Source organism: Pezoporus flaviventris, unplaced genomic scaffold (assembly GCF_033815535.1).
Source record: "Pezoporus flaviventris isolate CSIRO_AGI_PZ_B2104156 unplaced genomic scaffold, CSIRO_AGI_Pfla_v1 ptg000022l, whole genome shotgun sequence".
Taxonomy (NCBI): Eukaryota; Metazoa; Chordata; class Aves; order Psittaciformes; family Psittacidae; genus Pezoporus; species Pezoporus flaviventris.
Window position 1 is genome coordinate 4648815 of NW_026892570.1, and position 144179 is coordinate 4792993.

The 144179-nt window shown below is 39.8% G+C and overlaps 1 protein-coding gene across 14 annotated transcripts; it reads left to right on the plus strand.

The window, feature by feature from the left end:
• Nucleotides 1–48496: 48496 nt before the first annotated feature.
• ERCC6L2 (ERCC excision repair 6 like 2) lies at nt 48497–114637 on the plus strand. Of its 14 annotated transcripts, XR_009743911.1 has the most exons (20): nt 48498–48800; nt 50708–51132; nt 54462–54581; nt 56125–56318; nt 58088–58249; nt 59493–59700; nt 61113–61253; nt 62777–62890; nt 64361–64480; nt 67700–67771; nt 68891–69036; nt 73694–73789; nt 75238–75337; nt 78667–78819; nt 79910–79990; nt 84607–85801; nt 86555–86709; nt 92141–94442; nt 94925–95076; nt 103350–104503. XR_009743911.1 is itself a non-coding variant. In XM_061456314.1 (19 exons), the coding sequence occupies exons 1-19, from the start codon at nt 48791–48793 to the stop codon at nt 107151–107153; spliced, it is 4653 nt and encodes a 1550-aa protein (XP_061312298.1). In that variant the 5' UTR covers nt 48502–48790; the 3' UTR covers nt 107154–107409. The 14 variants fall into 14 exon arrangements, 10 of the variants coding, with proteins under 10 accessions (XP_061312306.1, XP_061312307.1, XP_061312303.1 ...); XR_009743910.1 differs by lacking the exon at nt 103350–104503 and having other exon boundaries at nt 94925–97243; XR_009743913.1 differs by lacking the exons at nt 92141–94442; nt 94925–95076; nt 103350–104503 and adding exons at nt 88713–88943; nt 89384–89454 and having other exon boundaries at nt 48499–48800.
• The last annotated feature ends 29542 nt before the right edge of the window (nt 114638–144179 follow it).

The window sequence follows — 144179 nt, forward strand, 5'->3', positions numbered from 1 at the left end:
TTGTAAGAGATGGAAACCATAATGAGTTAGTTCAAAGGGTAAGTACTTCGCTAAAATACTACTCCCTGCTGCAGGAGAAGATTAGGATCAAGCTCATCTAAGGAACATGGGGGTGTACAAGTACATGGGACCTGACAAGACAATCTGCAGGTCCTGGGGGAACTGGCAGGTGTAGTTGCCAAGCCATTAGCTATCGTACTGAGAAGTCGTGGTAGTCTGGTGAAGTTTCCACTGACGGAAAAGGCAAAAACATAACCCATATTTTTGAAAAGGGAAACAAGTAAGACCTAGGAAACTACAGGCCAGTCAGTCTCACCTTGGTGTTTGGCAAGATCATGGAGCACACCCTCCTGCAGACTGCAGGATGGATAAAAAGGGGGCGATTGGTGACAGCCAACACGGATTCTCTAAGGGAAAATCGTGCCTAGCAGATTTGGTGGCCTTCTATGATGGGGCCACAGTGTTGGTGTATATGGAAGAAAAGAGTGATGTCATCTACTTGGACTTGTGCAAAGATTTGACACAGTTCCACATGACATCCTTGGCTCTGAACAGGAGAGGCATTGATTTAATGAATGGACCACTCAGTGGATAACAAGTTGGCTGGAGGGTTGCACTGAGAGAATTGTGTTCAATGGCTCAATGTCCAAGTGGAGATCAGTGATGACTGGTGTTCCCCAGTGGCTGGTACTGGGACGGATCCTGTTCAACATCTTTGTTAGTGACATGGACCCTGGGATCAATGGTGCCCTCACAAGTTTGTTGATGACACCAAGCTGTGTGGTGCGATCAACACACAGGAGGGAAGGGATGCCACCCAGAGGGATCTCAACATGCTTGAGAGATGGGCCCATACAAAATTCATGAAGTTCAACAATGTAGACTGGAAGGTACTAACCTGAGTCAGGGCAATCCCAAGCACTACTACAGCCTGGGAGAGAGTGGATAGAGAGCAGCCATCAGGAGAAGGACTTGCGAGTGTTGGCTGATGAGAAGCTCAACATGAGCTGGCAGTGTGTGCCAGCTCCTTCTCTCTGTGCACTTGTTCCTTGTGTCTGAAGACTGCAGGGAGTTACTGCATCCATAGCATTAGGAAAGACTCTATAGTTTGTGCTTCTGTCAGTCTAGTCTAGATATAAAATCATAACCTTTTCAGTTCTCATCCACTAATTTACATGGGACTAAAAATGAAGGTGAGGTAAAGAGAGAAGGACTTTCTCCTTGTCGTGGTTTAAACCCAGTCAGGTAACTTGTTCACTCACTCCCAGTGAGTGGTGCCGAGCTGACAACAATCAAGGTCCGTGTCCGTCTCCCCCCCCCCCCCCCCCCTGCACTGGGGCTCTCCCCTTCCCCGCTCCCGGAGGAACGGGGAGGAGGATCGAGAGAGTGCAACTCCTACGGGTTGAGACAAGAACAGTCCAGCAACAAATCACCACTGCTACTATCAGCTAAAACAATAAGGGAAAATAACAAGAGAAGAGAATACGATACCACCGGCCAAGAAAACGAGTTCCACCCGGAAGCCCGTGTCCTTCCGGGTAACTCCCAGTTACCCCCCACCCCGGGCATGACGTGCTGTGGTATGGAATACCTCCCCGGCTAGCCCGGGTCAGGCGCCCCGTCTCTGCTTCCTCACAGCCTCCCCTCCTCCCTGGCAGAGCATGAGCCTCACAGAGTCCTTGGTCAGGGTAAACATCACTTAGCAACAACTGAAAACATCGGCTTCATCAACACTGTTCTCAAACTAGAAGTCAAAACACAGCACTGCACCAGTTAACACAAAGGAAAAACATGACTGCTACTGCTGAACCCAGGACATTATCCACCCCTTATTCCATACCATTCACGTCGTGCTCAGATCCCACATTTTCAATACACCATCACTCTCCCATATATATACATCCATATACATACAGACCAAGAGGAAAAAATCGTTTTCTTAGTGCATGGACCAATCCCTATAATGCTGCCGAGTCCATTCGGTCCATGATGTTCCAAGTTCATTCTCTGTTGGGATGATGGCTGGAGGGAAGTCAGGGCCAGTCGCTGGTGACCTGGAGACATCTAGTTGATGGGCTATAAAAGCATTGCACAGCAGGCAACGGCATACAATTGAGTTCACTGGCGGTTTTCCCCTAAAATCAAATCCCCTTGAGGTATACATCGGACTTCCCCATCTTCCCGCATTACCCACCAAGTATATCCAGGTCCCTGAGCAAAAGCAATCCCACGAGTGGGTTTGCCTTTACCTGAAGCAGGAATAACCCAGACTGTCTTCCCCAGCAAATTCTTCATATGCACCACGGGAACTTTGTCCCCCTCTACAATATGTAAAAGTTCTGACTGGGCTGGGCCAGCCCTGTTGGCAGATCCTCTGGTGTTGACCAACCAGGTGGCCTTTGGTAAATGTGTATCCCAATGCTTGAAAGTTCCCCCACCCATCGCTCTCAGTGTAGTTTTTAACAGCCCATTGTACCGTTCGATTTTCCCAGAGGCTGGTGCATGGTAGGGGATGTGATATACCCACTCAATGCCATGCTCTTTGGCCCAAATATCTATAAGGTTATTCCGGAAATGAGTCCCATTGTCTGACTCAATTCTCTCTGGGGTGCCGTGTCGCCACAAAATCTGTTTCTCAAGGCCCAGGATGGTGTTCCGGGCAGTGGCATGGGGCACAGCGTATGTTTCCAGCCACCCGGTGGTTGCTTCCACCATGGTAAGCACATGGCGCTTGCCTTGGCGGGTTGGTGGCAGTGTGATATAGTCAATCTGCCAGGCCTCCCCATATTTATACTTCAACCATCGTCCTCCATACCAAAGAGGCTTTAACCGCTTGGCTTGTTTAATTGCAGCACATGTTTCACACTCATGAATAACCTGGGCAATAGTGTCCATTGTTAAGACCACCCCTCGGTCACGGGCCCATCTATATGTTGCATCTCTGCCCTGATGGCCTGAAGTGTCATGGGCCCACCGGGCCAAAAATAATTCACCTTTATGTTGCCAATCTAAGTCCATCTGAGCCACTTCAATCTTAGCCGCTTTATCCACTTGTTGGTTGTTCTGGTGCTCCTCAGTGGCCCGACTCTTGGGTACATGGGCATCTACATGACGTACCTTCACCACCAGGTTCTGCACCCTGGCAGCAATATCTTTCCACAGTGCAGCAGCCCAGATGGGTTTACCTCTGCGTTGCCAGTTGCTCTGCTTCCATTGCTTCAACCACCCCCACAGTGCATTTGCCACCATCCATGAGTCAGTATAGAGATAAAGTACTGGCCACTTTTCTCGTTCAGCAATGTCCAGGGCCAGCTGGATGGCTTTCACCTCGGCAAATTGACTCGATTCACCCTCTCCTTCAGCAGTTTCTGCAACTTGTCGTCCAGGACTCCATACAGCTGCCTTCCATCTCCGATGCTTTCCCACAATACGGCAAGAGCCATCAGTAAACAAGGCATACTGCTTTTCACTTTCTGACAGTTTATTATATGGTGGGGCCTCTTCAGCACGCACCACCTCCTCCTCTGGTGACATTCCGAAATCTTTGCCCTCTGGCCAGTCCATGATGACTTCTAGAATGCCTGGACGACTGGGATTTCCTATTCGAGTTCGTTGTGTAATTAGTGCAGCCCATTTACTCCATGTAGCATCAGTTGCATGATGTGTAGAGGAGACCCTGCCTTTGAACATCCAGCCCAGCACGGGCAACCGGGGTGCTAGAAGGAGCTGTGCTTCAGTGCCAATCACTTCCGAAGCAGCTCGAACCCCTTCATACGCTGCCAGTATCTCTTTCTCAGTTGGGGTATAGCTGGCCTCAGATCCTTTGTATCCCCGACTCCAAAAGCCGAGGGGTCGACCTCAAGTCTCCCCTGGAGCTTTCTGCCAGAGGCTCCAGGTAGGACCGTTCTCCCCAGCTGCAGTGTACAGCACATTTTTTACATCTGGCCCGGTCCGGACTGGTCCAAGGGCTACTGCATGAACTATCTCGCGTTTAATTTGCTCAAAGGCTTGTTGCTGCTCAGGGCCCCATTTAAAATCATTCTTCTTCCGGGTCACATGATAGAGAGGGCTTACAATCGAACTGTAATTTGGGATGTGCATTCTCCAGAACCCCACTGCACCCAAGAAAGCTTGCGTTTCTTTCTTATTAGTTGGTGGAGACATTGCTGTTATCTTGTTGATCACATCTGTGGGGATCTGTCTACGTCCATCTTGCCATTTTATTCCCCAAAATTGAATCTCCTGTGCAGGTCCCTTGACCTTACTCCGTTTTATGGCAAAACCGGCTTTCAGCAGGATTTGGATTATTTTCCTCCCTTTCTCAAAGACTTCTTCTGCTGTATCGCCCCACACAATAATGTCATCAATGTATTGCAGGTGTTCTGGAGCTTGCCCCTGTTCCAGTGCAGTCTGGATCAGCCCGTGGCAAATGGTAGGGCTGTGTTTCCACCCCTGGGGCAGTCAGTTCCAAGTGAACTGGACACCCCTCCAAGTAAAAGCAAACTGTGGCCTGCACTCTGCTGCCAAAGGAATGGAGAAAATTGCATTGGCAATATCAATCGTGGCATACCACTTGGCTGCCTTTGACTCTAGTTCATACTGAAGTTCTAGCATGTCCGGTACGGCAGCACTCAATGGTGGTGTGACTTCATTCAGGCCACGATAGTCTACTGTTAGTCTCCATTCTCCATCAGACTTTCGCACTGGCCATATGGGGCTATTGAAGGGTGAGCGGGTCCTGCTGATCACCCCCTGACTCTCCAGTCTACGGATCAGCTGATGGATGGGAATCAGGGAGTCTCGGTTGGTGCGATATTGCCGCCGGTGCACTGTTGTGGTCGCAATTGGCACTTGTTGTTCTTCAACTTTCAGCAACCCCACAGCAGAGGGATCTTCTGAGAGACCAGGCAAGGTAGACAGCTGCTCAATTTCCTCAGTCTCCAAAGCAGCAATACCAAAAGCCCACCGGTACCCTTTTGGGTCTTTGAAGTACCCTCTCTTGAGGTAGTCTATGCCGAGGATGCATGGAGCCTCTGGACCAGTCACAATAGGGTGCTTTTGCCACTCCCTCCCAGTCAGGCTGATTTCAGCCTCCAGCACAGTCAACTCTTGGGATCCTCCAGTTACTCCAGAAATATAGATGGGTTCCACCCCTTGACAGCTTGATGGCATCAGGGTACACTGTGCACCGGTATCTACTAGAGCCTTATACTTCTGTGGGACTGATGTGCCAGGCCATCTGATCCACACAGTCCAGTAAATCCGATTGTCCCCTACCTCCACCTGGCTGGAGGCAGGGCCCCTCTAATGGTCGTCACAGCATTGGACACTTAAGTCGTGGTGAAAGGGATTATTCTTCGTTATCACAGGAGCTGGAGTAAAATCAGCTCTTCCATTCCATCTGGGAAACTGCTCACCAGAGACTGAAGCCGTAGCTCTCATGGGACGATCAGTCTTGGCCCTTGCTCCCCTCTTCAGTTCACTCACCCGTTCCTCCAAAGCTGAAGGAGGTTTTCCATCCCACTTTGTCATGTCTTCTCCGTGATCCAGCAGGTAAAACCATAGGGTACCCCGTGGCGTATACCTTCTGTATCTCCTCTCTTGAACAATAGGACGTCTTTTGTTAATAGCTGAGACGTGTGTTGGTACACGTGAGGAGCTGGATAAATCAGATACATCGTCCCTCAATTTGTCGAGGTCCTGGGACAGTTTTTTCACAGCTGAGATGATGGAAGGAGTGAGATTGTCTTCGAACTCTCGGAGTTTATGAACCATTTCATCCACTGTTAGTGGTACTATGTCGTTCCAGGTTACTGTTGCCAATGAATGGGCATATGATGACGGTGCATTCCGTGTAAGTTTTCGCCACATGGGTCGTGTACATTCAACTTCATCTGGATCTATAGGTGTATCCCCGTTATTCGGCTTGATGTGATAGATCATCTCTACGATGGCCGGTTCCCTCAGAGACTGGATGCCTTTGTCTATAGTAGTCCACTTGGCCGAACGACTCGTAACATCGTCCTTGAACGGAAACCTTTCTTTCACAGCTGCCAAGAGCCTCCTCCAAAGGCTGAGGGACTTTTTCTCTCTTGCAATTGCTTTGTCAATTCCCCCTTCTCTAGCAAGTGATCCCAGCTGCTTGGCTTCTGTACCTTCTAGTTCGTGACCATCGGCCCCATTGTCCCAGCATCGGAGTAACCAGGTGATGATGTGCTCCCCTGGTTGACGGGTAAAATCTTTTTGCATATTCCGCAGCTCGGTTGAGGTCCGAGGTCGAGAAGTTACCTCTTCTTCTTCTTCTTCGTCATGTGATGATGACTCCTGATCAGATTCTGGACCGGGTGGTGAATTCATTGGTTCTTCATCTCGCTTCACCCTTTTTGCCTCCTTTTTGCTTGTTCTCTTGCGTACAGGGGCAACTGATATTGGTACGAATTGGTCCTCTGGTTTGGCTGCAGTGATTATCACTGTGGTTGAGTAGCAACTGTACTTGTTGCTGGGGGTGGTGTAGCTACCGTGCTTGGAGCTGGGGTAACCGCGCTGTCTGTTGCAGTTGAAGTTTGAGCAGCTGCTGTACTTGCCACTGGCGTAGCTGCGCAGTTCATTGCAGCCAAAGTTTGAGTAGCGACTGTCGCTTTGCCCTCAAATCCGCCGACATTCTTTTCCTTTTGAAGGTGCTGGATAGTGTTGAACAAGGCCCTGTAAGCATAGGCCAAGCCCCAGCACGTTGCCGTGATTTGTCCATCTCTGGTATGGCCAGAATGACCACACACCTCATTTAAGTGTTTTACTAATTCGTCTGGATTTTGCAGTTGTTCGGTAGTGAAATTCCAAAATACTGGAGGGGCCCACTGACCTAGATACTTGCCCATACTATCCCACACACCCTGCCACTCATGGCTGTCCAGCCTCTGGGAAAATCTCTCGGTCCTCCTACATCGTCGTTTGACCCCAGACAAGACCCAAACCTGAATCTGCTTAACTCTTGAAATCAGTAGTGGGCAAAACACACTCTGTATGCGTGTTAGCATGGTGATTCCCATCACCATCAGTAAACAAGTCTCAACAGCATTAAAAGGCCATTCAAAAAATTCAAAACTCTCAAATGTAAATGGTCTGGGGGGACGACTAGGAGGGTAAAAGGATGTCTCCTTCACAGGTTGAGCACCTGAGAAGGAGAAAAAAGATGTGTAATTGCTAAGCACCTCCATCATATACCTCCCAAAGTATAAAGGTGGTGACCACACTGGGAACATAAACCAGATCAGTTTCATGATCAATGATTCTATTGTATTACAAGTCATTACCATAAAGTACAATGGGATAAAAACCTTAGCCCAAGCCCCACACTTGAAAAACACTAATACAGCCAATACCGGATGGACGTAAGATATGGTATACTGAAACTGTGAGATCAAGAGGAAAAACCTTGAGAGCCAATAAATCAGCATTGTGACGAGTGACTATCAATCCAGTCAGATCTGTTCTTATCTCAACCCCTCGTGCCCCACGTTGGGCGCCAAAAAGAACTGTCGTGGTTTAAACCCAGTCAGGTAACTTGTTCACTCACTCCCAGTGAGTGGTGCCGAGCTGACAACAATCAAGGTCCGTGTCCGTCTCCCCCCCCCCTGCACCGGGGCTCTCCCCTTCCCCGCTCCCGGAGGAACGGGGAGAAGGATCGAGAGAGTGCAACTCCTACGGGTTGAGACAAGAACAGTCCAGCAACAAATCACCACTGCTACTATCAGCTAAAACAATGATAAGGGAAAATAGCAAGAGAAGAGAATACGATACCACCGGCCAAGAAAACGAGTTCCACCCGGAAGCCCCTGTTCTTCCGGGTAACTCCCAGTTACCCCCCACCCCGGGCATGACGTGCTGTGATATGGAATACCTCCCCGGCTAGCCCGGGTCAGGCGCCCCGTCTCTGCTTCCTCACAGCCTCCCCTCCTCCCTGGCAGAGCATGAGCCTCACAGAGTCCTTGGTCAGGGTAAACATCACTTAGCAACAACCGAAAACATCGGCTTCACCAACACTGCTCTCAAACTGGAAGTCAAAACACAGCACTGCACCAGTTAACACAAAGGAAAAACATGACTGCTACTGCTGAACCCAGGACACTCTTCTTTGTTATGAGAGCTTGTGAATAGAGAGACCGGTGAGCTTTCTATACCTGCTGGTGGTACCTGAGATGAGTCTTGATTCACTGAATAAATGGAAGGAACAACAATGGAATCACAGTCACTGTAACCAATGTTTACTAAGCAAAACATAAGGGGTGATACTTTGTGTAGTTTATCACAGATAACACAAAGTGATCTTTTTTCCTGCTTGATAGGCAGTAATGGAAGCAGCTTTAATATTTCCTTTGGAAATTTAATAATCATTTGGAAATCGGTGATTTATCCCAGTGCTACTCTACAAAAGATTAATTTTCCCTCTTACTCACATTTCAGGCAATAGGACTTTACAGTATTGTCCTGGTTTCAGCTGTAACAGTTTAATTTTTCTCTTCCTCTGGTAGTAGCTGGCACTGTGCTGTGTTTTGGTTTCAGTTTGAGAATAGTCCTGATAACACACGTATGTTTTAGTTGCTGCTCAGTAGCTCTTAACCTGATTAAGGTCTTTTCAGTCTCTCATGCTCTGCCAATAAGGAGGGGCACAATTAGCTGGGAGGAAGCAGAAACAGGACACCAGACCCGAAATAGCCAAAGGGGTATTCCATACCACAGCACATATAAACTGGGGGGACTCACCCAAAAGGCCAGCTCATGGCTCGAGTTGGGCTGGGTATCGGTTGGCAGGTGGTGAGCAATTGTATTGTGCATCACTTGTGTTTATTGCTTTTCTTTGCCCCTTTCCCTTTTTAGTTTTATATTCTCTCCCCTTGTTGTTTTCCTTATCATTATTATTGTTAGTAGTAGTAGCAGTAGTAGTTGTAGCATTTGTATTTGTATTAAGTTACCGGACTGTTCTTATCTCAACCCGTGGGGTTTACGTTCTTTAGATTCTCCTCCCCATCCCACCCGGGGAAGCAGGAGGTGAGTAAGCAGCTGTGTGGTGCTGAGTTACCAGCTGGTCTTAAACCACAACAAGTATGTTCTTTATTTCTCAACACATAGTAAATTAACAGAATTGGGTCATACGCTTATGTCTGGTTTTGGCCAACTGTTCCGTGTAGTCAACCTGTATGTGTTCTGAAAGTCGTATTGCTTGGAGAACCAAATGTTGATTTTTGCTGAAAATACACAGTCTTTTGGCTGTAGAATGCATTCTGCAAAGGGTGAATTCCCTGCGCAGTGATCTTGAGTCTGCCATTATATTCCACTGGCATAGTCAACATACGACTTTAAATCAGGAAGCACCAATCTGTAAATTCCGCTTACAGAGCAGAGAGGGGTGGTGACTTCGCTGTTAAATTTACAGTGTTCCTAGTTTCTATTCTTTTTTTTTTTTTTTTTACCACTAAAGCACTGTTTCTGCCTTCAGTTGGCTAGGTACAGCCCACAGGCATTTGGAAAACCTCATTTTAGTTGCTTGGGGAGTTTTCTGGGAAATGGAGCCTTAAGTGAAAAAAAGAACTCACGAACAAAAAATCCCGCATGTCCATATAGTAAGACCTCAAGTCTTGCAGTTATTGGTAGTATTAAACATAGTCATAGGTAGCCATAGTACCTTTATTGATAGCTATGACTAATGTAGCTATATGGATAAATATATTTTATGGGTGTTGAGAGAAAATATGATTGATTTCTACAAAGCTTGTCAATTCTATCAAACCATTAAGTATAGACCATGAGTTGAGAGCAGCTATGAACTGAGGAGAAGGACTTGGGAGTGTTGGTTGATGAGAAGCTCAGCTTGAGCTCCTCAAGTGTGCACTTGCAGCCCAGAAAGCTAACTGTATGCTGGGCTGCATCAAAAGGAGTGTGACCAGAAGGTCGAGGGAGGTAATTCTCCCTCTCTACTGTCCTCTCATGGGATCCCACTTGGAGTCTTGCATTCACTTCTGGGGCCTCCAAAACAAGAGGGAAGTGAACATTTTTGGGCAAGCCCAGGGAAGGGCTATGAAGATGACCAGAGGTTCCGGTGCACCTCTCCTATGAGGACAGGCTGAGAGAGCTGGGCTTGCTCTGCCTGGAGAAGAGAACGCTCCAGGAGATTTTATAGCAGCCTTTCAGTGCCTAAAGGGCGCCTACAGGAAATCTGCAGTGACAATTTACAAGGGCGTGTAGTGACAGGACAAGAGGGAATGGCTTTGAACTGACAGAGGGTAGATGTAGATTAAATATTAGGAAAAAAATTTTTACTGAAGGGGTGCTGAGGCACTGGCACAGGCTGCCCAGAGAAGCTGTGTCTATTCCATCCCTGGCAGTGTTCAAGGCCAGGCTGATAGGGCTTTGAGCTACCTGGTCTGGTGGGAGGTGTCCTTGCCCATGACAGGGGGGCTGGAACTGGGTGATTTTTAAGGTCCCTTCCAGCCCAGACTGTTCAATGTTTCTATGATTTTATGAAAATAAAACCATTCAGTGGAAAGGAATTATTTCTGGAAATCCATTCCAGTGATACAGTCAGTATTTTAAAAAATGTATTGGATGATCACTAATAGGTGTAAATTTGCTGTTGCCCCAGGCATGGGGTGCCAAATATCCAGAGGCAAAACAGAACATAAGAATTAGGCAAGTTTGAGGATGGGAGCCACAGGATAATCTCAACAGTACAAAAATGTGCATTTAGCATCCATTATTAAGAATTCCTCCCCTCTCAAAAGGTCACCTTTTGCAAAAAGGAACCTAAGGAAGGTATGCCAACTGTTCTGCTGTAAGATAGTGAAAAGATCTGATCTTTTAAGAGGTGCACCTGTTTGTGAGTACAGCCCAGGTACCATACTCACTGCAGTTCCTCTCCCCTGTGCTTCCCATTAGCAAATGCCAAAAAAAATAGATAGAAGGGAAAAGGGGAGAGGAGACTAGATGGAATGAACATTTTGAAATAAGCATTTCATTACTAGGTTTATGTTGGTGTGACCTCAGAAAGAATCTGAGCGTAGCATGTCTGAGTCTAGTAGACTTTTGCATTGGATACTCATTCACACTGATGGCATTCCACTCAATTTCAGATGCGTTAGTATCTTAGCCGTAGCCGAAGGAGACTCCATAGCCTTTCATGCACAGACAGAAGAAGCAGGCAGTTATACTCCCTTGCTGGCATGCTCACTTTCCTAAACAAAAGATCTCTGCGCGATGTCACTGTGTAATGAGTTGCACTTCAGTTGTAAATACACTTTCGGTGTTTCAAACCCACTTCAGAACAAGGAGGAGTGCCTCAATTCAGGTCAATACTTTGCAACATCATCATTTGAGGAGAAAAATAGTTTTTGTCACCAGTTGTCTTGGTATCACTGTTTCATGGAAGGAGGCTTCCTGATACATTTGACACTGGCTGTGATGTTGAATACCTGTCACTGCCCTCTTTAATCTTAACTGGTGATCTCTGCTTTTAACTTTGTTGAATTTATGTACACTCAGAATTATGTGAGTGAATCCTATTTTATTTGGCTTTCAAAATTACACTCCTGGTTTTCAAAGGTGCTTGCAAGTACGTAAAATCTGAGAGGCAAAAAAACAACAAAAGACATGCTGGGCTGGGAGCAGGAAGGTTGGTTTGCTTTTCCATAGGAGGGCAAATTTTCAGATTGGTCTACATAGTTCAATCCATCTCAAGGATCACAGGTCTGCAGGCTTGTTACATAGTGTGTTTTCACCCATACCTTCCGCATGGACTTTGTATTTTGATTTTGAAACTGGCTCAAAATACTGTATTTCTTCTAGAGTCTGGGTTGAAATTTAGAATTTCAGCTACTGCATGCTACCTTTCAGGGGAGTTAATGCAACTGTTTTCAGACAGTATGCTTTTAGGATTCCAAAATTAGATTTGCTTTCATAAACACCAACAGAAAAACAGAAAGACATTTTTTTTCTGAACTGAATATTACAGTAGACTTCCTAATAATCAGCTAATTAAAGCTGTGAACTAGCATAAATAATAATTTATTTTCAGTTGGAGATGCCCACATCCCTCTCACTACAACTAACAGACAAAGCAAAACTACATGTTAATTTAAAATTTTTCAGCTTTATTTGTTTCTTCAGCACAACAGGATTTAAAGAAGCCTGTTGGGTTAAAAAAAGCCCTTACCTCAAAATCTTTGTCAATCTCTTTACCAAGCTCTTCAGCACATCCTGGTTCTAGGTTTGCTCTTCTCTGTTCTTATTACTGTATATACACTACCTTTCAAGTTTACAGGTACAAATGAACAGAGACAAGTGATTAGAGATTGCAGTAAGCGTTCTGAAGACCTTAGTAGTACCTTCTTTTTTTTTCTCCCAGAAGTGATTAATTTATGTTTATATGATGGTGGCCTGAGATTGCAGTAGAAGTGAAAAATATTTTCGTGTGCCACATTTCCAGTATCAGATAAGTCTTTGCAACTACACTATTAAAATAAAGCACTCGGAAAATATACCCTACTGAGTTCCTAAGTAAGGAAACATACAGGCAGATTTTCTTGGCAGATTCTAAAACTAACATACCAGCACGTTAACAAGGTACTTTATAGCAATATATGGCCAGGTTACTGTGCAAAATATTTAGTTTTAGAAACATCAGTACCTTTCAGTATAACACTTATGCTTCCTCTCTTCCGAGTGTTTTGCATGCTTTCACTTACTCCCTTCCTGGACTTCCAGAACATGTCTGCATCATCTCATGGCTTTGATGAGCCAATCCCCTTTTTCTACCTCTGGCAGGAAATTCCTAGAGCCTGATGACTACAGTTCCTTTGAAATTATATTACTCTTCTTTTAGACACAGACCTGCACTTGTTGTAGTGCATTGTTTAGACCCAGGCATAATGGTAGGGTTTCTAACCTCTCACAAGGGCTACCTCAAAAACATGTTACCAAATGAGGCAGAACACGAAATATTCCTTGAGTAAACAATTAACTAACCTTCACCCCTGCTCACTCCTCACAAATCAATCAAGCCTAGGTGTTCTGCATCTTTGCTTCTTCTGAAGTGGTGGTTTCTGACCCACCAGGGTGTTTTCTAATTATATAGTAGCTTATCAACTGGCATCATGTCAGAGGAAAAAAAGTTCCATGGAAAAGACTGCAATCTGGCTCTTCTGCAGCTGTGCTTGTGCTAGAAAATGGAGATAGCTTTGGAGAGCGAGTGTTTTTTCCTCCCTTTCCTCCTCTGGCTGGCCAAAGCAGGGAGGCTTCTGACTTCTGCTTTCAATTGAGATTTTATTTTCTTTGACTATTGTTAAAACCAAAAAGATTCTGTGAGGGGGAAAAAGCTTTTAAAAGAAGATGGGTGTGGCTTTTGCTTCCCCTCTCAGGCTGGTAACACAGCCTACATGGTTGTAGTTTGAAAATGCTTTTCCTGAGGGGGAATGAGGAGCCGGGATGTCTCCTGCAGTATAAAAGATTCTCCCTCCATAATCACAGCAACAAAGACAAGGTCAAATTTAAGGATTTCAGAGATTTGTCAGGATGATTCATCATGATGTACTGCAGAATTTAACAAGCATGTTAGATGTAGAGCTGATTTCTCTGATCCTACCCTACTACTGCAAAAAAAAAAACCCAGTAAACGTCTCTTCTTCCATTTATGACTCTCCACCCCTTCATAATACCTGCCAAAAAAAGCACAAGAGCTTTAATATTTAAGCATAACTGAAAAAGTAATAATAAAAAAAAAATTATTAAAGGAAAACTTCAGCTTATCCAGTCAAAAGGGTCTATTTACAAGGGGCTCAGGAACTCCAGTTCCATCTTTATGGAACAAGATGTAGAATTCAACCTCCCTCTTCAGGACACAGTAATACCACAGTTGTAGAAGAGTTACAACTTTTCTATTTCTTTGGTTTACTTTTTGTTTCAAAACAGAGGACTTTATTCCAGAGGGATGGAATAGGTAGAACAGAATAACTGGAGGAACTCCTTAAATTTCTGTATTTCATTCAAGCATGATGCTGGACCACAAACAGATCAGATTAATGTCTGTCTGATAGCTGGTTTTCACAGACATTTCTGTACACTATTCAACTTCATCCAAAGCCTGTTTTCAAGAGATTTCTTATTTTACAAACCCAACTACACTAGCAAAAAAGACAGATGGGTAAAACTGAGTATTTGAAGAACAATCAAAAAATTATGCTAGCGCCAAAACAAATAAACAAATACAATACCAAAAGCTTTGGTTTTGTTCTTCTAAATTGTAACCTTATTTTGAAAGTTGGTGTGTGTTTTGTCATTTTTTTGTTTTCTTGTTATGACAAAGAACAGCATTCACTGGAGATTTAATTCACTTTAACATGTTCTTTGGGGAGTTTTTTTTAATGATGATAAGAAAAAGCCTCTGCTTTTTATAATAATAATTTAATTTTTTCTTTAAATTCTGTGCTTTTTTATAGCATTTTATTTATTAAACTTTCATTTGGAAGAAAGAGAAAGGGATGACAAATTAACTTAGATGGCTTTTAACACAGATGTCATTATTTTAATCTTTTTTCTTTGAAAAATACATTGAACCAAATCCTACTTTCAGTTGTAGAATATAGTTTCAAAAACTTCTAATAAAGTCAGTGGATTTCCTCTAGTTTTACAGGTGTAACAGATTAGGCTTTACCCATATATAAACCCTATGAACAGCTTTATCTAGATATAACCAGTGCATCTCTATTTATGACAAAAAATTACAAATGAAAGTGTCTCACTCTTCAAAAGAATGCTTGTTTTTCCTCTAAATTTGGTTCCCAATTTCACATGGAGTCGTTTACTTCTTGTCTTGAAAGGATTATGATTCTGACAAAACTATTTAAAAAGCTTTTCACATATTTACAAAATAATCTAGGCTGTTCTTCATTCCACAAGGTACTGTTCTTCTCTCCAATAAAAATCTACTCCTGAAAGTCATCATATATTAAAAACTACTCTAATTTTTGGATTACCAATTTATTTTTGCCTAGTGTTTCATAAAGGTAGCAAGGCAATAACTTCTTAACTGAGGCCATAACATGTAAAACTGCTTGCTAGATTATGCTATAGTTCTATTTAGAATCAGAAAATCACAGAATAATTTTGGTTGGAAGGGACCTTAAAGATCATCTAATTCTAATCTCTACCACAGGCAGGGACACCTTCCACTAGACCAGGTGCTCAAAGCCCCGTCCAACCTGGCGTTGAACGCTGCCAGGGATGGGGCAGCAACAGCTTCTCTGAGCACCCTGTGCCAGTGCCTCGCCACTCTCATCATTAAGAATTTCTTCCTCATGTCAAATCTAGATCTATCATCTTTCAGTGTAAAAGTGTTGCCCCTTGTCCTGTCACTGTGGGCCCCAGTGGAAAGTTTTTCTGTCTTTCTCATAGGATCACTTTAGGTACTTTAAGGCTGCTTTAAGGTGTCCCTGAAGCCTGCAGGCTGCACATGCCCAACCCTCTCAGCCTGTTTTCACAGAAGAGGTGCTCCAGCCCTCTGAGCATTTTCTTCTGGCCTTGCTCTAACACTTTCTTGTGCTGGGGATCCCCAGGGCTGGAGGCCCCAGTACTGGCTGCAGTAATCTGGGTGAGATGTCACTGCAGGGGAGTAGATGGGGACAATTACCTCCCTCAACCTGCTAGCAACGCTCCTTTTAATACAGCCCAGGATATGGTTTGCTTTCTGGGCTGCAAGAGCACATTGCAAACTCATATGTAATTTTTCATCTACCAATATTCTTAAGTTCTTCTCCTTAGGGCTGCTCTTAATCCATTCTGCCCCCACTTGTTACTGATCTCCATTTGGACATTGAGTCATTGACCACAAATCTTTGGATGCAGTTATCCTGTTCCTCGAATTGTCCATCCATCAAATCACTATCTCTCTAATTTAGCGACAAGGATGTTGCGTGGGACTGTGTCAAAGGCCTTACAGAAATCAAGACAGACTACATCATTTTTCCTCCCTTATCCACCAATGTCCTTAGTCCATCCTAGAAGACCACCAGATCAGTCAGGCATCATTTTCCTATTGTAAATCCATGTTGCCTGTCTCTAATCACTTCACCGTCATATGTATGCTTTGACACAGCTTCCAGCAGGATGTGCTCCGTTATCTTATAGATACAGGGTACAGAAGTAAGTATGATAGGTTGATAGCTCCCAGGGTCCTTCTTTTTACCCTTTTAAAAAATGGGTATGATGTTCGTCTTTTTCCAGTCACTGGGAACTTGGCCTAACTGTAAAAACTTTTTACTTTGTGCAAACTATAAATATGGTGTGGTTGATAAGACAGTCTTCTAGTCTAAAGTTACTCTGCTATCTACCCCTTACACAGAATTATAAGGAAATCAAAGGAAATGTCCTTGTCTGTTGATAAAAATAATATAAACCAGAAGTTATCTATGTCAGAGAGCAACAACATTTAATCTCTGTCTCCATTTAGAGTATAAATGCTTTATTACTGCATAAAATATTGCATTTCCCAATTTTGGTAATTTCCTATCTCTTACTGCAGTATATTTTTGTCTTTGACCATGATCAAAAAATACTATTTTTACAACTAGATGGAGAATAAGTTCATAATGTAGCTTTAACATTCACAATTTTCTCCTTTTCTCGTATGGTTTTTCATATTTAAAAATTAAAATCCACTAGGCAGGATTATTCTTTTCTTGAGATGGGGATTCCCACTGGTATAGACCCCAAACTCATTTAGCTCAACTTTCAGGAGAAATTCAGGGAATGGATGATCTCTATTCCATGTTTCTTAAATCAGTGAGTTTGGAGTAGCTTCAGCAACAAAAGGATGAGAAAAAGTGCATCATCAAATTATAGGTTTAGAAAAAGGAACAATTTCAGAAACTAATGCTCAGACATCACAGAATTTCTATTCTCCATACAGTGAATGTTATGTGTATATGAACAGTTATGTCTCCAGCTGTTACTACTGTAGGTTTCTAAGTAGTTTGCATGCAATGGAAAAGATTTTGTATTTTGACCTAGCTGCATATTTTAAATGAATGCCATAATTTATTCCCGATGATCATAGCAATACAAACAGGAGATGGTAAGAGCAGGAGTTCCTGTCAGAGAAAGATAATCATAAACCACCAAAGACGGTGTTTATGTCACACACAACATCCTTATCTCTAAATTGGAGAGACATCAATTTGATAGGTGGACCTCTTGGTGGAATAAAGAACTGGCTGGATGGCCGCATGCAAAGAGTTCTGGTCAATGGCTCAGTGTCCAGCTGGAGACCAGTAACGAGTGGTGTCCCTCAGGGATCGGTGTTGGGACCGGTCTTGTTCAACATCTTTGTTGCTGACATGGACAGTGGGATTGAGTGCGCCCTCAGCAAGTTTGCCGATGACACCAAGCTGTGTGGTTTGGTTGATATGCTGGAGGGAAGGAATGCCATCCAGAGGGACCTTGACACGCTTGTGAGGTGGGCTGATGCCAACCTCATGAAGTTTAACCATGCCAAGTGCAAGGTCCTGCACCTGGGTCGGAGCAATCCCAGGCACAGCTACAGGTTGGGCAGAGAAGAGATTCAGAGCAGCCCTGCAGAGAAGGACTTGGGGGTGTTGGTTGATGAGAAAATGAACATGAGGTGGGTTCAGTGTGCGCTCACATCTCAGAAAGCCAACCATATCCTGGGCTGCATCAAAAGGAGCGTGACCAGCAGGTCAAAGGAGGTGATCCTGCCCTTCTACTCTGCTCTCGTGAGACCTCACTTGGAATATTGTGTGCAGTTCTGGTGTTCTCAACATAAAAAGGACATGGAACTGTTGGAACAAGTCCAGAGGAGGGCCACGAGGATGATCAGGGGACTGGAGCACCTCCTGTATGAAGACAGGCTGAGGAAATTGGGGCTGTTCAGCCTGGAGAAGAGAAGGCTGCTTGGAGACCTCATAGCAGCCTTCCAGTATCTGAAGGGAGCCTATCAGGATGCTGGGGAGGGACTCTTCATTAGGGACTGTAGTGATAGGGCAAGGGGTAATGGGTTAAAACTTAAACAGGGGAAGTTTAGATTGGATATAATGAGGAAGTTCTTTACTGTGAGGGTGTTGAGGCACTGGAATGGGTGGCCCACGGAGGCTCTGAATGCTCCATCCCAGGTTGGACAGAGCCTTGGATGGCGTGCTTTAGTGTGAGGTGTCCCTGCCCATGGCAGGGTGGTTGGAACTAGATGATCTTAAGGTCCTTTCCAACCCTAACTATTCTATAATTCTATGATTCTACTAAGGAGATCTTGACACTGAGTCTGTGCCAGGGAAGTTTGGACCACAGATGTTTCAATTTAGTTAATGAAAGCAGTGTGACATACTCCCTCCCACATAATGGGATTAGATATTAATTTAGGAACACTAAATATCCTAAATTATCAGAAGATGTTTGATTTATAAACACAAAATCTGTGTACAGAACAGTGATGCAGGAGGGTGAGAAATTATGGAAAACTCATAATTCCAGAGAATTTTTTCAATTTGCTCAAGTTACTTTAGCAGATATATCAACATGAGAAGGAAGGCTGAAGACACAAAGTTATACTGAAACAAAGATGGAGAATGATAAATCACTGATGTGTCAATAGAATTATGCAAGAATGAAGTGGAATATTTATTAGTAGAGGGATTTCTGATGATTAATGCTAGCCTGGTGGGCAAATTCTCACTAAAAATATCACTAAAACTAATACTTCTGTCTCAAATCTGCAAAAGAGCTCATAGCAGTAGCAGCACAAAGTTTGGCAGTTAAGACATTGGAGGCAAATGCAAGGTAAGATAAAAACAGGGGCAATTATCCACATTTTTAGATACAAGAACTGGGGTGGCAGATGATTGGAGAGTCATTTGTCAACTAAAAATGTCAAGTGTGATAGGGCCTTGGTCTTGTTGCTACACAAGACCCACCTCTTCTCCTTCTGTCTCTCATTGTTTCCACAGTGCACCATGGTCCAAAAAACGCAACCATACAAAAATGCTTTTAAGAATAGGAAAGAAATCAAATGGCTCATTTAGAAGAAATAATTCTTCAGTACTCTAATAGGGGCATTTTAATAATTATATTTGCTATACAAATGAAAAAAAAAACTCAGAAACTGTGAGCATTCAGTAAATAGACTACTTCTTTAATTCAAAAGAAATAATTTTCTTGATTACTATATACAACTGCTTGCAGAAATCAAGTTGATTGTTACTCATATTTCAGCTTTCTTGATGCACTGTTTTCATAGTTCACATGAGTATCTGAAGTTACAAGCAGACCACAGGCCTTAGCTAGACATGTAACATTTTGTGTTTGCAGATGCAATGGTAAAAATTAGTTTGATTTCTGCAGAATTTATTATCAAAGCTTATATTGCTCTCCTGGGCATGTTCTTTAGTTTAATACTTAAAAGAACTCTGTATTTCATTCTGAATTTCTGTAAAAAAAATCAAGAACAAAACATCTCTTTAGCAGAATCTCATGATAGTCCTATGAAATGTAACAGAACTCCTAGCAAACATTACATACAGGGATAAACTTGTTTTTTAGAAGAGTTCTCATCTGAGAATAACAATTAAAATTTCACACCTGGAGAAATATAAAGAGTGAGTTCAAACAGAATGAACAGTTTTCCTGTTAATTGCAATTTAAGGGTAAGTGGCTGAAACAAAGGCTCTGAAAATGGTTCTTGGGCTAGCTCAGCAGAGGTAGGTGAATTATTAAGAAAAAAAATCAGGCAAGGCAAATTTACTTCCTCTGTGAAGTTATACTTCAGATCCTTACCCTAACCTCCCATTACCTTCATCCCCATATTCTACCTCTTTCCCGCAAAGTCAGTGTACTGTAAACAGTTACAGGTCTTAAACTGACTTGTCACATTTGGCATTAGTTTAATTAGTTTTGGCAAATGCTTTTTGGTGACTCATGGGAGAGTTCCTTTGGTCTCTTTACTAACAGATGTACCATTTCCTGTGCTAAAAGCAATGACAACAATGTCATAGGGCTATAACATTGTAGGAATTTGCTACTCATAGTCCAATAAAAACAACTTGCTTAAAAAAAAAAGAAATGGAGCAGATAAGATGGAAAATGCACATTAGCAGAAACATTTGATCATAACAGATTTGATCCTTTGTCACATATCTAAACTTTGTAGGTTGAACTAGAACTACATATTATACAAACCATTAACTTGGGGGCAACCATCTCTTTGTGCGCCAAAGAACCCCACTGCATTGCAGAAAGCCACCTCTTCCTGTTACGTGCATGGAGTAAAACAGACACATATAAACAACTATCACTATTTATCAGCTCTGGTACAATTTCCTATATGTTCCCTTATTTATGCTAGCATGTTTCTCCTGGTTAAAGATTTCTGATATGAAAAGCAACCTCTGTGGAGTAATACTAGAAGACCAAAATACTCCATAACAATTTCTAAATCACGATTTATCTGCTTACATGTCCTTACTTCCCTTCTCTGGTTAGTTTACGCAGCAGAGAAGCCCCCAAAAGATACAATAAAAAGTTAAAGTCTAGCGATTGGATTATGGCAACTTTTGGTTTTGATCCTCAATCTCCCCTCCCCATTTGCAAGTAGAGGGGGATGACATCTCTTCTGGGGAGAGAAGGGAAGCAGCACCCTGCCTGCATGCCATCTTCTTGTTAAAGAGAGAACCCTGGAGAAGGCCACCAGATCTTTGTTAGACCCTCCTCAAGCTGCCAGAAGAAAGCAGCTGTAGATACAAGAGGAATGTCCTGCCACATGTCACTCACAACTAATGTTTCAAGTAAAGCCCCACAAACACGAGTACATATTTGATAGTAAATTCAATTACCTTTTGTAAACATTGTGAGATTTTGATTTTTTTATATATATGTATGTATTTCTCTTAAGAACAGGAAAATCCTATGAATTATCAAGAAGAGAGTTTTCCGTGTGAACATTTGTCTGGGCATTCTGAAATATTTTTGAAATGCTTGTCCTACAGACAAAACTATGTAGCTAGTGCCCTGCTGAATTACACAAATAGCATTTCAGTGTGTGGTACAGATATCTGGATGAAAGTAAAAATGAAAGACTCTCCTGCTGTTACTAACCTGTGATTTTTAGACCTAGCTGAAACATTTTTCAGATAATTCAAGAAAAAAATAGAAGTTAATGAAATAGGTTTTGAGCCATTTCTTAACCAGCTTCAATGACTTCATTCCCCTGTGCAATTTATCTGTCACCTTTATCTGAGCTGAATTCACCAAAACAAAACAAAAATGAAGGGAATGTATTCATCACTTAATTGCAATTAAAGGTTCAGATTTAGACAAGCTGCCACAGGGAGATGTAATTTGCACTTCCTAGCATCAGCCAACCCTTCTGTGCCAGAGGGGGCAATTCATCACTGTGGAGAGTATTGCTGGTTTGTGAGAGCTCTGCTGGCAGCAGGCTCCAAGTCAACACCTTTGTTACACATCCCAGTTATGCCCTCTTTCTGGACAATCCACACACAGCAGCCTGGAGTACCTATGACTCTGTACAGATAAAATTTATATTGAACCAGCAGTTTGCAGTTACAGCTTCCCCACACATCACAAGGCGGGGAGAATAAAATTCTTTGGAGTTAGAAACAAGATATAACAGTACACACACATATGCTTTTATGCCTACCTGTACAAATATATGAGGACAAGAAAGGAAAGTTCTTAACGAAAAGGTGGACATAAAAGTGAGACTGCAATTAAACCTGCAGTTCAAATTGTCTCAAATGTATTTCTTCAATCACCTTCTTTTATGTTTCCATGCTGCTTACCATGATGTTTTAGATAGGACCTCAACCTGTAATGTTTATTCAAGCTTCAGTTAATCAAAATTTGGTATTTCTCAACTATCACTTTAATATTTTAGTAACATGTTCAGTATTTGGTGAAATACTGGTCTAGATTCATCAAATGATGTACTGTGGAAAATCTTTTCAGAATAGAATCACAGAAATTAGATGTTCAGTGTTAGGGAGTTTAAACATGTCCAAGTTTCGTTTGTTTGTTTGTTTTTGGAGGAGACTCTTTTTGGAGTCTCAGGACAATGTTTAACACTTAATGAGCTATTTTGCTAATAAAGAAAGCCTACTGTGACCTTTACATTGTTTGTGATATGAAAAGCTCTCACCTTAGCAGAAAGCAATATCAGATTTAATTTAATTCCTTGCAATTTGAACTGCCATCAGTGATAAGTTATCCCTCATCAGCAACAGGGACAACATGTGCAATAGTTTGGAAAAGTGTGAAAACCTTTCATGTTAATGAAAGCAAGTTGAGTATTATTTCCAGGTTAAAATTTTGGTTGTATTAACTGAAGATGACTAAGCACAATTTTAACAGAGTGATAATATCTCCTGTCAAAAGACTTCAGACCACTTCAGGAGAACTTTAAGTGGTAATGTTTTAATTTTGCAGTGGTAATGTAGATCAGTATAATTGCCTCCTCTAGAGACAGACAAACTGAATGAAGTTAAGATTCTATTTTATGAGAGACCTTTCTGGATTTTTTTTTTTTTTTTTTTTGGTGGGCATTTAACTGGAAATAAGAATGCTTTGCTGATGCAAAAAAGAAATGCTGGGTGTCTCATGTGCATGTTAATGGCTATTTAGAGCAGTATCTAGTGGAATGACTTGAGTCTTGCACTATAATTTAGTCTCCATTCATGTTCCTCTTTTACCTTATCAGGAATTTGTAGCCAAGGAGTTGAGAAAATCATTATTTACAAAATTCCTGACAGTACTACATAGTTCATATTGTCTCCAATGAATTTATAGGAACATTCATTTCATTACCATCTTATCACCACTGAGCAGAAAAACAAAAAATAAGGCAGTTTATTGTCTTCCTATCAAAAATCTATTACAATTAAAGTTTCAACTTTTAAAATGCCTGTATTTCATGAATGCATGGTCATTATAACTGAATGCTATAGCAATCCTTTCTTCTGTCTTTCAAATCTATTCAGAAAACGAAATAAATACTAGTCACAGAAAAAGGATGTGTAACTTTAACTATAGAACATGACTTGTATTTTCATTACTGTTTAGATAACACACTAGATTTTATATAAAATACATTGTAAGCATTGCTTCTTACCAGTTTTTAGTAGCAGTTTTTCCTTAGAAATTGTTTCTGTTTCCAACAAACTTGAAACTTGTTCAGGGTGGCTAACTAATTTTTGTGTAAACAGTAAAAATAATCGTAAGACATCATGTTGGAACCTGAATTACCACCCAATATTTATCTTATTTTTAAATGTCATTACTCATGTGTTTATATTTTTTTAGATATGCTTTTGGCTTGATTTTCAATTCTAAGTCCCCAACTAGGCTTTATATATATAACAGGAAAAATTTTTTTGCCGAGAAGGTGAACAGGTATTGGAAGAGGCTACCCGGGGAAGTGGTGGAATCACCACCCGTAGAAGGGTTTAAAAACTGTGTAAATAAGGCGTTCTGTGACATGGTTTAGTGTTGGTCTTGATAGTCCTAGGGTAATGGTTGGCCGTGATGACTTAGAGATCTTCTCCAACCTATTTGATTCTGTGATTCTATATAATCTGCCTACATCATTGGGCAGGTGTTTTCCAATTAGTATCAGTTACCCACTCCTCCACCTCAGGGAAACTTCATCACTGCTAATAAAAAACCTTTCTAATGATTTTTGGATTTGTGTAGCAACATAGTTTGGGAAAGACATAACAAGCGTAAGGGTGGTAAATTCAATCCAGCAGCATTACTCACCAGTGCAGGTGAAAAGAGAATTCACATCAGTTTCCTACTAAAAGTGACGTGAGATCTGATATGAGGATGACTGTGTTGACAATCTATTACAGCATTAGGCACTAGGAATATCACTGAAACACTAGACTTAGGAGTGATCAAGTTTATTTAAAAAAGTAAACTTGAAAACACAGGAGAAGTCACCATTTTTGATCAATATAAAGGGGAAATATTTCCACCGTATATTCAGATGACAATGGAGAATTTTAGTTCCGTAAAATTTTGAGAAGCAATCTTCTTATTTACCAGAGTATAGCTCTTAATAAATGCGAAAAATTTTAGCATGAATAGTCACAGAAGATTATTTTGCCCACCTTGTTTGATGATCAGTATCTTTTACAAAATAATGAATTTGGGAATGTGCATTTGAGTATATGGATGCATGCACAGCATTTACAACATAGGCAAACTCCTTGTGGCATATTCCTGTACCCAAAGATTTTGATGTCTTCTGTGTAGTGACCATGTAGTGAAAAGAAAAATGAATTCATCATTCTAATGATCCTTCTCATTAAATGTCCCACACGCAGCTAGGATAGGTATGCACAGCCCTCTAAAACAACACTCAAGAAGAGTACAATGTTTTTTACTGTACTCTTACTCTTGGCAGGTCACTGTGAGAACCTTTTTCTTCTTGACCTTCTTGACCTTTCAGCTTACACATCTGGACTCCAGAACAGCTCTCTTACAGGGTCATATAAAACCATCCCTTCTTGGATATATATATATATATCTTCTTGGTCATATAAAACTGTCCCAAGTCCAAAATAAGCACAAAACACCAAACTATTTCACCGCTTTTGGGCCCAGACTTCCATGAGCCTCTTCATGGATGATAGACTCTGATAGACAAATGCTTCTATACTGCCCAGGTTCAGGCAAGCCTAAGCTGTTTTTTGGCAGCTAAGTAAGTAATCATCTCCTATTATGCTTTACCCTTCCACAGAGAACAATCTTCCCTAGATCCTGGCACTCAGCCAGTGCTTATACTCCTAGAGTAAGAGATTAAAAAAACTCTCTTCTTCCCATTATCAAAGAAAAAAAAGCCAACAAACCCAAACCAGTGCTTCTCCCTTTGAATCCTCCAAGAAGCTTAACATTGGTCTCAGTTGCTCCAAAGCTACCAATTAAGATTTCTTGGAGTGCACTGTAAATCTCCTGTGCAAGGGTGACAAATCTCAGTAGAGCAGTCTAAACCTTAGAATACCTAATTAAAGAAAAATAAAGATGGGGTGCCTTTTTTCTAAAAGAAAAGAGGTGAAAAGGAAGACCACATCATCATGCACTGTTCACACCACGGATTTTGACTCAAATAATTCCAAGAAGTGTCTCAAAGTGTATAGATTGTATCTATACCATACACACAAATGTAGTGGGGGAATGTGCAAGAAAGAATGGAGGAATAAGCATTTCAACTACTTCATTGTATCAAGGAAATTACAAACATAGACATGTGACATTAATTAGACCAAATAGCTTTCATCCTGGTGTTACAGAATCATAGAGTCAACTAGGTTGTAAAAGACCTTTAAGATCATCAAGTCCAACCACTACCCAGCACTGTAAAGTCCACCACTAATCCATGTCACTGAGGGCCTCATCTACATGGCTTTTGAACACTTCCAGGGACGATGATTCCACCATTCCCTGGGCAGCTTCTTCCAATGCCTGATCACCTTCTTGGTGAAGAAATTTTTCCTAATATCCAATCCAAACCTCCCCTGATGCAGCTCAAGGCCATTACCTCTTGTCCTATCATTTGCTACCTGGTAGAAAGACCAACCCCTGTCTCACTACAACCTCCTTTCAGATAGTTACGAGAGCAATAAGGTCCCCCTGAGACTTCTCCAGACTAAACACTCCAAATTTCCCCAGTCGTTCCTCATAAGACTTATTCTCCAGATCCTTTACCAGCTTCGCTGCCCTCTTCTGGACTTGCAGTGAGGGGCCCAGAACTGAACACAGGATGAGAAATGCAGCCTCACCAGTGCTGAGTACAGGGCTGATCACTGCCCTGGCCCTGCTGGACCCACTATTTCCAATATACGTCAGGATGCTGTGGCCTTCTTGGCTGCCTGGGCACAAGCTGGTTCATATTCAGCTGTCAATCAGCACCTCCAGATCCTTTTTCACAAAGCAGCTTTCCAACCACTCTTCCCCAAGCATGTAACGTTGCATGGGGTTGTGGTGGCCCAAATGCAGGACCCAGCACTTTTCCTTGTTGAACCTCATACCATAGGCCTTGGCCCGTTGATCCAGCCTGTCCAGATCCCTCTGCAGATCCTCCATATTCTCCAGCAGATCAACTCTCCCACTCAAGTTGGTATTGTCTGCAAGTCTGCAAATCTACTGACGGTGCACTCGATCCCCTCATCCAGATCATCAGTGAAGATACTAAACAACACTGGCCCTAACACCAAGCCCTGAGGGACACCACTAATGGCCGGTCACCAACTAGGTGTGACACCATTTACCACCAGTCTTTGGGATTGACCACACAGCCAGTTTCCAACCCAGTGAAGAATACACCCATTCAGGCCATGAGCAGCCAGTTTCTGCAGGAGAATGCTGCGAGAGAGTGTCAAATGCTTCACTAAAGTTCAAATAGACAATGTCTACAGTTTTTCCCTCATCAGCCAGTCAAGTCACCTTGCTGTAGAAGGAGATCAGGTCGGTCAAGCAGGACCTGCCCTTCATGAACCCATGCTGACTGAGATACATACAGGAAAGTTCTAATGGGTAAGAGTATGGGTTCATAGGTAGGTGTACAAAGGCAACAATCTAGAAAGATTTTCTGATACTGTGATTGTTGCTTGTTGTTTCAATCCTACTGTAAATTAGAACTAACACATGCAGGTGGTCTGGGAAGCTGTAACTATATGCCAATACTCTGCCAGCAGAAAACTTCAAACATAAGTTGTACCACCCAGTAAGATACATTTGTTGACACCAAACAATCAGTTGACACTGATTTACCCTAACAACGGCCTAACAGGTCAAGTTTTACTATTAATGTTTATTATGTAGAACAGTGCCTCAGGGCATCAGTACCTTCCATATCCAGCTTAATATGTACGTTGCAGAAAAAAAAAACCACCAAAAAACCTCTCCTTTGTATAGATCTTTCTGTTTGTTTATTTTGCTGCTTACTGAAAGATTTACTATGTATTGGCTGTGTCAGCTCCATTGCAGATCCCAGTGTTATGTCACTGTTGATTCTTAAAGGTAACTGAATGTCTTGTATGCTTGTTCTTATTGGTTGACAACTCTGTAATGACAGGTACAGTAGCAGGAAGTATTGCAATTGTAAGAACAAGTTCTGAGATGCTGGGAACATTACTATTAAATGTTTTTGCCAAGCTATCCTACTTCAACAAGGCACACATTTTTCAAATAATAGAACACGGCCAGAGGGTTAAGTTATGGCCCTCTGGTGTTAGTTGGCTGCTTCGTATGTGTGATGTAATTGTGAATCACAATATATCACAAAGTTACTCAGTCTCAGTAATAGAACAGTTTCTTTTCATGCATTCTGTGAATTTTTTTTCCTATATAATAGGAAAATAAACCAAACAAAACAAAACCAACAAAAACCCAGCACAAACTTTTACAGTGAATTACAGTTTATGGTATTCTTAGCCAAAGAATGATTTTGTACATACCAGTGCAGATCTTCACCAGTACTAGGAGTGCAATGCCCTGTTACAATTCCTGTTTATGTAATAAAAATATTCTGCATTGTTGATGCCAGTTTTCAAATGAGACTGAAACAGTACATTATGACCAATTGTCATAGTTAAGGGACCTGTCAACTTTTTTTCTTTGCAAGAGTGGCATGACTGCTATGGGATTCTGACCAAAATGCAGACAAAAATATCTAATTATCTGATACCGACTGAATAATGTATTGAATTTAATTAGCTCAATGCAATATGGACTTCCTGACATATATAGTTATAGCAAAGAAGTTCTACGCACAGTAAAGGAAAGACATACATACGAAGCTTTTGCTTTCTGTCATCTGGTGTTCATGCAGTGTACTGAATGGTTTCTCAGGAGAAGTTTACATCTACTTCTAGTCTGTGTTTCAAAGAGAGGTTCTGGAAACCGGTGCACCACAATAACCAAGGTTTATACTTTTTCTCCTGAGTTACGCATTCCTCCTGGAAACAGATCTTGCCTTCAGCATTCCATTCTTGCGGCTAACTTTGATATCTTTGTGACCCATATACAATAGGATTATCCTACAATTGGACATAGGATATAATGTACCTAATGACTCAAACTCTCCCCTAGAATTAACGGTCCCATATCCAAAAAAGAAGAAACTACATTTCAGAGACAGACAGCATGATCAGTTGTTATTCTAAAAGACACTGAAGTCTATGGTGAGAGTCTAAAATCAGTAAATATTTTAAATAGGCAAGTTCTCTCTGAAAAAGCAAACAGGAACAGGAAATATCAGATGAATATGCTGAAATGGAAATTATGCCCATGCCAAAGGCAGGAGTTTTATCTAGAGGGGGAAAAAAAAAAAAAAAGGAAAACAGACTTGAATTGTGCAATGACTAATACTTTTTTTCTTCTGCTTGGTTGTTGGTTTAAAATATGGTTAATATAAAAAAAAAATCCTTTTATTTACATATCAGACTAAAAGGCTAGTAAGATTGAAGGAACATTCATGTCTCTGTGATCTCTATGTCTTCGATTGCATGAACCTTCTGTTCCAGATAAAGATTTTGGTTTTAACACTCACTTTTCCTTTCCACTCATTTTCATGGTTTATCACCTTTCAGAAGATTAATGTGGCATGGATCTACTGGAGGATTGCTTTGAAGCTTTTTCTCCTTATATTCCTGTATTTGGATGCTCTCCATGTTAACCCACCGAGGCTTTCTTCTAGAGCTTAGGCTTGTGCCTCAGCACTCCACCTTCCAAGTGGGAGCTGTTTGTTAAGGAAAACGAGCAGGAATTTCAAACCAAACCTGAAAACTTGCTTGACAAGAAGAAGAAAAGAGATGTAAGATCAGCTGGTGCACTCTAGCTAAATAGGGTGTTGCCATTTCCTCTCACTGGACACCTAAGTTGCCCTCCCAGGTGTTGGTGTTAAATATCAAGCAAGTGTAGAGTGATTTCTTTTGGATGCTGAGTTGGATTCTTCTGGAGGCTGTGGGGCATAGAATATTCAAGATGAGTTATTTGATGCAGAAATAATCTGTATGGGTTAAGCTTCTATTCTGAAAACAAATCTTTATTTGTAACACTTGAATGCATATCTTGAAAAACTTGTATAGTCAAGAGGTTGTAACTGTGTATAAAGTTTGGGTCTAAGACCTGATAAGATTTCTAATGAATCACACCTAACTGAAATCAGTAGGTGTGTTTCATGACTTCCAATAAACTTTAGATAGGAATCCTTCTCAGCTACTGAGGAAGCCATGAAGAACTGGAACAGTGGTGACACCAAATGTTATAAATTATCGTATCTTCTTAGACTGCTTTTAATTTTATATTTTAATAGCACAGAGCAGATTCAAGCCCTCTATAATAGGACCTGTATGCATAGAGAAGCGTTAGACCAAAATAGTTTAGGGAATAAAATGCAAGCTGAGACACATAAGACTACAGTGGTTAAAACTGCAAACAATGTAAGTTGGATAAATGGTGACAGACAGCATATTAGTTCTCTCTAGTTAAAGAACAAACAAACTCTTCAGTAGATTGAGGGGACCAAGTATGTGCTAAATTTTAGAGAGGCCAGCAAAAGGGAAAGTTATTAATTCTTGGGGTTGAATCTGGCACAGCAGATCATTCTCCCTCTTCTGACAGCTACTTTTATTTTGTGGCAGTCTACTTTTTGACAGCATCTAACCTTCCAGCTAGTTTATACACACTTTAAACTTTACAAGTAGTACCCATAGGAAACGTGCATAGCAGTGCCAGGACCCTGATGAAGACTGCAGCCTTTTTCCCCAACCAAAGCAAGAAGAAGAGTACAAAGTACACAGAAGCTGCATGCAACCTGTTTCTCAAGTTTCAACTCTTCCATTACCCAGTTCAGTATCCTCCCTTTTTACAGGCTGCCTCTGCTGTCATAGGAGCTTAAAATCTGTAATGTGTTTCCTACAGGTATTCAGAAATAAACTTTCCACTACATAGCCTAATGTCAAGATAGGGCCTACAGTCTCATCACCAAGTCCGATTCATTGGCCCTCACAAGACTAAGGTTTTCTGTCCTTTCTATGAACTTGAAAGGTACAACTCTGAAATGATAAATAACAGTGCCCCAGGCAGCAGGGAGAAGGAAAGGCAGTGTTTCCTTCATCATATTCAGGCATTACTGTTGACAGAAAACAGTATTTCTTAAACAAGAGAGAAGGAAGTCTAAGGCCAACATCTCAACTGCTTCATAAGCCTCTTCTTCTGGACAGCTTTCAGTTTAGCTGGGAGATATCAATTTTTGCTTTTTCAGAATGCCCTCAGTTCTGTGTTAGAAGCATGTCCCTGAGGGACAAAGCTTTATTATAATGTGCATAGAAAAGAACCCATTATTAAGACAAGCTGCCTTTCAAGAAGCAAAATACACAACTTTTTACCATCAAATAATCTTTGGTTCATTTTCTTCATAATACCTGTCAGAGAAGGCTCACTCTTGCTGGCAAGAAGTGCAGACTTTAGTGTATGGTCAAAAGGAAGAACTGGCTTAACTCATGACATATAGGATGGAATATGGAATTTATGAAACAGGCTTCATCTCTTCAGTGCCTGAAATCTTCCGAAGTCATCATTATACAGTTATCAACCGAATCGCTCAATCAAGAACCACTTGGAATTCAGCTATTTGGATTTTTGGTGATTCCATCTAGAAAAGCTTGTTTTCCACAGAAACTAATTTCCGTATTTCCAAGTGTTTCTCTATTTAGCGTCAGAAGCACAAGACTAACAAGCCTATATGCCCAAATGGTTCATATTTAGTCAACCAAGAAGCATTTTTGTTACTTTTAAGCACAGAGAGCACTTTGGAGGCCTACCTCAACAGACAAGGAACATTTCCATTGTTTGGAGAGTGACAGATAAACAGCTGTTGGCCACAAATAGATCATCTTCTACGGTAAGATGCAAGTATTTAGCATACAACACAATGCACAGACTGCAGTCTAACATTGCCACCACTATAGATCATAAATTCAGCCAGAAATTATTCTCCCTGCTATCCTGGAGGCCCCGTGCCTATATTCTTGACCAGCAAGAATCTCTTCTCCATTCCTGAATCTATCTTAAGCCCCTGGGGTTTAGGCAAAATTAGGAGTCCCCCAAAATGTACTTGTAGGGTCTCTAGCGCAGGACTTTTTTTTCTGTGTTTTGCAGATGGTGAACACAACTCAATCAAATAGAAGCCAACACTTAGCAAAAGGAGTCTACCTTCATATGAAAAAAGCTTTGACAAGTGGCACTCTGTTAGGATACAGTACTTTGTTTCAGGGCTGAGGAGCACCTAATCTCTACGACTCTTGATAGCCTACTTGCACAGGTCTTGCAGTGTGGCTGATGTAGGGCTGTATGTGACTAAGAAGTCCCAGGGTACCAGCAAAAGGTCTGAAGCTATTAATGTGTGACAAACTTGCACATTATAATTATTACAATAATTTTAGGACACAAACATCAACCCATTGCCCCCTTATTCTCTTTTTTTTTCACGTCTGTGAATTAAAATGCAGTGCTGAAATTTCAGAAGCTGTGTTTGAATTATAGTGTCCTTTGGAGGCAGGAGAATTCTTCCAGCTCCAATCCATTTCTCATAAGGAAAATAAAATGGAAGCCCTCCCATGCCCCATGGAGTGTGTCTGGACTGTGTCCAACTATGGCTAGATTTGTTTGTATTTATTAAATGTAGCAATGGAGAACACTGCAGAGAGCCAAAAATGTGTTTTGGAGGGCAGAAGACCACTATCAAAAAGCAAAGTCTGCCAGTATCATTAGACTATTGATTCATAATGATGTTTACTATTATTCTCACATTATGTGATAGGGAATAGGACTGAAGAATCTGTCAGCTAGCGGTTGTCAATACGAAACTCCCCCAAACCACAGATTTTTCATAGGAGAGCAATTGTTGGGTTTGTCCAGTTTTGAAGGAAGAATTATTCACCCTCAAAATCCACCATGCAGCTAATTCAGTTAACGTAACAAAATAATTTAAGTTGCTCAGTTATACACGAGAAAGATTTGTCAGGAATGTATTTCCTACAACTCCAGCCACTTCATAGGGGCCCTCTGTCCATGGTGCCAGCCCAGGCACTCTCTTACTGGCTGCCTGCTAGGTAAGTGGCACAATAGAAGATCAGAAATTATGAATACGTAGGGATAAAGTATCTGAGGAGCCCGAAAGACACAATTTAAGATGTCTCTTTAAAGTTCTGGAGGACTGCAAGAAAAACAAAATTGCAAACATTTGTCCTTTTTCTAAAACAAAGGCTTTAAAACACTATTCATGTAACCTTGTGGAAAAAATGATTTTGGTCCCAAAAGCCTGCAATATAGACAAATAAGAGAAAAAGCAAAATAGGAAAAGGCATGCAACAAGAGCAAAATGACATAGCCCTGACAGTGAGCCTGTGTCTTTGTCCACTTTATTCTAAGTTTGTTTGGGTTTTTTTCTTCTCATTCTGTATAAACTGCTATATTGGAGAAAGAATTGAAGGAAGTAGGAAGCTAAATGCACTAGCATTAAATGGGAATAAAATGAAGCTCAGCCACCTCAAAATTCAGGTGTTTTTTGTTGTGGGTGGTTTGTTTTTTTTCAATAAAACTCAACCTATGTGTACATTTTAAACTAATCTTTTCTGAAAAATACTTACTCCAGAAAAAGACAAGTAAATTGGAAACAAAACATACGGCATTTAAACAAGAAGCCCACTGATGGAGATGCCACCCCCGTATCTTCTGTGAAAGAAAACAGGTCTTTACAAACTGCATTATAGCTCCATCTGTAGGAAGTTTGGACATAAATAATTTTGTGAGTCAGCAAATACACATATGGATATGTCTCTCAGCCCTGTGAGTTCTTGTACCTGTTTTTGAAAGCCCACAGTCAACAAGTTAGGTCTTTTATTTCTAGTTCCCCTCTGGTCCTAGGACTCCTTCCTGAAGTCAGAAGGAAAACAGGTGAAAACAAAAGTGAAAAACAAAAGTAAGTGAGATCCTATATAACCAGTGTCTTCATTGCAGTCAACGGAACTGTTTTATATTACTCAAAAAGTTAGAAAAAGCCTTTCTATAAAATGTAGGGTTGTAATGTGACTGGAACACTTTTCAAAGTTCAGTTCCCCTGCCTTGAGTATTTTTCTTTGAAATTAGCAAATGTGATGCACACCTACAAGAAGGGTTGGAAGGAGGGTCTGGGGAGTTACTGACCTTGGTGACAGGGAAGGGGATGGAGCAGATCAGCCTGAGTGCCATCATGCAGCACGTACAGCACAACCAGGTGGTCAGGCCCTGTCAGCATGGGTTTATGAAAGGCAGATCCTGCTTGACCAACCTGACCTCTTTTTATGACAAGATGAACTACTAAGTGGATGAGGGAAAGGCTGTGGATGTTGTCTACCTGGACTTCAGTAAATCCTTTGACAACATCTTCCCACTGGAAATAACAAACAAAACTCCACCCTTGCTGAGCTCTTTTCTGGCGTGGCTGAACTGCTACTTGATATCAAGATTAGCTAATTTAAAGCTAGTTCATTGTAGACAACGTTCCTCATTGAAGACACATTTCCTGGTATAATTACTATAATATAGCTACACTTGGAGACTCTTTTAATTTAAATACCACCCACCCTGGCAAGATACTACTTTTTGGGGAATAATTTCTGCTATTTCTCCAAACAAAATAATTCAGTAATATTCTTACTTAAAATATATGTTAGAAAACATACCGCTTACACTACAATACTGGGAAAAGTTTTCAGCAGACATGTGGACTAGCTGGTTTTGCCAAATAAAACTGTCAAATGTCAGCAGCTAGGTTTGGTGGTGTACTTTCATTTAAAATGGTATGTAAACTAAGTAAAAAAGTACTCCATTTTCTTATCTTAGAGGCATATCCATTCCAAAACAAAGACTGCAGAGTCAAGCACTAAGCAATACAGTCTTTTCTTACTAAAATGGCCACACCCACCCTAGGATATAGGATAATGACATCTGTGTTTATATAAGATTATTTTCTTGCATGAACAATCCTGTTTCACTGTATATTTCGTGTTTCTGAAGCTAAGCTTGCAAATGAGTTAAGGGTCCTTTAACCTCTCTATGAAACTCAAGTTTTTTAGTAGAAAACAACATACTACCAATAAAATTTGATCTCAGAATTTGATTTTAGCAGTGCAAATCTGGAGTTTAGAAATGAGAAACTAAGAATCAAAGGACTACTCTTGGCTACAACAACTACAAAGGACTACAAAGGACTAATCTTGGCTACTCCAAGAATTCTTTTTTTTCTGTGGGGCACGTCTTTCACTCAACCTTCTCATATTTGATTACTTAGCTGTGAAGTACTTTGCTACCCTCTGTATATGCTGCAATATGTTACTAATTAGGTATCAGAGATGCTGGGACAGAAGGTATTGTTACTATTAAGTAATGTGTTTGAAGGAAATTAATTAGCAACAACTCCATGCAGTTTATGGTATATTTGGTTTCCAGTTATAGATTCATTCGGTCGCCTGTTTTCACTAGTGTTTTTAAAAACCGATAGTACAGCAAAATGGAGAACTGGGTAATCATACACTTATTTCTATAATATACTGCTTTTTTTTTTTTTTTTTCACTGTTAAGCTACAGTGTCTGACAACAAATTGAAAATTCCTCTAGAATTTTCCCCTGCGGTTAGGTTTGTTTCTGGTGAGCAACTCAAAAGCACAAGATCTGTTTGCTTTCTTATTGAAATGTGAACAGCACATTATCATCAATCCTGATCCCTGAGAATACCGTAATCCAGATCTACTCTGCAGGAAATCCTGTCTAGTGAATAAAATGAAAGCAATTTTTCAGGAATAATCATTCCTCATCATTTATGAAGAGGGAACAGAGTGCCAAATATGATGTATGAAATAAATTGTATACCAGGAGATTTTGACTGACTTCTCCAGATCATAACCTGGACCCCTAATAACAATGAATTATGGTTGTTCCAGTGTGAGCTGCACAGTGGTTTGCCGGATGAACTAATATTCAGCTATGTGCACTCTGGACTTGAGATCTTTCTTGGATGTTGCACCATATGTGTTGTAAACTTCCATATGACTTTGAAAAGAACATCTACAAGTCTCCTGTAGTAATTCCTAAATCTTTGGGCCAATTTCAACTACAGGGAGACAGAATCACAGGATATTTGACAACACTATTGTCAAACAGAAATATAGAAAAATAGAACAGGTTTTGGTTGACCATATATCCAACCTCTTGCTGAAAGTAAGACTTATTTGAAGTCAGAATTTCAAATTAGAAGCCTAATTTCAGTTAGAAGCTCAGCATTCTGTCCAGTCTAGTTTAAAAAAAAAAAACTCTAAAAGGAGATTATCCCTTTTTAGAATCTCTGTAATTACATTTCTAAAATTTAGGGGGTTTTTATCTTTTTCTTTTTATCTGGGTAGAGAGGTCAATGAGTGGCATTGTTAAAGGAAAGGCAGATGGGAGGCAGTTCATATACATTTTGCTTGGCTTTTTCTAGTTAGCTATTCAGCTGATAGCTGAGATTATTATGGCCTATGGAGGAACTGGCGAGAAAGAACCTCGTGAACATATGGGATAAAAAATAAGCTTTGTTAAGTTTCGTGTTTCCAGCATAGCTTGAAAATGGAATAAACACAAAATGGTAATTAGGATTTTCTTTTTTCAACTATTTTTTCACTTAAGAAATGAAGTTCGATTTATGTACAGCATTTTCACTATAGAGGTATAAAATGCATATATACGTAAGTGGCCCAGAAAAAGAAACCTTAATCGCAGACCTCTTTCAAATAAATGTAAACCATCTAGATGGATTTTATCTAGAAATTAGTTTAATTTTGAAGGCTGGATTCAGGTGGCTAGGGCTGTTTCTGTTATGTGCTGTCTAATCCTGCAATTGTTTCACAAATCCATATTCTTGATAAGGCAGAGTTCATTTAGAAATGCCTTAGAGAGAAAAAGCACCAAACTCTGCAGAATGGAGGTCAGCATCTCAAATTAGGCTGCAACACCTATCATTCTGTAGATTCATACAGATAAGGACTACTGACATACACTCAGCACTGACACACTTAGACTTCTTAATCTAGCTAAACCTAGATTTATGAGCAAACGTCATGGAAAGGGCAAAGAATGTCCGCTCTGCTTACGATTTTAATCAGAAATAAAAACATTATAAATGTAATATATTCTTATCATATCTTAGAGACTGTAGATTTCTGGACCTCTGAATGTCCCGTTACAGTAAGAAAATATACAGAAGTTTATTGAGAGTGGCTGGCATGCCAGTTGTGTAGCAATGGAATACAAAAGTCTTTCTAATGAAGTTTTTATTGCATTCTATCAAACATATCTGTCAATAAAAAAAACCTTATATTACATGATATAATTTAGTATATTACATCAGAGGCATTAACAAAGTTGAAGACCTATCCAAAACAAACAGCTTTGATAAAATATGTGTTTCAAGCTGATTTCACTGTTGTTTAAATTGGTATCTAACCTCTAAGTATTAAAGAAAAATAGACTAAAATGATAGAAATAATTCTCAGTATAGAGGTAAATGCTTACATGCAAACTAACCCAAGAAATCAGTTGTACGTAAGTATGGTAACTGTGGTTTCTGTATAGCTGTCCAGCAATACTTAGCAATCCAGCACCATATATTCTTGAAAGAGAGAGTGACATCAAAACTGCTAAGCATTTCAGGGATCCAGTAATATAGACTGATTCCTTCTTATTTCAGATGTGGACATTTGTTTAACTGACAAATTGTATTTTATTTCCTACTCAGCTATATCTTTCAATGACCGATCATCATCCAACCTTGAAATAAATGTTACTTGATTAAAGTAGTAAAGGTTGAAACATTTAAAACACATGCTGTAGATCTCAGAAATCAAGTCAAGATGTGTAAGGGTAAGAATCATAAGAGGATTTATGAAATCTGCCCTGAACAAATTAATTCATCAATTTAGCCAAAGGCCTGTCAATGAATTCAAGAGCTTTTAAAAAAATGGAACATCTGTTGCATATTTAAAGGTTCTCTTTATATGTAAATGGAGTGGATGACTCTTTTTGAGGTGGAATACACAGTTTACATAAATGTATCTGGAAGTTAATTTGGAATTGCTCTCACGTCCTTGAGGATCAGGGGTAATCCATGGAGTGATTGAGGAGAATTAGATATTGAGTGAAGCTGAAAGTTACATTCATAAATCTGGATAATGACATTGTCAAAACAACCTATTACCTCACAAGAGTTAATAGTAGCCTTCTGGTTTGCTGGTTGTTTTTTTTTAAGTAATCATGTGGCTTTTTAGAAAAAAGGTAGAATTCTTTGGCATTCTGTGGTCTGTCCAAGGTGAAGTAATAACCTATGCTGCCATTTGTCCTAGCATTAACTAATCTCATTTTGGTTTAGAAAATCATTCAAGCTAAGTCTTAAGTCCACTCAGCTAAAACAATTTGGTTTACCGTCTTTGTTGTGAAAGGATGGTACTGGGCAGAAAATGTGCATTAAGCAAAAGTTTAAGAACTTTGGTGTTTTTTCTTCTGTACATCTATACAAACATTCCATTGCATATGAGCAGCCCAATTTCTGTAGAAAACTGTCTTGATTGTGCTACTTTGTAAGAGCTATGTTAACTTCATATACACACAAGTATAAATGAACACAGCTAAGTTATTCTAAGAAAACACTACATGAATGCAAATAAATGCAAACATTATTCTTACAATGCAGAAGATACGGTACCTCAACAGTTTGGCTTAGGACACCTCAACTCTGCCTCATTTTCTACAGAGGATACTGCTACTCCACTTATTTTTATGGCTCCAGTAATTGTAGTAGTTAGATGATAAACATCAGTGAAGTCACAGCAACAGCATATCTGTCTTAATACAGAATTATTCCCTCCCACATACACATACAGAGCTGGGTAAATCTCTTGAGAAAAAAAAAAATAAAATAACACACCAAAACCCAAAAGGAAAAAAAAACAAAAACCAAAAAAAAAAAAACCAACAAAAACCAACCAAACAAAAAATCCCCAACCACCCACCAAACAAAAGTAACAAAAAAAACCCAAACCAAGACATGCAATATGAGTGGCTATAATAAGAATGCTCTTGGGAACTTCTTTTGTGCTAACCTTTCCCCTTTTAATTATACCTGTGAGTGCAGGTTTGGATTTTTAGCATGCCCTTTTTTTTTTTTTTTTTTTGGTGAAAGTCAATGGAATACATTTGACAATTGGCTACGGATTCAGTTACTTGTGCCTCATATTTACAACCAAAGTACCACATGGAGAGAATAGGCCCCTAGGACTGACCAATAGTGACAAATGAATTTGGACTAGCAGTAATCTTGAACGTTGAGGAAGGCAGGCCTGTGCAGAAATCACAAGCAATCAAATGCTGTATATTTTTTATTTCTCTCTGGTTTTTGGTTTGTTGGGGTTTTCTTTGGCTTTATTTACTTACTATACTTCAAGCACGAGTCTTCTATTAATAGAGAAAATGAAGCAGTGAGCATGAGAGTGTGGCATGCTGAAGAAGGTTGGTCCATTGCTCAGTGCTGCCCTGTGGCAGTGCAACTAAGTTGATTACAAGTCTACTTACAAGTCAGCAAGCAATATCCTCAGAAACAAAAGTATTTTTGGAATTTCCAATACTCCCCTTCTTTGGCCCTAGTCTGTTCCTTAAAATGAGCTAGGAAACCCAGTATTTTAAAACTAATTTAATAGCAAATATATATATATATATATATATTTAAAAAAGGGAAACCTGTGCCGGTTACAGTAATAAAAAACCTCCACAAATTAAGGTTGGAAAATCCAACCCCAGAGTAAGGCTGAATATTAGGGTTTTTTTGGTTTCAAGAGGTTTTTTTTATAAGGAAGCCTACTACCTGTCTTTGAGATAAATTAAATCTAGAAAAAACAAGTATGTCTTTAACAGTGATTCCTTTTTTTAAGCTTTTTTTGTTGTTGTTGTTGTGTGGTGTATAAGTAACTTTTATACACTACATCTTGAAAAAATGTGGTATCAACTCAGAATTTCCTGGGTAAGGTGAATCAGAAAATAAGAGAACACTGCAGTTCAAAGTAACAGAAAATTTGTTTACAGATGAAGAAGCTACATATGTTTAATTTGGACAGTAAGAGTTAGCTATTATGGCATATGAATCAAATTTTCTATTTTGTGGTTTTATTAGGTTTTAATTGTTGATACTTGCATTTGTACACCCTTAACTACAAACTAGGAATGGGTTTCAGTTTGTCTGTGGGCCAGTGGCACAATAGATGCATGTGTGTACATGTATGTGTACAAGGCAGATTGTTTGGAATAAACCTAACAGAGATGTTACCTATTACAGTGACCAGACATCTGACAACAATTACAAGTTACATTAACCCAACAAAGGGCATGCATGGCAACTTACTTTTTGATATATAATGTATTTCTGAAGAGTAAATTATAGTAACTTCTAATGTAATCAGCTTAATAATTCCTTTGAAACTTTAGAAATTATATCATATTCTTTTTCCTATTCTATCTTCAATTTCATTTATAAGCAAGGCTTGAAAAAGTTTACCAGTATTTTTACTGTTACTGTAATCTGCTGCTGGTGTCACAGAAACTGTCCTATTTTTTTCACTTAACCTTGAACAATGACCATGGGCTCAGAATTTTTTTAAATAAAAAATACACTTTGCAGTGCAGGTCCCATTGTGCTATAAAATCTGTCTGTGCCTGGGTTACTGGTTTAATGCGTTTGTTATATTGAGAGCTGATTCAGCAGAAATAATCTCTGACATACTGGTCCCAGACTTTTGTGGTTTCTGGCACCAACAGCAGCCTGATCCTCCTAGTAAAAGAGGTTAACTGACTTCAGAGTTGGGGAAAAATCCCCCAGGAGCAAAAATATCCTTGCTTTCCACATGAACATGCAGCATTCCTACATGCTTTAGGGGAACTGACTGGTGAATTGTTTGACAAGCACCCAGTTTAGCTTGTCTAGCTCCAGCTTACATCTTTAACATATCTGTACACAGCTACAGTATTCCCCTAAAAACTGCCACTTCATCAAGCTACCCTATTTTGCTAGATGTGTTGTATAGATAGCACAAAGAAACACAGGAAATAACTTTGTATAAAGCACTGCATTCTAATCACAATACCGGAATAGGATTTTTTTGTTTAAACAAGAGTAATATATTTTAATAGAGCTTCAGAGTGCTTCCTAGTATGTTTGGTTTTTGTTTTCTTGTATGTATGTGTGTATGCCTCTGCACGTTTCCTCAAAAGTGTAACACATCAGTTTGGCTCACACAATTACTGATATAAACTGCCTGAAAGAGATCAGAAAGGAAAAAAAGTTTTAACTTTTAAGAAGATAATTGCATAATGCTTTCTTAATTTTCAGATCATCATATCAGCCTGACATTTCCCAGCTGGTATCACATTTCCAAAATGACCCTACCGTTTCATTTGATTAGAGATGCTCTGATTATGTTTGACCTGATGATTAAGTCAGAGAGCTATTTACAAGGGCTGTGTACTCCAGGTTTTGTGGGTTTAGTTATGAAAGCTGCAAGTCCCAGAATCCTGCACCAAGATCCCATTTGCTTAGGAAGCTTTAAGTGATTACTTTCTTATCTCTTCAGGACACCTTGCCATGTTACCCCTCACAAAAAAAGAAAATAAAACCCTCTATTCTTCCAGTTTTAGGTTTTTTTTTCTCTCTGTATGTATACTGCTCTTACATTTTCCCCTCCATGCTTTGCTGTCAATCAAAAATATAAAAAAAAAAAAAAAGAAGTGAAGTCAAACCTGAGGAAGCAAATACTTTTTATTTTTTCCTTAAGGAAAAACGGGATTACGGGAACCAAACTTGACTGTCATCTCCATAAAACATTTCTATGACTACTACCCCTAATGGAAAGCTCTGTTCCATTTCTGAAATAATTTTTATTTGTAAAGTGAAATGTGTAACACATAATAAAAGATCCTCTGAAGAACAATTATGCCGATTTGGTTTAACCAGACCCAGAGCAAAACTGAGGCTGGTTCGCAGGCCTTTTCAATGTTCACATATTTTTCTGAAACATTCAGAACTGCTCTACACAAATACCCGCCGCAAATCCAGTGGAGCTGACAAGTCTCATTATCCAGTTCCCACTCCAGGCAATCATGAAATCTGAGTGTTGCTGACATGATCCATTTATACACAATATTTATTTAAGGACAAAACTTTACATTTTCCTCAAGTCTGCCTTTAACCAGACACTTGAAGGAAATTAATCAATACTTTGTAACACTTGTGGAATCACCCTCCCAGGTTTATTCAGCTGAGTAACACATCATCTGGCAGATGAACTTTAAAGTACAATTTTGCAGCAGGTTATAAGAATTATACTACCCTGGCTTCTAGGAGTTAGTAAGATTCAGGATTAACCAGAATCTTTTTGAGAGAGGAGTTAACAATGCAAAGGATATCTGAACCTGAGTTAAACTCTCAACTGTTGCCTATTTTTTATGTGTTGTGAACACGTTTAAGTGTTGTGTAGCACTTTCAGATATCCTTATTTAGCATTTTCAGGCTTTTTTTTTATTATTAATGATACAGAAGCGTGACTTGAAGATCTTGTGAGTCATTGAGAATAACTGCAAGGCAAGACTGGAAATATGCTTATAGCTAGGTAAGAATTGGTACTGTCTCTTTTGGCACTGGGTTACAGGATAAACTGGATTCCATCCGGTATCTATAACTCTTATTTTTACATAATAGAGAGTATAAACATAGAGAGTATTTGGTTTGTCCTACATACTTCTTCAAAGAACCACAGAATGGCTGAGGTTGGAATACTCCAGGGCACATCTAGTCTAGTCTCCCCTACTCAAAGCAGTCACCTAGCACAGGTTGATCAGGCTTATGTCCAGTTCAGTTTCGAGTATCTCCAAGGACGGGGATTCCATAACAACTCTGTGCAAACTGCAGCAGTGTTTGGCCACACTCATAGCTGAAGAGTTTTTCCTTATCTTTAAATGGAATTTCCTGTCTCAATTTGCACTGACTGCCTCTTGCCTTGGGTACCATCGAGAAAGAAGGCTTTATCTTCTTTATACCCTCCCATCAGGTATTTGTGCACACTGAAAAGATTTATCTTCTTTATACCCTCCCATCAGGTATTTGTGCACACTGAAAAGATTTCTCCCAAGACTTCTCTGGAGGTTGCACAATTCCAGCTCTCAGGCTCTTCTGGTATGGTCAGATGCTCTCATCTCTTCATTTTCATGGACTTGGACGTTCTACAGCATGTCTGTTTTCTGTCTTGTGGGAAGCCAAGAACTGGACACAGTGCTTCAGAGGTGGTCTCACCTGGGCTGAACAGAGGGTTAGGATAACCTCTCTTAATCTGTTGGACAATGCTCTTTCTAACACAGCTCAAGATGCCGTTGGCTGCCTGTGCTTCAGGGGTGCACCACTGGCTCATAGCCAACTTATTGTCTACCATGACCCACAGGTCATTTTCTGCAAAGCGTCTTTCCAAATATTTGATCTCCAGCCTATACTACTGCACAGGGTTATTCCACCCCGGTGCAGGATTTTGTTGAACTTCATGAAATTCCTACCTGTCCATTTCTCCAGGCTGTCGCAGTCTTGGATGGCAACACAAGTGATCTCTCAATCACTTTTCCCAATTATATACCGTCTATAAACTTGCTGAGGATACACTCTGTCCCACCATCCAAGTCATACAAAGCCAGTACTGACCCCAGTATCAGACCCCAGAATACTTCACAAGTAATGGGACTGCAGCTGGACTCTGTGCTGCTGATAATAATCCTTTAAGCCCAGAAGTTCAACCAGTTTTCAATCCACCTCACTGCCCATTTATCTAGCCCATAATTCATCAGCCTGTAGATGGAAGATGTTTTGGGAGAAAGAGGTGAAAGCCTTGCTGAAGTCAAGATAAACAACATACACTGGTCTCTTCTAGCCCTCGAAAGCAGTCATTTCATTGTAGAAGGCCAGTGGATTGGTCAAGCATGAGTCTGAACTCTTGAGGTTCAGGGTTATGACCCTGCTTTATTCCCTTCTCTCAAGATCCTAGACTCTGCCGCCTGATGGTGACTACACACCAGGCAGAACTTCATGTACCCCTGCTGCTATCTCACACAAAATGCCAGCTCTTTTCCCCACTGTCATGGCTCATCCTTACTAAACAGCCTATATCTGCCCGGAGCTATCCCTCCACATCACTGTGATCCCAAAGACTACAGCTCTGCGCTCTAGGGCTCTAATACGTCTTTTTGGTTCCATATGGGTGTGCATCAGTGAACAGGCACTTCAGAGCACCTAGTCAGGCTTACTTCCACAAAGAACTCTGGGAGTGTCTTCAGTACTGTTAATCGGTAATGTGTAAAATACTGTGGCAAATGAACTGATGGAGAGACCAAAACCTTTCCAACACGCTAATTCAGTGCACATCCCATTATAAACTCTTTGTAGCACCCTTAATGCTTCCATGCTTAATTCATACCAGTGACTTGAACCACCTATTCTTTCTTCTAGTGTAGAATTAAACAACTGAATGACATTTTCAAAAATTCTAAGCGCCTGTACCTTCCAAGGCTTTCAGGCTTGCAAATGCTGAGTGCATCTGAGAATCACCAGCTTGCTTTGTTTTCAGACATACTGACATGCAGGATGCTGTAAATGTAACTAAGCTGCTCTTTTTAGATGCACATCAGTTAATTTATCTCCTCTCTCTGTCAAAGAAGAGTGAACAGGAAGGCCACAATGTTACATGTGAAATGCTTTCAGGGATATAACACATATTTAAAAAGTGCTTATCTCCATCATCCAATTCATTTTGGTTGTTATCTGAGCCTGACACTCCTCTTATGAAATCTAAACTAAGTCAAATATGAGCAGAGTTCAAATTTTAATAACGGTTTTGGATATATTCAACTTTTCAGTAATGGCAACAGCTTTTCAAAATGAAATCCTTTTACAAATCATTCCCTGAAGGAACATGGTGTGAGACATTCTTTGCATCCCAGCAGATAACTTCTAACTTGTGCTAGAAAGATTCCTGAAAGATGGACTTTTATATCACAGAAACTTTTAAAGGTACATGACAGAGCTAAAGAATTCTCTACCCTCTGAAAACATTTTTGTTATGGGCCTGGTCCTGTAAGGGTACTGCATGAAAAAAAGGCTTAATCTTACTGGGCCATCTTGTTTTCTAGCTTGGTTTTTGTTTTTTTTTTTTGTCTTTTTGTTTTTTGTTTTTTTTTAACAAAGCTAAGTAAAGACACAGAAACTGCTCTTAATTTGGGAGAGGAATTTTAATGATCCCCCTCCTGAGGGGAAAAGCATCAAGAGCGTACCTAACAACTGTAATGGAGACTCACCCTAGTGACTTCATTGGGATTTTCAGGTGCAATTCTCTTTCCAGATAACCGAGGTCTTACCACTGACATAAAAGCAGAATGGGATTCTTGGAGTGTAGGCAGAATTTACTTGCCTATTAGAAAAATTAGCATGTTTGAGCAAGAGGTTAATAAGTTTCTTATTTCCTTCTATTGTGAAGTTGTAATACTGTATCTGTGACTAACATAACAGCTGTATTCTGCATGAGAATGTCTTTATTAAGCACAAATATCTTGCTAAGAGTCAAACGCAACATAGCATTCGTTAAATAAACACCTTGTAGTATAAACACACCTTTATCTTCACACATGATTCAGTTTAATAGCTTCAATAGCTTGTGTTCGAATTGGAGCCTATGTACTTGCTGATTTTAATAAGATGCTCTGAGGGTTGAGATATAAAGTATCTGACTATAAGTATCTGAGAGTGTGAGTATCTGAGGTCATGGTAAAGTTACATTGTGTTTATTTTGCCAGATTTTTAAAATCTGAAATGCCATCCTGTTTTCTGCTTTGGTTTAATGTTTGTTTGGCTCTTCCCACGTTCTTTTGGCATGAACATAGTTAAGTGCATGATGACATGTATATTTTTAAAACAATGTAATTTATTGGTACTGTATTATGTTTTATTGTTGAACAACCTCCCCCAACATATGCAGTGCTCAATATTCATGCAGTTTATTGTCTTAACAACTGTATTGGTGCTTTCAAGCTTGCTATATTCCCATTAGTCTAATATAATTTGTTGATCAAACACCATCCATCTTTCATTAACTTCTATTAGAACAGAATTCTGGCTAATAGCAGACTACTTAAAGAAGCAACATAATGCTGCTCCAGTTTCTGCAAGGCTTCTTTATTCTTCGAGCAGGCAGACAGCTGCCTGAATGTTAGCTACATGCAGAAAAAGCATGGAGACCCATGTACTAGAAAATTTATTGCCTTGGTTTCTGAAAATACTGTAGGATGTAGGATTTTGATTAGCTAGTCTGAATATCCATCTTCATTGTACAGTTTTACTGCAGATGCTAAAAGAATCCTAGCTTTTTTCTCTAATGCTTAATCCCTCGTCACTAAAATGACTGAACTTACAATATAAGTAGAAGCAATGATTCATCCCAAACTGATGTCTTCTGTTAAAGGTTTAAAAATATTTCTTGCATTATATTTGCACATAACACACCTAACTCTTGTGAAACTACTTAGTATTGCCTGCTAGATACATCTGAAAGCATTTTGTCATAGACCCATACTAGTAACATGGATCTGAAAATTCATTCCTTCATGTACTTTCTGCTAAATTCCGACTGAGATGTGAAGCAATCTGGGTGGTTTTTGGTGGGTCTGAATTTTTTCAGCAAGAGCAATATGCTTCTTACAGATCAAGTTTACAATTTGCAGAGCGTTGCTATGTCCAGCCAAGCTCTCCTGAAGATGGACAGCAGCGGAGCACGGGCATCAGTGGACCTCTCACTTAGGCCTGTTCCCCAAGTGCCATCTCCTGGGGTACATCGGGTTTTACTGTACTTTGACCACATCACCGCAGCCAGCTCTGTCCACCACGCCAGCTCCATCGCTGGGCTCTGCAGCGTCTGCAGGGTACCAGCTTCTTTCCCTACTTCCTTACCTGCGCAAATTCTTCATGCAAAATAACTTGCTCTTGGCTTAACTCCTTCGTTTGCAACAACATCCTTTCCAGATGTTGTTACAAACAAGGGCTGCATTAGGAGGAAACTCGCGTTACAGTATAGCAGTATGGGTCAAGATGCCAAATCATTCCACCCCGGATAGCTCTGGCAACGCCGCACCCTGCAGCAGCGGCTAACTCGTACAACACCCCTACACGTCCTACACCTCGCTGCGCTCCTGTGGGTGTAATACGGCACAGACACGACTTACTCCCAGCCCTCTGCGCGTCTCTCCCGGAAGCTCTCCACCCTTGACCCGAGTGCCCCTCGAGCCGCGGCACCGCGGCTACTGACGACCCCACACAATCCCATGACCGGCGACGGAGAACACTCCCCCTCCCTCAACGATGCACACAGCACCACCCCGCCGCGCCAGCCTCTCGCGATAGGGCCAGCAAACCTCGCGATACTTCCTGCTCCTCGCCCTTCACCGCGGGCTCCCTTAAGAAGGAAGTCTCGCCGCACCGCTCTTATCGCGATAACTCCCTCCCTCCAGGAGTTTGCAGTCGCACCTATGGCCGGAAGTGGTGTGGCCCTGACCCGGTGACGGGAGCCGGACTGTTCCCACGACCCGGCAGGGCAAGGGGGGCCGTGAGGCTGCCCCGCCCTTGTTGGAGTCGGCAGAGGGTGAGCGCCCTTCCCTTCCCTTCCCTGGCGAGGTGTGAGGTGCCTGCTGGGCGACTGCTCTGCGCTTCCTGGGTTTCCTCAGCCCGTGCCCTCTGGTGTTGTGCCTAGCGAGGCCGGCCCGTGTTCCCCTCTTGCCGCTGTAGACCGCTAGGGCGGCGGTCCGGCAGGCCTAAGGTCTGCGCTCGCCCCCTAGTTGCCTTCGACCAGGCAAGGGTTTTGCACGGCCAGAGGTTAGAGTGTCGGTGTCCAAGGTAAGCATGTTCGTGTTATTTTCACAGAGCGACGTGCAGGCACTGCACATACGCAGTGTGCAGCCACCTTTGCTCAGGTGAAAAATGAAAACAGGTGTGGTAGTTGGAAGGTGCTTCCCTGTACGGTGGGCCCGTGGGAGTGGGCAGTGCCCAGGGCACACGTCTTGGTACTATGGTGCTGTGAGGCCTCGCTAACGGCAGAGCTGAGGTGCTGGATTGTGCCCGTATATATGTTTTAGAAATAGAAGGGAGAAAATGCTCTTAAAATCGAATCTGTTACCAGCAGCATACATTTCGAGTTTGGTTCTTGCGACAGGTGGAAGTGTGGTTGTGTGAACTCATGACATCCTGCTTTGACATCTTTTGGAGGAGAACATTTTTGAATTTTTTTAGACTTTGTTTATCAACTTCATAGTTAAGCTTTACAACTGAAGGATGGCAGTGCTTTTGCTTTACAGTATCCTTGAATTTTGCTGTGACAGGTAACTTACTAGAGTGTACAAACCTGTGGTCTACATTCAGTGATCAGTCCTCTAAAATTAGAAAGCAGTCATGATAGTTTCACTTTCTTTTTCTTTTTTTCTTTTATTTTTGGGGAGGAGTAATTGTTGAAAGGAGCTAGTGTATGACAGTAGGTTCATGAGGGGCAAGTCCTGCTTGAGCCTGGTCTTGTCCAACAAGGTGACCCACCTGGTTGAAGAGGGAAAGGCTGTAGATATTTAATAGGTCTGTTAAGACATTTAATAAGGTCTGTTTGGGCCTTTTTAAAGCATTTGACACTGTCTCACACAGTGGTCTGGAGAAACTGGCTGCCCATGGGGTAAAGATTGGACTTGATAGTACTAAAGGTCATTTCCAACCTAGCTGATTCTATGACTATGATTTAATACTCTTAGTAAATATATAATAGCACATTTTTTTTTTTCAACAATGATGAGTAGAGGCTGACATCTGAAGTATTAACTTCCTTTGATGATGGTATGTGTACTGTATCCATATCAGAAAGCCATACCAGATGATTTTCTTCAAATATACAAATATAGTTTTGGTTCATAACCCAATAAATTAGTGAATCAGTCTGGTTAAAGCAGTAATTCTTGCTTTGGCTTGTGCAGCATTATTTTCTGGAGTTTTGTAGCAATGGTGTCCTTACTACCATTGCATTTCTTTTCTTATTCTATGCCTTGTTTCTCACAAGGTTTGGGATTTGGTAGCACTGAAGCATGCAATTTATTCCACTTTACACCTGAAACTCCAGTTCTGAAAAGTTATGTGCAGCTTATTAAACTCAAGTAAATGCTTAGTTAAAGACAGAGGTGCTGTCATTTGAAATCCTGGTTTTAACTTGAGAGTCTTTACTGTCACAATATGTAATATGCTTCAGATATTACTGTAAAAGAAAGTAATTACAGAAATGCTGTCTTATTTTAAACTTTGTTTTGCATATTTAACTTTGTTCTTTCATTTTTTCAGTATCGCTTCTTGTTTTTCAGAAATTGCTCAAAGACTTAGATGCTACTGGGAGAAGTTCGTGTGCACATTTTTTTGCGTTGATTTGAGCATCTGTGATACACAATACAGATGGCTTAACTTTTAAGAGATTGGATATGTATCATATGTTGAATATACTGTTTGTTCTTCACCCTTTGCCACAAAAAGATACGTTTGAGCTTCAAGTCTCTGAGGAAACCGTTGAGAATGGCTGAAGGTATGGGGGAGTTTATGTACTGGTCGCAGGGTGTGGGGCTAAACTTCTCAAGTGAGGGTGATGGGAGGCATTATGAAAGACACCTTCAAATAGTGAGTCTAATGGAAAGGTTTTAGTTATAATCTCGTTAGTATAAGAAGCAGGTCATCAGTTTAGGTTGTGGGATGCAAGTTCATAGCATGCAAAAGCTTGACAGTGCTAAAGAGCATACTTGTAAAATTTGTGGTCATAAGACCCCAAATGCAAGGAATCTGCATGTGGTAAAGAGGAAATGGAGCTACTTTAAAGAGAGGAGTGTGTTGGGGTTTGCTACATGCACAAGCTATACCTAGCCCAGGGTGTCTGTGTGGCTAAAGAATACTTTAAGGCCAAAGAATTTTAGAAGAGAATTTCCCTTTTTTTTTTTTTTTATTTTTACTATTACGTGGATGTCAGCTTATGACCAGAGTGGTTTGTTTTCTTTAGCATATACACTTTAGTGAAATTTTTTAAATGAGTAGTTATCACTGATCTCGTACATTGTGGAGAATAATCCTGTAAGTGTACACTTCCAGGAGCTCAGGAACTGGTGAGAAGAACCTGTCTTTCTCCATGAATTTTTTTTTGCACTGACACAGGAAAATGGGGGAAGGTGGAATTTCTTGTCTTCAGGACTTCCTGTTTTCTTTCTCTTCCCTCTGGAAAGTAGCTGGGTTGAGAAGCCCAGAAACAGTGGACTACCACTGGTCATAGGTATGAAGTACAAATACGTGCTTTGAATGTAAGATTCTGTCTGACTTTCTTCTTTCCATAAAAAGCTTAGGTGCCTCTCACTGCTACTGATAATGACTTTCTAAGGAGGAGCAGGGCTTATTCCAACAAATAGATAAGAAATAATAAAAGTGCTAAAATTAGTTATATGTCCCTTTCTTTGTTTTGGGGTGGCAAAGCTGGGGAAGGTTGGAAACTGTCTTCACAAATTTGGAATGACAAGAATTCCTCAGTTCAGATTTGGAAAGCTGTACAACTGTTACTTACAAGGTCTTTCTCTTTTTACTATGAAGAGTGATGGCGTTTTTTCTGATAGAGGTATTTTGTTGGGTTTTTCAATGTGAATTATTTGAATTCTGATACACTGCTGTTCTTATCTTCCCTATTCTTTGTTGGAAGCATACATTATCGTTTGAGAAAAGTTGTCTTTGCGCATTAAATGTAAAAATGAGATAGCTGAAAATGAAGCATGTCAGTCATCTGTGTTGTTAATACTTGATGTGCTGTATTAAGGCTGTAGTGAGACCACTCAGAGGAGGGGATTTTAACAGTTCCAGACTTGACAGCTGTAGGCATTTAGTTCACTGAGTAATTAGCCACTTTGATGAGCAATATAGGCAAATGGTGCACTTAAAGTACACTTCTGTTGTTTCTAAGCATATTTGTTTGTTTGTTTTTACCTGTTCCAGACTGTGTTGTGAGAAAGGTGATGTTTTGCTATGTGATTATAATCATGAAACAATTTACTAACACTGCAGTAGTAAATTCTGGTAGATCCAAAGTGTCTAATAAACAAGGTCCTGTGGTCTTTTAATTGGACACTAAACCTGCAGGCATCAGTATTTACATATATGAAGCCACTATGTAACAACTTAATGTATCAGAATTTTGCTTTTACATCACATTTTCTTCGTATACGCTTCCAGATATTTGTAACATAGCAGTGTTTCAGCAAACTATAATTTTATGTCTACCTCAGGATTTAGTTCTAAACAATAACAGGTATCCTGATTCTAGTGCTACTTTCAATAAATTCTTTTAAGTTGTATGCATTTTGTCAAATAAATTTATATCCAATGTTTTATTAATGTGACATAATGAAATACTTTGTGCATCTGGACAGTTTATCACTCTGTGTCTTTGTGGTTTTTTTGTAGATAATTGGCATACTGGGGAGAAGTGCCTTGCCCCTTGTCTTGAAGATGGGAAACTTCATGAAGGAACAATATCTTCTATTGAGAAGGACAAGAATGGAAAATCATTTGCTGTTGTATCATTCTCAGAGTCTGAAGAAAGGAAAATATTAATAACTAAACTTTGTAGAGTCAAAGACAGAAGAGGGCCCTGGAAAAGCTTAATATTTGATGATCGTGATCTGGAAAAGCCATATTTTCCTGACCAGAATTTTCCATCTCCTGCAGTTGCTTTTAAATTATCTGACAATGGTGATTTTATTCCATATACAATTAACAGATACCTACGTGATTATCAAAGGGAAGGAGTCCAATTTCTGTATGGACATTATGCTAATAAAAGGGGGTGTATTCTTGGAGATGATATGGGCCTTGGAAAGACAATACAGGTATTCTTTAAGTTTTTTTGGCAATGTATTTTCTATGAGGTTTTAATCTTTTTAAAAATAACTTATTTAAGAATGCCATGTCAGTGAGCTTAACCTCCCTTTGCTGTTGTGGAGTTGGAGGTGGCAGGATGCGACTGTCCAGGACAGCACTTAGAGTCAGGAGCCGCTGCTGATTTAAGATCACTCCTGATAAGTGTCAAAACTGGGTTGTGTCCCCTTTTGGTGTAAGCATGGATAATGACAGTGGTTAAAATGTTAGTATTCATTTTATGTTGAATTTACCTGGAGGATTACCTGTGCATCATGAAAGCAGTCTGCACTGGAGTATGCTAAAAGAACTTACAACCCTTATCAGACTGTTCTTTCAATATCTTTTTTTTCCTGAAAACAGATAGTTCAGCTGTACTGGGAATGAATAGGAGCAGCCGCATTTACTCCCATTTCTGGAAAAAGTGCTTAAGTGTCCTATGTTATTTTTATTACTCTTTTGGAAATACAACTTTGGTTGATGAAAAGACAGAATGTAACAGGATTTTTCCATTATGCTTTGAATCAGTGTGGCCCAAATGAATTATTTATTTTACTAAAATTAGGGTGATTTTACATTTGAGAATTCCCTTTAATCCTTTCTGTTTTAAGCCAGCAGCTTGAATCCTGTGTTGGCTAGTATTTGTCCCTCTCTCTTTTCTCCCTCTGTGTGTCAAATGCAAGATCATTCCTTCATTGACAAATACAGGCTGTAGCTTCTGTTGTCCTTCACCCTTCCATTTAGGATGATGGCAGACACCCTTCAGTGCAAAGAAGTATTATTCTGTAGCAAGCTTGACAAAAGGAGTGAGTAAATTAAACTGGCAAAACCTCTCTGGATAGAGCATTTAGAGGTCCCTCACAAATTTGTGTAGCTGCTGCTGATCTGTTGACACGTTTGTTGAAACTAAATTTCATCCATTTACCTTGTGTTTTACTTAAGCTTGACTATGTTTCTTGTCCATGGCAGTTTAAGAGCTCTGTACTTACAGAAGTTTGTTACTACTCAGAATTGCAAATAATCTGATTTCATGTAGCAGGAAGCATCTATATAAGACGGTAAATGGGGCAGGAGGAAATGAGTTGTCTTGCTTGCATCTCATGTATTTGTACCTCAGAGCTGATTCTGTAGTGACTTGGTCACATTTGTCACACAGTGACAGTGTGTTCCTGTGTGGAATTCAGATCTAGTGGTTATTTCTTTTCCTCGCAGTGTCAAGTTTTGAAGAGTATCTTGTGTATTACTTATAAAACACAGTATTTATGTTCAGGTTCAGTAGGGGAAAGGCAGTCCAGGATATGAAGTAAAAGAGGATTTCACTTAGTTAAAAAAGAAGTGTTAGTTAAACTTCAAGTAATGGTTTAGTCTTACAGAAAACTTATGTTTGTCAGTTGCGTAAGCTTTATTGTTTCTGAATTATAGGGTGATTTATGACATAAAGGGTGTTCTAGACAACTTTTGCATTTTAATATTCTTTGTACTTCTGAACTGATTTTTGCTTTAATTGTCCTGACTGTATGGCTGTTTAATTTCAAGATGAAGTTGAGGTGGAGGCAAGTAGGATAATGTTGTTTCTTAATGTGATCGCACTAAGTTAGTTTCCTAGCAAGGCCTTTAGGTTGCTTCGTGCTCTATCTGGACAAACCAAAGGTTTGTCATCACAGTTGCCCTTTTATAGTCTTTTCTATTGTTAAATTTGTGATGCATAATTCTTCCAAAAGAAGATCTGGAAGACACATGGAGCTTTTATGTTCAGTTGAATTTCATTCTTACTCTCAAAAGGATTGAAGAAAAAAAATTAAACGTGAAAACTTGCGGTTCCTCTTAGCCTCAGTTTATATGAAATATTATCTATGCAAATGTTTGGTTTTCTTTTCTCCTGTGTATCTCTTTCTCACCCTGTGGCCACATATGTGATGGATTTCTTCTTTCTTTTGCTCATCAACCCTTACTCTTCTTGGGTATTTTTTCTGGACTTCTGCACTCCTGTCTGGCTCTTTCTTCTCCACCTTCTCTTCTTCCCCCTTCCATTAGGGGGAGAAAGCTCTTGAAATTTCTTCCTTTTGGAAATCAACAGCTGATAGCTTTACTGCAGCCCTGCTATGAACAGCTGTGTAGCAGCTGCAAAAGGAAGGGGCTGGAGCTGACTGCTCAGAGTAAAGGCAGCCTGTTGAGTTTTCAAAAGAAGGGCACCCCTCTGATGATGCATCTGGTCCTTGCTCCTGCTTAGCCCCATGATACCTTTTATCCCAAGTGGATTTCATCAATAATGCACGTACTGGCCAGTCTCTGTGCCTTCTTCCTGTTTTGGATTGTCATGGGAGAAGTTTGTAATAGCCTATGCGGGGATGTTTGTCCTTGCTGTGGTGTATAATAATGAATGCCTTAATCATAATCAAAGAAAATCACCTTGACTGTTTTGTCAACCCCTCTGATGATGCATCTGGTCCTTGCCGCTGCTTAGCCCCATGGATACCTTTTATCCCAAGTGGATTTCATCAATAATGCGCGTACTGGCCAGTCTCTGTGCCTTCTTCCTGTTTTGGATTGTCATGGGAGAAGTTTGTAATAGCCTATGCGGGGATGTTTGTCCTTACTGTGGTGTATAATAATGAATGCCTTAATCATAATCAGAGGAAAATCACCTTGACTGTTTTGGGACAGATAAGATAGTGAAGCCTAAACACAACAGGAAGAGCTGGTTTTGAAGTTAATGACAGGAATTGGAAGGAATGGAGTATACAGGAAGCAACATACTAGTGAAAATTGTTAAATTAAGCTCTAGTTTAAACCTCTTGCTTTTTCAGAAGTATAGTGGGGAATATACTTCTCCGTAAGAGATATTAAGCAAGTATCTCTTCCTTCTTTTTTGCTACTGAGTCAAGTATCATCCTGAAAATGGAAAACTGCAAGGCATACCTCAGTTTTAGGTTTTCTGAGTTCATTCATAGTCTCTTGTGTGTTTTGGGGACTTTTCCACTTAGTGGATGAACGAGTGAAATAGAGCAACTAGTTGCTCTTATTGTGAATTCAGGATTCTCCAAGGGAAGGGGTTCCTATTTTAAAAATTAGATCGATTTAACACAAAACCCCCCAAACAAAATCCCAACTCCGATCCAAACTACTTTACAACATCCCATCCAAGATCTTGTCCTAAATGTTTTGGGTTATTTTTTGGGGTTTTTGTTGTTTTTTTTTGGGGGGGGGGTTGTTTGTTTGTTTGTTTGTTTTTCAGTGGATCTCCCTCAGTTTCTGCTTGCATTTTTGTACATAATCACTGAGAATTGTTTTCTTCCTCAAGGTCATTTCGTTTTTGGCTGCAGTGTTGCACAAAAAGGGAACACGTGAGGATATTGAAAATAATATGCCAGATTTTTTACTGAGGACAATGAAAAAAGAACCCAAGTGTAACCCCAAGAAGGTACAGCTTTTAGTGATACAAGCTTAAGGATTTTGGTAAAAGGCAATACTTGGAGTTGTTGTGTTTTGTTTTTTTTTTTCATTTTTTTTGCTTGCTTTCGGAGTTTATGCATACTTATTTTTAAAATTCAGCTAATTTGGCAGATTAAGGGCTCATGGTCTTCATAGTAGTGCTAGGGAAACCTTCAGTTTTCCAGACTGTCATAGTGCATTGTTTAACTGTTACTGTTGAATCTGGTAAAACTGTTGATCAGCACTAACACAAAACGTTTGGAAATACCTGTATGACATCTGTGGCTAGAGTAATTTGAAAAGCCCCTGTCAGTGAATAGAAAACTACAGTTTTGTGGGATTGTGTTTCTCAAGTAAAAAAAGCATATGCACATGTATTAACAGGATATGTAAATAATTAAGGTGAACGTATATATTTGGAAAATTTATTTGTTAATATTCTTGTGACTGCACATGTTTTCTTGAATGACTGTCATAATTTCTGGAGTTAGACTGATGATCCAAGGACCTGTATTTGATTAGAGCTAGTAAAGATACATTTAAAAGCTCTGTGTGAATTAGAGAAATCTGAAGATTGTTTTAATTTTACCCAGCATATGACTTAAGGAATTTCCGGTTTTGAGTACTGTTTTTATCATATTGAAAAAATTGGAATATTTGGCAGTGCTGTTCATATGACTATGGCTCTCTGAGGAATGGATACGGGTTTCTCAGGACATACAGGCAAAGAGGAAAAAGTGAAGGGGTAGCACTTGACATAAAAGAAGAAAAACAACCAAACAAATAAAAACAAACAAGGAACACTCCTGACTGGTAATAAGAGAAAGAGTTTCACTTTGAGGCCATTAAGTACTGAAGGAGGTTACAGAGAGAGGTTGTAGACCACTCCCATCCCTGCGGGGATTTGAAGACCTGAACTGAGGGCGCACTTAATACTTGTTCTTAATTCAGTGTTACCGCTGCTTTGACCAGAATGTTAAGACTAGAAACTTCTTGAGAGCCCTTCCCACCTCACTGATTTTATTATTCCACGATATTAAATCAGTTGTATGATCTGTCTTACATTTTTAAAGCCTTTTCATGTCTTTCTGTTTTGAAGTCATATGATGACTTGTGGATTGGAGGAAGCTGCTTACCCTCTTCATCCTTGTATTTTCTCCATCTGTAAAACATTTTATAACATATAGATGCTATAGCAAAGCAAAGTGGTAGTGTATGTCTTATTGCAGTTTTTAGAGTGTAGTTTGAGTAATTAACACTACTTTGTGGGGTTTGTTTAGTGTTACAGTACATTTGTATTATTGACATACAGTACTTCTGTATTATTCACAAACTGTGAGTAAACTGATTACTTTTGAATTTGTAGTGATTCTTCAGGTATTTTCTGTATATGCTTTAAAGTGACAGAATTAGACATGTTGTTCAAAGTGTTGAAATCAGTAAAATAGATATCATGCTTTTGCTTTCTGTTATTGAGGAAGAAGTGCTAAGTTGCAGTTTTTCCAGTAATACTGTAACATCTTTATTTTCAGACTTTCCTCATAGTGGCCCCTCTTTCAGTGCTTTACAACTGGAAGGATGAGTTAGACGCATGGGGGTACTTTAAGGTCTGTGTCTTACATGGCAGTAAAAAAGATGATGACTTCAGTCGCATCAAGCAAGGGAAATGTGAAGTTGCCCTTACAACGTATGAGGTGCTTCGCCTGTATTTGGATGAATTTAACAGGTAATGATTTTAATGTATTTTTCTACACACAGAATTTTAACTATATTGTTTTGCATTATTCTTTGCAAGTACTTATTCTTTCTGTGTGATATATATACTGTTAAATTCAATGACTCACTGTGCTGAAGAGGAAAATCTCATTTAACTGTCTTTGCAGGGTTTACCCTGTTATCTTTATTATGGGATGCTCAGGAAAACTAACTAATTGAATAGTTTTCTTAAAGGTAGTCTACACCATTCATGAAGTGTCTCTAAAAGGCATAGGAATTGCTTGTCTGAAAACAGGTGGTTGCTAAAAGATATGCAGAAGATATTTTCTGTCTTTTAGTATAAGGTAAAAATCTGGAATTTTTAGCAAATGTTCAAAATGTGCATTTTCCTTGTTACTGCATTTTTCACCAGCTTCAGGAAATCCTTGAGTCTGAAACTTGAGATAAAAGATGTATATTTGTGTGTGTATGGTTTTAAATACCTGATGGACTTAGTAGAATCAAGGTCTTTCTGACAGTGGATGTATTAGATATGCTACTTTATTTCTTCATGGCTGTCAGGATTTTCAAACTAGGAGTTTTGCCTTTCCTTTGGCTATGTTCAGGAAATAGGTATATATGCAGAACAGATCTGACCAACAGCTTCCAAATACGTTGCTGCAGCATACAGATTTACCCATACTCTGTTTCTACAGAGCATGTGGCTGGATGAGCGTATGACCTTGATGCTGGGAGAGGTTATGTGTCTTGCTTAACTAGAATGATGGATTGGTCTCAACTGGTCTTAAGTAATTAACTATTGTGGAGAAGAATACATGGGATCAGTTATGCGTGTACATCCACATAGTGAGAGGTTAAGTTGAAGGAGCTAATATATAATAGTTTGTTGGACCCTCTTCAGAAACTCCCAATTTTTAGCAGATCTTAGCACATAAGGAACTTAGATATGAAAGAATGTATTTAACAGGCATCACAAATGCCACAAGTTTGGCTTTCAGATTAGTGAACTAAATGCAGCCCATTCAGGAGAGGGGTTTCTTCCTAAGCATGTCTGTTTCAGCTTTTTGGAGTCTGAAATATTATTGAAGTGGATATGATTTTGTCGTGAAATATGCATTCATATATATATAAAGCAGTCTCATACAGTTAACAAATCTCTTCCTACGTACTTGATAAATTAGTATCACAGGATACATACAGGTCATTCTACCTCTGAGTTTTATGCTTGAAATCAGCTGCAAAATACCTTTCAGTTCTTGCTTCTAGATACGTTTTTCCTAGTTGCAAAATCACAAAATATTTAAACTCCTCTGCCATATTGATATCATACACATAATGAAGAAGTTGAGTGATGTAGAGCACCATGCAGATTGAAGTGCTTTCAGTCTACTTCTAGTTACACTGGATAGTTTTCATTGGGGAAAATGAAGCATACCTGCATTAAGCATCTTTCAGTAGTTTATCTTCAGAGATTTAATTTTTCTAACTCTTACTTATGAGCGAAATTAGTGCTGGTGAGATATGCTGGATTGATTGCTCCAGATACTGAAAACTGCTTTCTTCAGAGAAAGCATTTGATACATTTAGCATTAGTTCATTTATTTGGCTATGTAGTTTAGCCATTATACTCAACTATGGCAGTTGAATTTATTAAACAAACAGACTATAGAGAAACTGAGTAGTGTAATGCAATCAAAAAGCAATAGTGTGTGGCTGACTTCATGTGGAATGATGGGATAAGCAATTTCAGTTAACACAGTATTTTTTGTTGATCTGCAGCGTAGAATGGTCTGCTGTAATAGTGGATGAAGCACATAGAATCAAGAATCCAAAGGCTCAAATAGCTCAAACCATGAAGTCATTAAAATGCAGCGTTCGCATTGGTCTTACTGGAACCATTCTTCAGAACAATATGAAGGAACTTTGGTGTGTTATGGACTGGTAAATAAAGTTTTATTTATTTTTTTATTTTTTTTATGGGCAAACATCTCTGTATGTTAACCATGTGGTGGGGCTGGGAAGGAGATGGATGATATGGACCCATCTGTGTCAGAAAACCCAACAAGTTGTAATCCTCCCCCCAAAAAAACAGTGTTTTGTCAGTATGTAAGTATGTTTTTCCACTGCGTCTGCAGAGGTAAGCTCCTGATATGAGTTTTTCTGTTATTTAGTACATTTGGAGCATCTCAGATCTGGCTTCTTTGGGGAATATAGGAAGCAGTTAAAATGCTACCCATCCCCCTCCTGCCCTCCATGTTTACCTTCCTTTTCCAAGGACAGACTTTTCCGTCCTTCTGACCTCCACAGGGTAGATGGAGAATCATTACAGAAGTTTGAACACTGTTGTGCATTTGCTCTGTCCAATATGTGCAGGTCATTCTGACTTATTTAGAAGATGAAAGTAACGATATCTTACTGTTTTCCAAAACACACAAGTGCACATAATTGCAAAGCAGTAGTTTTCTCCAGGAAAATGGAGCGGGAGGGGTGAAACGAGCCCTAGATAGAAATTGAAACGTAGGAGACTTTCTGGAGATCCTCTACAGAGGAGGAACAGAGCAAACATACTTTAAATATAGGGATATATGTAGTGAATTGAAATATGGAGAAGAAAATATTTTGACAGTAAGCTTAGTGTTGCATCCAGTCCATTAAAACTATGCTGATATTGTTAATAAATTTTTCCAATATGTAAAGCTGCCAGTGATTACCAAACCCTTTTTGCTGTTGGGTATCCTAAGATTTTATTTAGTAAATTGTAATATCTGCATAATGTGATTCTAAGAAAAACAGTAAAAAATGAGAACATGACTGCTTAGTTTCCAGTTCAGGCTCCAGAACAGTAATGGTCTGATAGTTTAGAGGTTTTGTATACTTGTGACTTCTGTTAGTCTGATGAGCTTTTGTTTTTCTGGAGATAACAACTCTTTTCTTAAGGGGAATCTCTTAATGTTTAAGGGTCACAGAAGGCAGATAAAAAAAAATGGCATATCTGGAAGTAGTATATGTTTTTATCTATATACACAATTTTTATTTATTTTTCTAAGATCTCTTGCTGTTGTGCAGAAAAAATTCATGTATGCTTTTAATTAATGGAAAAAGGGAGACTGCCTTAGAGTAAAGAAAATGCTGTTATTCCTTTGCGCACATGCCACCCTCCACACCCTTTTGTTTTTTTTTATAGGGCTGTACCAGGACTTTTGGGTAGCAGAGTACACTTCAAGAAGAAGTTTTCTGATCCAGTGGAGCATGGCCAGAGGCACACTGCAAGTAAAAGAGAGCTAGCAACAGGTCGTAAGGCCATGGTGGAGCTAGCAAGAAAAATGTCTGGCTGGTTTCTGAGAAGAAGCAAAGCACTTATCAGTGATCAGTTGCCAAAAAAGGAGGACAGAGTAAGAGTGCCTGCAGTTTTGAAATACAGTATTAATGAATATATATCTTCTTTTTTGTTTTTGTTGTGTTTTCTCTCTTTCATCATGCCTGTAGTAGTTTATGTTTCTGTCTTGGACTTACAAATTTAAGAATAATCCAGAGCCTTGGAAAAAATGCACATGCAGTAGTGTGCTTTGTTCACATAATTACAATGATTGCTTGTTGAAATGGAGTTAATCAAGCATGAAAATGCTCAGCTAGACTTCTGACTAGTGATTTATACATCTATTTTATGTGCACTTTTGCACTTATCTGTGCAAAGCCAGTACAGTGTATCTAAATCTCTCAATTCTATGTAGGACTTCAGAATTTGCAGTTTAACACCTTGTGCGTTGAACTATATGTTTTTAGGTTTTTATTTTTAATTCCCTCAGTTCTGATCACTAAATAAAAGAAAACCCTAAATCCTGATTGTTGATAGGTCTGGGATCCTGTTCATTGTAATCATTATACGAAGTTATAATACTTTATGACTATAGCTGAGAATTCTGATAAATTCTTATTGCACATACTTGTGCTTTCCTTCTAAATAGACAAATACATTAGTTTGCAGCTGTTTGTTTTTTTTTTCAAAATTTGGTATTTATTCTTCATCCTTAGTGTATAATAATGTCATCTAAGCTGTCTTTGGAAGGAAAGATTAACACAAACATCAGTCAGTTGCTTTTTCTAAATCTAGCAGGTTTTATTCTTTTTATTCTCTTGTTAATGTGAGTATATGTTCAAGTTACTGCTTTATTATTATAGCTCAGCATGGTGCTGCTGCTGTGTGGGTAGCCTAGGTTAAGGAATGATCTTAGGATTTCTGTCTCCTGCTGCTAAGGCTAAAGATGTCATGGAGATGCCACCCATGGTCTCTAAGAAGAGGGATAAGAGTTTTGGCCATAGCACTGTATAGATCCTTGCCTTCTCATTCCTTATTCTCTTTGCCCTGCCTGTGGTAGTGCCCTACAGCAGCTAGTGCCTAAAAAGAGGAAAGAAAGGGAAAATTAAGCAACTGGCAAAGCAGAGGGAAGTCCACAATTACAGTTACGTGTTTATTTCTCTTACTTTTTCCACCTCTACAAGAACCATATCGAAAGGTTTATAGAAACCTAGCAGCAGGTTCTTGTAGCTTGAAATTGATACTCTCTAGAATTCTGGGAGGTGATAAAAGAAGTATCCATACATTTTTGGCTACAATTTAATGCTGTTACGATGTCAAGATCCACATTTTTTAATTTGGCGGCAGAATAATTTTCTGTAACTACTTGAGCAAATATAATCTTGTTTGCTACTTTGTCTCCTATGGTGTATTTTTTTTGATTCAGTACTCTTTTGCTTTTCATTACATGCTGCATGAAATTGTGTTTTGGGGGTTTCTCTTTGGCAGATGGTGTACTGTTCTCTCACTGAATTCCAGAAAGCAGTGTACCAGGCTGTGCTAGAGACAGAGGATGTGAGCTTAGTATTACGAGCAGGAGAGCCCTGCAGCTGCAACAGTGGTCGTAAAAGAAAGAACTGTTGTTACAAAGTAAGGACTTGAACTGTTTGGATTTTAGAATGTAATCTTTCTGATTTTCTCCAGAGACTCGGTGCCGATGAAATGCTGATTGAAATGATTGCATGCTCATAAGCCATCTGTTTGGGAAGGCCTGACTGGAAACAGGGGTGGCTGCATCAGGAGCATCATGGTGTTAGGCACTTTGGGATCACAGCAGAGCTGTTTTGCATGCCCCAAGCAGGTGTTTATGCAGTAAATTCTGGATCTTTGCCTTAAGTCCACCTGTGATATAGTTGATGTTGGCGTGGGTATTGCATTGGCATGTTCAGGATGTGTCGGGCATACTGCTCCCATGTGCCTCAGGCAGTCTGTGCAGAAACTGCAAACCAGAGGCATTCTGGACCTAGCAGTTTGCTGGGCTTTGCATTACAACTGCAGTTGGATTGTCTTTCTGTGCCAATAAACATGTGCTTTGCTTTGCATCATTTAAAGGAGAACTCTGACAGTAACCATAGAGCGCAAGCAGAACTTTGTTCAGTAGTAGCAGCTTTGCAGATTTCTTCTGTCTTCCGTGGACTTCATTAGCATTCAACAAGTCCAGCTTTGGGTTTGTTTTGCCCATGTCACTCGGATTAAACACATCTTAAGCATTTAGAAGCATATGTCTTGTACTTGCATCTCCCTGTTCTCCTTCTGGCCTGTTTTGATCCTCATGTTGTGGGTGTCTTTGTTGTTTTTTGTTTGGCCTTTTTTTTTTTTTTTTTTCCAAATGATGTAGCTTATTCAGTCTTCACATTATTCTTTTAAAACAGTCTTCCAACCAGCCTGTTTAATATTTCATGGTTACAAGCATTAGTTCTTTGCAGACTTTTGTTTCTCATGATGTCTTGTAGAAAAATTAAAATGTTATTGAACTTGATTCACAAAGGGCAGTAAGCACGCCTGCGGATACTTAAGTGCTCTTAAAGACTGTCTTATTCCAAAGTTAACCATGAAATTTAGTAACTTGAAAGGAAAACAAATATTGGTTGAATCAGGCAACCATAACCAGAAAAATAGCTGATGTTGCTGCTGCATTGTAGAATATTTTGTTTGTTACTTGAGATGTTTATAAAACTTTAAACACTTTTGCTGTAAAGTTAGCAGTCATTACGTAAGAATTCATACAAACACTTCTGGTTTGGTTTACTTTTGCATCAGTTGTAAAGTTTGTCTTTTTTTTTTTTGTCTATTGAGGAATTCTTGGTTATTTTAGTAATTTCTGTAGATACTGTGCTATCTGAAGTGTTTATTGAACTATGAACATAGGTGTGGGGTTTTTCTTTTTGAGAAGATGTTTTCTGTTAATAGTATCACAAAGCTGAGTGGAAAAAAAAAGCCATTTAATTTTTGTTAGAAATACAGTATACATCTATTTGGGGTCAATTATAGTACTACTTACAATCGCTAATGCATTAAACCTTGTAAAGCTAGCAGCTATTATAGATGAATTTTTATTTTCAGGAGTATTTGTTTGCATAACCATTCTTTTCTGTTTTTTTTATGGGGAGTAGGAAAACGCTTATGGTGAAACAATTAAGTCGCTGCGCTTCAGTTACCTGACAATTCTACAGAAGGTTGCAAATCATGCTGCACTGCTGCAGACAGACAACACTAGCAAGCAGCAGGTTAGTCTCAGAAGTATGTAAAGGATGGTCTAATGGAAAAAAGGATGAAAGCTCTTGAATGAAATTGCTGCTGGCCTCCTTTTTAAGTTTTATCTAACTGACATTAAAATATATTGCCAAATTCCTTTTCCGTTTAGTAATTTAGAATGCAGCCCTTGTAATGTTGTGTAACAGCTCTCTGTATATCATTTAATTGATGCATATTTTAAAATAAGGGTTATAGACACTGAAGAGCTTTAAAGGGGAGAGTAATTTGTAGTCATTTATAATATTGGCATTTCTGCTCCATTTATGACAAGTGCCTAGTAAAAGGAATATATTTGTGCAAATAAATAAATAATAGCAAATAGAATGTGTTGTTTTTTTTCCTGTGGTACTTCATATTTAGTGAGAGATCAGTATCAGTTTATCTTGTTACTGGGGCAGCTAACCTACAAGACCCACAGTTTTTAAAAACAATTGTATGCGAGCCTTAAAATCCAAGAATGAGCAGAGGGATCAAGGGATGTTGCCACTTCACCTCAGAAGCCACAGAGGAATGGAAATGGAAAATCCTAGCTAATTCTGGCAAGTTTGTTCCATTAAAGCAGTTTTGCTTTTTAGGGAGTGTTGTTAGCATTCATAGTCTTATATGCAGTATACACCCAAATGTTTCCCGTATTGGTTTTGTTTTGGTTTGTTTCATTGGTTGGTTGTTTTTGTTTGGTTTTTTTTTTGTACTGTGGATGTAGTTTTTGTTGTAGTAACATTTGAGAGTTTAAATAGCCACAGGAATAACAGTATAGGAGTACATAATTATTAACCTCTCAAATTTACTGAAGAAACTGGTATTTTGTAGTATTTCTTACTTTTAGGATTAAAGTCTGTCACATGTGCTGTTCTTAGGTGAGTCACAAGACCTTTTCTGTTCTTCTGGAAAGGTAGACTTAGAGTGTGTGGTCAAGATCTGAGCTACCCAAATTCTAGTAGTGGCTTTTCAGCCACTGCTGAACCCAGGACAACAGTTTAAATGCATTCCCCATATTTTTATTTTTATTTTTGTCATATTGGTGGAACAGTATGTAATTCATGTGTTGGCGTATGCAGGAGGGTCAGGAGAAATAAACACTGATACATACCTGTAAGGTAACGGAAACCTCAGATCATCAGGGTTCTTGAGGCTGATGATTCTGGCCAGTCCTATTGCTGTCTCTCTCCAGGAGAAGAAATTTTGGACATCTCTTACTGTAGTAACTAGAATCTGTGGTTTCAGATTAAGGTCCTTTTTAAATGAAGCAAACTGAAACAGACAGGAGGTGTTTTATCCAGCACTCTTGCAGAGACCTGAATAAAAACACTAGAGTCATTCTGCTTGAGTTACTTCAGCAGGGCACTTGTTTCAGCCTGTTTGACTCCTTGTATGGCTTATTGGTTTCCCAGTGTAGTTCTGTAATTTTTAGTGCTTACTCAAACTTTCTGCTTTTTTTCCAGGAAGCACATATCAAACGGGTGTGCAGCCAAGTATTTTCCAGTTTTCCAGATTTTGTGCAGTTAAGCAAAGATGCAGCCTTTGAAACCATTTCAGATCCAAAGTACAGTGGAAAAATGAAGGTAAACATGTTCTTTAGAGGAAAATGAAGTGTTGGTAATAGTAATAGGTCTGCTAGTATAGTAGATGATTATAAGAAAATGTGCACCTAATGGTTGTTGGTTTTTAATAATTCTGTTTGTGAATAATATGTCGTGCTACCGTGACAACAGGTAGCTCTTGTCGTGGATCAGGGTGTCTGTGGGCAGACTCGAAGGAGTGATCTGAGATAATCTAAGATGTAACCTTCACATATTCAGTGATGGGCACAGAAATTACCCTTATACTCAAGGGGTTGGGGTCATATTATGACAGAGTTCCATGAAACCATTGGTGCAGTGGCAATCAGAAATACTTGGGAAATGGAGCAAAACAAAATCATTATGGGCTTAATGATTTCTGCACACCTTCAGTATTGTGGGTAGTTCCAGTGCCTTCTCTCAAAAAGCATCTGTTAGACCTTGAAAAGGTTCAGAGAAGGGTTCAGGAAAGAGCCACAAAGGTGATCAGTACAGTGGAACAGAAACAACCAAATATGATGTGGCTCTTCAGCCTGGAAAAAATGTCTTAGAATGAATTTGAAAAGGACCTGCACTTTCGTGAGTAGCATGGAACTGGCAAAGATGTAGTGAGTGTTTATTTTGTCTTCTAACCCTTCAGACATCAAATGAAGCTAGTAATAGCCACATTAAAGATGAACAAAATGTGTTAAGTCTAAACCTGTAAAGCTCCTTACCTGAAAAATGGTGACTTTTTCTGGTTTCAGAGGGGAACAAGATGAATAACTGGAAATGACGTTTAATATAGCTAATTAGAAAGAAAACCATACTAGGTTTAGGAGCGTTCCTGGCCTGAGAGTAATTGGAGGTGAGAAGCTATGCAGGATTGAGTGTGCTATATTTTTGTTCTCTATAAATCTTCATATTACAGTTGCTAGTTGGGACTCTCAGGGAAGCAGTGGCAGGGCCACGTTTTTGTAGCAGGAGTAGTGGTTATCACTTTATTGATTTGTTATTATGTGAGCAACATCTTTCTTTTCTGTTACTACATCCATGTGAGAGGCCTGCATATTAGCTTGGTTATAAACACTTAGTCATCTCATGGAAGGCAACTTTATGGTTAAATTACCAGCAAATATTTAATACATACCTGTAAAAACGAAGTCTGTGATCTTCAGTAGTGCTTATGAGGCTCTTTTTTTATTGGTTAAAAATAATTTTCCTTGCTCTAGAAATTTGTCTCTTAAGGCTCTTGCCTCCTTCACTCCAACACTGCCTGACAACATTTTGATTGTCTGTTTTGACGGAGTAGCAAACAGCACAGGCAAGCAGAAATGACTGAGTTAAGACAGAGGTCCCACCATCATCTGCCTGTTGAGAGGAATCTGTTCCACACCATGGCTTAGGTCTGAGTTGCTTTTGGGACAGCACAGACTGCAGGGACTTCTTGGGGGTGCAGCTGGCTGTGTCTGTGTGGGTTGGGTGTAACCTTGGCTGGTAGCAGTAAGGTTTTTCCTATGCTTGTGTGTGGTGATCTTGGGTGGTAAGGAAGAAGATTCTGCTATTGCAGTGCCAGAGTATGAGCATAACTGTGGTGGCAAAAGAGCAGAGGCTGTTATCTTATTTTTACCTAGCATATTATCATTATTTCAGTAGAAATATGTATGTGTTTCGGAGCACCTTGCAAATTATAGTAACTTCTGCCGCTAAACATAACCTTAACCCAGGCAGGTGTGGCTCTGAAGCCTAAAAACACTGTAGGCTAACTTGGGCATCTGTATACAGACAAGGTGTTCTTAAATGTGGTAGGTACCACTTCGTCACAGACAAGTCACAGTGTATAATAATGAAGAGATACTCATTTAAATTCATGTGGTCTCTTAAAAAGAGCACTCTACTTTTGTTTGAGTCTGATCAAGTGTGTCTTTTTCAGATTTAACTTTCAGGAGTTGATGCACAAACATAGGTTTTATTTCTTTTTTGGTGCAAACCCATCATTTTTCGTTCTTAGTCAGAGCTGTTCTTCAAAATACCTGAAATCTCAAAGGGCATGACATTGATCCATTTTATTTAAACAAAACAGGTGGATTTGTTTGTGTGTATTCTTACAGAAAATTCATTATTTGTGTACTTTAATAGCAACAGTACAGTAGCCACATTCCTTCTACTTTCAAAAAATGTCACTGGTAAATTGACATTCAAATGTAGCTAAATTGAAATGCAAATATAAGTCATTTAGCTCTTTTAAATTACCTGATACAGACTTACCCCAATAAAATAAATTCTGGATTATATCTTTTTGTACAAACCAGGCAAATTCTCTCGTTTTACCTTGTTTTCACTTGTAACTGTGTGGCTAACACATACAAAAAGGCTTGTAAGTGATGTATAATTAATATTTTATAGTCTAGATACCGTCCAGAATTGTAAGATTAATATAAACAGTCATCATTATTTGGTTGAGGAAGATTTGTTAGGCTTTTAATGAAATCAGTGTTGATTAACAGTTATGTTTATTACTGAATAAATACAATTTTTTAAATATTTATTGCCCAGTGGGAGAAGGCTGCAGGCCTGGTACAGAAAATTCCTCTTTCCCCTTTGTGTATTGCTTCTGCATGGTACTCTGGAGCTGCCATTGCCAGATGTGGACATGCTTCCTTTGAAAATAACAGTATCACTGTTATATACAAGGCTCTGGATTATTTGCTTCCCCACCAGCAGAACCTTGTGTGTGGGCGGATTATTGGCATTTCAAGGTCCGTGCAGATGCTGGGAAGCTGGATCCTACTGTAAACAGAGCAACAGGCAAGAGCGGGAATGAGGAGGGGCATACATCTCACTGATTATTTTAAGAAGTCAAGTTCCAGTTCTGAGCTCAGATGTAGTACAGAAAGTTTAAACAGGCCTTCATGTTTTCAGGGTACTGTGTGCATTTGTGAAATGCAAGGATTCATAAGTTGAGCTAGCACATCAGATAAGGAACGTTTTTTGCAGTCGATGCACTGACACAAATAGCTTTTGAATTTACCTGTTAGTGGTATTATTGCCTTTTTGCAGCAGGAGTTCCAAATACATCACTGAAGAAATGTACGCTTGGCATTTTTATTGTGTTAGCAGAGTTTTTTTGTTATGACTCTGGCTTTGCAAACAATTAATTATGGTGTAGCGTATTTAAATGTTGAAAACACAAGTAAGTGTGTGTGAGATGACCTGTAGGTAAAGTCTCTGGTTCATTTACAGGTCCTTCAGCAGCTTTTAAATCACTTCCGAAGGAACAAGGATAAAGTTCTTCTTTTCTCCTTTTCCACAAAGGTGAGCTCCATATGATTTTTATCAGTTAACTACAGTAGCAAGTTCTGAAGTGTAAAGCCTGGAGGTGACAGCTATCAACTACATTCTCTTTGTGCTGTGGGTAATAATGATGAGGACAGTGCAACGTACTCCAGAACCACGTTGAAAACCTCATGTTCATGATAAAAATGGTGATAGCAAAACAAACGAAAAACTGCTGACTTACTTAAGAGCTTTTCAAAACTGTTGTATTACTTCAGGTGTAGATAGCTCATACTGAGTTCAGCTGGTGTGTCTTGTGTTAGAGCAGTGTCACAGTGAAGTACAACTGAAGGATACCACAACCTTTGTGTTGCCGCTTAAAATAGGTAAATTTTTCTGATATGTTGGCTTTTGAGCATCAGCAGCCATGAAACTTCATCAGTTGGTTTGAACTTAAAACTGTTTAACTAGAGCAAGAGGTGTATGCACGTTTTGCTTTTAGGAGACCTTCTTGAGTTTCTTGCTAAGGAGTAATGTGTTTCCTGAAATGGTGCAAGCTAAAATACATATTTTCTTAAATATGTGTGATGATAGCACTAAAAAGTGTTAAAAAATAATAGCATCAGTGACAGTTCTTAGTCTTCGATATTTAATTTTTTTTTCAAGAAAGACTGCAAGTTCAGTATTTGGATGCAGTAGCAAAGTGTTTGTTCACATGTCTTTCTCTTTCACTTCATTCCTCTGAACTCTGACTGTGCATACCAGTGTTCTGCTTTTCCTGGTGCTCATCTACTGTATTTCAAGCCATTGTAATTTGCCGAGATGGTAGAAAACTGTTTAAGTTGCCTTCCAGTTTATTGGAAGAAACTGATTCAGCATACCTTAGGGGTGGGACAGAAAGTCATGGTTGGAGGATTGAGTGAGACCACAGCAGACCAATACTGATAACCTTGAGTGCTGTAGAATCGCAGCTAAAGAGAGTCAGTGTTGATATAAAAATTATGAAGATTTGCTCTCACTTTCAATTCTTGATCTCTTAAAAATAGAATATGTCCTATTGTTTCAGAAGCATGTCCTCTGTAATTAAGTTAATTAAGAAGATAATAGTAAGCACTTCATCCTTCTTTTTTTTTTTCTCTTTCTTTTTTTCCCACCCAGTTGCTAGATGTGCTGGAACAATACTGTATGGCATCTGGGCTAGATTACCGAAGACTTGATGGAAATACAAAATCAGAAGATAGAATGAGAATTGTAAGAGAGTTCAACAGTATTCAAGAAATTAACATATGTCTTGTATCAACAATGTAAGAAAATTTAACTTGAAATTTGTTTCATTCTGCCTTCCTAATGTTTAGTAAATAAGTCTGTATTTTGCTTGATGACCTTGTGAAGTATTACTTTTCTGAGAAAGTGAATTGTTCTCATCTGTTAGTTGACATAGACTCACTGCTGTGCTCTAAAGCTTCCTATAATATTTGGAGGCTTCCTCCCTTCCCTTCTTCTCTGCTTAATGGATTTCTAAGATCTGAAGCAAGTGAGTCTTCTGAATCCTAGTTTCAAATGGTTTTACTGATTTGTTTGTATTCTCAATCAAATCTGGAACCTGGCCATCAACTTCTGTAAGACCTTTATGAGTTCTTGTTCCTTGTGTCTGAAGACTGCAGGGAGTAACTGCATCGATAGCATTAGGAAAGAGACTATAGTTGGTGCTTTTGTCAGTCTAGTTTAGATATATAATCATAACCTTTTCAGTTCTCATCCACTAATTTACATGGGACTAAAAATGAAGGTGAGGTAAAGAGAGAAGGACTTTCTCCTCTTCGTTATGAGAGCTTGTGAATAGAGAGACCGGTGAGCTTTCTATACCTGCTGGTGGTACCTGAGATGAGTCTTGATTCACTGAATAAATGGAAGGAACAACAATGGAATCACAGTCACTATAACCAATGTTTACTAAGCAAAACATAAGGGGTGATACTTTGTGTAGTTTATCACAGATAACACAAAGTGATCTTTTTTCCTGCTTGATAGGCAGTAATGGAAGCAGCTTTAATATTTCCTTTGGAAATTTAATAATCATTTGGAAATCGGTGATTTATCCCAGTGCTACTCTACAAAAGATTAATTTTCCCTCTTACTCACATTTCAGGCAATAGGACTTTACAGTATTGTCCTGGTTTCAGCTGTAACAGTTTAATTTTTCTCTTCCTCTGGTAGTAGCTGGCACTGTGCTGTGTTTTGGTTTCAGTTTGAGAATAGTCCTGATAACACACGTATGTTTTAGTTGCTGCTCAGTAGCTCTTAACCTGATTAAGGTCTTTTCAGTCTCTCATGCTCTGCCAATAAGGAGGGGCACAATTAGCTGGGAGGAAGCAGAAACAGGACACCAGACCCGAAATAGCCAAAGGGGTATTCCATACCACAGCACATATAAACTGGGGGGACTCACCCGAAAGGCCAGCTCATGGCTCGAGTTGGGCTGGGTATCGGTTGGCAGGTGGTGAGCAATTGTATTGTGCATCACTTGTGTTTATTGCTTTTTTTTTTGCCCCTTTCCCTTTTTAGTTTTATATTCTCTCCCCTTGTTGTTTTCCTTATCATTATTATTGTTAGTAGTAGTAGCAGTAGTAGTTGTAGCATTTGTATTTGTATTAAGTTACCGGACTGTTCTTATCTCAACCCGTGGGGTTTACGTTCTTTAGATTCTCCTCCCCATCCCACCCGGGGAAGCAGGAGGTGAGTAAGCAGCTGTGTGGTGCTGAGTTACCAGCTGGTCTTAAACCACAACAAGTATGTTCTTTATTTCTCAACACATAGTAAATTAACAGAATTGGGTCATACGCTTCTGTCTGGTTTTGGCCAACTGTTCCGTGTAGTCAACCTGTATGTGTTCTGAAAGTCGTATTGCTTGGAGAACCAAATGTTGATTTTTGCTGAAAATACACAGTCTTTTGGCTGTAGAATGCAATCTGCAAAGGGTGAATTCCCTGCGCAGTGATCTTGAGTCTGCCATTATATTCCACTGGCATAGTCAACATACGACTTTAAATCAGGAAGCACCAATCTGTAAATTCCGCTTACAGAGCAGAGAGGGGTGGTGACTTCGCTGTTAAATTTACAGTGTTCCTAGTTTCTATTCTTTTTTTTTTTTACCACTAAAGCACTGTTTCTGCCTTCAGTTGGCTAGGTACAGCCCACAGGCATTTGGAAAACCTCATTTTAGTTGCTTGGGGAGTTTTCTGGGAAATGGAGCCTTAAGTGAAAAAAAGAACTCACGAACAAAAAATCCCGCATGTCCATATAGTAAGACCTCAAGTCTTGCAGTTATTGGTAGTATTAAACATAGTCATAGGTAGCCATAGTACCTTTATTGATAGCTATGACTAATGTAGCTATATGGATAAATATATTTTATGGGTGTTGAGAGAAAATATGATTGATTTCTACAGAGCTTGTCAATTCTATCAAACCATTAAGTATAGACCATGAGTTGAGAGCACCTATGAACTGAGGAGAAGGACTTGGGAGTGTTGGTTGATGAGAAGCTCAGCATGAGCTCCTCAAGTGTGCACTTGCAGCCTAGAAAGCTAACTGTATGCTGGGCTGCATCAAAAGGAGTGTGACCAGAAGGTCGAGGGAGGTGATTTTCCCACTCTGCTCTCATGGGACCCCACTTGGAGTCTTGCATTCAGTTCTGGGGCCCCCATAACAAGAAGAATGTGAACTTGTTGAAGCAAGTGCAGAGGAGGGCTATGAAGATAACCTGGGGGATGGAGCTCCTCTCCTGTTGAGACAGGCTGGGAGAGCTGGGTTTTTTCATTCTGGAGAAGTCTAAGGGAGACATTAGAGCACTCTTCGGGTAACTATAAGGTGCCTACAGGAAATCTGCAGAGTGATATTTTACAAGGGCATGTAGTGACAGTTGAGGAGAAATGGCTTTAAAATGGCAGGGTAGATTTAGAATATATATTAGGGAGAAGTTCTTCACTGTGCAAGTGGTGAGGCACTGGCACAGGCTTCCCAGAGAATTTGTGGCTGCCCCATCCTGGCAGTGTTCAAGGCCACATCGGCCAGGGCTTTGAGCTGCCTGGTCTGGTGGGAGGTGTCCTTGCCCATGGCATGGGGGTTGGAACTGGATGATCTTTAAGGTCCCTTCCAACCCAGTCCATTCTATGATTAAAGACAGACCCTTGGTTAAAATTACAAAGTGTTTCACTGGGTTTTCCATGCTAGCCTTTCTCTAGAACAATGAGGTATTAAGCTGTCAGTGATGGGTTATAAAACCAAGCCATTTATTTAACACAGTGTGCAGTTTTAAGTAAGATGATCTTTTCAAAGCTGTTGTTTGTAACAGAGCTGTTATAGGACCTTTCATGTAGGGGTCTTCATTTGAGTCATACTACAGTAATTTGCATGGACCATCTTGCCGTAGTGACTAAGAGCTAGTTAAAATGGAAGATACTATTTAGTGTGCACAAACTAATTACTGTATTCATTGTCTCCATGAAGGATATAGCAGCCATTTTTTTTTCCATTTTGGAGTATCTGAATTTTTGTGACATACCTAAAAATAACGAAAGACAAAATCTTTAAAAAGCTAAGTAGCCTATTCAGTTAATTTTTATAGGCAGTCTGATTTACTTGTGCTAAGGCTTTGCACTGAGGTATAATTCATACTGCAGTTCCAAATATTGCAATTTTTTTATTAAAAAGCATTGGAGAAACATGTTGACTTATATTTCACTTTGACTGCAGGGCTGGTTTGGTAAGATGAGAGACTGAATTCTGTCTTCACTAAAAAAGAAATACACCAAAATTCCAACATACAGTAAGGTATTCTGAAAAGTACAAAGATTTTTATTCAGCATTTCAGACTTTGAGAATGCTTATCCACCGGAAACCTCCGTTAATATTGGCAGGTTCCCACTTCCTCTCTTTTTCCAGATTTAACTAACCCAACACCACACCACACCTGGAAGGAAGAGGCCGCAACTGTATTTATGTTGACAGGAATTCCATGTAGACCAAAAACTGGTGGAGTTCCATAAGCTTTTAGTTTCTGTCTCCATTCATTCTTATACCTGAAAATTTTAACTTTCCCTGTGCAAAATACAATCTTCCAAAACTAGGTGCTTGATAAATTAAATGGGATTGACATTTTCAATTTTGCAGTACTTCACTCAGAAAAAAACACCCTTAAAAATTAGTGCTGCCTATGTCAATGTGAAGAATTATTTTAATAGTTAAATTAATAATAGTATTTAGTACATGCTTGTGTAGTATCTTGTCTCTTCCTGTAGGAGTGTTGGTTGAACCAGTTGAAAAGAATTGTTATTTGCCTGATTTGTTGCTGAATGAAAAGTGGTGTTTTCCTTACTTTTATTCCTCCAAAATAAAACATTCAGCTATGCATATGCCAAGGTCCAAGTAACTGACCATTGTTAATTCTTAAAGATATGACATGCCCTAGACTATGACCGTTTTAGTAGAAACTGCATAGCATTACTGTGAAACTATGTACTGGGATTAGAGGAAGTAAAGTTTAATGCAGACTCTTATTTAAGCTATAGTTTTCCTTCTTCTGTAATGTTAACTGGCCAACGTAAAATCGTTGGTGGAGTAGACCTGTGTAGGGCTTAGTGGGTATGAAGTAACAGTCAGGGCTTCTACTGTAGTAAAGTGATAGCAGTTGGTTATCACAGCTAGTCATACAGTTTGTAATCTACTTCTTAAGAGAGAAGACTGCATTTTACAGCAGTGGTTATTTGAGTACTTAGTGGTTATTAACACAATAGTAACACAAAGCTATACCCCACTATTTTCAGTATCTCTATTGTGGTCTTTTTTATGTAGGGGAAAGGTACGTCAATGTGAAATTAATACATGGGGTGGGGTGGGGGAGAGGGAGTTCTGTTTTTCTTACTGTCAAATAGTCCTATTTTTTCTTTTTTATATTTTTAGGGCTGGTGGACTGGGTCTTAATTTTGTTGGTGCCAATGTTGTTATACTGTTTGATCCTACATGGAACCCAGCAAACGATCTTCAAGCTATTGACAGGTATATTTTCAATATACAGAACTCAATCCAGGTTGTATTCTTCTTTAGCTTTGTTCAACTAGAATTTTCCTCGGGGAAGAAATTTTTCATATAGCCTTGCTTGTCCATGAGATAGTAAGAGATGTCTAGCTAAGTTTTTTTTTTTTAGTGTTGATATTTTAAACCCTGAAATTTATTTCTTATTTTACATTTTATTTTTGTGGCACTGTTATGTAGGGTCATAAAAAACCCCAAACAAACAAACCAAAACACAACACCAACACCACACCTTCCCCCCCGCCCCACCAGAAAAAAAACAAAACCAAACCAAAACCCAAGCAGACAACAAACCGTAGCTCCTGTAACTTTTCATGATCTCTAGAATGTGTGTGTCTGTGTAGCTGGATGGCATTTCTCCTGTTTGTCAAGACAAAATGCATTGTAGTTGACCCTCATTCAAGTGATGTTTTGAATTCCAGAATCCTTGAAAAAAAATTTATTCTCTTTTCTGCTGCACACTTGTGGAGATTAGTGTCTCTTCAGCACTCGCTCCCATCTCTGATATTATGCCATTGGAGTGTTTCCAGGAATCTGGATTTTTCTTTTAGGGCTTTTTGACCGTAAGATGCTTGCCTAGGAATTCAGGGTAGACTTTTGAATAGCTGAGGTAAAAAATACTGGAAGCCTTGTAAATTCAGTAGATACATGTGTATTTTCATGAGCAGAAATAAACTTGTTTCTGTTGTCCCTTCCAGTTACGGAATTCCATTTTAAGAGTCTTTCTGGCTTCTAAGAGAAATACCAGTTTCAGCAATGTGTGTTGTTGAAAGGGTCTGCTTTTAAAGAATCTTTGTAAGATCACATTTCTATAAATTGGATCAGCCTCTGTTGAATTTTTGGAATATAATCTATTAGAAGTCTCAGAATTTACCATTTAGATAGAACATTGCCTGTTTATTAGCTGTTTTGTGATGTTGTGACTTGCAAAGTAATCTATAAAGTTAAGAAAGAACAGACTGCCCCAAGTAATCCTGTGATCTAACTCCTATATAATGCAAATAAGAGAATACCTTATGCAAGAGCAGATGGAACACGGGATGGGGTGGTGAAAAAACACAACTGAGAAAACATATTGGAAGATATGTTTTCAAGAGAGGTGGGAGACAGGCCTTGTGATACAAACTTAGGAGAAAGACTTTTCAACTGGATAAACCTTGGAAGAAATATTGAAAACTAAGGGTAAAGGGAATTAAATACTGAGGAAAATTTGGAAAAGTAAAAAACCCAACCAAACAAAAAATCCAAATAAACCTAACAAAAACTAGCAAAAAACACAACCAACTCATAAATGCTTTAGAGTACTAGAGTTTTATTGGAATTTTTATTTACTTATTTATTTTACTACTCGTAAGAGTGCTTTCTCTTTTTAACAGATAAAAATGTTTTTTAATATGTTGTTTTCCCTGCAGAGCTTACAGGATTGGCCAATACAAACCTGTTAAAGTGTTCAGATTGATATCCTTGGGAACTGTGGAGGAGATGATGTACTTGCGACAAGTTTATAAACAGGTAAAGTTCAGAAACTATTGAAATTGGGATATCTTTGAAGCAGTTTGTGACTGAAAGCAAAGTTAGCCTATAGCAAAATTGTAGTTTACCTCGGTTTCATGATATATGCTATTACCTTAACTGATTAAGCAAAGACACAACTTTAAGTAATTGTTAAAGAATAAAACAATTTTATTTGTATTTGAGTTTTTCTGTAACTTTGGACTGATTAATTATACAATATACATTTATCAAGTTATACCGAAAACTTCAAGACTTGTAAAATATATCCTTGAGAGTTGTAGTTAGACTCTGCATCAGTCTGATTTGGTTGGAGTCTGATTTTGTCCAACCCTCAAATGAAGGGTTGGAGAAAGACAAGCAAAAATCTTACTGGTGCTATGGAAGAAAAGCAAGAAGGCATTGCTGCTCTCCTGCCTTTAAAAACTTGCTTGTAAAAGAAAGGAAAACCGGCTTGTAGTTCTGCTATTACAGAGCTTGCCACAATACTGAACCTGGAACACTTGCTCTTTTTAAGTTTTGCTAGTTACATTGATAAGTTTAGACACCTAAGACTGGGAAAACCAGAAGTTTGAGGAGCACAGAATCTAGCAACTGTTTCCTAATGAGATCAGCATAATAACTTGGTTAATAGCTAGTCTTGAAAATGGTGACCTGTCACTAGTTGGGTCCCACAGGGCTCAGTGTTGGTCCCAAGACTGCTTAGTACCTTCATAAGTGATCTGGAAGATGGGATGAAGTGTACCCTTATTAACTTTGCTGATGATACCAAACTGAGTCAGGAAATGGACACTTTGGAAGGAGGAGCTGGTCTGCAGGAGGACATGGACTGGAAGAGTGAGCAAACAAGAACCATATGAAGTTCAGCAAGGAAAAGTGGAAAGGCTTGCACCTGGCTAAACGCAGTCCAAGAGTGCAGCACAGGCTGGGATCTACCCAATTGTGGAACAGCTCTGGAAAGAGACTAGGGGTCCTGTTGGACAACAAGCTTAGTATGAGTGAACAGTGTACAGCTGCAGCAAGGAAAGCTGACAAGATGCCGGGTTCCATCAACAGGGACATTGCCAGCATAGATAAAGAAGTCATTATCCTACTCTTCTCCTTGCTTGTCATGTCACACCTGCAATACTGTGTTTGGTTTTGATTTGTGCCTTACAAAAATGGCATGGACAGACTGGAATGGGTCCAGAGAAGGGCTACGAGGATTATCAGAGGAGTGGGAAGCATGCTGTGTGAGGAAAGGCTGAGAGAGCTGGGCTTGTTCAGCCTTGAGAAAAGAAGGCTTAGGGGAGACTTTATCACCATGTTGCAGTGTTTAAAGGATGGCTACAAAGAAGATGGAGACCCCCTTTTTACAAGAAGCCATGCGGAAAAGACAAGGGGTAGTGGGTACCTGTTACTCCCAAGGCGATTCTAATTGGACACAAGGGGAGAATTTTTCACAGTGAGAACAATCATCCATTTGAATAATCTCCCCAGGGAAGCAACATTGGATGCATTTATGATATGGCTGGTCAGGGTGCTGGGACATCTTGCTAGACCTTGCTTTTGCCAAGGTGTTCTTTGAGGTCCCTCGCAACTGGGTATTCTATGATTCTAGAGTAGTAATTTAGTTTTCAAACGCATCAGGAGCAGGAATTGCACTGCTCTATGGACGTTACTTTAGCAAGGTCTAAAGGAGTGTTCATTGCCGAAAAAAATAGTTGATTTATTCTTTATACCCACATTAATGGAAAAGCTTAGAGAGCATCCTGTTTCAAACTTTGTCATGTAAAGTACGTAGGAGGATTCACTTCAACAGCAGATGTCAGTAGGTGAGATCTCAGGCTAACAAAATAAGCAATAGCAATTTACCACCAGCTCTATTCACTAAAATCCTGGAGGAGTGTCATGCTTCACAGAGGTCTTTGCAGTTGGTGATCCTGTAGATAAAGAAGACCTGGACATTGTCTGTTTAGCCTTCCAAAAGGCATCTATAAAACTTGTTGAAAGTCTCATGTGGTCGGTTTGTTTTTGTGGGGGCATTTTTGTCTTTTCTTGCCCCAAGTTGACTTGTGGTTTTCAAGTTGAATAGGAAGCAATAAACAGAATAAATCTTGAATTTTAATTTTTTTAGTCTACACTTGAATTGCATTGCCTGATATTGACGCAAACCCAGGAAATTTTCAGTCTGTTTTGAAGCAAATGCGTTTTTATGCTATTGAAAGTTCAGAAACCAAGAGTACTTGTGGGCACATGGCTTTTGGTGAACTATACAAATGCGCTCTCAGGGAGCTAAATGTTGTCATCTGTGCTTTTCAGAAATCAAGTTATGTGAAAACACTTTCTCATGTTTGTAATGTATTCTTACCAAGGGACCTATTTGACTTTAAAATTGCTAAATTCTTTTTTAATTTGTGGTGTTTGATTGTCTGATTTAGTCATTTGTGATTGAATAATCTGATGTAAATAAAATTGAAATCTAACGTAATAGAAACCCAGGTAAGTTATATATGTATCCTAAAGTATACTTTTGTAAATAATATGAGTAATTCAAGAAAGATGTAAACTATGCTTGGCTAAAGTTAAACTAGAATTTGACTGTACAGTTACTGGCCTGTATAATTCCAGGGATGTGCTGCCCAGGAAAATGCCGGTTCAGTGCTAGAACTAGGAGGAGAACTGAAGAACTACCAACTACTTAGAGGCTGTCACAAAAAATATTACAAGTCTTGTATCCATAAAACCATGGTTTTGATGTTCAGTTTAAAATCAAATAGACCAGTTATCCGAGTATTGAAAATTTACGGTCAATGAAACCTGCCTGACTGCAAAAATGTTTTAGTTCTGCCTGACAAACCATTTACTCATTTTTCCTTTTTACCTAGCTTTTTAAGTCACTTCTGTTCAGTGTACTTAGCGTGCATGATAATTAAAATATTCAGAGATTATTTGGAGTAATCTTGTGGCCTTATTTAGTCCTTACCAAGTAAGCATACAATGCAAAGGACTGTGGAAAAGTTAGTAAAAATTCAGTACTGATGAAAGATGAGAAGTCAAGGTACAGAGAAGTGTCAGTAGTGTATACGGCAGATGTCTGATATCAGACAACAATGAAGTAAAAGACTTGAAATATTCTTTTTTTTTTTTTATTCAGTAAAACCAAGCAGGTTCATATTGTAACACAATCTATTATACCGGCATCTGCCAGGAAAATCAAAATAAAATATCCTCCCTTAGGAATTTTTGGCTGCTCCAACTAAAGTTGTGTATATAATGTGGATGCTGGGAAATTCTGATGCGTAGTTGGAGCAAACACTTCTGAAATCTTTTGTGTTGTTCTGTTTTAGCAACTTCACTGTGCGGTGGTTGGAAGTGAAAATGCCAAGCGGTATTTTGAGGCAGTGCAAGGATCAAAGGAACATCAAGGAGAGCTTTTTGGAATCCATAACCTTTTCAAACTTAGGACTCATGGGTCCTGTCTTACCAAAGACATCCTGGAGGTGTGAAGTCTTACCCTTTTAATTCTGTTTATTAGTTTTATATTTTTGCTTTCCTCATGAGTTATTTTGTTACAATTTTAAATGGAAACACTTTATGAAGCTGAATGGTAAAATTTAAAAAAGTACCTGTCTAGGAGTGCATTAAATGAAACAGGCATGCTAATTCCTGACTCTGATGTAGACCAGCTAAATTTCCTTAAATCAAACAAAAAAACTGGATAAAGTTCTGATTATAGTTTTCTAAAGTTTGCCAATATTTTTCTTTTCCTAGTAAAAATGCCATAAGTTATTGTTATAATACTTTCACATATAGTTAACACTGTGTACAGGTACCTTTTATTCATCAGTAGATCAGTGACCATATAAGCCAGAATTCTGATTATAGGAATACTTTTTTAAGATCACAGTAACCTTTATATAGTACATTTTGAGGTGTCAAAAGCTATCTAATAACATGTATTTTAGAATGCTGTATTTAAAAACGTTACAGGATAGAAGTAAATAACTGAGGCTTTATGCTTTAATTTCTTAGTTATTCTAAAAAAGAAGTCTTTTTGGTCCAATTTCACAGTGTATAGTGCAAACTGATTTTAAGTATATGCAGTATCCAGTATGTTTGTTGCAGCTAAATTGCATCTTGGAGTTTATTGCAGCTTTATTCTAGGTTTGTTTCCCTCTGTTGTGTTATTTTGCCTTTGCTAGGAGGAGGCTTGGGAAAGTAATACAGTAACACAAAGTTAGCATACCCAAGAGTAACCTTGGGGATATTAAGCTCAAAACTTCTCTAAATTAAATTAAAACATGGCATGTAATTTCAGCATTGAAGCAGGTATTCTGCTTTAGGAAAAAAGTTTAAAATTATTAAAATAGTATGTAAATCAAATGCTCCAAATTTATGCAGTATGTTGCTTTTACTGCAGGATACGCATTAGATCAAAGAGCAGTAAGTGTATTGCCAAAATGCAAGCCTGGTCTTTGCTGATTGTGTTTCTGGTGCTTAGACCTCTGTAAAAAGAAATTAAAACTGGGCCTGCCTTCGTTAACTTGAACAGATAAAAAATTTTATTGCAAACATTCTTAACTCTTCTAGAGGGAAGGACGGGTAGAAGCAGGAGTCATAACAGCAACTATGTGGCTAAAGGAAGAGACTTCTCCATGCAGCTCAGAAAAGGTGAGGACTATGAACCGCAGCATGGTAGTCCCTCTGGTTCCTGACACTGTAGTGGCAATTATAGACAGTATGTAATTAGACTGATAATACTTTTACCTTAGATTGAATTTGCTGTCTTTTATTGCTTGCTTGCCCCTGGTTTCATGTATTGTAAAGTATTGGGTAATATCATGCTCTCATTCTGTATTTAAAGTGGAATATTCTGAATATCGCATAATATGATATTCTATGACTTTTACAACACTTGGATATCATATCCTCAGTCTGAAGTTTTTACTAATATGCTGTTATTACAGAACAATATTGTTTACTGAAACAGAGTCATAAAATGGATTGTGTTGAAAGGGACCTTAGAATCATAGAATAGTTAGGGTTTGAAAGGACCTTAAGGTTATCTAGTTCCCCCCCCTCTGTCATGGGCAGGAACACCTCACACTAAACCATGTCACCCAAGCCTCTGTCCAGCCTGGCCTTGAACACCGCCAGGGATGCAGAATTCACAGCTTGCTTGAGCAACCCATTCCAGTGCCTCAACACCCTAACAGTAAAGAACTTCTTCCTTATGTACAACCCAAACTTCCTCTGTTTGAGTTTGAACCCATTGCCCTTTGTCCTATCACTACAGTCCCTAATAGAGTCCCTCCCCAGCATCCCTATAGTCCCCCTTCAGATACTGGAAGGCTGCTATGAGTTCTCCATGCAGCCTTCTCCAGGCTGAACAGCCCCAACTTTCTCAGCCTGTCTTCATATGGGAGGTGCTCCAGTCCTCTGGTCATCTTCATGGCTCTCCTCTGGACTTGTTCCAACAGTTCCATGTCCTTTTTATGTTGAGGACACCAGAACTGTATGCAATACTCCAAGTGAGGTCTCACGAGAGCAGAGTAGAAGGGCAGGATCACCTCCTTCGACCTGCTGCTCACGCTCCTTTTGATGCAGGCCAGGATACAGTTGGCTTTCTGGGCTGCGAGCACACACTGAAGCTGGCTCATGTTCATTTTCTCATCAACCAACACCCCCAAGTACTTCTCTGCAGGGATGCTCTGAATCTCTTCTCTGCCCAAACTGTAGCTGTGCTTGGGATTGCTCCGACCCAGGTGTAGGACCTTGCACTTGGCATGGTCAAACTTCATAAGGCTGGCAACAGCCCACCACACAAGCGTGTCAGGGTCCCTCTGGATGGCATTCCTTCCCTCCAGTGTATCAGCCGAACCACACAGCTTGCTGAGGGCGCACTTAATCCCGCTGTCCATGTCAGCGACAAAGATGTTGATCAAGACCGGTCCCAAAACACCAGTCCCTGAGGGATGCCACTCGTTACTGGTCTCCAGCTGGACATTGAGCCATTGACCAGAACTCTTTGCGTGCGGCCATCCAGCCAGTTCTTTATCCACCGAGTGGTCCATCCATCAAATTGATGTCTCTCCAGTTTAGAGACAAGGATGTCATGTGGGACAGTGTCGAATGCTTTACACAAGCCCAGATAGATGACATCAACTGCTCTACCCCTGTCCGTCAGTTCTGTAGCCCCATCATAGAAGGCCACCGAATTGGTCAGGCAGGATTTCCCCTTAGTGAAGCCATGCTGGCTGTCACCAAGCACCTTGTTGATTTTCATGTGCCTTAGCATGCCTTCCAGGAGAATCTGCTCCAAGATTTTGCCAGGCGCAGAGGTGAGACTGACTGGTCTGTAATTCCCCGGGTCATCCATTTTCCCCTTCTTGAAAATGGGGGTTATATTTCCCTTTCTCCACTCGTCACCTGACTGCCATGATTTTTCAAATATGATGGTTAGGAATTTCATTCGCCAGCTCCTTCAGGACCCGCTGATGGATTTTGTCAGGTCCCATAGACTTGTGTGTGTTCAGGTTCTTAAGATGGTTTCGATCCACAGATCCTCTCCTACAGTGGGCCCAAGGTCTTCATTCTCACAGTCCCTATGTCTGCCTTCCAAGACTTGAGTGGTGTGGTCAGAGCATTTGCCAGTGAAGACTGAGCTGAAGAAGTCGTTAAGAACTTCAGGCTTCTCCAAATCCAGGGTAGCCAGTTCTCCTGATAGCTTCTGCAGAGGGCCCACATTGTCCCTAGTCTGTCTTTTATTTGCTGCGTACCTATAGAATCCCCTCCTATTATCTTTCACATCCCTAGCCAAGTTTAATTTTAACTGGGCCTTAGCTTTCCTAACCTGGTCCCTAGATTCCCAAAGAACATCCCTGTATGCTTCCCAGGCCTCCTGTCCTTGCTTCCTCCTTTTATAAGCCTCTTTTTTCATTTAAAGTTTCCTCAGGAGCTCGTTATCCATCCAAGGAGGTCTCCTGGCCCTCCTGCTGCACTTCCTTCTAGTCAGGGCACCACACTCCTGAGCTTGTAGCAGGTGATCCTTGAGTATCAGCAAGTATTCTTGGCCCCCCCTGCCCTCTAGGGCTATATCCCATGGAACCTGACTAAGCAGGTTCCTGAAGAGGCCAAAGTCTGCTCTCTTGAAGCCCAGGGCAGTGAGCTTGCTGCACGCTCTTCTCACTGTCCTGAGGATCTCAAATTCAACCATCTCATGATCACTGCAACAGAGGCTGCCCTGGAGAGTGACATTTCCAACGAGCCCTTCCCTGTTGGTGAGCACGAGGTCAAGCATGGCACCTCTCCTTGTCTGCTCCTCTGTTACTTGCAGAAGGAAGTTGTCTTCCACACAATCAAGGAACCTCCTGGATTGCTTGTGCCGGGACATACCATCCCTCCAACAGATGTCAGGGTGGTTGAAGTCCCCCATGAGAAGAAGGGTCTGTGAGCATGAGGCTGTTCCTGTCTGTTTATAGAGCGCTTCATCCACAGAGTCCTCTTGATCAGGTGGTCTGTAACAGATCCCGACAGTAATGTCTCCCATAGCTACATTCCCTTTAAACCTGACCCACAAACTCTCTGTTAACTGCTCACCTGTCCCCAGACAGAGTTCCATACTCTCCAGCCTATCCCTAACATGAACAGCAACTCCCCCTCCCTGCCTGCTGGGCCTGTCTATTCTAAAGAGCCTGTAACCTTCCATTCCAACACTCCAGTCATAGGAGCCATCCCACCATGTTTCTGTGATGCCTATTATATCATACCCTCGTAGACCTACACACATCTCGAATTCCTCATTTGTTCCCCATGCTACGGGCATTTGTATAGAGGCATCTGAGCTGAGCTCCAAATGACGCCGGCTCATTGGCTGGAGCGGCTGGAATATCTCTGCATTGATCCAAGCATTTATTATAGGTGCTGGCAACTGACTGGGTGTGTTGGGATGGAATGATGCCCCCCTCCTCCAACACACCTAGTTTCAAGCATCCTTGACCTGTCTGGCAATCCTCCTACCAAAACCACTCTTCCCCTTTAGACCAGCTCCACCAGCCCCCAGTAGACCTGGCCTACTAAATTGATTCCCATGTTGTAGATGCCCAAACCCCTGACTATGGCACCACTGTTCTAACCATTTATTAACCTGGCCAATCCTCCGAGCCTTTTCAAGGTCCTCCCCTGTATCCTGAAGAATTGACGAAAAGACGATCTGAGCTCCAGAGACCCCAACCATTTCTCTCAGAGCTGTGTAGTCCTTCTTTATGCTCTCCGACCTTAAAGATCATCTAGTTCCAACCCCCCTGTACTTGACAGGAGACACTTTCCACTAGACCAGCTTGCTGCAAGCCCCATCTGACCTGGCCTTGAACAATTCCAGGGATGTGGCAGCCACAGCCTCTCTGGGCAACCTGTTCCAGTGTCTCATCACCCGCACAGTACAGAATCTCTTCCCAATATCCAATTTAAATCTACCATCTGTCAGTTTAAAGCCGTCCCCCCTTTTCCTGTCACTACATGGCCTTGTAAAAAAGTCCCTCTTAAGATTTCTTGTAGGCCCCCTGTAGGTATTGCTCTGTAATGTCTTAAGCCTTATAATACAGTATGACATAACAGCTTTCTGGCCAAGAAGTCAGTTGAGAATCTGACACCTACTGTTTAGAAGATTTAGGAGATTTTGGAAAGGAGTACAGTTAGTTTCAAGGATTGAAAAATTTCTTCAGGTTTTGTGGACCTCTGTTTTGGTTTTCTTTGGGATGGGGTTTCTTGTTTGTTTTGGGGTTCTTTTTTGGTGTTTTTTTTTTAACTTCCCCCCCCCCCAAATGCTGTTTCTGACAGTTTCTTTGTAGAACAACGTTTTGGGTTTTTTTTCCCCTGAAAAGCTTGGGTCATTTTTGTGAATGTTTTTTGACTGTACACTGTTCATGTGTTTTGGGAGAGGAACAGTTTGATCTATTATATGACATTGTAAGCATGAAAATATTGTTATATTAGATCACACGCCATGGTACTAAAAATCAGTCACTGTCTCTTACGCTTGTGTCATTACACAGTATTTAGGTTTGAATCATGAAGTCATTTTTCAAACCACCTTTGGAAGATGAAATGTGGCAACAAGATTAGTATAAACTGGCTGGGTTTAAACCATGACATTGTGTAATCTGTTTCCTACATTTTTTTGATTAACATAGTGAGAACCCACTTTTTTTTTACACTGCTTTGGAATTAGGTGTGTTACATATGTTATTTACATTTTTAAAAATACTTTTGCTGTGATTTCTTTTCAGTATGAACAGCCAGATTGTAGAGAAGATAGAGATTCCCAAAGCATTCAGGCACAATTAATAAGAGAAGAAATAGACTTTTCTGATGACTTTAGTGATGATGATATTCTGGAAACTTCCATGAAAAAATGCCACAGAAGGAAGCCTTGCAATGCAAATAATTCAGTGGAAACCAAGGGGCAGCTTTCCTTAATGCAGTGTGGATTCTCTAAGTTGTTGCAGAGAGAAGCTGAAGCTACCAAAGAAGAGGATAATAATTACAACTCTCATCATTCCAGTTCTGATGATCAGACTTTAAGAGCAAATGTAAATAGCAAACACACTGATTCTCAGGAATGTCAGAGCCATGTGTCTGTTTTGGAGCATGGGAACACTGATCACTCACCAGATAGAACTGATAAACAAAATTTGTGTAGTATAGACTGGCTTGTTTTAACAGGCTCTGAGGAGGAAGGGGACATAGAAAGTGATGATCAAGGCATTTCAAAGCACAGTGATACAGTCATGAATACTGAAAACAGTTCTGAAGGTGATGATGATGTCATCTTTCCTACCCAAGTTTCAGCGTGGCAGCAACCACTGCTTACTAAGAAAGTTGAATTATGCAGATCAACATCTGAAAATTGTGAAGAGTTAGCAAAAGAAGAAGATGGGTTTGTATTTAAGGAAGACAGTAGGCAATTTGGACTCCATAATAGTGAGTCAAATTTCAGCAAAACTGCGTCTTTTGAGGACATCAAGAACCTCACAAGAGAATTGAAAGGAGCAAGTGACATAAGTGATGAGTCCGATGATATTGAGATTTCCCATAATTCTAAATCAAGAAAGTCAAGAACTTTCAGCTTTCCAAAATGGAAAGAAAATACCTATAGCAATGGACAAGGTAATGTCTCAAAACCTCAGCTACAAGCAAAGAAGCCCAATAGAAAAGAAAAGGAAAGCGATTCTCAGAATATAGATGAATTTTCATCCTCTGAAGATAACTTGCCAGTTGAGAAAACACATGCCAGAAAGCAAAGCTATAAGTGTAAAAAACAGAGAGGCAGAGTTTGGTTTGGGTCTAAAATACTCTATCCTGTTCAAGATACCTCTGTTGCACAAATGAAGACTGGCAGTTACACTATGTGTAGAACTTCTGCAAGTAAAACTGCATTTGAACATCAGGAGCAGAAAGTGGAATCAATGGACAGATATTTAGGTAACTTTTAGTTTTTTATTTCTACTAAAGTAGTAACATATGTTACTAAAGTAGTAACATATACTTAATTTAACATTGTTGGCAGGTTTAAAGTTCTTCCTGATATACGTGTTTTTGTTACAAGATATTAGTAAGTACTCTGCTAAATTATTTAGTGATATCTTTCTGTGTCACTTTTTAACTGCTAGCTTTACTTTCCTGTGTTCCCAGGTATGGAGAAGTTTTGTAATACTTTGTTAAAAGCAGTCTGTTGAAAGATGCTCTGGTTGAAGATATATTAAGAATTCACATATCTAGATACTTGAAATGTAAACCCTTAAAAGTCTTGACAGAGCTGTTCATAAAAAGTAGATTTAAAAAAAAGTGATCTGGGAATTTGAAATACCATATAGAAGATTTGGTTCTGTTAGAGAACTTTATTAATATTGCAGACATTAAAGCATAGATGCTCTGAAACTTCTTTGTCCATCTGGAAAAAAAAACCCACATTGAAATCAATATTAAACTATCTAAATAAATCTGAATAAGTCTAATGATTGTTGTTGATCTCATAGAGCTGAGAAACTTGTTGCTGGGTAAAATCATAGCAAATTTCACAACTTTGTTTTTTTTTGTGTGGTTGGTTTGTTTGGGGGGGGGGGGGGGGGGGCAGGGAGTTGGGTTTTTTTAATTCCAGTATCCTTCAGTGCAACTGTATACCTTCAGAGTTTTGGAATAGCCACATCTTTGATTGTATCTTTCTCCTGATATTAGATGGTGTTCCAGAAGTGGCATATATTCATTCAAATCAGAATGTAGTTGGATCTAGCAAGGCTGAGAATCACTTGAGCCGGTGGGCTGTACGAGATGTATTTGAGTTGAAGCAGTTTTCCCAGCTCCCTGCTAATGTAGCAGTCTGTAGTGCCAAGGTAAAGAGAAATGTTTGGGAAATGTTGTTTTTACTTTTTTTTTTTGTTTAATCCTCATTTTTCATCTTAACAAGCTCTAACAGACTTGTTATTCTCTTAATGACCACCATGAATGATCAAAGCCACAGAGGATGGGTGGAGGAGGAGGCTCAAATGGAGGTTTAATAAATTACTTTTGTGATTTGGTATTTGGGGTGGTTTTTACATTGGCCAGCTCTGAAAGAGTTGAGCACAGCACCCTCTGTGGGATTTTTCTGTGAGAGAAATGGTTGGATTAGAGATTGTGTGTTTGAAATCAAATTCTATGCCATGTTTTTCTGATTTGAGACTTGAAAAAATTCGTGTTCTCTACTTGGATACAGTTAACAAAAATCCAGTTGCCACAGTACATACTGGAATCTCTGTAGCATAGAAATTCAAACATAAATCAGTTTGCAGGTTCTTTTTGGGGGGTTGTGAATGCAGGGAGTAGAGGGGACAGATGAAGTTGCTATAAATTAAATTGTCTATGCTTAATGTCTGGAATGTGAAACTGGAGCTTACTGGAAGTGCTCATTTTTAGCAACAGATATGTTTTACGCTTTTTGTTGGTCATGCATCTTGTTTAACTACATTTAGACTACATATAAATCTGAAATTCAGGTACAGCTTTCAGATTTTCATTCTCATTACATAGTGGTTTTAATCTACTCTGATTATCTGGACACTTTGTTGTTTGCCTTGTAATAAACATTTGCAGTTTCCTACAGTGATTCTTGAGATAAACCACAAGCATAGAGTAAGTAATTGGTGAATGTGCAGTTTGGTCTTTACAAACATGTTAGCAATAATTATAGAAATTATAGACATAGAACTGTGTTGTTCTGGGGTGTTGGACATCCGCTGGGGGTAGCAGAGTTTCTTCCAGTGTTGTTGATGTACTGTATTTAATTAAGCCATTAGCAGGGATGCCAAAGAATTTTTACACTAGGAAGATCAAACCAGGCGAACTAGTAAAAGTGAGGTCTTTTCAATTCTAACACATTTGCATCAGAATGTCCCTTATTAACAGAAGAGTTGGTCAGAAATACTCAGGAATATTGTAGAAAAGTACTTAATGGCAATGGCTCACAATATTATTAAATGGCAATGGCTCACAATATTATTAAAACTATATATAACTAGAAGAGAACTTTGAAGAGAGTACTTTGAGTAAATGTTTGTAGATCCACCTGTGTTCAAAACTAGTTTGTGACAGTTCATCTGTATTGTTCATGTATCTTGCATCTCATTATTTTACAGTTTGTGACTGCAGGTATAACAAATTAACTAGTCAACTAACTTGTCAGTGATTTTTCAAAGCTACATACTTTTCACCCAGAAGCAATAGTATCAGTTCTCTTGGAGATTTTAGTAAAAAGAAAAATATCACTAATTATTGGGAAGGCTGCCTCTTCCTTCACTTCCTGTTCTTTCTGTTATGTAGAGGCACTACCTAGAAATAATCCTTAGATGTCTGCCTATTCTTAAATGCAGAGCTTTGAATTTTTAATGTTCTGCTTAAAAAAAGAGCAACTAGGGCATCATAGACAACTTTGAAATATGATCTTCTTAGAATATTATTGCTACTATTTTCATTTCTTCATTATTTTAGAAAATGTTCTGTGAAAAACATGATCATTTTTGCTTTTGTGGCCATTGGTCTTTGCTGGTCATTTTTCACTTACCATCAGTTACGACATTCATTGTTAAGAGTAACTGATTGCGTTATCATAAAGAGAATGGTGATTTCAAGTGAAGTTTAATAAAAAATAAACAAGTTTATAATAATAAGTATTAAGCAAAGCGTAATAAATAATAAGTAAAACTAAACAAGGTAACCTCATGTAAGAATATTGGTATTTTGTTTATTTCTTGCTATTGATTAGTCATCGCATTTTGGCTTGACTAAATTCCTGTTAACTTTTATATCGTAATTTAAGCTCTTTAGTTTCAGTAGCTAATTTATGTTTTTCTACCTGCAGTGGCTAAAAGGAGTATAAATCATGTGTATTAATGCTTCCTTTTTTGTTGACGCATGGAGACTAATGCAGTCACTTGGGTTGTAAAGACTGCTTAAAGCTGAAGCAAAATGCAGAACCTGTGAGAACACTTCCTTCAAAGTGAGAGAGGTTGTGTGGGAAGATGATCCCTGAGAGCCAAGGTAGAAGGGACAGGTGCAAGGGTGTTCTGTTTCTTAAAAGATAACTTTGAAGGTATGTAGAACATCTTGTGTAAGAACATGGTTAACTAGTGAATAAATAAGCTTTGGATTTAAATTGCTTCTAAAAATTGTAAGATTTGAACTTTTGGATAGAAAAAGGTGTTGGTCTTGGTGGTAGTTTTTTTCCTTAACTTGGCTTCAGAAGGTCCGTGTTGAATCTGGACAGTTGGCACTAATGTAATTCAGTCAAATCTCTGTTAGCCTTTGAAACTGTAGGTTTCAATCCAGCATACCTTGTTTAATCCAGTAATAAGTAGTGAGTCTGTCATTAATACCTGTGCTAGTATTCATATAGCCCAGCTGCCTTTTCTCTGAAGTGATAAAATATTTTAACTTGCTATTGTTCTGCACCTTTAAAGGTTTAATAGAATTTTTTATGAAAAAATAGGTCTTGCTACTATTTCTTCTGTTCTTGCTTGCTTTATGCTCCAGGCTCCATGACAATTCTGGTACTTGGCTTCAAGATCGCTGCAGAGCCTTTGACTCTCCTTTCCCCAGAGGTGGTAGGGAGTGAAGTCATATTTTCTATTCTTTTTTCTTTTAAATCAGTTGTGCAAACTGACGAGTAGTTTAGCTAGAATGTTCAGACTTACAGTATTGAATGCTGGCTTAGTGTTTATTTCCAGAAATTATGTATGACTATGGAAAATACAGTGTAGGTGAATGCTGGTTTAGTGTTTATTTCCAGAAATTATGTATGACCATTGAAAATACAGTGTAGGTAACAGCAACCAGAATATGAAGTCTGCCATCAAGAAATATACATCATGAGAACTCATGATTACCAGCTGCGAAAGGTGAGGTAAAATGTAACAGTAGTAACAGTATAAAGTATGCTTTAATTGTACAAGCAAGAGAATAAACCATATTTTGGTTAAATATCATTAGTCTTAAATATCATTAGATGTTTAGCATCTGAATTAAAGGAAATTATTTGAAGATAGTTTGTATATGATGATAGTAGAAGGAAACAAATGTGAAAGTTTTTCCTTTTTTTTTTTTTTAATTGTATGATCCTGAAGAAAGGAAAATTAGATTGTGTTTTGGGGAGTATATTCCTTTTATCACAGAAATCCATGGGATTACATGAAAGTAGAGGATTCTGTAGCTGTTAGGTGAGTTGGAGTAGCGTTTTCAATGAAGAGAGATACTGTTGTCTTGTTATGGAGATGGCTTTCATAAATCCATCTACATTAGCAGAGATCTGCTTATACCTTATTTTGAAAGTATGGGGGGGGCACTTAAAAGACTAACAGTTTGGGGGGTTTTAGATAGACATGGCATTTATATAATGATATCCCCTTAAATGCAGAATGCTTAGAATTCCAGTAAAAATATTTTAACTTATGACTGACAATTCCTGAACTATATGTATTATCATGTGTCTGAAGATTGTTTTCTGACCATTGTCTTCAACTGGCTGTGAGATCAGTGTAGATTTTGAGAAGGACATAGTGAAGTATGATAATCTTCTCTCAAATAGTTCATGTTTCTTATAGTGCTGTTTAGGTAGGAGATGCTGAAGCATCAGTAATTAGAGGTGTTTAAAAGCCCTAGTGATCAAAACAAAGCCAGGAATTTTTGTTTCATTCAGAAGTGTGGCAGAAAGCTGTTACTGGAGAATTTTTGGAGATACAGTTTATACTGTATAATAGTCTAATAATACATTTCAGCTTCCGTAGTTCTAAAAAATTGCTGGATGTCCCAGGACCCAAGTGTCTTAGAAAGGAGTCAAGTGTGTCTCTTTGCAGTTTAAGATCTCTGGCTATTTGTAATCTTTCGTACCAATGTATAACTGTTAAGGCAGAAGTTATGGTCAGATCTGTGATGCATTATGCAGGAGAACTCATGCCAGGCTTCAGTATTCTAAACATCTGAGGGCAGAACATGCGCATCGTTTAGTATGGAAGATAGCCACTCCAGTAAAAGTTACTAAGAAGTGGGTTTTGTTGCTTCTTTACGCATATGACCACAAAAACACCCTTGAAATTCTATTTAACAAATTATTCAGAGGAAGGGTTTTCTGGTCCTCAGGTAGACGTGTGAGGAAAGATTATATTAAGTTAAACTAGTGGAATAATTAACTTGTTTTTTCCTGTATTATTTTATTGGGTTTTAGCCTGATTTAATGGCACCGAGTAATCCGTGTTCTGCATTTTAGTTTAAATTCAGGTCTTCTGTTTACATGTGTGTGCAAATAGACATTGTTAAAAATTCCTTTTTTTTCACTGAATAAGTGGAAGATTGTTTTTATTGCCCCATCACTATCTGTTAAGAAGGTAGCTGAAATCCAAAATGAAGAATGGTCTTGTGTAACTACAGCAATAAGAACATCAAAACCAAAAGTTTCGAAAAGAAAATATAGGAAATGAACCTGCAGACTGGATATGGCAGATTTATAAAGCCAGACTATAATTTTCAGAGCAGATCTACATGTAGTTCAGCCTTTCAAGGTGGGGGCAGGGAGAGACAGAAGAAAAGGGGAAAGTGGGGGAAACCACACCAAACCCTGAGGTATTCATGTGATGTTTTACTCAGAATTATTCTGACATCATTATTTTGGAGGGAAAAAATTGAAATTGTTAAGAACTTCTCTAAGACCACAGTTATCTACTAAGTATTTTTAGAGGCTTTAAGGTTTGATCCTTTTTTCTGATGAGTTCCAGGTTCCAAAGGAACCCGGATAATTTTCACTGCAGGAGGTTCTTACTTGCTTTGGTTTTGCACTCCTTTTTGTGAAACTTTTTCTTAGCTGATATAAGAAATAAAAGCCTCCTAAAGTCAACAGATGTCTTCTAATGTTTCTAGTCTATTCTGAATTAAATGACTGCATTCGGTAATTTCCTAATTAATTTCTATGTTAATTGGCAAAAACAGCCTATGTGAAATGTTTTACACAAGTGCAGAAGTCCGGAATAGGCTTTCTGTCATTCCTATAATGCTGAATTTGAGTAGTATTTCTTCAGTTAGAATCTGGGGGGCTGGAGCATGGGGATGACTTTGGAGAAGGCCTGGAGGCTTCACAAAAAAGACACAAAATGGGAACAGGCATACTAAGTAATTTGAAAAACTGATGATGTCCTGCATTAAAGCTAATTTGCACCTTTTAATATGTGGAAAAATATTAGTCACAAGAACTTGTGCTGTACCTGTTGAATATGTGGAATCTTTTTTTTTTTTTTTTTTCAGTCAACTGCATGTTTTCAACTTAAGTTTACTTAAAGTTTTACTGAAAAGAAATGTACAAAGACAGCCATTCAATTGAGGATTAATCACTATGGCAACAGAAATGTGGTGACTGAAAAGGGGGAGGATGTATTCTCCCCTCAGTTTCCTGCCAGCTGTCATATTCAACCTCTGCGGGATGAATTCAGGCCAAAATATAGACTGTGACCAGCTCTAAGAAACTATATCTGTATTTTTATAAATTCGTACAGGAATTGCACTATAAAAGAAGACTTAATCCTCTGAATTGGATGACAGACATTTGGCACTCTTGCCAGTGTTTGACAGAGAAATAACGGGATGCTTTGTAGTAAAACCTGGATTAATGGTAAACCCCTCTTTATGTTATTGCAATGTGGTGTAAATGAGAGAACTAAGCATGCTGTCAGCCTAGGAAAAAATGTGCCCTTTGTATCTCCAATGCAGATTTAAGTGCTGTTGAGAATACTGTAAATACTAAAGTTGTGTCATTAAGAACTCCTCTTTATCTTATTTGTATTACATTGACATTTTGTAGATTATTTAGACAAAGACTTCTACCAGTTATAGTAACTCTGATTGCAGTGTGTTTGCACAGCTTTCAAATTCAACAAGTTAAGATAGTTGTTTACAAAGAGTAGGATTTTGAGAGATAACATGCCATTATCCTTGCTCTTCTAGGATGGGGAGTGTTATTCAGCTTTATAATAATTGTTCCCAAATGATTGGCCTGTAATGCTGTTTTATTGAGTTTACTGTTTCAGTTTACAGAGGAATTAACCATTTCAGTATGTCTTTCAGTTGTTTTATTTTATTTTTTCTTAAATGCAGTGAGTTCATATATGGCATGGAATCATAGAATGGTTTGGGTTGGAAAGGACCTGAAGATTATCTAGCTCCAACCCTACCACCATGGGCAGGAACACCTCACACTAAACCGTGTCACCCAAGGCTCTGTCCAACTGAGCCTTGAACACTGCCATGGATGGAGCATTCACAACTTCTTTGAGCAGCCTGTTCCAGGGCCGCACTACCCTCATCCTGTGAAGCGTGTAGTTGAATTTTCATATGATGTATGTGCATGGCTTTTGGCTCTGCTATTGTTTGATGGAGGAATGAGGGCGTGAGTGAAGGCAGGTGCAAGCCCACTTCTGCTGGAGTAAGCCATTACCTTAGTTTTGAATTCTGAGGCAGGCTGATTATGTCCTCTCATTCTCAACAGTAGTAACTATGTTGGTTCATGGTCAAGTTTTTGGTGCAAGAAAGTGATACGGCTTATAGGAATTCTTTTTGTTAAAGAGTCAACAAATTAAATAAAACTGCTCCTAGTGAGAAATTCTTGCTTTGTTATGTGATTGGAGAAAAAACAGAAGTAGATGTGAAATAGAACACAGTCTATCTGTTGACTTAGTAGTTGCTTCTCCACTACCAGGCAAAAGGTTAGAGTTCATGGAATGTCCTTCGACTCAGTTTGTACAAGCAGAAAAGCTAGATAAGACAACCTGGCAAAAAATGACTACACATTACTCTGATAAAATTTACTTTTATCAGCAGGTATAGCTGGTCTCTGGGTATTGGCAAGAGTATTTTGGAGAGGTAATTCAGATCCAGAATAAGCCAAACAGTTTTTGTAGCTATTGGCCTGCTGTTATACTATCAAATATTAGATACATTTGTAGTCATAGCCAACATCCTGAGTATTTGTTTAATTCAGAAAGCTTAGGTATAAATGTGATTGTCCTACAGTAGTCTAAAAGTTTTAAGCAGTTTAGCTTCATTTTCTACTGCAATTGAGGTATTGACAATTAGCTATACAATTACTTCTAATACTTATTTTGCAATCTTGTTTTGTTAGAACAGTAGACAAATTCAGTCTTAGACTGCTTTTCAATTAAGAAAGTTAAATTCAGAGGGAAAATCAATGTCCACGTCAGAAATAGTCTTAAAATATTGTAAGATTCAGGCTTATTTCATACAACGAAATGTATAACTAGCCATAACCATCTGAAGCTGTAATAGCGTGTTTAGTAGTGTGTCCTCTGTAATCAGAAAGGTAATTCTGGTTCATTTAAGAGTCAGGTGAAAGTGGAAAAAAAACTTACTATTTGATAACTTTTTTTATTGTTTTCACCATGTGACCTCATTTTTAGAAAAACTACATTTAAGTTTTATGTGGACAGTTATACTTCATCTTCTTTGGCATGCAGAATAATTTAGGAAGAAATTCTTGTTTGACATGTGTACATGCATAAAAAAGAAGGAAACCAGATCAGGAAGAAACAATCAGGTAGCAGATGTTTCAGGGTATTTATCTATGTCCCAACAATTAGAGAAGACATAGGTAAAATAAAAACAATATCTAGGACTATAGCGTATGTTCATGAAAAGCATGTAGAAAGGTGAAAATAATTCATAAATATTCCCAGTGGCAGGGGCGGAATTCAATGAAAATTGAATGGAAAAAGATTAGCTGAAATAACTTAGAATTGTAATTTGGGTAGATAACTGGAATGGAGTCAGTATCACTTGATCAAAATAATAACAATCATCTAAAGCTATTGCAGTTTGTGATATATCTGCAAAGTCGTATGTTTTCTCAAGTTTTGAGGAGAGTGGGAAAATACGAAGTAGTAAGGGTTTGTTACTTGCTTGTAAGCTGTATTTTAAGAGGACAGTCATACTGAATTCACTGTGCTTCGTGCTTTTGAATGATTTAGATGACTTGCAAGGCAGCTAGAGATTTGAGAAGGCTTTTCTTGTTTATTTTAGAAATGGAAACAAGCAAACTGCAGTGAAAAGTATCCTGGATATCCTGGCAGTAGTGGTTTCATGCATACCTGAAGACAAAAGTGTGTTAACCCTGTTTCAGCTGTGAATGGGGAAGTCAATGAGGGTTATTGCTGACTGGAAGTCAGTATCTGGTAAGATACTTAGACTGGCGATACTTTGGATAGTCAGGCAGTAAAAGCATTTTATGATTCTAAAACAGAAAGATGCTCAGACACAGTGCAACTGTGGCTGAGGAATCATTATGTAAGCATGTGTTCAACTTCATATTCAGGCTTTTGAAGGAAGTTTGTTATCCTCTAAGTCTGGTGATTTGAGGAATTACCACAAATGTGACACAGGTTAAAAAAACCAAGTATTTCCGAATCTCTGTTTCTCTTTTTTCTCTACTCATCTTGCTCCTAGCCTCTGCTTACTTACTCTCCCATACGTTTTCATCATGCTGTATGTAAAATGATGAACATTGTTTTCGTTTGCCTTGCTTGAAGGGGATAAAGAGAGGAAAAAGGAAGTCATAGGCTGAAGGTGGCCAGTCATCTCAGTAATGTCTGAGGGTGCTTATACATGGATTATCATTCATTGTTCCAGAGTGTAGAGCTACTTCTTTATGCCTGTAGGAAAAACAGATACTGAAGTTTTGTACTTCAAAGATAGGCAAATTTGGGTTTGGCAGGTGTATCCTATTTTTAAAATTATGCTGCAGGAGTCAGATTGTTACACAGAGCTAACAGATCCAGGAGTTGTTGCAGTTCAAGTTGCAATCTCTAAGTAAAAATTACTCCTGCATTCTGGCACTTAAATTTTTGCTTGGTGCTCAGCTGCGTGTCTTCCTTCTGCTTGAAGACCATTACCCTTAACTGTGAACTGATGTGGAATTCTAAATGTGCAGATGCTACCCTTTTTGCTGGACTCTTGATTACAGCCTGTATTCAATATGCAGTTCAAAGAAATGGATGCTCATAATTGGTATCCAAAGCCTGATATATACTTTTAAGAATAAACTACATAAACAATGAAAGAAGAATGAATGAAGGAAGGAAAAGATCTGCTGTGGTAGGAAGATAGAACATGTTCATGTTGGAAACCCATAGACTAAATGGAACATGAAAACTGAAAACAAATGCTTGCTTTGAAGTGCTTTTTCATGTATGGTAGGAGTCCCTAGGTTTTCTGAATAGATTAAAAACTATTTTCTGCACAGCTATGTAATAATCCCACTTCTTTCCCATTGCAGTATATGGAAAGCCTCTTCAGAGTAAGTGCAGTAAATGAGGGGGTGATGGGATAAGAAAACAAGTGTAAATCAGGAAGGAATGACTGAGTTTCTACATGCTGTTTTCCGTGGTTTACAACAGCACTTCACAATTTCACTTTACTGTATGTATTCATGAACTTTATTTCTTTACATTAACAGGTATGTTTTCTATAGTGTCACCTTTTCTCATGTAATTTTTTGTTGCCTTCTACTAAGCAGCTTGCATGGGTGGCCTTTCTCTTATATGTATGCACTTGAAAATGAATTGTTTCTTTTGAACTTTGTGTGAAGGTTTTTCCCATGAAAGTGTAGAAAGGTGACTAAAGTAGTAAAACTGTTACATTCAGTAATTCAATCAAAATATTTTATCTTTGTCAAATTATTTTGCTGCACCTTTTTCCCCCACTGAAGTACTGTATTGAGAAAGGAGAAAATATGAAGAATACCAAAATGTGTAATGGTGTTAATAATATATAGATAGATATATGACTGGTAAGTAGGTGGACAACTATAAGTGAAACTTTCCCACTTTCAACTGTGGAAATTTTGTAACGTGCACCACAAATGTTGTCTTTAATGTAGTTAAATATTTAGCAGAGACTGTTTTCATGATTGCTGTCAATTTTTTTGTAAAAATTATTTTAAATTACATATAGCAGACAACTGTATGTAAAAGTAAGCGAAAGTATTTCTTTAGCTTTGTGTCATGTATTTTAGAATGCTAATCAGAAGGTGCGCTAGGTGCAGCACATGAAAAAGTTTTAACAGTATGTATGTGTGTGATGGTATAATATTTGCAAGAATACCTTTGGATTTCGATACTATGATTTTACTTATCATTCAGAGTAGCTTGGCCATAATAATGTCTTTGAAACTTTTTAAGCATATTTATATTTAGAGTGAGAAAAACATGCTATTACTTATTCTGGTACTGGATGGAATTTTAATTCCAGGAGAAAGAATTTGTGTCAGTAATTGTGCCCTTTCAGTTTCTTGACTGATTTTCTTCTCCTGTGTTAAATTTGTTAATTTTCTTTTTTTTTTGGTTTTTTTTTTTTTACACTAAAAGTTGTCTTGTTCTCAGTTGTCCTATCTTTCTTCCTATGGAATCCGCTTCAGTTTCTTTATAGTCTTTATAAATTAAGCAATTGCTAGGGGAAATCCCATGGGCAAAGCTGTTTGAAGGTAAAGGGGCCCAAGATAGTTGGTTGGCATTCAAGGATTGCTTTTTCCGAGCTCATGATCAGAGCATCCCGACACGTAGGAAGTCAAGGAAGAGGGCCAGGAGACCTGCGTGGCTAAATAGGGAATTGCTAAGTATGCTCAAGTGGAAGAGGAGAGTTTACAGGTCATGGAAGGAGGGGCTGGCCACTTGGGAGGAATATAAGGCTGCTGCTAGAGGATATAGGAAGGCAGCTAGGATGACTAAGGCTTCCTTAGAATTAAACCTGGCAAAAAGGGTCAAGGACAGCAAAAAGAGCTTTTTCAAATACATGGCAGATAAAACTAACACCAGAGGCAATGTAGGCCCACTGATAAACGGGATGAGTGCCCTGGTGACAGAAGATACAGAGATGGCAGAGTTACTGAATGCCTTCTTTGTCTCTGTCTACTCTGCTGCAGGCAGTCCTGAAGAGCCCTGTGCTCCTGAGACCTTAGATGAAGTCAGGTCAACGGAGCGGTTTGCCTAAGTCGATGAGGAATGGGTTAGAGACCAGTTGAGCAATCTGGACATCCATAAATCCATGGGTCCAGATGGGATGCACCCGCGGGTGCTGAGGGAACTGGCGGAAGTCATTGCTAGACCACTCTCTATCATCTTTACCAAGTCTTGGGAAACGGGAGAGGTGCCTGAGGACTGGAGGAAAGCAAATGTCACCCCAGTCTTCAAAAAGGGCAAGAAGGAGGACCCGGGTAACTATAGACCGGTCAGCCTCACCTCCATCCCTGGGAAAGTGATGGAACACCTTATCCTTGGTGCCATCTTAAGGCATATCAAGGATAAGAGGGTTATGAGGGGCAGTCAACATGGCTTCACCAAGGGGAAATCATGCTTGACCAATCTCTTAGCCTTTTATGAGGAAATAACACGGTGGATGGATGATGGCAGAGCGGTGGATGTGGTCGACCTTGACTTCAGCAAAGCATTTGACACAGTCTCCCACAGCATCCTCACAGCTAAATTGAGGAAGTGTGGTCTGGATGATCAGGTAGTGAGGTGGACTGTGAACTGGCTGAAGGAGAGAAGCCAGAGAGTTGTAGTCTATGGGGCGGAGTCTAGTTGGAGGCCTGTAACTAGTGGAGTGCCTCAAGGGTCAGTACTGGGACCAGTATTATTTAATATATTAATCAGCGATTTAGATGAGGGAATTGAGTGTACTATCAGCAAGTTTGCTGATGACACTAAGCTGGGAGGAGTGGCTGACACGCCAGAACGCTGTGCTGCCATCCAGCGAGACCTGGACAGACTGGAGAGTTGGGCAGGGAATAACTTGATGAAATATAACAAGGGAAAGTGTAGAGTCCTGCATCTGGGCAGGAGCAACCCCAGGTTCCAGTATAGGTTGGGGAACGACCTGTTAGAGAGCAGTGTAGGGGAGAGGGACCTGGGGGTCCTAGTGGACAACAGGATGACCATGAGCCAACACTGTGCCCTTGTGGCCAAGAAGGCCAGTGGCATCCTGGGGTGTATTTGAAGGGGGGAGGTCCTCCTTCCCCTCTACTCTGCCCTGGTGAGACCCCATCTGGATTATTGTGTCCAGTTCTGGGCCCCTCAGTTCAAGAAGGACAGGGAGCTGCTTGCTGGAGAGAGTCCAGCGCAGGGCAACAAAGATGATTAAGGGAGTGGAGCATCTCCCTTATGAGGAAAGACTGAGGGAGCTGGGTCTTTATAGTTTGGAGAAGAGGAGACTGAGGGGTGACCTTATTAGTGTATATAAATATATAAAGGGGGAGTGTCACGAGGATGGAGCCAGGCTCTACTCAGTGGCAAACAATGACAGGACAAGGGGTAATGGGTACAAACTGGAACACAAGAGGTTCCACTTAAACTTGAGAAGAAACTTCTTCTCAGTGAGGGTGACGGAACACTGGAACAGGCTGCCCAGGGAGGTTGTGGAGTCTCCTTCCCTGGAGACATTCAAAACCTGCCTGGACACATTCCTGTGTAACATTATCTAGGTGTTCCTGCTCCAGCAGGGGGATTGGACTAGATGATCTTTTGAGGTCCCTTCCAATCTCTAGCATACTGTGATACTGTGATAGTCCTGAGATATGCTTAGGTACTAATCACTAGCATCTTTCCAATAATGATTTGAAAACACTGCAGTCAGATCTTATTAAATTTTTCTTTCACAAAGTTCAGCAACACTTGCTGTTATAATTAGTATATACTATTTTCAGTTAATCAACTATTACACACACTTCTAAATGTACAGAATATGCCTTGTGTTGAAAGCTTTTTGTTTCATTATTTCATCGTCATAACATTTATTCATAATGAGTCTGACATTCAATAATGTAAATAGCTAAATGTGCTAGTATCAGTAGTGTAAGAACGACAGAGGTTCTTAGCTGAATCAAATTGTACTAATTTCAATTTTGCTTTGCAAGATTGTCTTATGCATATGAGATACATAATAATTCAGGTGAACGAAACCAGTTCTGTAAGGTCAACATGGGATTTCATGTGGTAGCAAATAATGGGGGGACACACTAGTTTGGTAGAGAAGTAGTTGAAGAACAGAAAGTAAAAAGCTTGTGAAAGGGAATTTTCATCATTAAATAGATTTCAGTTGGTGTGTTAGAAGTTGAAAAAGAATCGGAAATTGGCCATGGGAATGAAGAATTCAGGAGAATAATAAACAAAGTCGAATTCAAAAGAAAGCAAAATAGTGTGGAATGTTGACTGAAGTTTTCACTTTCTTTAAAGGTAATACTAGTAGAAAGGTACTAGGAGTATTTTCATCTGTGTGTGTAAAACTTTCCTCTACCTAGACCCTCATCCATGTATTGCTCAGAATCATAGAATAGTTAGGGTTGGAAAGGACCTTAAGATCATCTAGTTCCAACCACCCTGCCATGGGGGCAGGGACACCTTACGCTACATCATATCACCCAAGGCCTCGTCCAACCTGGTCTTGAACACTGCCAGGGATGGAGCATTCACAACCTCCCTGGGCAACCCATTCCAGTGCCTCACCACCCTAACAGGAAAGAATTTCCTTCTTATATCCAATCTAAACTTCCCCTGTTTAAGTTTTAACCCATTACCCCTTGTCCTGTCACTACAGTCTCTAATGAAGAGTCCCTCCCCACCATCCCTATAGGCCCCCTTCAGATAGTGGAAGGCTGCTAGGAGGTCTCCATGTAGCCTTCTCTTCTCCAGGTTGAACAGCCCCAGCTTCCTCAGCCTGTCTTCATATGGGAGGTGCTCCAGTCCCCTGATCACCCTCGTGGCCCTTCTCTGGACTTGTTCCAGCAGTTCCATGTCCTTTTTATATTGAGGACACCAGAACTGCACACAGTACTCCAGGTGAGGTCTCACGAGAGCAGAGTAGAAGGGCAGGATCACCTCCTTCAACCTGCTGAAGGATACGGTTGGCTTTCTGGGCTGCAAGCGCACACTGCCTGCTCATGTTCATTTTCTCATCAACCAATACCCCCAAGTCCTTCTCTGCAGGGCTGCTCTGGATCTCTTCTCTGCCCAACCTGTAGCTGTGCCTGGGATTGCTCCAACCCAGGTGTAGGACCTTGCACTTGTCATGGTTAAACTTCATGAGATTGGCATCAGCCCACCTCACAAGCATGTCGAGGTCCCTCTGGATGGCATTCCTTCCCTCCAGGGTATCAACTGAACCACAGCTTGGTGTCATCGGCAAACTTGCTGAGGGCGCACTCAATCACACTGTCCATGTCAGCGACAAAGATGACCAGTCCCAACACCAATCCCTGAGGGATGCCACTTGTTACTGGTCTCCAGCTGGACGTTGAGCCATTGACCAGAACTCTTTGCGTGCGGCCAGCCAGCCAGTTCTTTATCCACCGAGTGGTCCATCCATCAAATCGATGTCTCTCCAGTTTAGAGACAAGGATGTCGTGTGGGACAGTGTCGAACTCTTTACACAGGTCCAGGTAGATGACATCAACTGCTCTACCCCTGTCCATCAGTTCTGTAGCCCCATCATAGAAGGCCACCAAATTGGTCAGGAAGCAACACTCCTGAGCTTGTAGCAGGTGATCCTTGAATATCAACCAACAGTCTTGGGCCCCTCTGCCCTCTAGGGCTGTATCCCATGGAACCTTCCTAAGCAGGTTCCTGAAGAGTCCAAAGTCTGCTCTCTTGCAGGCCAGGGCAGTGAGCTTGCTGCACGCTCTTCTCACTGTCCTGAGGATCTCAAACTCTAGCATCTCGTGATCACTGCAACCAAGGCTGCCCTGGAGAGTCACATTTCCAATGAGCCCTTCCCTGTTGGTGAGCACGAGGTCAAGCATGGCACCTCTCCTTGTCTGCTCCTCTATTACTTGCAGAAGGAAGTTGTCTTCCACACAATCGAGGAACCTCCTGGACTGCTTGTGCCGGGCCGTACCATCCTTCCAACAGATGTCAGGGTGGTTGAAGTCCCCCATGAGAACAAGGGTCTGTGAGCGTGAGGCTTTTCCTGTCTGTCTGTGGAGTGCTTCATCCGCAGGTTCTCCTTGATCAGGTGGTCTGTAACAGATCCCCACAGTAATGTCTCCCATAGCTATATTCCCTTTAACCCTGACCCACAAACTCTCTGTGGACTGCTCACCTGTCCCCAGACAGAGTTCCATACTCTCCAGCCTATCCCTAACACAAAGGGCAACTCCCCCTCCCCGCCTGCCAGGCCTGTCTTTCCTAAAGAGCCTGTAACCTTCCATTCCAACACTCCAGTCATAGGAATAATAAACTTCAGATTCGACCTTTAGTTTTTCTTAAGATAGCTCCTTGTTCACTAAGTGTTTTGATTCTACTGACAAAATGTTTATTTTTTTTTTAAATAAATTACTGGATTTGGAAGTTGGGAGCGGGATTAAGTTGGCAAACTTTCTAAAACATTAACAAGTTCAACAGAGCCAGTTGTGTTTCAGCCATTTAATGGGAGCCATTTAACTAACTGGCTTTGTTCCAGAGAGCTGAGATAAATTTTTCAGGAGAAATTCACAGTGGCCATGAGCTTGCACTGGCATTAGCTGTCCAACTCTTGGGGTAACTTGTTTATAGTCACTTCAACTATCTTAAGAAAAAGCTTAGAGCAGCTAATTCAGGTACAAGAGGGGGAGCTCTTTGTGTGTATATGGTGGTATTGTGATTTTCTTTCAGGTGTGGCAGTGTGGGTCAATGTGCTTAAATTTTGTACTTCCCAAACTAAATATACCATTTGTGAGCTTATTTGCAATTAGTGGTACTTTTTACATTAATTCTGGTTCTCCGCAAAGACAAGCAACTTTTTGACTTTCAGTGCATTTACAACATTTAGCTTTTTTCCACAAAGATTTTTAATCTTCTGTGTTTAAACAGATGTGTAAACCAAAGTATTGCTGCCTTGGTCTTGTTTAATAAGGGGTGGATGGATGCACATATATGGGGGTATAAAATACTTTTAAGATGGGCATTGGCATGATTAGGCTTGTATTCTATGCAAGTTATGCTTGCTTGAATTAAATTAAGAGTCCTGATTTCATGACAGACTGATAAATGCACTGGGTCTTATCATAGTGAGATCTGAACACTATGAATATATTTCATGCAAAAATTCGATCAAAATAAACATGTCTTAAACCTAGCATTACTTTCTTCTTTTACAATAAATTTTACAAGTAAAGTTCAATATTATCTGTGCATATCTTAATATAAGAATTTTTAAACATCTTTAATGTATACAGAGCTGGCAAAATAACTGTAGAATATTTATGCTATAGTTGACATCTGCTAATTCAATCTTAATTTTGCTACTATCATCACATTATTGGGAGAATAGGGTTTTAATCTTAATTGGAACATTGGTTTCGGTTTTGTATAGTATTTTTAATTACAAAGTGAAATTTTCATCTTTGGAATTGTGCATTTAGCTTTAAAAGTGCAAAGTTATGCCTGTAGGTCCCTTAATAGTAACTCTCTGTGTATGCTAGTTTGAGGTTACTTGCCAAAGTAATGGATTGAGAACAGTCATGAGATCCTAAAGCTCAAGAACATTGTGAACAGCCCATGGAAGTAAAGGCAGTGGACATGGATCAAATAGAAACACATTGGGAAGAAGTACTATAGATCCAAACCCAAATTTTGAACTCCAAATGACAAGGTGTGAGCATAGTTTGCATGTTCATCTCTGAAGTAGTGTTAGTAGGGAGGTTGAGGGCATCTCTAAGCAGTCATTTTTTCTCCCTAACACATTTGAGAAAAATAAATTTAAAGATGGTGGAAGAAAAGTTGCTCTTCTGTTGTGTTGTGGGATTTTGTTGGGTTTTTTTTCCTCCTGTTTTTCCTTGCTCTTCAAGCACATTATTTAATTTTCATATTTCTTTTGGCTTACCTTTTGGCAAAGGGGAAATTTCTGAAAAATAAGGTGTAAATATTTTTCAGTGACTGTCAATGCATGACGAGTTGATCTGTATGACAGTCTTCTTGAGTTTGATTAAAACATTAGCTTTTTGTTATATTTGAAATTGGCATTCTTCATGTAAGAAGCATTGTGTGGTTGTTAGTGTCTTAGGCTTGCCAGTATTATAATAAAAGTGTAATGTTGCATTTTTTTCTGTTCCTTTACACGTGAGTATAGTGATACCTTTTCCAAAAGTATCACAATTCTGAGTAAGTGTGTGTATGTTAAAGATTATGATCCTGACAAATTTTTTCACTTAACTTGGTATCTTTGAGTGGCATTGTGATTAATTTTAGTTTCTTTTCTCTGAGTGTAAGCTATTGACACAGGCATTTTCTATTTTATAGCAATATTTAGAGGTTGTAACTGAGCTTTGGGTCTCATAGTACAGGATTAAGCATTTCTATAACCCCTGGTTTTGCATTAGATTACTTAGATACTTTCCATTTAGCCTTACAATTAACCTGTTTGAAAAAAGATCTCACCTTATTCTTGGAGAACCAAGACTGCCGTCGGTGTCTCTGAAAGTTTGTGATTGAGTTAGGGAGTCTGCACTGCAGCCCTGAATCCCTAGTCTTAGCATTCAAATCAATGAGTGCTAGCTAATAGTGACTGAAGTGGGCACGATAGATCTTATCATTATGTTGGTGACATAGCTGTTTTGATGACTTCTGTGTCTCATTTAACTAGAAAAATGAAAACAACACAGCAGAGAAGAACATTATGAAGGGACGACAAGAAATGTTGGCAAACAGTAATCAACACCACCTGTATGTTATGCATCCTGTGACCCAGAAAAGCAAAAAAGTACACAAAGCAGGTTCAACCACCTTCTTGGTTGGGAAGACACCCAAAGGAATCTGCAGGTGAGACTGTTTCAGTGAGATGGAAGTAAAATCCTAAGGCTGAAACTAATCTTCTTGTGGGGAGTTGCTTTTTCCTTTGTTTCAACCATACTCGTAGAATACTGATTATTTTCTATGGCAAGAGCAGAACTAATGGGAAACTTCCACTCACATTGCACAAAGAGTACCATAACTGATTAATAAGATGAACTGAACCCACAAATCACTTTAACATGTTGATTCAGTGTTTAATATATATTACAGAACTGTGCAGTTGTCATCACCATGACTGTTCATGCTATGTGCATCATACAGTACTATAAACCAATGTTTAAACTGTAGAGAAACAAGAAATTTTATAGTGTGAACTTCTGACTGCCTGCTGGTTTTGCTCTGATCTCATCACTTTCTTTGAAAGACTATTAAAGAGCACTGGACTTTAGTGGGGTTTTTAACATAGGACTTAATGTTATTTAATATTTTATTTTATTGCCCCCTAATTTTTTGAAGGATAATAATTTTTCTTTGTTTTGCCTTTTCCCCCCAGCTCTTGCTATTATAAATATTTAAATTCCATTGGTATATAGATAGAAGTTCAAGAACAATAGCCAGGTGATATGTGGAAATAGGAGAAAGCTGTATCTAACTAGGCAAACCTATAGAACTGGGATTTGGTATATATATTCAGTTTTGCCTTGAGACAATTAGATTACTACACAATAGTTATGTACCTAGGTGATACCTGTAAATGTTCAGAATCTGTCATATTAGCCATCTGGCTTTAGCTGTACTGTTATTGTTGAAGTGCTAGACTTGCTTACTATTATAGCTCTTGCAAAAAGCTTAAAAGCATGCTCACTCTTAAATATTAAGCAGGTCATCTGTTAGCACGTGGCTTGCAGTTACTTTGTAGTGCATCTGAAAGTGCTGTGCAATTGATGAGGATGATTAGATGCCTCAGTTTGTGTTGTAAGGCAGAATGGGAAGCTGTCTACCGTCACCACATCACAAAGGGTATAGTTAGAGCTAGCCAGTCAGTTAGTATTTGAGTCCAGACAGGGTTGAATCTCACTGTCTGTTCGAGGCCTCATACAGGAAAGGTAACACATTTCATATTCTTTCTCTGACCAGGGAGCATAAACCCACCTCGCCAGCCTTCCAGTTAGGTTACCAGTCTCTAAGTGATGGCTAACTCAGTTAGGGTAATTTCCTTTAGTTAGAGCTTGGCCTCTCAGCAGAAGCAAATAACTCCGTAGCTTACTGGATAGGATGGAGGTACAGTCCCTGTCTCCTGTGAATGTGTTTATCCAGCTGTTGTTTAGCAAGTCTTTTAAAAGGAGTTTGAGCAGCTACTTCCTTCTTCCCTTCCTGTCACCTCTCCCCACTAAAATAGGAAGCTGCTTTCAGTGATTACTTTCTGGGATACGTGAGGTAGGAGAACTGAATGGATGGCTTGAATGCTGCTTTTGTTTCTAGTTAAAGGTATCAAAATAACATTTTTCCTTGTTAATTACAGGAGACATTTTGAGGAAATGGTGTCCCACTTTAATATGGCATCAGTAGAAGAACTTGCAGAACATATTGTAAAAGCTACATCAGAAACAAGGCAGATGATGTTGAGGGAATTCTATATTTCCAAGTATCCAGAGATGGAGTCTTTCTTTCCAGCTGAAAAAGCAGCACAGTCTTCACGTGACTGTGAAGAAAGAGAATTGGGTACAACACGCTCAAAAAAAAAATCCATTGTTAATTTTGGAAGATCTAAAGCTACACCTTTGTCAGCTAAAGGACTACCTCTGAGCAGAACTACAGAAGCACAGAGCCAGCAGAGCCGTAAAGTAAAAGTAGAGCAGCTTCACAATGACTCGTACTTGGAAGATGTGTGTGTTGATGCAAAATATAAACAATCGCCCACTGTTGCTACTCAACATATCGAAAGGAGAAACAGTCAAACATTCAAGGATTTTATGGCATCTGGCTCATTAAGCAATAAATCAGAAATAATTGAGGTGCTGCCTATAAAAAGTTGTGAAGGACAGCAAGACTCAGAAGGAACACAGCTGCCAAGAAAAAGATGCCTGTCTCAGTCAGCAAATGGGGAGAGAAAAGCTCATACTTGTAAGAAAAAGTCTTTTGTGGACTTACTTGGAGATACCTCTGTTCTCAATGACCTCTTCAGAAATGACGGAAATGGGCCTACAGACTCACTAAGGAGATTCCCTTCAGCGCAAGTAGAAAAATCAAAGGAGAGACCAAAAGATTTCTGGGACATGCTGAATGACCAGAATGAGGAGAGCCTCAGAAAGCTCACAGACATAGCAGTTGTAGAGAAGCTATGTGCAAAAGCACCTCCTCCCCTAGTGACAGAAAAGAGAGAAGTGCATGAAAGTTTTCTTTGGAAAAAAAATGAAAATTTTCTATGGAAAAAATACAGTCCAGATGATTCAGATGAACCATCCACTGCTACATCTTGTAGTGTAGTAAAATGAGAGTTTTCTATGTGACTTGCACTATATTTTATTTGAACATTAAAATATCCACAGCTTCAGTAGTATTCAGCAAAATATAACTTCATGAGATTAAAGGCAAAGTGATGAAGTCATATTTATGATATGGATTTGCATTTTACAAATATGAATATATATGTAATTACATATGTATAGTACCTATATGCATAGTAGTACATAAGTACTATATATTGTAAGCTATGATATATTAATTTTAAATTAAGCTTTTTTAAGTGTTCTGAGTGCAATTTTTTTCTTGAATTCTGGTTATTTCCTAGACTCAGTAGCAGTACTAAGTAATTTTTCCTGTTTAATTACATTTGGACATCCTCAGTCATCAATGAAGAATCTAATGATATTAACAGGATTTGACAGTGATATTCCACATACTTTCTCAGCTACTAGAAACTCGGGGACTTCATGAGATCGGAATGATATCTTTGTGTCTTAATATCTTTTGCAAATTTTTTTATTGTTTTATAGTACACAAATTAGAGTAGACACAGCAGTTAGCTGCCTGAGGGAATTTCAAGAACCTATACGATTATAGAATCAGGGCACGGTTTTTGTTGGAAGGACCTTCAAAGATCATCTAGTTCCAACCCCAGTAGTGTGGTTGGGGACATCTTCCACTAGACCATGTTGCTCAAAGGCCTCTCCAACCAGGCCTTGAACACTGCCAGGGGACACAGCTGCCAGGGTTGCACAGCTGTTCTGGGCAACCTGTTCAAGTGCCTTATCACCCTCATCTTTAAAAAAATCTTGTGTCTAATCTAAATCCACCCTCTTTCAGTTTAAAACCATTACCTCTTGTCATTACTGGCTGTTGTAAGAAAGTCTTTCTCAGTCTTTCTTATAAGCCACCCTTAAGTATTGAAAGGCCACAGTGAAGTCTCCCTAGAGCCTTCTCTTCTGCAGGCTGAACAACCCCAACTCTTCAGTCCAGCCCTCTGGCTGTTTTCATGGCCCTCCTCTTGACCTGCTCTAAGAGGTCCATGCCTGTTTTGTGCTGGGGACCCCATATCTGGATGCTGTACTCCAGGTGGAGTCTCATGAGAGTGGACTTAGAGGAGGAGAATTACTATCCAAAATTGCTACCTGGAGGACCCCTGTAGGGATCAGTCGCACTTAATTATGAAAGTTTGGTCAATCACCCACTTTCTAGTCAGATCTTTCTCTGATGCTACTCCTTTATCTTCATCTATGCAGGTGACCAGTAATTCAAGGAATAAATAACTGTACCTTTATGGTACAGGTACATGGGGTGTGTGCGCCATGAATCCTTTCACCAATGAAAGCATACAGAATTTTGTGTTCCTGATCGTATCAGACTATTCAACTCCATTACCCTTTGAGCATGTTTATACAGCAGTCTATGCTTGAGGAAAGCACTGGTGCCAGTCCCTGCTTTATGCCACCTCTGCTGTGTAGGCAGATTTGTCTTGTAGCGCTGGGTATTGTGTGTTCTGACTTGGGCATGAGAGCTGCTGAGTGCCTGTTCTGTCTGCCATGTTTCAGCCAAAGCAAATGTATTTACATTTGTCTTCCACGTTTGACTTTATCCTCAACACTGGAGTTGGAATGGACCTGGTTATGATCATAGCATTTTTACAACATCAGATAATGTGTACTGTTACTTTGCACTCAGCTTTCTGGGCAAATAATTTTTATTAAACATTAGCTTTGCCCAACAGTTCACTAGTGATATGCAGTGTTGCAGTCCCAAGCTTTCAGGATAAAGATGTGGAAAACTAGGATTGGGTTGAACCGTTAACTCTCTTTCTGATGCATCAAATGCATGGGTTACCAAAGAGAATGATGGATAATATTTTTTACCCAGTTGTGAATATACAGACTGTACCCCATTCAACTACTTCTGTAACAGAACATATTAATTCTTTCTAAGATGGTGAGGAACATGACCTCGGAGTTCTAATTCACATTTTGGATACAAAACAGGCAAATTTGTGCATTTCTGAGAACATAATGAATACTTTCCATTGTGTACTTGGGGGATAAAATAAAGCTGCTGGATCTCATTTTTATTCCAGTACTTAATATGCTACCAGTATTTCAAAAAGGAGGGGTTCACCTGTCAGTTGTTAAGAATATGCAATACAGTATGTATGGAGTAAAGAAGTTCTACATACTGACAAATTATCAACTTACTCCTGAAATGCTTGCTGTAATAAAATTTCTAAATGAAAACTGCTCTTCACAGATTGGAGGAGTGGTTATGAGATATGTCATATCTCATTTGCTGAGTAGTCTTATCACATTTGTCAGTGCTGTGGGGTCATGTGAAGGAGTACCTTATCATTGTAAGCAAAAGAGGCCAGGGCTTCATGTTGCTCTGGAAACCTTAACCCTAATCCTTGTTTTTTGTAAACTTTGAAATCTCAGCGTATTAGTAAAGAGTTGTACATTGAATATACTGTATAAATTGTTTTATGCGAAGGGTAAATGTTATGAAATTTTAAAACCTTGGACACTGAAGCTGCACAGCAGCAGCCTGTGAATGGTGGTAGTTTTTGTGGTCTGGATGTCTGCCCACTGGAAAATAAGCTTAAAATTCATCTGGAGCAGCTTCTACTCTAGGTCATGGGAAGCCGTTCTAGGCTTTGCTCTGTCTCTGTGTTAACCATTATGCGCTTATTGTAATTGGAAGCCATCTAAAAAGCTAACAGGGAAATCTGAGTTAACTACCTGAACAAGGAGCTCAGTACTTAACATATTTGATAAAGTAGTAAAATCCTTGGTATTTATAGGCAGCTAACATAAGTAAGAAAAATGTATTCCCTAATTGTTTTTCTCACCCTCAATCTATGCTTTTACCGCTTTATTATACCCAATGATATTTAAGATACAAACTGAAATGTAGGATAGTCGGGGCAGCTTTTAAAAAAAATCTCAACTAAGAAAATAAAAGAACTTGAAAACTGCTGGTTGTTCATACATTTGCATTATGTACAGCTGAAGGAAGCCAACTTGAGACTGAATATCTGCACCCTTTGTGTTGATTTTAATAAATACAGCATAAACTAAGGCCTTTTATTGGTGGCATGAGTATTGACTTTCTTTACAGATTAGCATTCTTCTGCTAATTCTTCTGAGGCAAACTGCTGCTCAGAGAAGCGATGATTTGTTGGAATAAAGAATATGATCATCAAATATGGAAAAAGGCTGCTGCACAGAGAAAGAGAATAGGTCTTTCATGTCCACAGCAAAAAGAGAAAAATTAAATGGCTTAAACTGCACCAAATATAATTGAAGTTACATAATAGGGAAAAATCTGTGAGAGTACATGTTGTGTAATAGGTTATGTAGTGCTCATCAAAGTAGGAAAGAGAAGTATCTGTTAGAAGTTGCATCAGTAAAACTGATGTGTTTTAGGCCAGAAGGAGGGACTGGTAACTTCCCAGTCAGAGGGCTTCAAGGGCTTGTTGGTTTCAGCTGCTATCAGGGCACTAGGTAGAGACTTCACCTGAGCACCACCAGCTTGTCAGTCATAGTCTGAATCAGTAGACATTGGGAGAGCAAAATCTGTTTGAGATAGGTAAGATTTTGTATTTTACTTATTTTAGAAGAACCTCAGAGCAGTGGAACTGTACAGGTAGAAGGCTGAACTACACAGCTGATTACAAAGTATGAAGCCGTCTTCATTTTCCTGAAGTAATCGGAAAATTATGTTTCTCATCTATAGGGTGATCATATGCATAAATTAAAACATCCATAGAAGTGTGTATTTTATTCACATGTCTGCCAAGTCCTGATGGTATATTTGTGGAAATACATTTGTTATCTGCGGTTGAGCTGAGCTACAGGGAGATGTCTTGGAAGTAAGATATATGTCACTCTGTAGCTTCCTGTGCAGATTTAATGTATTTTACTAGGGAATATCACCTAAGCCATAAATATTGCAATTTACTGCACTAGGGATCTGTGTATAAAATATTTATGTCATGACGAAGATGTCTGTATGATTTAAAAAAAAGTATCTGAATAAATTCAAAAGGGAAGAATTTGACCAGTGTTTGAAGGTATATTCTTTAACTATTAAAACCCAAAAGATCAATTTTGTTTTCTTGGAAATACATGATTATCATTTTCTTTGGCTTTAAAAAATGAAGGAAGCTTTGGGGGAATGTAATACATTAGAGTGGAGTTCCAGCTTCCACATGTTCCTGCATGGTTGCAGGGAGGTACAGGCTACAGGGTAACTGTGACAGCCTCCTAGTGTAAGGAAGTAGCTTCATGTTAGTTATCACTTGTTTTCAGTATAAATTAGCCAGGAGGAGAAGGGTGTCTGTTTTGTCATTACCTCTAGCTGGAAATGGCAAACTAGGTTTTTACTGCTCCTTGTTGCAATTTCCGTTTTTTTTACTCAGTGGGATTCCTATGGATCTGACTTTGCATCCCTGACCTTACGGGGAGTACCAGTACCTTCCATTGCCTTCAACTGAAGTTCTTTGATTGGAAAAAAAAACACTTAGGGGGGAGGGGGGGGAAGGTTGTCTGTGAAATATTAAGAAATCTGACCTTGCCTAAGCTAACAAATGCAGCTCTGTCAGCAACCTGTTTACAAAACTGCCACCAGACCTAGTTAAAAACACTGTGTGTGCCCTTGGTCTGAGTTGCAGTGTAGTTTGGATCTTAACCGTGTTTTGCAAACTGGAGCTATGCTTATAACTACACTTGGGAGTAGCCATGTGGTACACAGATTTCATATTTGGTCTGGGGGAGGCATACTGAATAATTTTGGATAATGAATATGTTTGAGAAAGGGAGTGCATGCAAACATTTTGTGAACACATTAAGGCAGTTTGAAAGGATGTATTTGCTCAGCTTTAGCAGGTCATGACTTTGAGCACTGAAAGGCAGACTGATGCCAGCACCATGGCTTCAGCACAGTGAGTAAAAGCAGCATTAATAGGAAGGAAAGGAAGTTGGCAATAGCACAATCAAAGTATCACAGGATACATCAAAGATCATAATACTACGTCTGAAAAAGATGGTTTAAGTTACTTGCTTAGGAATCTTAGCAACAGAAGGAGGAGAGGGTTCTGTTCTTCCAAGGAAGCATTTAACTGCCTTAGCTGCTACATATTTTTCTGTTCCTGCAGTGCCCTGCATATTTTATTCACTGCATACCTTCCAGATTATGCAACAAATGAGGTAATATTCTTATGAAAACTCTCTCTCCTTGCACTTACTCATTCCAAGTGGCACATCTTGGTGCATCCTATGGAAAAAGTAATGACCATCTAAGTAGACCTTGTGCCAGAATCTACGTTCCTGATTAAGCACCTGAATATAGGTGACTGGCTTATGGTAATTCAGGAAATGCAATTTCTTCTCTCTAAACTGGGTGTCTAGATGTGCAGACGAGAAAGGCAGTGATTGAGAGCACTAAAGAGGTATGCCTGTTTTCCTATAGATCACGTGTAGATCACAGGATGGTCCTTGTGATGCTACATGAGTCTTTATCTCGTGTGATTCTGCAAGCTAATTCTGAGAGAGAAGGAAAGCACATCTAAACAAGATGTTTGCAGGGCTTCAAAGTTGTTTGCTAACATGCTAACCTTTGTTTGTTTGGCATCCAAAAAGCTGAATTTCCTTTCTAAATTATTATCTCAATTATTCTTTTAGTATCCTTGAGCTGAGAGGATGGTCAGAACTTGATGTTGTGTCTGTGTGTCGTCATGCAGTATGACTGGGTTGTGATTGCACACATAACTTACACTGGAGCATGAGCAGGCCAGCTGCACTAAAGCATTGTTTTCTGAAAATGCACACATGCAGTGTAATCACATTAGAATTTGTACTAGTCTATTGCAGCATGTTTCAATGACTGAACACTAGTTGTATATTTGATATCAGCATTCACAATCCCTAACACCGCACCCATGAAAGGCAATGGCAGAGCAGTGGGGATAGCTCAGATGCTAAACAAATACCAGCTCAACTCAAAATGAATCTGTATTTTAGTTCAACAGGACTGTTTATACTACAGGGCTTTTCTTCCTTTATGGTTTGATATTAAGTTGTTTCCATCAAGTGAATGCTTATATAAACACGATCTCCTATATCACCCTGAAAATCATTCTATGCCAATTACTTTAAAAACAAATACCAGATGTCTGTTTATATTGTTTGAGGCAAATGCTGACAACCATTGGAAGAGCTGGCCTGTCTGTGATCCAGCCTGTGATGGAAGTTCCAGCAGAGTTTCTAGTTGTTCTGTTTTATAATTCACAATGTGATCTAATTGGGAATGTAATTTAAGTGTCTCTGAGAAAGCTGTTGTCTTAAAACTGCTCTTTCATACTTTGGTCTTATCACCTCCACAGTGGATTCAGATATGAACTTGGCTTAGTCCTTCTATGTGCAGATACTGTAATAGCATGGCTAGAGTAATTCAGGCTCCTCCTGCCTCCTTCTCTGCCCCACACTGTTTTGTAGTTGCAATTATATATGTTTCTGTATTACTGTATGCTACTTCTAATTTAGGACTCTTGTACTTGGAGGGAGTACTGAGAAATACCTTCTCTTTAATTAAATGTTAAGGTTCCATTCTACTTCTGATGTGTCACTCTATGCAGTATTTGACAAAACCAGAATCTAAGTTCCTTATAATGGCTGTTGTTGCTTGACTTTACTACATGCCCCAATCATTCGAAGTAGATAATATTATATTTATATATACACAATGAGATATATACACTGGTATATTTTATATATAATATATATACTCTATATATTACATACTATACATATGTCTGTGTCTAAATTACAATTATATGGTAGACTATCTGTAGAATATAGTCGAATTCTAACATATATGGAAAGAAACTGTGATTGTGTGACACACATTTTAGGCCTGTGGCAAAAAAAATAGTAAGTATTTTACCTACATACTTGACATACTGTTATTTGAACCTTGGGAAAGTAGAATAATTTTGTGATTTAGAATTTTGTGGTTCTATCAGATTGTTGCAACTGGGCAATTCACCGTCTGATGACACTTTATTTCAAACTCAGAAACCTTGGGCTGCTAAGAGAACACTTTAAAAACGTAACATGCATCCGTAAAAAATGCCTGAATTCAGTGGCATTTGTCTCTGATCCTTTGCAAGCTGAAAGCATGAACAAGGTAGAAGAAATCAAACGGGAAAATGCGCTTAGCCTAGACAGTGGTATTTGTCTTGAAGCATTTATGGCTATGTATGAAGGGATTCTCTTCTTAACTTCCATTTCATTGGAGGAGATGGAAGAAGTAGGAAGGCTTTTAAAGGGGAAAGCTGGATTTGCTACTGCTTATGTAATGGAAAAAGTAAAATCCTCAGTGATAATAGGGAAAGCTGTTTAAAAGTTGCTTTCTTTCTTTAAACATTTTTTTTTTTTTTTTACCTTTGTTTCAGGCACATATTAACATTCATGAATACCAGTAAAGGAGGAATATCCTAGCTAGAGAGTGCAAAAACCCAAGACATGGAATCTGTTTTCACATGGAGACCTTGGTGTCCAGAATGTCAAACTCTTCTGCCACCTTCACTCAAGAAAGGTAAAGATTTAGGCCTTTTAACAATGTTGTGGTGTTTTCTCTGTGTGGTTACATATTTAGACAATGGTGGTAGGTTCAGTGTGGCTACAGTTTTTCATCTCATACGTGAAGTCTTATCTTCTACCATGAGAAACCTGCCTCCTGGTAGACTTGAGGGTGATGTGTCTGGAAAAAAAAAATCATGGTAAGAAAATAATTTTAGAAAGTTTTAAGGGAGTTTAAAAAATAGAATGGGATATTTTTATTTTACTTTCCTCACGGTGGAAATCCCAAAACTCAGTAGAAGAGTTCATGTTAAAGACTCAGAGTGAGCAATAAAATGCTCTGTAATTGAGTTATTATAATTTAAGCATGTCACTGGTCTGTCTTGTTTCATTCCTTCAAGCGAGAAGTGGGTGTTCAGAACCCCTGGAAAGCTGCAGTGAGTCTGTTCCTCCTAGTAGCAGAGAACTTCCATTTTTAGCTTTGCAGAATTACAGGGTAACAGACATAAAGTCTGTGATATGTGTCTGGCTTTACCTTTTGTTGGTGTTGAGGCAGAGAACTGGGAATTAAGTAGAAAAGGTTATAGCTGTCCAGTAGCTTGGTTTGGATGAGTCGAGATGGTAAGCACTGTGCAGCTGCAGCCTCTTTACAGCAACAGAGGCTGCAGCTGATCTGGGATGCAACCTGGAATTTCTTCATTCTTGGCTTTGTGCTAGGACAGTCATAAGGAAAACTCCAAATCTGAAAGAGAAAGAAATAAAGGAGTCTTTCAGAGCTGTGCTGTTCTCTGCAGAGAAGAAGGTTGCTGTCCCTGGGAAAAAGTTAGTATTGGTGAGCATACAGCTGAACACTGTTCTGTGGTGCATTTACACCAGTTTGCATAAGCATTTGTAATGCTCTCATTTTCTTTTTAGTGTTTTTATAACTTTGATATTTCTTGTGCAGTTTTGACAATGTGTTTTTTGAAATCTTTCAGATAAAAAGAAAAAAGAATTCCATTACTTGGAGGTGATTCATTCCCACATATATCATAATGAACATGTAGAATCACAAATTCCTGTTTGAACAAACAAAGTAGCTAATAGCAGGAAGCAATAGGTTACGACCCTTTCTGTGGACCAGCCAGTAACAGAAAGAAGGTGTTACTAGTAGAGGTCACAGAAACTGGTTGAAAACAAAAGAGGCATATTTGAATTTTTAGTTCTATTCTGAAGTCTGGAGACAGTGTTTGTGTATTTTACACAATGGATCATTATGCCTTGGCTATGTTGCATCAGTCTCTTGGAGTCTGCTGAGTCTGCCCTGCTTTTCCATTTCTTTTGTGTTCCTTTTCAGCTTGTTTCCAAGCTAACAATCTTCCTCAAGTGCACTGCCTGGGCACCATCAACGGGTATTGATGGTACAACAGGCAGAATTTCTCAACTCTCAGTTCTGGTGCCACAGCAGCTCCTGGGGGCCAGGATCAGAAATTGCATGAAAAGCCCCAAACTGCCCTATAAATGATATTGTAATCGGGAGGATGCTCAGTACATCTTTGGGAAGGATGTACACACAGTCTGGTGATGGTTGTGAAGGTGTGTGAGGTCAGGGTCGTCTACTGTTTCAGTGGAGTGTTTAGAAAACTCCACTATGGTGCTGCTCTCCAGGAGATTTATCTGGAGCATGGATAAAACACAGTATTTAGAACTCTATAACTTTGCCAGAATTTGTCAGGTTTTCAGCTGGGCATGATCCTGACAGTCTTATCCCTTACAGTAAGGTAACACCTTTTTCCCCACCCCAAATACCTCTCCCAAAGCATGCAGACAAAACAGATTCTCAGTGAAATGGCTGCAAGAAAAACACAGGGAAGAGGGAGATTGCTCCCCTTTAACCCCGTATTCAGAACAGCTGTACTATTTTAGTTGAAACTTGCCAGAAAAAAATCAGCCTGACACAGATACTCAGCATGGAAAATCTCATCTTGAGCACTTAGAGTTTGGCAAAGTTATAAACAACTGAAAGCAAGTTGGAAAGCGTTAAGCAAGGTTCAGTTGATACCCTGGAGGGAAGGAATGCCATCCAGAGGGACCTCGACATGCTTGTGAGGTGGGCTGATGCCAACCTCATAAAGTTTGACCATGCCAAGTGCAAGGTCCTACACCTGGGTCAGAGCAATCCCAGGCACAGCTACAGGTTGGGCAGAGAAGAGATTCAGAGCAGCCCTGCAGAGAAGGACTTGGGGGTGTTGGTTGATGAGAAAATGAACATGAGCCGGCTTCAGTGTGTGCTCGCAGCCCAGAAAGCCAACCATATCCTGGGCTGCATGAAAAGGAGCGCGACCAGCAGGTCGAAGGAGGTGATCCTGCCCCTCTACTCTGCTCTTGTGAGACCTCATCTGGAGTATTGTGTGCAGTTCTGGTGTCCTCAACATAAAAAGGACATAGAACTGTTGGAACAAGTCCAGAGGAGGGCCACGAGGATGATCAGGGGACTGGAGCACCTCCCATATGAAGACAGGCTGAGAAAGCTGGGGCTGTTGAGCCTGGAGAAGAGAAGGCTGCATGGAGACCTCCTAGCAGCCTTCCACTATCTGAAGGGGGCCTATAGGGATGGTGGGGAGGGACTCTTCATTAGAGACTGTAGTGACAGGACAAGGGTAATGGGTTAAAACTTAAGCAGGGGAAGTTTAGATTGGATATAAGAAGGAAATTCTTTCCTGTTAGAGTGGTGAGGCACTGGAATGGGTTGCCCAGGGAGGTTGTGAATGCTCCATCCCTGGCAGTGTTCAAGACCAGGTTGGACGAGGCCTTGGGTGATATGATGTAGTGTAAGGTGTCCCTGCCCCCATGGCAGGGTGGTTGGAACTAGATGATCTTAAGGTCCTTTCCAACCCTAACTATTCTATGATTCTATGATTTTATTGGAGGAAGTAACAGCAGTGTATGCAATACAAGTATAAATGTACATTTGTGTACACAAGCAGATAGAGAGCAACCAGGATGATAGAGTAGGTATCAATGGCTTAGTTGTATGGCAGTATTACTGATCAAGTACACAGCAATGAATGAGGTACAGAAATCAGTCTGTAAGCACCTTCACTTGTTCATTTTAAGCTCTGCAGAGGCTGTTCAGCAGAGGAGCTACAACTGTAAGGCAGGAGAGCTCCTACTGAAAGCAGTGAAACTACTTTTTTCAGACCAGCATAACAGAAATATTCAAGGAGAGCTGAGCAGGGGTTTGGCCAATGTCTCAGTGTTTAAGTGCACTCACTTGCTGTAAGGCTGTGGAGAATTAAGCTCTGGAGGTGATATTGAGGCAAGGGAGTAACAGCTGTGGAAAAGTTTGCCCTTTGCCTATTCTTTGTATAGTTTGTTCTCACGAGCCATGCAGCACAGCTCCTACACTTGGGAGAGGAAAGGATGTGAGGTTTTCATATGCAATAAACTTACCTGTTTTATTTCTCTGGATTATAATGGAAAATCATATTAGAAGTACTCAGTGATTTTAGCTTAACTAAACAAGCAGTGACAGAATGAACATTATCCTTCAGGAAATATTCTTGTGGGGAGGACTTTTCCTCATCTCATTATGCCGTAAATATAGCTTTAATATGTTTGCATCAGCAGTTTCTAGTCTTGAAAGCTGTGTTTAGATGGCATCAGCTTTTATTTCTCTTTGGCATGGTATGCACATACTGTAGTAATCCATTTTTTCATCAGCTTGTTGCTAATAATGAGCCACCTAAGCTCTGAAAACCTCCCTCTGCTCTCAGCTATAGAAGAATGCTTAAAGGATTTAGGGATGTCAGTCATCATCTTGTTTTTTAGCAGGAGTGTGTATATGTGTGTGTGGGTATGAGGGGAAGAGAGCCCGAAACAGAGTTCAGAAATTATGCTCTGTGTGTGGTCTGAGGTTATTTCTCATTTCATGAAATGCATGCTTCATTCCTGGCTCAGGCAAAACTTGCACGTCACTGAATAAGTCCCTTATCCAGTTTCCAAAACACTGAAGAGATTTGAAAAGGCTCTGTGGGTGGACTGCTACTATCAGCAAAAGCAAATAAGCTAACCTATTTAGCTAAGCATTTTTTAATACTTAAACAGAATAACCTTCAACAACACTTGAACAGTTGTGGCCAGCTAAGGGAAGAGAAGGGAAAAAATCCACAGAAGTTTAAGCAGTCATACCTTAATTAACATTAAAGGCTGGATTATAAATCTTCGTGTGTGAAGGTGCTGTCTGATCAGTCCAGGGAGAATACTGGGGAATGATTAAAGGAACTGACTGTGCTGCTAAGCGCCTCCTGTGGTGCATTGGTCATAGTTTAGCAAGACCAACATTCACCTTCATTCAGCATTTCACCTTCCTTTAGTCAAATGTGGTACAAACTCATTGTAGTCACCCCAGAAAAGATGAATCCAAAGACTCTTTGTATCAAGCTGTTTTGGTGTCTGATGTAAGTAAATGCTTTGACCCTGGAAAACCATGGGTGTCCTGCAGCAAAGTGTTATTATAGCAAATGCTAGCTCTGTGCTAAATCTCAGCATCCAAAATAAATTCTAGGCTATTTCATGGCAGAAAAAACAAACAAATGAAAGAAGAACAAAAAAAAAAAAAAGAAAAAGAGCCCAACCAACAACTGTGGGTGAAACCCAAATAACAGCACCAGGGAGCGTTACAAAATGTTATGATTTATCTAATTGGAAGTGGTTTGGCCAAAGCACGACTGAGCACTTCAAATTCTGTTTCAATCCAGTATTCAGTGATCAGGATATCACTGATCTTGATAGATTTACTCCAAATTAGCCATGTAGCAAACACCTCAACTGTTGGACCAGTTTCTTTTCAGGATTAACGTCATTATTGCTCTGAGCTGAATCAAGATGAAAGAATCTCTTTCAAAGTGAATCTGAGGCAGAAATCTTGGAGCTTGAGAGATCAGGATCAATGGAAGTCCAGGCAGGGCAATGCACGGTAGCACAGTTTGGTTAAGACATCCTGTGACAGGTATGCAGCAATGGTCTCCTTGCCCTGGGTAGCACAGGTTGGACCCACGCTTCTCAGAGGTCTAGCAGAGTCTAAAGGCCTTTGCCCAAGGAGAGATGTTCCTGCTTCACTGTTGCAAGGGAGGGGAAATTGTCAGGTTGCAGGTGGATGATTTTGCTGAGAACTTTGCAACCCACAACCCAACTTCAGATACTTCTCATCTGCCAATGCCGAGGCTAAATTATGTCCCCACGGTCTCACGTTTCAAATAAACAGCAGATAAATGCATGTTGCCAAGAGGCTGTTGAATCACAGGGTAGAAGGAAGAAGTATTTGATGGCTTTTTTGCTTCCTTCATGCCATTAGCAATTTTTACTTGCTTGGTGCATGCCGATGACTGATGAATTGCCAAAGCCATGTTGCATGTTCTCTTTGCAGGATGCATGGAGCTGGAAAGAACTGTGCCTTTCTTGTCTGTGTCCATAGCCTAGTGCCACAGATCTCCTGCTTTGTATCTTCCATGTAGAAAGAAGGGGGTGGAGGCTTAGCCTTGCCTTTGGTGTCAGATCTGCATCTGTCCCTAGTTACCCACTCCCCATGGGGAAGCTGAGGCACAAGGAATCTGTGATGGACCCAGGTTGCGTAGACCTGAGCTGTGAAACTATTCTTCCTTTCTTAGGTTGTGTAGCATCCTGCAACACGTCTCCTGCTGGGCTGATTGACAGACCTGCCCAAAGGGTAAGTACTAGAGGGGGTTGTGACATGAAGAACTTTGTGCACTCAAGGATGGATGGTATGGAAACCTCCAAAGCATGTGCAGTTACAATCTAGATGACAGGTTAATCAACAGAGGCCCAGAAAAGATAAATATGCTGGGACATGCATGATTAACAGTGAAAGGTAAACAAATATGGACAGCAGAACAATTTAGCTGATGGGGAAATTCAGGATTTGAAGAGATTTTAGGGTTTTCTGCAGGCCTATCGCAAATGGTCCAGAGAGAGTTCTGAGTAACAGTACCACAAAAGTCATTATATGTTTTCCCTTCTCTTGGATGACAGCAGTTAATGTTGAAGTTCTCCGTATTTTCATCAACTCCAAAGCTGAAATTTGTCTTGTGTTGTTGTTTATTTAGTCTGACTAGTTCTGGACAAGGTGTTAGCCCCTCATTCATTTGTGCTTAATGCACAGCAGCAAGTCCCGCTGACAAATATGGGGCTGTCCTCAGCAGTTTTCTGCATTGGCATCTGGCTACTAAGACCAAGCTGTGCTGCCAGACCTCCATGACACTGTCCAGACAGGGCTTTCCCAGAGCTGGATGAGCCTAGGAAAAAAAAAACCACCAAAACCCTTTTTGAGAAATCAATGCCAATTTCAAATACCACACTGTAAATTCCTTCTGCTTGTGAAGCTAGCAATCGGAAAACCTCTGCCTGGAACAGGGCTCTGAACCAACTCCTGTTATAGAACCTGACACTGAGTTCTTGGTGGTAAATGACCACATTACTCTTTGGGGCCTGTGGGTGTCAAAGAAATGGTGCATGTGAGAAAAGCCACTGGCTGAAAGCAGGGGCGTGTTTTGAACACTAGAGGTAGTTTAGTAGTCTAAGCCTGTTTCTGATTAAAATAAGAGTCCTTCAGATGAATGGAATGTAAACCACATACCAATTATTAGAATCCCATAAAGGAAACTCCCTTTTCCGTCTGTCTATCCATCCATCCGCCCACCCAGAAAAGTACAGAAATATCTCTCTGTAGAAATGATGGAAAAATTCAGTGCTTGCTTCCTTTTTCCTTACCTCCCAAGTGCTGAATGACAACTGAAGAGATGAAATTGCACTGAAACCACTTAAACACTTATCAAAGAAATGGACCTGCTAATTAAAAGGATATTTCCTGGCATCAAGACAAAACACACAAAGCTGAATTTCGAGGCCTTCCTCAAAAAAACTTCTGTGGGAATGTGGTTGTGTGAGCACTGCAGGACCAAGCCTTAGAATAAGACCTGCTCAAAGTGAAAGAATTAGATCAGCTCATTAGTAAAAAAATACTAAGGCATGCATGTACCTATTTCATTTGCCAAATTTCTCATTGCTTTGCATTCCTGTTGCACTTTTTAATGAGGCATTTCCATGTAACTGATTACAGTAGTTAATGTTCTCATCACTTCTGTGAGGCAGGAGGTTTCCTCCAGGTCAACTGTGCATTGTATTACGACATCACTTTTAAAGATGGTAATATCAAGACAAAAAGTTCAGAGACAGCGATAGGTGCCAGAGTATGATAGACCACAGTATGGCTCTGATCACAGCACACACTGTTTCTCCTAAGCGTGCACTAATCTCAAACACACTGCTTAAATGAGCAGATCTTCCCTGTGTGAATGAAGGCAATATATCTGTTTTGGTGAGCACTCTTACTTCATATCCCCATGACCCCATGGAAGGAATTTAGATCTATACTAAAGGTAATACTACGGCACACTTTTTAAATTCCTGCTATAATTGCAGGACAGTTCAGTCTCAGTGCAAAAGGCAGCCTTTGGACAGCTGGAAGAAGTTTTAAATGTTAATAATTCGGGTAAGATTTGGGTCTGCAGAGGTATTATGGTCTAGTTCATGGTAACTTTTCTGATACTCTGCTGGCCTCTAGAGGGGTAATTTGTACACAGGCTGAAGCAGTAACCTAGGGATTTTAAGCAATACTACGTGCTCTTCTTGCCAGGTAGTTCTTTTCCATTTTGTAAAGACTTAAAGTAGTGAGGCTTTGTAGCTCTTTAGAAACACTTTTTTTTCACTTTAATGATTTGCCTTCTTTCTGGACAGTAGATGTAGTTCTTCTGCTTGAATAAATAAGGGTAGAAGATCCTGGCAATAAATGCCTCTCAACTGGTGAAGTGAGAAGCTCTGAGGAAAATGTGCCAGAGGGGTGAATGGAAGAAATGCAGAAAAAAATACAGCATTTTGTGTATAGCATTTATCAATAAAGTGAAAGCTCCTAAACACTGAAAGTTCTTCTCATGAACCCTGTCATGTTCACTGAAAAGCATAACTACCAAAAAAACCCACCAAAACAAAACAAAAAAACCTAAGAAAACAACAAACCCCTGAATTTCTTTGAAATTCCAAAAAGACAGTACATCTTTCTTGGCCTTTTTTTGCTTTCTCCTCTCTTCTCCCTCTGAGGGTTTGCTGTATTATGTACTTCATTTGCAGATCCCACCCTTTCTATTTTTCCAGGGTTAAATGTACAAAATCTGAGATAAACACTGCATGGAAAGCTTGACAATTTTCTGCACAGCATAAATAATGGTTTCTAAGCAGTTACTTCTTTCAGGGAATGCTGTGGTTTTTGTTCAATATTGATTACATGTATTCTTAGTGCTCAAAGTGTACCTTTCTGTAAATTCAGAGCATAGCAGTCATCTTGGTACATCTATGTGAAGGCCAGAGTTATTGTTCCAAAGTCAGCTATAGCCTTTATCCATCACCAACAGCATACATCCTAGGTCCTTAGCGCTATCCTGGCTCTTTGCCCCCATTCCCTATAGCCAGTTCTCTCCCTTGCCTCCTAAGAATATACCCACTACCACCCTATTGGCAATTTTCTACTTGGAGTTAGGTCAGCTTGCTGAAAAGCATAAGATAACACTTAACTCCAGTGTGCCTGCAGAAAGATTTCCCTTCATGCCTTCTCTGTGCTGTTTTTCTGCAGACACATCATCAGAGTGCCACAAATTGAGTAATATATCAAAATTTGCACATTCTCTACAGCACATTCAAGAAGCTATAGGGTCAAAAAACTGAAGCATAGTGTAATGACATATAAATGTTTGGTGAGACCTTTTATCTGAATGACTGTTTAAGCTTTCTGTGAGCTACTTGAGAAGCCAGAGAAGATAGCCTATATAAAGCTAACCTCCATGAGCCTCTGTACTTACCTAGTACAATTATCAAAGTTTGTGGTGAATCTATGTAGTTTGTATGTTGTTAGTAAAAAATGTGTCTCCAAATGGAGAACAAATGAAACAAAGGAAATTCTGACTGATTCAATTAAGAAAATTAATGGATCTGTGTCAAGCTGCAGAGTTTCACTGTTGTTTTGAAGGCTTGGTTAGTGTGTGGTGTGAAACAGGAGGCAATCAAAGAGCCGTGATTGGCTGGCATGGCCCTAAAATGTGGACTAGAAGTTACTGGATTAGTGGCAACGGTAACTACAGATGCCAGGGAACTGCAACAGCGACATGTCATCTGTGCAACAAATAACTGGGGTCAAAGAGAAAGCACAAAGACCACATTCAGAGACTGTGTCCTTTTGTTGTGGGAAACAGCCTCAAATGCAAATGCTTATTCATCTGAATAAACCTTGGAGAAGCTGCTGGAAATTGGAACAAATTCAAAAAATACGCAGGTCAACGCGAGCCTCTCAGGAGGACAATGCCAGGGTATTTTGGATTCATCAGGTCAGAGGTGACAGCACAGAGCTGGCTGAAAATGCTTTAGCAATTCTGTAGCTGCTACGTGACATAACAATAATCAATGTTATTAAATGAAAGTTAAAACAAGCTTGATAATAACCTCCATGCTTCCTCTAACTTTGCAGCTAGACAGTCACAGATAATCTAGAGGGATGAATATGCAAAAATCTTGATGCTGTGAGCAACTTAAACAGGGGAAATCCATCTCTTTCTCTTGGGTGTTATTACAGTAAAGTTCACAGGTAGTTGTAAAAAGCTGAGGCTAAAACTCTGTCTTGTGAAGTGCAGGAGTGCTGTGTTCTTTGGCAAAGAGCGTCAAAAGGGTATTCATCTGATCTGCTGAAGTACAGAATATCCAGACAGCTTACTATGGAGCCTAAATTAGGTGCTGAATCTCACCACCTTCCCCCACTCAAGCTTTGTTCTGAATCACTCATTATGCTCTTGAATTTCAAGGCTGTAACAGGCATGCAGTGTCAGTGCATATGGCCCAGAGTGCCTGAGAGAAAGAAGCTGGGGGGGGGGAGGGGAGTTCCTGTCTAAATAAAAATGGATCCTGAGTTTCAGGTGTGTTAACATTGGATCTAAACTTCTAGGAAGTCCAAGAAGGCCTGTAGTAGATTTTCACACATGGAGTAGATGTATACCATGTGCTGGAAGGTCTTTCCTGTCATTGCATTTCAGTCTTCCACATCAGCAAAATGTCAGTGTGCTCATGTTGACAGAGGAACTTAGCAGCTACTAAGGGCTGCCAGGTAGGAAATTATTTTCTCCTATTGCAAATAACCAATTTCTAAATCTTGCTCTAGGAGAATATGCAAAGGTCATACAAGAATGACAGAGAAACATGGTTGTTTATGACACCAGCTGTTATAATACTAATTTCAAGCTATCAATCAAGGTGTAAGAGTCGGTTGATTGCCAGTGGAAGCAGGAGGTAGCAGCAATGACAAGGACCTGGAGGCAGTCATTTTATGGCATAGTCTGATACGACAGGGCAAGATCTATCATGACCCGACATTGTCTGAACTGTAGTGTATTATGGAAAAAAGGATTGACTCATATACAGAAATTACTGTTTGTAGCATTCTTTAGTTGAAAACAAGTTGGACTAGCTGATTTGGTTTTTCAGATGATTGTTTCCATGAATCATGGCTCTTCTATGCTCCAAATAAAGCCAGGGTCTTGGAAAGATGCTGAATCAACGTTTTTGAGAGAGGTAACCATATAATCATACACAACTTAGGGGGAAATTGTATTTTATTAGTAATAATGCCTCTGAAACTTATTACTGATTTCCAGTAAACCAGTTAATTTTTTTTTTTTTTGGTTTGGGGTTTTGGTTGTTTGGTTTCTTTTTTCCCTGGAAACAGGAGTATAGGGATCCATGCAGGATTTATATTTTCCAGACTCCATCTCACTACCTTGCTTAAGTTTAAAATTGCTGAATAGGATTTCCAATGGGAACTCCAATATGGAGTTCACCTTTCATGACTGGATTGACAGTGAGATTTTAGATATTCTCCAAGAAAAGGAAGCTCATTGGAATAATAGGAGAAAACTGCTACTTTAGTTTGCATGAGAGACCCTTTCTGGCAACAATCTGAGTGGGCCTATTCAGCACCCTGAATGTGGTAGCACGAGGGACAGGACTTTTTAATGAAAGACTTTGTTATCTTTTTTTTTTTGCCTTTGTTTTTGAGGAAACTGGAAGGTATTTACTGAATCGCGCAGAGCTCAGGTAGTGAAATGCTGCCACAAACAACTGAATTCTTTCTCTCTAATACATTTAATGTGTATCATGCCACCAAGAATTTAGCAGGCAATTGCTTGCTGTGTGCAGGGGGTCTCACTTGCAGAACTGCAGAGCACTCACAAGAGCCATGGAAGTCAATGGAAGTGGTGTCTGGAAAATGTAAAGTGCCTGCTAGTGCCAGAAAGTCTGACAAAAAATAAATAAATCCTAGGAGCCCCAGGTTAGGCACCTAAAAGGGGTGGACCCCTTAGACATTAATCTGTGCTTCAAATCCTGTCTTTTATAGTAGTCCCTCATTTCATAGGCTTGTTATAAATGCAGTCTGTGAAGCTCTCAAGTATTATGATAAGAAGAAAAAACAGAGAGACCTGCTTGTCACTTCTGTCTTTCAAGCTGTGTCTGAATTACACGGAAGGCACATGCAGAACACTGAGGATGGCACACACCAAGAACTAGCAGCCCAGTCTGTAGGTCCTCACCATACCCTGAGGCGCACACAGAAGTGAACCCAGGAAAGACTTTATGGCTGAGAGAATTTATGGTGTTCTTCACTGTAAAGAACTGAATCTGAAGCTTCATTGTGTATTTTTAGTTCTACGTGTGCGCACCACACATGCAAAATACTGCAGGCCCCAATAGCTTTGCTTTTCAGGATCCTTATACTCCTAACCCTAATTGGAAGTTCCTGAAATATGCTTTATATTTCCTAGGCTTCTCTTTCACTGAAAACTTCTTGCGGGTTTTCTACACAATGCCATCTTTTATGTCTAAATCAGAAATAAAAGTATTTATTTGTCCAAAATCAAACCCACCCTCCCTCCATCTCTTTCTCTAGAATTGCAAGGAAAATCATGAGCTTTGTATTCCGTAGGATACTCTTGTCCTTACCTGCTTTGGTTCTCAGTTCTGTAAGTGGTCATTTACTGATCAAATTGACAATTATTTAGCATGTGCTTTGTTTCTACCTCCCTGCTGTCTGTTCTGTCCTTCTTTCTGAGGATGTCCTGTCTGGTATTTCAGTGAAAGGATTTATCTAATAACAGTAGCATTCAAAAAAATTCCCTTGGACTGTGCAGAAGGTAATACATTCTATTCCTAACACAGTATGAGTTGCTTTCTTATCTTCTCTTGTATGCGGTACTTAAATTTGCAATATGTGTCACTTTAGGTCTATCAAATACCACAGAGCTTTCTCTTCTACCAGTAAAGGAAACCTCATAAATTTTTAGTGGCTGTGATTCAGCATATTCCTTACTTCAAAGGCACTTCTATGTTCTTACTGGAATTTCTCTTCTTGAAGGTATATCCATTAAAACTGTCATTACATATAATCATGACTGGAAAAGCAAAAGGTTGACTAGAAAAAGTGTGCATTTATGACAACTGTAGGGACATTGCTGCAAGAACACACTTATGGATGTAAGCCTTGGGATGTAAGAGCCTCTTCTAACACCTGTCCATTCAACAAAGGAATTTTGCTGTATACTGCTCCCACAGCCCAAGTCTGTAAAACGTTTCTCATTCATCATACAGAATATATATGTAATGAAGCCAACAAATCTCTAGCTTGTGCACACACCTTATTTGACCTGCTCTGCTTGTTTTTGTTCTTCTTTAGCTCATAGAGACCAACTATGGTGTCCTTGGGTGAAATACGAGATATGGGGACTGCTGTGTTCTTCAGGATTTGCAACTTCCAGATGTTTCACACAACTGTTCGAAATTGAGATGTTGGATGTATGGCTTTCATTTTATTTTTTCTACAGTTCACTCTTTTGCTCCTTTGCCCCCCCTTTCCTTTGTGTGGTATTTGAGATGGTTTAAGGTAAGGGCATATATTGTCTATCCATTTTTATTGTGGCTCTGGATCCAATCAGTGATGCTAGTGGTTGAGTGAACTTCTCTGTCTAGTAGCTTTTTACAAGCTTCTTTACACCGAGTTGTTGTGTCTTTCTTTTGACACTGCTGGATTGAATGAAACAGAAATTTTCAAATTAATTTCTGAACTCTCCTAATGAAAAGGAGTAATGTGAAAAAATAAATCACTACTTTGAAAAGGTACCTATGCTGTGTCTCATAGAAGAGCCTTCAGATGTTCTTTAGTATGAACTGTATTTGTTTTTATTACTCTTCCTAATATCTAATAATGAAACCTTCTATTTATGTGCTTCATCTTCAAAGTGCCTTGGAAACATTTGTTATCTGAACATCTGCAGGATTGGATGCCCTTCTACCGTTCAAAGTGTCTCCCACTACTGCATGAGATAACCTTAACTGATTCCAGCATGACTTTACCACATGCCAGACTGTGGATGCTAGATGATTTTTCTTCAACTTTAACCTCATCTCCTGTTTGTGCAAAGGTTTGTAGCATGTTTTAAACATTCTTGGCTGTAAATTCAAACATGCTATAGAAAAATATGAATTTGATTCTTTTGCAACTGGAGTTTTCTAATAACATGCTACTGCATCATAGCCTGAATCTCCGAATCATGTGAAAGTGTAGTGCAACACAAATGTGTATTAAGATCTTCCATTCCAGTTGGGTTTATTTGCCATGCTCTTCCTTCACTATGACAAATTTTCTTTTTTTTCCTTTGGTTTAATTGTTACATCACCATCCAGTTACAATAATCCCGTTCCTATTGTGTGAGCTGGTCACATTCTTGGTCTTTTAGAGAAGTCAGACTTTGGCTGTATGAGTGTTGAAAGGGAGTTTCAAGTAACTGATTGACTCAGTTGTAAAATGTCCCCTCCCCAGATGCAGGCCATGGTGCTTAAGAATGCAGTGGAAGTCTCTAGTATCTAACAGGGTTACACCCATATCAGAGATTACCACCTCCCAGCTCTAGAGACAGGATGAAAAAAGCGCTCCCTGATTCCCTCCTGGTGGAGCTGGCTATATTAAACTAGCAGTCAGTTTGGGTGATGTACTGTGGGAGTAAGGAGAGTCAGGCAGCAGAGCAGCTCAACAAGTCCATAGTCTCCTCTACAGCATCTGCTGGGGATCTCTGCACAGCAGTGAAGCTCAGGAGTAACTTTATTGGTGAGATCACACTGCTGAAAGAAAGGATTAAATGAACTTGTATTCAGGTGAAGAGTTTTGCTGTGGGACTTAGCCTTCGTTAGGATCTCACATAATTATTCAGGAAACACAAATTTGGAGCTGAACTTTCTCCTGGCCAGTTTGCCCTGCTTGGACTTAGTTTAGGTTTTTTTTTTGCTTGGATCCTTTGGTAGTTGAGGTTCGGAAATGGCAGATGAATGTCTCTTATGGGAAAGTTGAAAGAAGGGAGTTCATGCACAGCATGTTATCAATCATGTCTTGTAAATATGATTACAGCATTTACACTGCATCACATCAAAAGCCAAATGTTATCTGACATCTCCACAATCGTAAACTTTAAGGAAGCTTTTTAAAAGTATAGTGATCCATCTCTGAAACTGCATGCCTGCTGTCAGCATTGAAAGCAGCAGCACTCTGATCTGAACGAGCTGGTAGAAGAGGGTGCAAATGCCAAGCTGTCTGTGGTGTGGCTGCTTAAGGAAGAACCAGATACTCGCTGTCACCTGCTCCAGTTGCAGTGAGGAAGTTTGGCATCTCTTCAGCTGTGCCTGTGATGAAATCATTATGGATGCCCTGCTACAGAATCTGGAGAGTCATCTGTGTTTAACCACTGCTTCCAGCTACTCTACTGGGATTAACTTTGGTTAATTTCATTGGGTGGTTTGATCACAGAATTTGGGTTGTTTTTTTTTTTTATATATTTTTTTTTTTTACCTAGAATTCTACAATGACTGTGACTTTTTAGATGTTTCTGTCAGGAGAGAGCAAAAGTAAGTTTTGTATATTCTGGCTGGGGTCATGGATCTGAAAAGAAAGACTGGGCCTGAATTTTTCACTCATTATTGAGATTAATCTAAGCGCAACCTTTCTGGCTTACGATTTTACCTGCTGTCACCATCATCCATTGTGTACATCTGGCCAAGAAAAAGAGCATGACTTTGAGGAACACAGTGAGCCTTATTCTTCACTCATTAGCTATTCATCAACTCCTCTGTCAAGGATTCTGGGTAATGTAGTCCACAGGGCCTCTCTTTTTAAATGATACCAGATGGTTAATGTTAGTTCTGTAAGAGATTATGCTACAAAGAGCCCTAGGCGCAGGAACCTAACACAATACAGTTGCTCTCCAAAGAGTGGGCTGTGTGTCTGTGCTGTCTGCAGAGTCTGTTTCTGTAAAAGAGAGCCTGTGAGACTCTACACAGCAGGATTTGTGGGCATGGGGAGGTGGAACAGGGACATGCACTGGAAAAGAAGTTTAGCCTCTGGGTGCTGGGATCTGGGATACAGGAACAATGGGAACAAAAATGGCTGGGAATTGGGATTCCTGTTCTGAAAGAAATTCCAATGGTTTGAAACAAAGCTTATTCCAAAATGGAACAAGATGCTAACATGCTCCCATTAAAAAAGAAAAAAAAAAAAAGGAAGTCTGTCAGGGTTTGCTTACTTTGATAGTACTGAAAAAAAAAAAAAGGCATTTGTTTCATTATTAGTGTTTTGGTTCTACATAGCTTTGAAACTGATATTAAATTAGCCTATGTGATAGATGATGTCCATAACGTGTAGCTATCGAGCATTGTTATATAAACTTGGTGTTTGTTACAGTCTGAGTAACTAAAGTTTAATCAAAATGAAGAAATGTAAGTTACATATTCCAGCCACTTCCCTGACAGATTTGTGGATGCCAACCTATTCCCACAGAGCTTCGTCATACTGACAAACTCTATAGACTGACAGTGGTGTACAGCAGTCATTCTGGGAAGAATGATGAGTAGTGTTGAGGGAGCTTTGACTTCACTGACAGTCTATGAAATGCAGTCAGACAGGGGAGATAAACAGCTTCTGTGCTGCCAAAATGTGCCATTTTCCAGAGCTCTTTATACCGTGTCTTATCGCATGTCCTGCTCCACATCTGTCCAGCACCTCTCTGAGATGTGTCAGACCACCAAGGCCCAGGCTGATCTGTACACCTCTGGCAACTTGATATCCCTTTCATCACTCAGCTACTCCACTTAACTTCCAAAGACCAATGAAAGGGGGCTGGTTTTATCTAAAGCTGAGGTGGGTATGATGGTGCAAAAGATGCTTTCAAAAAATTCTGCCGCTTCAGCTGCTGGTAGATAAACAAGGTGTTTTGTGGCTTGAGAATTCATCTACATTTGTTTCTGCTTTGTGGTAGTCAGGAAACAATGGCTGAGATAAAGTATAATTTCAGTTCCATATATTAAAGTAATTTTTGTTTTATCCCTGTTGTCCTTTTGCTTGACACCATGGGAGAAATTCAGTTGGCTGAGCATAGATGTCTAGCATCGCTTTAGTTTCTATGGGGTATCACACCTTCCCACCAGCTGTGTTCCCAAATGGCTGCCAAGCTCCCACAAGTCCTTTACAAGGGTTTCAGGTGTCTGAGGGTGTCTGTCTCAGATCACAGTAGTCTCCTGCATTGAAGCAACTGTAGCTGGTGCTGCAGCTGGACTATGTCTCCCATGAGGTACCTTAGCTATAACACCGCTGCTATGGCGTAGAGGAATAGCTCTGGCTTTTTACCGGTCTGACCATTTATTAAGGGGAGTGAATTAATGCATTATTGCAGAAGGATGAAAAGACCAACAAAGAAAAGTTTGATAATTCTCTGTGCTTTTAACACATATTTGAGAAAGTGACTGCCTCAAAGCACTATACATAGAGTTTGTTCAGCCTCGTGATTCAAGTAATTATTGTCCAGTTTTCTGAGGTCCAGATCGTTTAATCCCAACTTCCTCCACCCTAAAACCCCATTCTTGCCTTGGTAGAAAAGGGACTCGTGGAAGTGGCAGCCCTCTGCAGATGCATTGAGGTCTTCCAGCACCTGTTGGTCCCAGCCCACAGTTCAACCCATACTGTCCAGTGATATCAACCCTGTTTCTGCTAGGCAGAATTGCAGCAAGTTGGATTCGGGTGTCTGCCACCAGCTCAGTTCCCAAGTAGCCAGCTTTGCACAGATGCTGCTGACTCTGTCCCTGCTTTCTCTGAAGTCAGCTCTGCACCATGGCCATGGCTCCTCTCTGTGCTTGGCACAGGCTCTTCCTATTGGGAACACAAAGCAAAACAAAGCCCTCTGCCACCTCTGGCTGAGCTTTTTGACTTTGTTACTAAGCCAAAAGCTGTCACTTGTAAATTCAGTGTCCTTCTGTAAAATCACTTGGAATAATAATCTGTTAACAACAAAAACATAAACAAGTTCCAAACGAAGCTTCAAAACTCAGCAAGTGGATTTATCAATAAGCACATAAATGAAGACACCCAGAGCTGCATTTTGTCCTCTGGGGAACAGAGATGCGTTTAAAATTAAAATTCTCCTGCACCTAAAAGGAGACCTTTATCTCATCGTCTCTTCTCTCTCCTTTAAGCCCATCACTTCAGACAATGTTTACTCTTTTCTCATCATTCTTGTCTTGAACTATTGTCCTCTGCCATGCCTTCTGTTTGTCATGCCTGATTTAGATTTAAATTCTTTGGGACAGGGGAAGTATCTGTATTTGTAAAATGTCCAGTAAATTTATGGTGGTATATAATTTATGATTATATGTGCAGGACATATTTCAGTTTGACATTCCAACCTATATTTTCAAAGCCATAAATAAAGTATTTATGAGCAAGATCTTGAACATTTTATTTTTAACATGTTATACTTGAATGTTTATTTCAAGGATGGATAAATATTGAAATTACCTGGGCAGAACATATTCCTCACTTTCTCCTTCTTCAGGCAATATTAAGGGGGCAGTGCCCTCTTTACTGCCAGAAAAGAGATATTTTACTCCACTTAGGAGGATCCAGCATACTGTGCTTCACCAGGGAAGAATGAGCAATGATGGCTCCAGATAAAAATGGCTTTGGAAAGGACAAACAATGACTCCTTTTCAAAAGCACTTGTGAACTAAGCTGATATACAGAAATTCTATTTTGATATAGCACAGAGTGAGCATGAATGTTCGTCTCTTAAGAAAATATCTGAGTGCAGCTGTTGCTCTCTTGCCCCATATGGTTATCCTTTTAAACATGACTTGAACTTGAAGCATTTTCCATGTATGAAAAAAAAAAACAAACAAATCTTTTTTTCCAGAAACAATATTCACATGTTAGTCCCTGCTTCTGATACTTTTCAAATTAATCTCTTGTTCACAGTTCTTTTGCCCCCCTTCTTCTATTCCATATGCATTTTATACCCACAGCTCTGAAATCTTCCTTAAAACCCATTCAAGGATGTGGAAAGTTTAGATGCCTTAGTTTTGCTGCAGAGGATCTGGACTGTTGTGAAAGTGTATAAAGTCTCCCAGACCAGGTGTGCTGCCTCTTGTTTACAGACTCAAACCAATCCTCCTATGTTAATGTACTCACTGACAGAGTTTCCTGCCGTGTTTGTCTCTGAGACTGTTCTAACCATAACCCTCAGTATGGGCAGATGCTGTGTTAATGTATTGCTTACATCATTATGAAAAAGGCACATCCCTTTAAACATGGGAATGTGTTCATGCAAGGTACTCAGGACCGCCTGGCAAAGTAGCTGAGATTGTACATTAGAAGCTGGGCCTCTATCTACTGATACTGAAGCATAGCTGTAGACAGGTCATTTTCTTTTAAAGGTAATGTTCTGTGTGGGATGTTAAACAGATGCCCTTTCCAGTAGCCATGCAGATGGAAGCAAAAATTGCACTGAGCCTCCCAGAGAAGATTGGTATACTTTAAATTTCATTAGCAAGGCAATAGCCTGGAATGCTTGCTGTTTATTAAATGGCCTTCAGGAATACCTTTTTTGAGCATCACATTATTTTAATGAAAGTCATGAAAATAAAATCAGTTTGTCTTCCCATATGTAACCTATTACTGGCTGAGCAGAAAAGACCCATGCTGTTTCTACATCTACATCTGTGGCTATTTTTTTATAAGGGACATGAGAACAGAGCTCTTTATGTTAATGGGAAATGCTGAAATGGCTACTGATACATGACTAATAAATAAAAATATTACCTGAATTGGCAAATTTTTGCTGTGGAAGCAGTGCATCCATTGTGACATTAGATGCTAGATTTTGTCTTCCCCTGAGCCTTCTGTATAAACAGTCTGTGACAGTTTAATAAACCCAGTTTAGTATATCTGTAGCCCTCCACTATCCTCTGCTCCTATACAACATCATTTCATGTATGATGCTGGGAGACGGTGGCACTTGGAGTCTCATGATAACATAACATTTCTCAATTACAGACTTGCAATATAAAATAGCTTGTGGTCAGGCAGGTACTGTGTATTACTACAATTCCTCATTTCCTCATCTGGTTTGTTTTATTTTTTTTTTCCTTTTGCAGGTGTTACCTGCATTGGTTAACACTGCAGTCTGAATCACGTGTGTTGATACACCACCTTTTCACACATGCTTGAAACCTATAGATTCTACTCTTAACGTGACAGAGCTAATAGGTCAGCATTCAGTGCTCAGTTTGAAAGCCAGCTTGAGAAGGTGTGGAGATGCAGATGCTTAATATTGGCAGAAAAGACACTGAGCATGCTGTCGTTTAGAGTGAGTATTTAGGGAACATGTACTACTAATATTGCTGAGAACTAGACAACCAAAATTTTAGAGAAGAAATTATGGGGTTTACCAGTTCCAAAATTAAGTGATAATGATCAAGCATCAAAGATTTTTGAAACTACCTTAAATCAAGTGTTAAAAATGCATATAATAATAGAAGTCACATTCTTTTTTTTTTACTTTCTTCATTTGTGGCTTATGGCTGCACCATAGTTTTTGAATTTTAATTGGAAAGTCCAGACACTAATCACAAAAACACTCAATTCAACAATTTAGCTGCTTGAGGCTTTAAGAAAGAGGTTCCAAATATCCTGAGGATCTGGATAAAATCATACATCAGCAACTCTAACAAGAGAAAAGCAAGCTTTAAAATACCTGAAAATGCATCAGTGGCTGATTTGGGGAGAAAAAAAAAAGAGAAAACGTCTCTGTTCTTATTGGTCAATGATTCTGCTGGAATCACTGGTAGAACAGCAGAATTATTTCCATCATCCTCAGAGCAGGCTTTGAATGAAGTCTTCAGTCAGGTAGATGGGAAGGCCAGAGCCACAGCCAGATAAGCTGGAGAACATGAGGAAATACAGGGCTTTTAGAGTAATTTTGTAAATGTTTTTCCTGTTCCTATTTATCACATGACTGATGCCCAGATGGTGTTCAGCTACAGAAGTGAGGCCTTGTTCCAAATTTGGGACCATTTAGAACTTTGCTTTTCATTGGCTTTTATGAGTAAATGTTTTATCTGAAAAAAACACATCTTGTAAGACCGAAAATGAATTTGATCAAGATTTAAAATGTGACACTGAAGAGTCAGAAACAGCAAATGACTGTTAAAAAAAATAAACCAACATGAATGTGAACCTCCAGTGTTTACTTTTCTGTGATGAATGCCCAGTGGCAAGGTTTTATCCTAGAAATTCCACCCTCACTCGTTAACTGGGGACTTTCATGCATGCTTTAAACTCCCAAGCAGTTCCTTTGGCTTCCCTGGGACTAAGCAGGTGTTAAAGTTTCTTTATACACATAAGGACTTTCCTAAGTTTACACTGCTCCCTGCCACTGACACATGGACGAGGACTGTACTGATGTGTCTGAATAGTGTTCAATGTGCAGATGACAAACTTTTGCCTCTCACCTCTATACAGTCTGTCTTTGTTTGACTAGCTGACAGGGCAAATAGTGCCCAAGTTGTCCGAGTTGTTGGAGACAGGGCTACACAGATGTATAGCAGTCCCATCTCAGAGGGCAGTTTTCTGACCACCAGCAGCCATAGGGAGGTGGCTCACAAAACTGATGCTCAGCTCCTGGTCTAGATTTCTGCAATTCAGGAAACCTGTGATAAAATCCTGTGGACATTATCAGTATTTCTATAAGAGCTAGGACTACATAACTGTGGCCTGCTGACCCCCAGGAAGTTCTTTAGCTTTCCAGATATGGTGCTACAAGAGAATTCATTTTTCTGTATAACTTCCTGTTAATCCCAATTTTGACTAATATTTGGTGTGGTGATTACACAAACATTCAAATCCATTAAAAAGTGGGAACAATTACATTGGGGTTTTTTTTTAAAATCCTGATTGTCATTGTTTCACTCTCTTCTCTTTTTTTTTCTGCTTTCTTATCTGGCCCTTGATTGTTCAGCTACAGTAACAGTGTGTAACATGTTTAAGTATGTAGAAAATAGCAATGTGTACCCTCAGCAGTAAAGAATGTATTGCTAAGGAAGCATTATTTAATCTTCTCATACATGTTGATGCACAGACTTTTCTTCATTCTGAATTTGTATATTTGGGTCTTTATAAGCTCTGTAAGAATTAGGTCTGTGAAACTTACAGGTATTATTCTTTGTTGCTGTTTGATCAAATTCTGAATTTAATTCTGAATATCTGTGAACCTTTGGTGTTTGCTGTGTGCAAATACTGAATGTTCAAGCTTAAGAACAACTTCTTGCCCCTCATGAGAGGAAGGGAAAGAATTTTAAATGAGCGCTTGAATGCTTAAGGAATAAAAAGTCTTCTATGCACTTGGCAGTGGTGTGTGCAACTCAGAACTCACTCTCACTGGCACTAGAAGAATTACGTCTCGGTTTTAAACAGGGAGGTTTGGAAAAGTCCCCCACAGTCCCTGTATATGAAAGTACCATACAAAAGAGTTGCACTCCCAGGCCATGCAGTACCCATGGACCCAGACAGGCTCTTTCCAGACTGCACAGACATTTAACCAGTATGGTGTAAATCACCTTCAGATGGCGCAAGGAGGTTGATAACCCTGCTTCTTCAGTGCACTGACAACATCTTGAGCTGGTTTCAAAGTCAGCAGAAGTATAAGGTATTCAGTGTGATGATATTTAGCATAGACAGATGTCTGAATGAAGATCTGCCCGATGTTGATATCACTTTACCCTCCATAACTACCAGTAGAATAGCACAAGGGTTGGGTGACTGGAGATGGTGAGTGCTCTCCACAGAGGCTTTACACAGAGCACAGGATACATCATCAGTCATTTCTCCAACCCCAGCACTCTGTGCCTCCCTGTGATTCTTTACAGGCCTCCCAGGTAAAACTGCCATCATAAAAAATAAGGCCTGTTAAGTGACAAGAAAGATCACAGGCTTGGATTCTTTCTTGAGCTTGCGCAAAACAGCCGTTATCTGGCTAACCATCACTGTGCAATAAGTAACTTAGATCAAAAAGCGAGCCATATTTATTGTCCTCTCACATAAAGGCAGGCTAAAAAAGAGCTATTTCTGTACCACTAAAGCTAAAGCAGTACAAAGATAATTTAATCTAACATCAGAAAAATGTCTGTCAGGAAAAAATTCCACTCTCAGGAAAGGTTATTATTGTTATTTCTAGTTCAAAGTCCAGGACCACTAATATATTTCAGCAGCTAATAAAATTACTCTTTGGGATTTTCTAAATTTCCAATCCACTGTGCTTATACATTCCAGGGTTAAAAAGGAGAAATGTATCAACACTTTGAAAAATTCTGTCTAAAATGAAGTCATTCCATCTGAAAACAGATCAACTGTAATATTATAAATACCTAGCTGTGATACAGTGGGCATTGAGGTAGTTCACAAAGAAGTCATTGTACAGGTGGGGAAACTGCATCATGGTCTGGAGACGTGGCTTTTGAGAGGTTACCCAGAGCAGAGCTGGTTTAACAAGTGAACAGTGAGGAAGTGTGCCCAGCAGCACATGCACTTACCAGGTCAGTTTAGGTAAGAGACTCTCCTTTCTTGCACAAGTAGAGGAAGGAAGGATAAACACGGAGCAATACCTGAGCATCTAACTGGGCTTTCTGAGACTGATAGTACTATGCTAATGAAAAATACAAGATTAAAAATCCAGGTCTCCTGAGCCTGTCATATCCATGAGCATATAATCCGCATCTCTATTCTCAGTCAGTAAATCCACTGATAATGTAGTGGAAAAGAGCACACATTTCTTACTTTGCCAGGAAAATGTAATTGAACTACTGAGATAGACCATGACCTCTTAGTGTGAAACTCTTGCTAATATGGTAGAAGAATCTGGGCAGGCAAGGGAGGGGAGAGGAGGAGGCATACCAAAACAGAGGAAGGCAGAACACCAAGGTACGCTTCCTGAAATGAAGACCTGAAAGCGTCACTGTGTCCGAGATGTGCCTGCCTACTTCCTCTTGAGCTGCCCAGAGTAGGCAGGTGACAACTTGCGTGATTAGGTTGGGGGAAGGCAGGTAGACCCCTGTGCTCCTTTATTTGCTGTTTCTTTTTGTGTACCTCCTTTGAGGTTTCCAGCTGGTGTGGCTCAGGTACCTCAGTAGCTCCTGTCCTATCAGAGCAGGAGTTTTGGAGTGATGGGGAGTCTAATTTCTTTTTAACTGCTGTCTTCTCAGTAGAATGGCCTCCTTTCTTCACTTAGCCCCTGTTTGCCCCTTTCACTCCTAGCTTTGTCCATGCTGGGGCAATACAGTGTTGCCAGAGATAGGGACTCACCTCTCAGAATCTCTGTTTCACCCTCAGGCTTAGCTGTTGCTAAAGCAGCTGTTATGGACTCCCCCTTCTGCTGTACCGAATAACAAATAATATACACCAGGGAGTGCAAAGGCCTTCTTACAGCTACATATTTTGGTCACGCTGTAATGAGATGAACAGGAGAAACATCTGACTACTGACCACCCCAGGTGCTGTGCAGGAGGGTGGCTGCTGTTGTTTCTCTTGGTGTTGCTACAGCTGTTGTTCCTCAACAGGAATATGCTGCCAATATTTTAACTCCATCAGTTACACAAGTCTCACTGCCTCTGCAAAATGTACATACGCATATATACACACATACAGCTCCCATAGTCTGACTTTCCTCCTTGCCTTCCTCAAAGCCACTGGTACTTCCCCCACTTCCTTTCCTCTTCATGTGGCTGAAGATTGTTTTTGGTCCCACCCAGAATAGCAATAGCACTTGTGAAGGGCAGGTTTCTGGCCTGGGGAGAGTAGCTCCCCTCAGAGAAGCTGCCTGCTCATGGCAGATGAACTGGTCACACTGCTGGCTGGCTGGCGGGGCGGGGAGCCAGCAGTCCTGCTCTGCCCGCTCCCTGAACTCGGGTGCCAATTCCACTGCGAAGGGGAGATGAAAACAGCTCAGGAGAAGGTGGATACTGAGCAGCACAGCTCACAGGTTTGTGTCTAGTTAACTTGTGAAATACGGCTGTGTCCAATGAACAATGACCACGGAAACATTTAGATTCAAAAATTAGCATGGAAAGGCAGAGCAAATGCAGCGTAACCAAAGAACTAATCAAAGTCAAGTATTATTTGCAGCATGCACACATATGGCTTCAAGAGGAAGAGACAACACTGAAGCTTACTTCACACCCCAACTATTTCTTTTGCTTAGTTACATTGTGCTTTAGAGTTTTCTGCAGAAAACTTTAATATAGAGTGTGTACACGGATTATTGTTAGAGTGAGAGTAACAGCACTTCAGTAATTATTGAAAGATTGGTCACAGTAATGCTTCTTTTGCTTTATTGAAAGCTTTTAAAGGTCAGCTTCCTAATACGCTTTCATTTGTTTCCATATGAGTAGCAACACGTATATATGCCACAGAATGGCAAGGGTTGCAATTTGCTAAGAAATTGAATGTAAAATCATTTTAATTGATAGTGATTCCCTTCCCTTTAGCTTGCCTTTGCACAGTTGTTGGAATTTCGCTTTGACTGTGAACCAGAGTTTGATGAAAAAGTCTTCACTTCTCATGTTTGCATCCTGCAAATGTTATGTCTTAAATCCCTCTTTTTTCCACATGACTTCATATGCTAGCAATTTGACTTAATGAGTAGCTACAATAAATGTACAGTATGGAAATATTGTTATAAGTCTGCTAGAACATTCCCATGCTTAAACAAAGTGTTGCGTTGAAAGAGATGTAAAATATATGATTACACTGAGGCCTTGAAAAAAATGCTGTTTTTTAGTTCATTCTTACCCTTTTTTGGACAATGCAAGTAGGCTTTGTTTGTGCCTTCTTTCTGAATACTATTACTGAGTTTCTAAGCACCAGGGCTTTGCTTTCCTTATCACCATCCATGGATGCATTCAAGCTAATAAAATGAATAGATTTCCTTGTGTATTGTTTATTTTATTTGAAGCTCTGCCAGACTCCTTAGGTAATTATGTCATTAAAAAAAAAAATCTCACATGCCCATTGGTAATTTTATCTGGAAATTTGATTTTCTGGAGGCAACAAACAAGCAGAGCCTAGAATTAAGTGCAATGAGATTTCCTCTCTGGTGTATTTACAAATATTAGACAAGTTAAAACTGCCTTTTCCTCAGCAGCAGTGCCAGCTTATTCCCAGTCTGGTTTTGCTTGCCTAAAAGAGCTCAAGTCATAAATAGAAGTGTAGACTCCACAGATGAGGACTGTGATTCTGTTTCTCTCCCTTTTTTTTTCTAATTCCTCTGCAACCCACATGTTTCAAAGGTTAAGGAAATAAGTTGGTGCTACCTTATAACTTAAACAGCTCCAGTCTCTCCTGTCCCCTGCCTCCAGGCCTTGGGTAAGTGGGTGTGCTTGTGGCATTTCAGGGGGTACCTGGGTGCTATTTGCAGGTCTCTCCCTGAGATGCCTTGCTCACATTGTGCCTTTTCCACTGACATACCAGCACTAGATAGGATTTCTGGCCTGAGCACAGGTTCCCTCTGTGATCCATGTTTTCCCTCCCACACCCCAGGCTTCTTTCTTGCTAGGACACAATGTAAGCACTAAAAATCCCTGGCTATAGTGTGTCATGGTAGACAAAACATGGCTGGAGAGTCCTGCCCCATGGACCATGAGACAACTGCATTTCAGCCCTCATGCTGTCAACAGCATTTCCAAAGTGGGAATACCTCCTGTCAACTGAGATGTTTTGGTTTGTCAAGAAGAAATTTTTATTATTTCTAATGGAAATTCAGCATTTTCTGGTGGAAACAGGCTTTTTTTTCAGTTGAAACTTCATTTTTCATCCAAGAGACCTCTGAACTGAAGTCCCCTGAACTATCACTGTTCTACTCTCCCATCTGGTTGGTTTTAAACACTGCCATTGGGTTTGTCCTAAACCAGCACTTATATCTCTGGCTTAGGGAGCACATATATGCTTTTATCACAGTTAGCATCTTAGTGTGGCTCAAGAACTGTCTGCTTTCAGCACTAATGTTGCAGGGAGGCCTGGACAGACTACAAAAGGCAAGGCAGAACATTCTGTCACAGTGCTCAAAACCAGCTAAATTGTCCTTGATCTTGACGCCCTAGTTCACCCTCGTAAAATCGAGATAACAATTTTTCTCATTAAATGCCTATTTCCTCTTCTGCCAGAAGATGAGAAAGGGCTGAAAGTCCTATGATGAGGTTGACAAGCCCCAGTGAGATACTGGTCCAGCCCACCACGAGCAATGGTGTGCAGCATTGCGATAGGTCCTGGTTCATGCGCACCTTTCCTGGGTAGACATACACTACTTAAATCTCCTGCTCTGCTTTACACTACTTGGCATCACGGACTCTGCTGACCAGCTCCTGAGAATATTTTGGGAAACTTGCTCAAAACCCTTTTTTATGCGGTTTGTAGGACCAGCCCCATAACAGCACTATCACACTGTTTTACAAGACCATAATTTGATTCCCTCCCTGGCATAAACCAGGAGAACTTCAGTCTGGCAGTTTCTCCACTTGGTGACTGGCTTACTGCCTTGTAAAACAGCACGATGGGACTATTACTACTGGAGGAAGGGACAGGCATCAGGAGAGCCAATTGGTCGACACCTCTTTTTCATTTGGCATAATATTTTTCTTCTTGAAAGTAGCGTATAAAACAAAATGTTTGCAACTGTAACACCTCATAATTTACTTTTTCCCCACAACACAAAACCAATTTTAATATAGTTTGCTTAATTTATAACCAACCTACTGATACTATTATTCATTATTTACACAGCACCATAAAGAAAGGAGACGACGCCGTGGCAAAGAGGTGAGAATTATGTAGCCATGCTGCATGACTGTGAGCAGTAGCACTTGCACCAGATGGAGTGGCGGCTGGTGGGAGGGCTGCAGACCCCTGGCTTCTCCCTGACGGTCAGCACCGGCCGGAATGGCACCGGTCATGTTGTAACACTCATAGTGTTTTACTAAGAGTCCTCGTGGCTCCTTCTGAAAAACTGGTTCATTGACACCCGCAAGACTTCTGCATGGTAAGGGAAGTACTTACTGTCCCTGCCTGATATATGAGTGTTTCAGGCACAGAGGGGCAAAGCTGCACACTGGCTGGCATTTGGCCACCTGCGCCAGTACAGATCCCATGGTCCAGCCCTTTACCGCTTGCCTTTTGGATCAAAGCTGAGTTGTCCCTGCCTCAGTGCAACATATAGGTTCCCCTCTGAGCTTGCCCCATATGCCAGATGAAACCCAGGATTCTGTAAGGGGCTTGAGCATTAAAAGTGTTGGGCTGTAATGGTGTGGGGACAGAGAGGAGTTACAGCTACAGCATGAGTACTTTTACGGCTTTACTTCTTTTAAAACTAGATGGTTTTTGTGATAAAATGCCTCTTTAAAAACAAGCAAATAAACAAATAGCTTTTGGAATCTCAGAGCCAGTGCTTCTGTGTGTGTAAAATTGCCTGAATCCCCAGTGGCGGGATACAGCTGACGCTGCTGTGTCTCACCTGCTCACTGCCCATCCTGCTGCGAAGGAGCAGGGCAGGCTGTGTGAGCCACCATGGTTCACATCCCACCATGTCCCTGCGAACCCAATTAAGGAGCTTATTGCTGGACTGCAAACAATGGCAACTGAGAAGAAAAGCAGGTTAGATCATCCAGCCCAGCATCTGCTGCAGGAGTGGTGATCTGCAGCAAGGAACAGTATGTGGAGCTAATTCGCATGTAAACTTGATTCAGATCCCTTTGAAGCAGCATGCCAATACATTTCAAGCACAGTGAGACAAGTGTATCAGAAAAATCACATGTGTGCATTCAGTCTTGAAAATGCCCAGGTAGCTGTACAACACTAATCTAAATCCTCTTCAGACCCCACCAGTAAGTTTCCCTGTTAAACCTGAGCTGCTCAACACATCTTCATTGTGAACCTGCTGAAGCGGTGTAGAGCATGATCCACACCGTGGGCCTTATGTGGCAAGGAAGGGGTTTCACGTGGGGAGCCATTCCCACCGCATGTCAGCACACATGGGGGGCCTGTGCTGCACATGAGCCTGCGCATGCTGCTTCCTGCAACGCCTATGGTCCCAGCAGGCAACGCCTGTCTCGCCAGCCGCAGAGCAGCCGGGGGGGGTAGACGGGGGAACGGGACATGAGGGAGGATTCTGGGATATGTTGTCAATGTAAATATTTTTACAAGAAAATGGAGCTTTTTATTTAAATTTTGGAATCAATTTCTCTGAGGGGAAGCATGGAAAAAATGACATAGGCTTGCAGATCAAAATCTAACAAGTTTATTCAAATCCCAGATCACTTTTTTTTTTCCTTTTTTCTTTTTTAATTGAAGAAAACATTCTGTACTGAAAGGAGAGTCTAGTTCCCACTTGGTAATGTTCCCAGTGTGCTGCCTGTATCTTGGCTGTGTCTCAGAGAGACTCTTCAGCGTGCTGCTGACAGGATTTAAAGCTCGCCAGTGGTGCTGGGCTGAGTTTGAAGCCCAAAGTCAGCAGCCCTGGGGGCTGTCTGTGTTTGCATGCATAGTTAGTCAGACATCGATTAACATCTTCAGCACAACAAATCCCTGTGGGTCCCAATTTAGTGGATCCCTCCTTGGTCCTACAAAGAAAACGTGGCGTATTGCAGTCCACGTGAGCTTGCCAAAAATCGGCTTCTGACTGCAAAGTGGGAACGTTTCTGATCATGTCATGAGCACTTTAGACAAGTTTCTTGCTTTTGTATACATATTTGAGGGTGGGACCTTTTATTTATCAACCAGTCCCTTTCCTTCCCCCCCCCCCCCCCCCCGAGATCCCATATTATTCACTGCCTATTTATTCATCTAAAGCTTTCAGTTAAAACCACAACTGATTGTTTTGTTGAACCAGTGTTTCTGCTCTCAGAGACTGCGCACCTGGAGGTTTTTACAGGAGTTTGGTTTTGGTCTAATTCCTATGGGGTTCT

Bases quoted from the DNA above. Each gene is read 5' to 3' on its own strand.
- ERCC6L2 (XM_061456314.1), top strand. The intron at 51,133-54,461 runs GTATTCTTTAAG...TTCTTCCTCAAG, and splicing joins GCCTTGGAAAGACAATACAG to GTCATTTCGTTTTTGGCTGC. The intron at 69,037-73,693 runs GTAAGAAAATTT...TTATATTTTTAG, and splicing joins ATATGTCTTGTATCAACAAT to GGCTGGTGGACTGGGTCTTA.